The sequence below is a fragment of the Chiloscyllium plagiosum genome, unplaced genomic scaffold (assembly GCF_037043375.1).
Source record: "Chiloscyllium plagiosum isolate Xiang-an unplaced genomic scaffold, Cpla_swu_hap1 HiC_scaffold_16, whole genome shotgun sequence".
NCBI classification, from domain to species: Eukaryota; Metazoa; Chordata; class Chondrichthyes; order Orectolobiformes; family Hemiscylliidae; genus Chiloscyllium; species Chiloscyllium plagiosum.
This window is the reverse complement of record NW_028270154.1, coordinates 52,509,636-52,653,814: the sequence shown is the minus strand read 5'-3', so window position 1 is coordinate 52,653,814 and position 144,179 is coordinate 52,509,636. Positions and strand designations below refer to the sequence as shown.

Genomic DNA, 144,179 nt, shown 5'->3' with positions numbered 1-144,179 from the left:
CAGCCTTCTAAATATTTGCTTAGTAAAAAGCAGAGGAAGCATTCGCATAGGATACAACAGGTGGAGGAAAATGTTCATTTTAATGAGGGCTATCCAGCCTCACCACGAGATCGGAAGCGCCTCCCATCTATGAAGGTCCTGCTTGATTCTATCAAATAAATGGGCAAAATTGGCTTCAAATATCTGATCAAAAACAGGAGGAGTAAATATACCTATTTAGAGAAAGCCATCCTGTAACCGTCGAAAGGGGAACCGAGATCTGCCCTCAGGATCAGGCACTCTCAGGACACGACCCATGGGCATGGCCTCTGACTTCGCAAAATTGATTTTATAGCCCAAGAAGCCACCAAATAGATTGCTGCATTGTATCAGGTGTGGCACTGAGACTGTTGGGTTCGATAAGACAAGAACACCATCCGCATACAGTGCGATCTTATATGACTTCATCCCCACTTATGGAGCAATTATACTGGGATCCCAGTGTATTGCCTCCACCAGTGGTTCGATCACCAGTGTGAAAAACAATGATGACTGCCCCTACAAATATTAAAATTGCTTGACCATTTACCATTGGTGAGGACTGCAGCAAGAAGTTCATTATACAAAACCTCCACACACTTGATGATAGTCTCTCCCAAGCCAAACTGCTTCAAAGTATGAAAAAGATATGGCCACCCAACTCTGTCAAATGCCTTTTCTGTATCTAAGGAGATCACCAAACCCATGTAACAATCGCTGTTGACATACTTGGATCATGTTAAGTAATCTCCTGACATTATCCGTTGATCTGTTACCTTTTATGAACCCCGTCTGGTCCTCCTTAATGATGGAGGGCAGTACAATTTCTAGCCATAATGCCAGAGTCTTGGATGGGATTTTACAGTCAATATTCAGGAGTGAAATGTATCTATAGGAAGCACAGTCCTCCAGGGTCTTCCCTTTTTAAAGAATGAGAGAGATATTTGCTTCTCTTTGAGATGGTGGGAGGAGGCCACGAATATGTGAGTCATTAAACATACTAAGCACCAGCCCTGACAATATACTTCTAAATTCCTTATAGAACTCACTGGGAACCCCATTAGGACCCGGCGCATTTCCATCTGGAGCTACCTAACAACCTCCTGCACGCCTTGCTCTGACAATAGGGCATTGAGGAGAGACTCTTGTTCGGGGGTCACTACCGGAAGGTCCAAATTCTTAAAAAAGAGACTCCATCCTAACCCGCCCACTTTCACAGATTTCAGATTACTATAATTCAGAGTAAAATGTCTAGAATGCTGCATTAATCCTTTTAGAATCATAAGTCAAATTTCCACTGTCCTCTCTGATGGAGCTAATGGCTAGGGGAACAATCTTTTTCCTAGCAAGGTGTGCTAGGTATTTGCCCGGCTTATCCTTTTACTCAAGCAGCCTTTGACTTGCAAACGTAAGTTCCCTCTTGGCTGTCCATGTGAGCGTGGTGTTCAGTATAGACCAAAGCGTCGTGATCCTCTGCAGTTTAAGCAGCGAGGGCCTGTCAAAATATGTCTTTTCAGCTACTCTCAGACACATCGCGAGCAAGCGGTGCCGCTCACCCATCTCTCACTTCTTACTGGCTGAATAGGAAATAACTACCCCCCCCCCCCCCCCACCCCCCCCACCCCAACATAGGCTTTAGCTGTTTCCCAGAGAATGGATGGCCTGATGGCCGAGCCTGAATTAATATCTAAAAAAGCCCTGAACTCAATAGAAAAGAATGCAATAAACTTGCTATTCTTGAGAATGAAGGGGTCCAGTGCCTCGAGCCTACCACAGTATCCTTACTCTTAACCATTAAATGCACTGGGGTGTGATCGGAAATAGTGATATTGCCAATTGTACATGACGCCACCGAGCCTAGATGTTTTGCAGGGGTCAGATAAAATTCAATCCTGGTATGGCATTTATGTGGGTTTGAAAAGAATATGAAGTCTCTGCCATAGGGTGAAGGTGCCTCTAAACATCTACAACCCCCGATTCAGCACACAAATCCCTTAATTATTTAGATTGCAAAGAAGATATCAGTGGGCCTTTGGGCAATCTGTCTATCGTGGGTTCTGTGAGGCAACTGAAATCCCCTCCTAGAGAATGTACAGCACGTATACAGACCCTTTCGGACCAACTTGTCCATGCCAACTAGATATCCCAACCCAATCTAGTCCGCCCTGCCAGCAACCGGCCCACATCGCTCCAAACCCTTCCTATTCATATACACACCCAGATGCCTTTTAAATGGTGCAATTGTACTAGCACCACTTCCTCTGGCAGCTCATTCCATACCCCACTGCCTTCTGCATGAAATGGTTGCCCCTTAGGTCTCTTTTATATCTTTACCCTCTCACCCTAAACCTCTGCCATCTATTTCTGGACTCCCCCATCCCAGGGAAAAGACTGTCTATTTATCCTATCCATGCCCCTCATGATTTTATAAACCTGTATAAGGTCACCCCTCAGCCTCCGACGCTCCAGGGGAAGCAGCCTCAGCCTATTCCACCTACAATAATAATTTGAGATACAAGGTTAACCAGTCTAGAAAGTGTGTCTGTCAAGAATTTAAGAGTGTGGGCCAGGGAACAGGAAACATTTAAGATCCCGTACTCTTCCCCGTTTCAAGGTTTTAAGGATTACAAATCTCCCGTGTGCATCTTTAATGCACTCTAACAACTTAAATAGGAGATTCTTTCGAACTAAAATGGCCATCTTTCTACTCCTCGTATTGAAAGATGAAAAATAAACCCAGTCATACCCATTCTGTTGCAGCTTCAAATGTTTTATATCATCCAGTTGTGTTTTTTTGTAATAAGACAACATCCATCCTCTCCCTTTTAAGGCTAGAAAGTACCTTCTTCCTCTTGACAGGTGAATGACTCCCGTTAATATTCCAGGTGCACCACTTAAACACATCCTTAGCCATAACCTTCTATAGCACCATTTAGACTCAAGAGAGGAAGAACCCGAACTACAGATCGCTGAGCTTTAATGCAAAAGAATCCACAAAACCCAAAAACTACACAGACTAAAATAACCACAGCCAACAAATCTACAAAACCTATGTACAGCAAAAGCAGAAAAACAAAAAATTGCCAAAGGCAGTGATTGGAGGAATTTACCCCCCATTCAAAAGGGGTACCTACACATCCTACAACCCTACTAAGTACCCCAACTGCCCTTCCAACCCCTACCAACTAGGGGCACACCACATACACCGCCCATCCGGTAGAGAAGGAAAAAACCCAAGAGCAAGGTTAGTACATGAGACAAATAAACTAAAAATAAATATGTCACCCATCCCTTAACATAACTTATGAGATGAAAGATAAATACTCTATCTATCCCGCACGTCATTTCACCCAACTTATTACCAGAAAGGAAAATCCATCAAGCCCTTTTTGAAGAAAAGCAAACCTGAACAGCTCTGTCCTCTATGCTCTTTCGGCCTTTCAACTTCGGTCATCATGTCCACAAAGTCTTCACTTTCTCTGGTGAGTCAAACAAATGTTTGGATCCATTGTGATTGATCCGAAGCACCACTGGATGGATATCTTAAAGTATACTGGATCCCAAGCTCTCTCAATCTCCTCTTGACGCAGTTGTAGGACTTCCATTTCTGGACCACAGCTACCGAGAAGTCTTGAAGAAACATGAACCCTGGAGCCGCCACATACCAACGCCCTTGAATCCCTCCCCTGGACTCCATGACCCTCTGCTTATCTTTATAATGATGGAACCTTACCTGGACAGAGTGTGAGCGCTGATCCACACCTGGCTTTCGTGTTGCGATCCAGTGGGCTCTTTCAATTGTTATCCTTCCCTTCTCCACCTCCAAACCAAGGAAATCTGGCAACCCCTTCTCGAAGACCTCCACCGGCCGCTCACCTTCCGTCCCCTCCAGTACACCAACAACGCACAGGTTCTTTCTTCTGCCCCTGTTTTCGAGATCGTCTACCAGATCCAACAGATGATGGACCAATGTTTCCAGGGCTTCAATCCAGCTCTTGGAGGAGTCAGTCTCTGCCTCTACCACTGCAGCCCGACACCTGAGCTCATCAGTCCTTTTTCCCAAGTCTTGCAGCATAGCAGATACAGGAGCCAGCGTCTCTTCAATTTTTCCCTGGATCATCCAGGATCTGGTGAGTAAGCAGGCCCGCTGCTTCAGTGAGTTGGCCCCCACCCCGGCCCCAGGTGAGCTTCCTCCTTTTTTCAGCATTCTCCAGCTGAAAGGTAAGTAGAGTTTTTCAGGTTTCTGACTCGTTTACTGTGTTTTTACTCACAATATGGGATGGGTTCTGGCTCTGTTGGGTCGGTGAACCCAGCAAACACGATCCTAACAGGATGCTGCCCTCTTGGACCCCCCCCCCCCATTCAATTTGTTTAATATTTATACCCCAAAGCATCAGATCATTTCATTGGTTTTAATGTTACCAAAACTCGATTGGTATCTTGGGGCATAATTTAAACTGATTGACCAAATTTGAATTTGTTTTTTCCTCATATCAACCCAGGTACTGCTAGCTGCTGGACCAAATGTTACATTGTAAATTTTCCAGTACTCTGTGCGCCTCTCTAAGTCCTTGCTAGCTTTCAACTTTCTTAAAGGTACAGTACCCCTTATACCTTCATAACCTTGCTTCCCAAACCTGTGCCACATCAGAGATATTCACATGATACCATTTTCAAATGTAAAAGCACTAATTGAAGCCTGGGTGAATCAATGCCTAATTAGTGTCATGGAACTTAACCAGGAGGTGGGAGCTACCTGCAAGGCACAAGCAGCCCTGATGCCTTAATAATAAGGCTGTACCTCAGAAGGTTAGCCTCACTAAAAGTGACAAATATCCAATGGAAGGTAAAGTAGATGAACTGGTTTAAGATCCTCTAGTTCCTGAAATATTTTCAACATTAAACATTTCTTTTTAGCCTGCTTCAAATCCGACACTCATTTTTAATTTGAAACCTTGCTTCTTACCATTCTGTTAAGTTCTTCAAGGAACTTAATGAACTATTACTTGCAGGCAAGAAGGTTTCCTACTTCCCTCCTCTTAAAATTGCCTTACGTTCTGGAGGGAGCAGGATTCACTGCTACCCACTAGGAATGCAATTTTCAAATTGCATTGGCTACCATTCCCTCTCCCACAGGATGATTAGCTCGGTTTCTGTCTCCACTGAGAGACCTACCATGCATCCCTGGTATTTTTGGTTTTTATCTTAGATTTTCAGCATCTGTAGTATTTTCATATGTATTAAAATGCAGTACTTAAGACATACACATTCTGTTTGGGATTTGTTTTACAAGTAGCATAATCTTGGTTTCATGAAATCAATGTTTTACAAATGTCAGCACTTTTGGCCTTAAAACTGAGTGCGAAAATATAGCAAGTTCTCCCCATGATCTTTAAATTCAGCAATAGATCACACCAAAAAAAAACTGATAGTTGTCATTTCCACATTGTTGCATAATGTAATGGAGTAAATAGAAGCACAAGCACTAACTTTAATTTCTCATTCAACCACTTAAAAAGTCCACTTTCTGCAAAGGTTTTATTTTCTCAAAATGAACTCTGCATGTCTGTGAGAATGACATGAGATTCACTTTAAAATAATAAGACAGAGGTGTATTCTCATAGTTAGATTGTTTTTTGCTTATGGGTTTATTAATTTTGAAAATGGCTCAGGCAGATAAAGCCGGTTTTTCAAAATATTATACATATTTAACAAACTTTATAAATATTTTCGAATCGACCTGTTCAGTGATGTCGTTACATACCTCTGGAGCAGGTGGGACTTGAATCCGAGCCTCCTGGCTCAAAGTTAGGGACATAGAACACAGAATAGCTGTGATCCAAAGGGCAACCAGTCAGCCCATCATGCCTGCTTTGACTCTTCAAACAAGCATCATTACCAAGTGCCAGTCTCCTGATTTCCCCCCATACCCTTGCACACTATTTCTAGCTAAATAATCATGCAATGCCCTCTTGAATGACTCAATTGATACTACCACTGCACCGATAGGAGCCCCTCACAATAAGGCTTATGTTCTTAATCAAATTGGTGAGTAGGGAAATAAAGAAATATAAATCTTTTCTCTATCCAGCTTAATTACTGCTGTATTGAGCTTGTGAAATCACTTGAAATAGTACAATAGCATGGTGGTCTTCTTATACATAATGGATAATAGACTGGACTAAGGAAAATGGCAGTAAATAGGGTATATAGTTAATACAAAGAGGCAACATTGTGATAATGTTATTATAAATTCAGAGAACTGGACTAAGGGTCTGGTGACAGGGTATCTTGAGGATTTAAATTCAATTAATTAAACTTGCAATAAAAAATAAGTCTCAGTAATCATGATCATGAAACTACTGAATTGTCATAAAAATGCATCTGGTTCTGTCATCTGCACCTGATGGTAATTTCGCTGATACTTAACTGCCCTTTTAAATGGCATATCAAGCCACTCAGCTGTATAAAAAATGCAACAGAAAAGTGGAAGAAAAATTAAATTAGACAAAGAATCCAGATCAATTGAGGCACCAGAAGTGACAACAGCATACCCTCAAAGTCTACCCTTCAAGCATCCTCCTTACTAAAATCTGGAGATTTTAGCCAAAATTAAGGGAACTGTCCCACCATCAAGCACCATGACATAGTTACACTTATTCAATCATAACTTCTGACCAATGGCCCAGATTCCTCCACTAATACCCCTGGGTACATATGTGTTGTCACATGGATAGGATAGCCCCAGCAGGTGTGATGACATAATGTAGTACATGGAGGTGGCTCAGGTTGGACTGAACAGTTTGTTTCTGTGCTGTATGACTCTATGATTATATATTTGATACTGGACACCAAAAAGCCTTGCATTATCTAGTCTGACAATGGCAAGGAAATTATCTGATGATTAAGAGAAAGAGTAGACAAGATTACCCCTCAAGCCTGTTTTTCAATCAATACTATGACTACTATTCACCTGCCTCTATTTCAATTTCCAACTGCTCTCCATTGCCACTGATACTCTGAGAGATGATAAATTAGGAAAGTGAGCATACTATCACCAAAGCAAGTGCTGAAGGTGACACAAAACATCTACAGAAGAATATAGACAGGTTAAGCAAGTGAACAAAATATTGGCTAATGGAACATAATGTGAGATAATATCTCAAACAGCCTTTGACTTGCAAATGTAAGCTCCCTCTTGGCCATTCATGTGAGCATGGAGTTCAGCGTAGACTAGAGTGCCATGATCCTCTACAGTTTAACCAGCAAGGGCCTGTCAAAATATGCCTTTTCAGCTACTTTCAGACGCATCCTTTGGGAGGAAGAATAGAGGACCTGTATTATTTAAAATACAGAACGACTACAGAAAGCTGGAGCATAGCAGGATTTAAGAGTCCTTGTGCATAAATCACAAAAAGCTAGCATACAGGTTCAGCAGGTAATAGGAAAAGCAATGCTGGCCTTTAGTTTAAAGGGAATGAAGTACAAAAATATGAAGGATATGCTAAAACTACACAAGGCACGAGTCAGACCATAGCTGGAAAATTGTTAACAGTTTTGAGCCCTTATGTAAGGAAAGATATACTATCAATGGAGGCAACCCAGGGAAAGTACACAAGGCTGATCTTGGATATGGAAGATCTGTCTTATGAGTCTGTACTCATTGGAATTTAAAAGAATGAGAGGTGACCTGCTTGAAACATACAGGATTGTCAGGGATCATGACAGAGTCTTATAAGGAAAGGTTCTTATCCCAGTCACCCACAACAGAGATGAGGAGGAATTTTTTTCTCTTAAGACTATAATGTATCTGTGGAATTCTTTGCACAGAGGGCTTTCAAGGCTTGGTCATTAAGTGAATTCAATGCTGGTATAGATTTTCAATTACAGTTGTAACAAAATCTAGGATTATGGGGAAAAGGCAAGAAAGTGGAGGTGAGGATGATCGGATGATATGGTGGAGCAGGCTCAATGGGCTGAATATCCTACTTCTGCTCTATATCTTATGGTCTAAAGACTGTAGGTGAAACATGTCGAAGGTGGAGCTTGTTTTTGCCAGGCGATCGACGATTTTATATGGTGTTGTTCAAAAGGATACGCCTAAAGTAATGAAACTTCAGTATTGAGTCAAGGGGTGTATTACTTATGGTGTATATGGGATCTTGGGTTTTATGGCCAGAGCAAATTGGGTACAAGGTTTGTCTTTTTCAGACCAAGGAGGGTGAAGCTTTCTGAGGTTTAGGTAACAAGCAGCTGGATGTTCTCTGGGTGTGCATGTGTCAATTGCACAATTATCAGAAAACAAGCTGGTGTAATAGAGAACATCTGTATTTTGGATCAGAGAAAAATACATAGTGGGATCCCATAGAAGTCACTATTAAGACCATTGCTTGTTGTGATCCATAGTAAAAGGCCAAGACTTTGATGTATACAGTACAATTTCCAAAATTGCAGATGGCAAAACTTAAAGTGTAGTGAACTGTGAATAGGATAGCATTGGACATAGAGGATTGATGGAATAGGAAGATACATGGCAGACAAAATTTAATGTAGAGAAGTGTGAAGTGATTTTTCTTTAGAAAAATTCATTCTTGTTTCCGATTGGCACATTTAAATGATCCCAACAAATTTTGTATAGTCCATTTTGATCTCAATAAAATGACTTCCAATTCAGTGACTTCTATTGTTTCATTGTGAGTATACTATATTATGGTCAGTGTTGCAAATGCAATGTCAGTCTAACCCCAAAGCCCAGAGTTTAGTATTAGACATATTTTGGTAAGTAGATTCAACGTCACCAAAAAGCAGCAATATAACTCAACTTAACTAAAATCTAACTCCAGCAACTCTGCAAATATAAATTAACCCAAAAAAACTCAAACCAAATAGATTAAAGGAAACTGTTAATGTATGTATAGTTAAATAGAAAGACGACAGAGCTATGAGGTTTCTGTATCATAATTTGTGCAAGCTTTAATTATATATGACACTGACATTTTTTACAAACCCATCGATTCCCACAGCTACCTGGACGACACCTCTTCCTACCCTATCTCTTGCAAAAATGCCATCCCGTATTCCCAATTTCTCCGCCTCCGCCATATCTGCTCCCAGGAGGACCAGTTCCACCACAGAACACACCAGATGGCCTCCTTCTTTAGAGACCGCAATTTCCCTTCCCACGTGGTTAAAGATGCCCTCCAACACATCTCGTCCACATCCCACACCTCCGCCCTCAGACCCCACCCCTCCAACTGTAACAAGGACAGAACGGCTCTGGTGCTCACCTTCCACCCTACCAACCTTCGCATAAACCAAATCATCCGCCGACATTTCCGCCACCTCCAAAAAGACCCCACTACCAGGGATATATTTCCCTCCCCACCCATTTCCGCCTTCCACAAAGACCGTTCCCTCCATGACTACCTGGTCAGGTCCACGTCCCCCCTACAACCCACCCTCCCATCCAGGCACCTTCCCCTGCCACCGCAGGAATTGCAAAACCTGCACCCACACCTCCTCCCAAGGTCCTAAAGGAGCCTTCCACATCCAAAGTTTTACCTGCACATCCACCAATATCATTTATTGTATCCGTTGCTCCCAATGCGGTCTCCTCTACATTGGGGAGACTGGACGTCTCCTAGCAGAGCACTTTAGGGAACATCTCCAGGACACCTGCACCAATCAACCACACCGCCCTGTGGCCCAACATTTCAACTCCCCCTCCCACTCTGCCGAGGACATGGAGGTCCTGGGCCTCCTTCACCACCGCTCCCTCACCACCAGACAGTTGGAGGAAGAACGCCTCATCTTCCGCCTCGGAACACTTCAACCCCAGGGCATCACAATGTGGACTTCAACGGTTTCCTCATTTCCCCTTCCCCCACCTCACCCTAGTTTCAAACTTCCAGCTCAGCACTGTCCCCATGACTTATCCTACCTGCCTATCTTCTTTTCCACCTATCCACTCCACCCTCCTGCTTGACCTATCACCTTCATCCCCTCCCCCACTCACCTATTGTACTCTATGCTACTTTCTCCCCACCCCCACCTTCCTCTAGCTTATCTCTCCACCCTTCAGGCTCTCTGCCTTTATTCCTGAAGGGCTTTTGGCCGAAACGTCGATTTTACTGCTCCTCGGATGCTGTCTGGACTGCTGTGCTCTTCCAGCACCACTAATCCAGACTCTGGTTTCCAGCATCTGCAGTCATTGTTTTTACTTAATTATATATGTATCAGCCAATGTCTCAAATAAAGTCCAATACAACTTTAATTAATAAATAGTTATTTACTTGTCTAGAATACAAGTATTTTATCAAAGCTTTTGGTCTTTCAGTTATCAGGACAATTCATAAGGGATCACTTTAAGGGGAAATCAAACATTTATACTATAGGACAATTGTGTGATGATTTGGATGGCAGGTAGACTCCAATTAGTGGAAGTGTGGTCATGAAGAATGCACGAGTTAACAATGACTGACAGTTAACTGCCAGGCTTGGTATTAAATTTTAAACATTAACTCAGATTGATCAAATCATCGCCTTTAAAAGTGAACAAACAAATGGCTATTACTTATTTTGTTCAGTTGAAACAAGCACAATATGCGTACATGCTCTGTCTGCAAAAATTGAGGTCCTCTCTTTATGTAATTTCTGGTACACAGAAGTGCATCAGTTATTCCAGCCCAACAATACAGTCCCACATTGGTTTTCACCATAATTCCTTGCACATTTGGAATTACCCAAAAAATGCTGTCCAATTGCAGAATCATATTTAATATTGAGCACTTGCAAGTATTGCAGGCGTGGGTTTATTGGCTATGACCAAACCTTTCTAAAGGCAAAATACTGTGTATGCTGGAAATCTGAAACAAACAATTCTTTAAAAAAAAAGTCATACCTTCTTTGGAAACATTTTGAAACATTAACTCTGTTTCTCTCCCCACAAATGCTGCGACTGACTGGATTCCTCCAATGTTGTATGTTATGGTCAGTGCCTTGCTTACTTGAAACAGCCAAGAGGATATGCTGTTTGATATAATTCACCAGACTTTGGGATATATAGTCTTTCCTGACATAACAGTGACATGGAAATTCAAATATCACAATACTTACTTGTGTAAAGGCCGAACCCTGTTCTGGATTCACGACAGCATCCTGTTAGTAGCAAACACCACTCAAGTTCAAGTGTTGCAATGTGAAACAAACAGCTCCGCCCTTTGCTCAAATATTTCAGATAGATTAGCCTGGACAGGTAAGGTACAGCTTGACATTTTGCAGAAACAAAATTGATGATCTTTGGGTTACGAATGAATTTGCACAAAATACAATGAGAAATGATCTGATTAGGATAACTTTAATTTCAGCATCAAGCTTTTATTCAACAAATGGCATGGGCCAAAGTTGCCAAAAAGACTGGTCTTGTAATGCATGCAATGGTACAAATCCCGACATATTTATTGACTAGGTTTGTAGTATGAAATTGTTTCTCAAAGTTGCATATCTAATTTATCCAGATGTAGCATGTCTGCTAGAAAGGTCAAACTAAAAATCCAATGAAGTTCTATTAAAATCTAGATTACTTTCTTCCCCTTTACACAGATTAGTGGATTTTTTAAAATACAGTAATATTCCCTTCAGCCAGCACACTGCACTGACGCACGACTTGCAAAGGAAATTGTCATTTTGCTCTTAACTTTTGAATTTCATGTAATTCACTGCATCAGATTGAACATAGCATATAATTTTGAAACTTGTTTCGTAAGTTTTGACTTTAGTTACTGCTATGTAATGCAATAAAATTTTCAAAATTTGACAAAGCTAATAGGCTTACAAACTCTCCACTTTTATATACAGGGCATGTGCAAAGATAAGAGGTTTATTGCATGGTAATAACTGTCAGAATTTCCAGGATATCAATAATCGGAGTGACAGTATGGCACAGTTCCTTCTACACAATGCAGAAATCAGACACCATAAGCAAGCATTATAAATTTCAACACGTTCTTAACACCATAAATATTTTTGCAATATAAAATATGCACACATCAGGATGTTTGAACACAGTTGTGATTCAACTTCAATGATTGAATATGCAAAAGCCTGTTTTTCAAAGATAAGGTAAAAATCTGACATTTCTTTTATAGATGACACATCTGGGCATGGCGTCCCTACACTATCAATGTCACAGTTTCATAAAAAGTCAAATCAAGGCATTTTGTTGGCATTTGTAATGCTCAACTCTACTTAATATTTAACAGAAGTTGTGTTTGTTAAGAGATTTGAGAAAAACTTGTGATTCAAACCATTTCATTTTAAATGTGTCAAAACTTTTTGAAAAATCCTGTACAATATGGTTACTTCTGAAGATTTGTGGACATAAACTAAGATAAAATGATGATAAGGAAGCAAAAACATTTACCTTTAATGAGGAGTCATGTTTGAAACTGCATTTTTGAGGTAATCTTCCAGAAACTCTAGGGTTCTTAAGCCTATATTCTAAGACATTTTAAACAATCCAAAATGATCAGATCTGTAACTTTTACTCACTATGCTGCTGGTCTTGACATCACTAGCGATATTTTTTTTTGTTTCTCATAAAATCTTGCTCACTTCTAAAGTTAGTGCCAATTCTCAATTTAAATTTCATTTTCCTATCACCTACAACAGAAGCTTAAATATACACAGAACTAAAAAGCCAAAAATAAACTGGGAGAGACGGATTTAAATAAAAAGACTCATTAGTGAAGGGAATTTGTTTTATAAAATAAATTTGATGCAAATACCTTGATTTAAGTTAAACAACTACAGCGAGACAAGAGGCTGTAGGTACCAACTCTTTTTTAGTTAAGTACAGGACTGATATCAGAAATAGTTCCTCTCGCAGTGACCAATACCTAGAATGGTCTCCTATGTAACAAAATGTAAAACTTTGTAGCAAGTTGAGAAACAGTTCCATATACTGGTTGGAACCCATTGTTTTGAAAAGTAATGTTAGGTGGATCCTTGCCTGTACATACATTTTTGTGAAATTGTTTAAATATAAAAATGATTTGACAATTAAATATGGAATTTATAAATCAATTACATATTAAAGATACATATTACACATTTGCAAGTATCATACCAAATAAAATAAATACTGAATAACTAATCCCAAATTTCAACCCTATTTTTATTGATTGTATGCAAAACCTGTAGAGGTTACATTCATACAAAATTTGTCTAAAATATATTTTTAAGCAAAATATTTGCAATTCAAATTGAAAACCAGAATACCAGCTAATCAGTTGAAGTTCAAAATTTAGTGTACAAACGTAAAAAAATTTCTTACAAAGTTTCATCGAAAGAATGGAATCCATATTTTCTTGATCAATAACAAAAGTCATCTTTACAAGTCTCATTCAGCATGCTGTTAATGTACATTGCAGCTGAATGTACTTTCAGTCTCAAATCAGGAGTCATTAGGAAGTCCAAAGAGTTTAACTGTTCCAGCTTCCCGACTGCTGTCATACTTGCCATCTTTATCATCACAAGCAAAAGCTAAGAGTGGTCGTTTTGGATGCCATGCTACTGTGAAAGTAGGTGAGTCACACTGCACTTCCCATAATTTCTCACCTATGGAAAGAAAAATTACTTAAAGTAAGCAATAAAACAAAATGAAAGATTTTGAAATGAAACTATTTTCTATAATGTGGAATTAATGGTGGGAACAAGTCAAGTAATCCGGAGAATAATGTTTAGCCAACTATCTACTACAGGTAGACCAGTGACCATATACTAAATCATTGGACTTGCAAGAAACCAATTCGGAATCTGTATACCAAAGGACATTCAAAACCGAATAACCTGTACAGATGAGAATCCTTCAATTCAACACCATCATACCCCTACCAACGGCTAAATTCATTTCATAAAAGAAAAGCAACTGGTTGAAATTAAAAAAAGTAAAATACTCAATAATTATGGTTTTGGATATATAATACTACATTTGATTCCAATTAAGTGATCCAGCAGAAGCAAATTTCATTTATACAGCTAAGATGTATATCATCAGCCAAAATAAAGCTAAAAACAAGATGAAATTTAAAAATTAGTTGCAGAGGTATTTCTACAAAATCTTTTCCACACAGTACAATATGCTCTAAAACCTATAATTTTAATATTTCCATTTTCAGGATTGCTCCATAAAGTTACTGCTGATAAAAGTTGTCATATATAAAAAAAGTACCATGATTCATCTACTAAACTTTGTACACTAATTCGCATCCTATGCCAAAGGCCTAAAAGGTCATTACTGTCTTTCTGAAAGAAACAAAACAACAAAGCTGAAGCTTTTTAAACAATATCTAACTGAGGAGATTGAGGGCTACTAAGTTTACTGATTTGTCTTCTGATCAGCCAGACATAATTGAGACAATAGATAAAACAAGATGATAAATCGCCTCAGGGAAGTATGAATTGAGAGGAAAGAAAAGTTTCTTATGTGTAAGATGACCAGGAAGTTCTCATGACAACCTCAAAACATAGTTTCAAACATATACCTACCAAAAAGGCGATTGCTTCAGAAACAATACAAAATGAAAATACATGCCCTTCCATCTTGGCCAGAAATTAATGATGAATTCAACAATGAACCAGAGACAGAAAGATATAGGTTAGAAGGAGAAAAGAACAAGTAAAGGCTCACAAAGATTAAAGAACTTCAGAAAGTAGCAGCAAGTTAAAGAAGAGTTTGCAAGCCTTCAGTGCCAATCCAACAGATCTGCAGAAGCTGGTGTTTAAGTGTAGTAGATCCAAGACTAAGAGTTTAGTTAACAGAAATAAACTTAAGTTACCCAAGATGGAACACACAGATGAAGTTATATAAAATCACATACTTGCAAGATTAGTTTTGAGTGCTAAGACAAGAATACCAGGTTATAATCCAACAGGTTAATTTGGAACCACTAGCTTTCGGAGTGCCACTCCTTCATCAGTTGGTTGTGGAGAATAAGATCATGATCACAGAATTTATAGCCAAAGGAGTCCAGTGTCATAGAGTCATAGAGATGTACAACATGGAAACAGACCCTTCGGTCCAACCCGTCCATGCCGACCAGATATCCCAACCCAATCTAGTCCCACCTGCCAGCATCTGGCCCATATCCCTCCAAACCCTTCCTATTCATATACCCATCCAACTGCCTCTTAAATGTTGCAATTGTACCAGCCTCCACCACATTCTCTGGCAGCTCATACATCAAAAAATTTTAGATTAAATCTTTCATCATTTAGAATAGGATATGCTGGTTCCCATTCTTTGATATGTAAATCCCTGAATTTCTTTTAAAATTAAAAAGTAGTTCTTGGATTTACATATCAAAGAACAGAAACCAGCATATCCCATTCTAAAAGATGAAAGATCTGTGATCATGATCCTATGCGCCACAACCAGCTGATGAAGGAGCAGTGCTCCGAAAGCTAGTGCTTCCAAATAAACCTGTTGAACTATAACCTGGCATTGTGTGATTTTTAACTTTGTCTACCCCAGTCCAAGGAGAAAGTGAGGACTGCAGATGCTAGAGATCAGAGCCTAAAAATGTGTCGCTGGAAAAGCGCAGCAGGTCAGGCAGCATCCAAGGAGCAGGAGAATTGAAGTTTCGGGCATAAGCCCTTCTTCAGGAATGAGGAGGGTGTGCCAAGCAGGCTAAGATAAAAGGTAGGGAGGAGGGACTTGGGGGAGGGGCGTTGGGAATATGATAGTGGAAGTAGGTTAAGGTGAGGGTGATAGGCCGGAGAGGGGGTGGGGGCGGAGAGGTCGGGAAGAAGACTGCAGGTCAAGAAGGCGATGCTGAGTCTGAGGGTTGGGACTGAGAAAGGGGGGGGGGGGGCGAGGGAAAATGAGAAAGCTGGAGAAATCTGCAATCATCCATTGTGGTTGGAGGGTTCCTAGACGGAAGATGAAGCGCTCTTCCTCCAGGCGTCATGTTGCTATGGTCTGGCGATGGAGGAGGCCAAGGCGGAGTGGGAGGGGGAGTTAAAGTGTTCAGCCACGGGGCGGTTGGGTTGATTGGTGCGTGTGTCCCAGGAGGTGTTCTCTGAAACGTTCCGCAAGTAGGCGGCCTGTCTCCCCAATGTATAGGAGGCCACATCGGGTTCAGCGGATGCAGTAAATGGTGTGTGTGGAGATGCAGGTGAATTTCTGATGGATATGGAAGGATCCCTTGGGGCCTTGGAGGAAAGTGAGGGGGGAGGTGTGGGCGCAAGTTTTGCATTTCTTGCGGTTGCAGGGAAAGGTGTGGATCTGACGAGGGAATCGCGGAGGGAGTGGTCTTTCTGGAATGCCGATAGGGTTGGGGAGGGAAATATATCCTTGGTGGTGGGGTCTGTTTGGAGGTGGCAGAAATGACGAAGGATGATACGATGTATCTGGAGGTTGGTTGGGTGGTAGGTGAGGACCAGTGGGGTTTTGTCCTGGTGGCGATTGGAGGGGCGGGGTTCAAGGGCGGAGGAGTGGGAAGTGGAGGAGATGCGGTGGAGAGCATCGTCAACCACGTCTGAGGGGAAATTGCGGTCTTTGAAGAAGGAGGCCATCTGGGTTGTTCAGTATGGGAACTGGTCCTCCTGGGAGCAGATGCGGCGGAGGTGAAGGAATTGGGAATATGGGATGGCGTTTTTACAGGGGGCAGGGTGGGAGGTGGTGTAATCTAGGTAGCTGTGGGAGTCAGTCAGTCGGTTATAGTAAACATCCGTGCTGAGTTGGTCATCCGAGATAGAAATGGAGAGGTCTAGGAAGGGAAGGGAGGAGTCTGAGACGATCCAGGTAAATTTGAGGTCGGGGTGGAAGGTGTTAGTAAAGTGGATGAACTGTACTCCAGTCCAACACCGGTACCTCCAGGTTAAGACAAGAATGGAATATATTTTGCTTACACTATAATCAATAGCATTACATCAACTTATCGAGCTGAAAGCATAAAATCTTGTCTCTTTGCCATAACTTACTTATGAGGTCCTCTTTCAGAGATTAGGCAATTACACATTTACACTTACACATTTCATAGTCTGGCTTTAGACGTTCACCCAGGCAAGGAAATAAAGTATTTTCCTTGTCTTAGAAGTAAGGATTCTACATAAGACAGGTTTTTGTATCAACTTAGTTGATAGTGGACTATGACAAAATAAAATCAAATACACACTAAAATGAGCAATTTCACTCAAAAGATCACAAAACTAAGACACGACAACATGGAAAAATATGTTGGAGTGGTTATTTCTAATTTTGTTGTAGCTCTGCTGTGTCATACTTGGTTTAAGTCTTCTTCACGTTAACAATTTAAAAAGTGGGTTATTTCTAAATATCAATCATACATCAACATGAGCACACCATCCTCATCAGACCATGTGTTACGTTCTTGCACTATATGACAAAATCAGATCCTCTCGACCACAGATACATGCCTGCACACTGCCTAAATAATTAAAGCATTTCCCTTGGGGTCTGTACAAGACCTCCAATGACCGGTAATCAGGGTTTAAATTGACACTAAATTGAAAGTAAAGTATCATCTATTTGCTGTGGAATCTGCATTAAGATATGCCGTCTCACTGACAGTCATAGATTTGTAAGACATGCTTAGTGACTATGACCATTGGACACAAAACTATCCTTACATGGACAATGCTATTCACAAAAGGCAAAGGACACCTTGTATCAAAATTGAAATGTCTCAGATATAATCTTTCTTTTTCTGTGTTTAAATGAATGGGCAATGTTAAGACAAGAGCATAGGAAGTTTTGGTTTGCAAGGCCATTCAGCCCATCATACGTGCAGAAACTCTTCAAAAAGAACAATTTTATTGTCATAAACCCAAACTGAAACTAATTAGTGAGCCATGTGATTGAAAGAAACTCTGATCTTGTAAGCTCTAAGTCAGTGGATGGGAATAGAGTGAAGAGAGGTCACAAAGAGAAAAACTGACCAAAAGTTAAGTAAAACCTTCACATAAGCATTGTTTTGCACAGGAGTACATGAAGTCAGCTCAAAAGTGCAACCAAGATAAGCTGACAGCCATTCTACATAAACGTTAGTTCAACTTGAAAGTTTAACACTGCTTATCTCCCAGATGCTGCCTGTCCTGTTAAACAAAAAAAAATGTATAGCAATACATGAACCTCAATTTTCCAGCATTTGTTTATCTGAATATCAGATTATCTGGCAAGATCGCAAGGTCCTGATGCTCGGCTAAACTATGTTGTCAAGCAGTCGATTAACTGAACGAAATACTGCCCACCTGTGTCCTTTGGATAATCAAGATTTTTCTGTACAAGGTGGCTAAAATAGGAAGTATTTCATTCTCACTAAACCCAGGAATAATCATTACTCACCTACAGTCATAAAGAGGTACAGTACAGAAACAGACCCTTTGGTCCATGCCGACCAGATATCCTAAGTTAATCTCGCCCCATCTGCCAGCGTATGGCCCATATCCCTCTAAATTCTTCCTATCCATATATCGATCTAGATGCCTTTGAAATGTTGCAATTGTACCAGCCTCCACCACTTCCTCTGGCAACTTATTCCATTCACGCACCACCCTCTGCGTGAAAAAGTTGCCCCTTAGGTCCCTTTTCAATTTCTCCACCCTCACCCTAAATCTATGGTCTCTAGTTCCGGACATCCCCACACCAAGGAAAAGACCTTGTCTATTTGTCCTAGCGATGTCCTTCATAGATTTATAAACCTCTAAGGTCACCCCTCAGCCAACGACGCTACAGGTAAATTAGCCCCAGCCTATTCTGTCTCTCGTTATAGCTCAATCCTGCAACTCTGGCAACATCCTTGTAAACTCTTTATGAACTCTTTAAAGTTTCACAACAGCCTTCGGAAAGGAGGGAAACCAAAACTGCACATAATATTCCAAATGTGGCCCAACCAATGACCCGTACAGCCGCAACATGACCTCCCAACCCTTCCACTCAATGCTCTGACCAATAAAGGAAAGTACACCAAACACTTTCTTCACTATCCTATCGACCTGTGACTCCACTTCCAACAAATTATGAACCTGCACTCCAAGGTCTCTTTGTTCAGCAACACTCCCCAGGACCTTACCAATATGTGTGTAAGTCCTACCCTGATTTGACTTTCCAAAATGCAACGTCACATTTATCTAAATTAAACTCTATTTGCCACTTCTCAGCCCATTGGCCCATCTGATCAATATCCCATTATACTCTAAGGTAACCTTCTTCGCTGTCCACCAATTTTGGTATCATCGGCCAACTTAGTAACTTTTCCTCCCAATTTCACATTCAGATAATTTATATAAATGAAGAAAAGCAGTGGACCGAGTACTGGTCCTAGTGGCACACCATTGGTCACAAGGACCCTCCACCACCACCCTCTGTATTCTAACTTCAAACCAGTTCTGGATCCAAATGGCTAGTTCTCCCTGTACTCCATGTAATCTAACCTTGCTAACCAGTCTACCATGAGGAACCTTGTCAAACGCTTTAATGAAGTCCATATAGATCACGTTCACCACTCTGCTCTCATTAATCCTCTTTGAATTTTCTGAACAAGTAACAATCAAGTTAATGAGACATGATTTCCCATGCACAAAGCCATGCTGACTATCTTTAATCAGGCCTTGCTTTTCCAAATACATGTAAATCCTGTCCTTCAGGATTCCCTTTAATAACTTGCCCACTACTGATGTCAAGCTCACCAGACTACAGTTACCTGGCTTTTCTTTACCATCTTTCTTAAATAGTGGCATCACATTAGCCAACCTCCAGTCTTCCGGCACCTCACCTGTGACTATCGATGATACAAATATCTCAGCAAGGGACCCAGCAATCAATTCTCTAGCTTCCCACAGCGTTTAGGGTACAGCTGATCAGGTCCTGGAGATTTATCCATCTTTATGCGATTTTAAGACATCCACTCCTCCACTGTAATATGGACATTTTTCAAGATGTCACCATCTATTCCCCCACATTCTATAACTTCCATGTCCTTCTCCACAGTAAACACTGATGCAAAATACTCATTTAGTATTCCCCTATCTCCTTTGCTTCCATACATAGGCTGCCTTACTGACCTTTGAGGGATTCTATTTTCTCCTTAGTTTACCCTTTTGTCCTTCATGTATTTATAAAATCCCTTTGGATTCTCCTTAACCCTATTTGTCAAAGCTATCTCATGTCCTTTTCTCCCCCTCCTGGTTCCTCTCTCAAGTATACTCCTACTGCCTTTATACTCTTCTCAGGATTCACTCGATCTCTGCTGTCTATACCTGGCATATGCTTCCTTCTTTTTCTTAACCAAACATACCAGCCTTGCCTTTCATCCTAACAGGAACACAAAGTCTCTGGACTCTCGTTATCTCATTTTTCAAGGCTTCCCATTTTCTAGCCATCTCTTTACCTGCAAACATCCGTCCCAATCAATCTTTGAAAGTTGGTGCCAAATTGCCCTTGCTTCAATTTAGAATTTTAACTTTTAGATCCAGCCTATCCTTTTCCACCACTATTTTAAAACTAATAGAATTATGGTCACTGGCATATTTCCCAAGAGTAGGTCAAGGTTTGCACCTTATCTATTAGGTACATCAACATACTGAATCAGAAAATGTTCTTGTAGTCACAAACTAACACTATCGAGTCCCAGTCTATATTTGGATAGTTAAAATCCCCTACCATTACCACCTTATTTTTCTTACAGATAAATGAGATCTCCTTACAAATTTGTTTCCCAATTTCCCGCTGACTATTGGAGTGTCTATAGTACAATCCCAATAAGGTGATCATCCCTTTCTTATTTCTCAGTTCCACCCAAATAAGTTCCCTGGATGCATTCCCAGGAATATCCTAAGTGCAGCTGTAATGCTATCCCTTATCAAAACGCCACTCCCCCTCCTCTCTTGACCTCCTTTCCATCTTTCCTATAGCACTTGTATGCTGGAACATTACGCTGCCAGTCCTGTCCATCACTGAGGAATGTTTCTGTAATACCTATGATATCCCAGTCCCATGTTCCTAACCATGCCGTGTGTTCATCTGCCTTCCCTGTTCGGCCCCTTGCATTGAAATAAATGCAGTTTAATTTATCAGTCTTACCTCATTCTCTGCTTTGTTCCTTCCTGCCCTGTTTTACTTGCTCCTTTTCATAACTGTACCAGTCGCAGACTGATCTTTCCTCACCATATCCTTGGGTCCCACCCCCATCTGCTCTACCCTCCTATTCCTACCCTCACTACCTTGTGGCACCAGGAGTAATCTAGATATTATCATCCTAGAAGATCTCCTGTTTAAATTCCTGCCTAACTTCCTGTATTCTCCCTTTAAAATCTCATCCTTTTTCCTTCCAACGTCGTTTGTTCCAATGAGAACAACCACCTCCTGCTAGCCCCTCTCTCCTGTGAGGATATTTTGCACCCTCTCTGAGATATTCTTAATCCTGGCACCAAGGAGGCAACACCATTCTGATTTCTCGCTGTCCACTACAGAAACATCTATCTGTGCCTCTGAATAGAGAGTCCTCTATCATAATCCATCACTTGGAACCTGACGTAGCCCTCGTTACATTAGAGCCAGTCTCGGTACCAGAAACTTGGCTGTTCGTGCTACATTCCCCTGACAGTCCATCACTCCCTACATTTGCCAAAACAGCATACTTATTTGAGATGGGGATAGCCACAGATGACTCCTGCACTACCTGTCTTCCTCTCCTACCTTTCCAGGGGCAACCCATCTACTTGACTGTATTTGCAGTTTTTTTCTCGCTTCCTATAACACACCCCCAGCTCCTGTAAACTCATTACTGCTAACTGCTGCTCCAATCTATCCATGCAAACTGATAGGATGCGCAGTCAAACACACTTGCTGCAGACTTAATCATCAGTAACATGGAAACTCTCCCTAATCTCCCACATCCCCAGTAGAGCACATCACACTACTAAAGGCTATCTTTGCACCTTAATCTACAGACACAGAAAATAGCACAGTCTTACTGCTCTAAAAAAAAACACTGCTCCATGCTAACAATACTTATGCTTTATATTTTTAAATTTTAATCAAGACAGATCTCAATAAAACACAATCAAAATGTACCCACTCTACTCATCTTGAAAAGGAAACTAAAATCTTATGTCCACCAATATTTCACTCCAATTCAATGAGTAGTATTAGAATTTTACTGTAAAAATGCCCTTAGAACCTATATATGTGAAACAAATATCAAAAAAGGTTTCCAAAGTTCTGCATTGCATCTAAATGAAAATACTCAAGTTTATAAAAAGTAACATGTTTTGAGCAAAAGGAGTGACCGCTAATTAAGACTACATTTTCATACCAGTTTCTACTTCTGCGATGTCAATGAAGTGATCCTCTGAAGCAGATGCTAGCATTTTTCCATCATGGCTGAAGCTCAATGTTCTCACGGGCCAGTCAAGTCTGAAGAAAGCAGTGGAAAACAAAAGTGGACAAAATTTCATTACTGATAACAGCAAAAATTCTCAACAGATCAGTTTCTGAAACATGAGGAGTAAAACTATTATTTGGGACAAAGCCTCTGCTTTCACTTCACTTGAAGAACAGTTATTTCATGTTTTTGCTCATTTCATCCAATGTGCCCATTTATCATCTCATTGCAGAACTCAACAGTTCATATCACTGAAATCATTTTTATACCCAATTCTAAATTTATACAGCATAAGTTTTCAGTTTCATACTCCACTTTTTGTAACAGGAATTTGAATTTATTTTGACTTCATGAATTATAAATTAACTGAAATAAAATTAGAAATAAAAATTAGTCTTAACTTTCAGCTAGATATACCCAGAATAATGACAATAAAATAATTTTAAGCAATCATAATAATAATTCTTCACACAGTACAGATACAAATGCATTGTGGACTCATGTATATGCAAAGTCAATAGTGAACAATAATAATGAGAAGTTTCATCACAGGTAACATAGTTCAAAATGGAGTTAACATTAAATCAGAAAATACTGTATTTATTTTCCATGCCCAGTATCTGGTCAATAGTCTAAACATGCCAATGCATAATGCACATAATTCTTACTGGACACGCACCTGGAGAAGCATCTTACACAAACAAGTTCATCCACACTCCAAAGACTAACCAGAGCATCTGCACTCCCTGTGGCAAAGTATTTGCCTGTTGGATCAAACTTAATGCAGATGCAATTTGAAGGATGTGCATTGATTGATTGAATCGGTTTCAACTCTGGATAACTGCAATGTAAAAACAAATTGAAAGAAATTCACAGCAATTGATGGTTATTGCATAATGCTCACTACATGCAGTTAAGCACAACGAGATCATCCACTGGGGCAATAAACAGTAGCGTTCATCATTTTTATAGGTACAATGGACAAATATTTGAAATTACACAAAGCTATAATTGGAGTTTATAATACTGAATGTACAGTTTTGTAGAAAGACAATGCATATTCTGTATCTTGTTCTTTAACTTTAAGTGACTTTCTCTGACCAACACTGACAAAAGGAAAGCCCACATTTTTCCCTTAATCGCAACCCCTAGCCTGGGTAATTCTCACTTTTGGGATTTTTCTCATTGCCATAGAGTAGAAATTGGTATGTGAAGAACATAAATTACAGAGTTTTGAAACATCACTTAGCCTGACCACAAAGTAATTGGATATTCTTTCAAAACCACAATTTCCCATGTAGAGAACTTTGTATCAAACATGATTCCAGAAGAAATTGGAATTTTTGGTCTGTATTTATAATGGGTTAAACCTGCTTATCTTTTGGTACTTTATAAACCAGAAAAAGTAGCAATGAAAAATATTTGGAATTTCTTGCATATTTACTCAGCCTGAGAGCAGAAAGTTAGCCAGCAAGCAAGAAATAATTCAAGATTTGCAATTTTAAAAAAAAAGTCAAAAATACAACCAAAGCCAATAAAAGTACAACATTTACAATTGTTTTGATTAGATTAGATTCCCTAGTGTGGAAACAGGCCCTTCGGCCCAACATGTCCACACCGACCCTCCGAAAAGCAACCTACCTAGACCCCTTCCCCTACGTTCACCCCTGACTAATGCACCTAACACTACTGGTAATTTAATATGGCCAATTCACCTAACCTACACATCTTTGGATTGTGGGAGGAAACGCAAGTACGTGGAGGAAACCCACACAGACACAGGGAGAATTTGCAAAATTCACACAGACAGTTGCCCGAGGCTGGAACCTGGGTCCCTGGTGCTGTGAGGCAGCAGTGCTAACCACTGAGCCACCATGCCACCCTATTTTTGACTACAAAAAAAGACAATGTGTACACCATTAGGCAACACTGAAATGAAGTATTTCAACGAAAGGCAAAGTTTTTTTTAAAATTATCTGAAAATAGATTTCCCAATTTCTCAAATTTATTAAAACTAAAAAGATATACTTGCACATTATAAGAAATGCTTTACGTCTTTAAGTAACTTCTTATTGCAATAATGCTATACGAAGTTAATTATACATTTATCTTTGCTAAACTATCTTTAAGAAATTCAACAAAGTTCAAAATATATACTACCTGAGTAAGTTGATGCAGCCATTGCCATTGGTTAGAAAAAACATATCATTATCATTGTTCCAGGAGATCTCATTCACTTCAAACTTAAACTGTTCTTCAGCCTTTGATCGGTGAGATTTTGCATCAATGAAAGTGACCACATCATCTTTATTTCCCACAGCAATTGTTTGGCCATCAGGGCTCCAACAGATGTTAATGTTCTCACCTAAAAATAAATGAATAATCATTTCTGTTTCAAGATAAAAATAATGCACCCACTGCACTTTTACATTATTATAACAAAGTAAATGGATATGGTAGAATAGTGACAATGCTGTTGGATTGGCATCCAGGAACCTGTAACAATTATTCAGATTTAAGCATTCAAACCCCACCTACAGTTGGACATTTTAAATTCAATGGACTGCTGTAGTTCAAGAAGGCAGCTCACCATCACCTTTTCAAGGGCAACTAGGGGCAGACAGTAAGTGCCAGCCCAGCCTGTGAAACCCATGTTCCACAAGTGAATAAAAGAAAAGAAAAGGTTTTTGTCAGTAATAGTAACCATAAAATTACTGGACTGTCAGAACAATTAGCTCATTAGTGTACAAAAAGAAACCAGGTATTCATATCAAATCTAACATGTTTGCGACTCCTGACACACACAGCAATTTGATAGCCTTTACCGCTCTTCAAAATGGACTAACAAGACAATTAATTGCATCACTACAATTGAACTGCAGTAGTTCAATAACACAGGTCTCTAACTTTTCAGTGGCAATTGAGGTTAAGTAATAAATACTGGCATTGCCAAGGACATTGAATCACTTAAATAAGAAATTGAAGTATCCCTAATACTACCTGAAGCAAATTTGTACTCTAAATATTTGTCACCAAAAATAAAAGAGAAAAAACTTGCATCATATAATATTTTCCAAAATAATTAATTGTCCCAAAAGACTTCACAGAGCTTTTGTCAAGCAAAGTTTGATAGATCCACAGTTGATGGTTATAAAAGGCAAGCAAAAGTTTGGTCAAAGAGATAGATTTTAAAGCACGTCTGAAAAGAGGAGACATTGACATAGAGAAGCAATAGGAAAGAGTTCTAAAACACGGGACTTTGGCAACTTAAGGCATAGACCACAACAATAGAGCAGTTAAAATAATCAATGTCACGGATGTGCGAGAAGCCAGGATTGAAGGACTGCAGAAACCTTGCAAGATTGTAGGCTGAAAAGGGAAGAGGTATTTGTAAAGAATTTTAAAATTACTCATCAGTGAAACTGATCCTATCCTCCACCTGATTTACGTATGATGTTCAAGCAGCCTTATTCCATCAGAACCAAGCTGCCCAGTTGACTGACACGACTACTATAAAAATTAACTTCCCTGTACCACCAAAGCACAGTAGCAGTAACATGTACAATTTACAAGATAAATTGAAGAAATTCACCAAGGCTCCTTAGATAGTACCTGGTCTGGAAATAATATACCAAGAAATGGTAGTGTGCATGTAGAGAACAATTGATGTGCAAACTCTGGTGATAAAAATTCTGAATATAAAGCACTGGAACTACTTATATTGGAAACATCATTTTCATAGGGTAGTCAGTTTTGTCATTCGTAACCCTTCATTACGTGAACCAAATTTCCAAACATTAATATGTTACAGTATCCAGAAAATTCCCAAATGACATACCTTTCGTGTTCACAGTAGCAACACACTTTGCAGTTCGGACATCCCAGATTCGAACAGTTTTATCACCAGAGGCAGTTACAAAGAGATCTGCATTGGTAGGGTGCCAACAGAGTTGATCCACACTGTCACCATGACCACGATAGTTATTCTCCTTAACCTGAAATATGCAAAAATATAACATACAAAAATAAGTGAACAGAATGAGAATTAAAAATATTGCAGCTGTATAGTCCACGTTCTGTAAGGTATTACTGTCTCAGACAATGTCTTTAGTTCTCAAAGGTGGACTATATCTCTTGGAAATCATGAGATGTTAAGAGGTTAATTTGCTCTGCTGACCTGCACGAAATTGGATGTCCTGAGGGTAGGGTAGTATGTTTCTCTATTTGGCCGGTACAATGTAAAAGAATTTACATTAATATCTCCTATTATTCAGAGTAAAAGAACTTACATTATCATCTCCTATTCAGAATCAATAAGAACATTGCAATTAAAATTCTGACCACATCCTGTAGCTATAAAAATGACTTACAACAGATCTTGCCATTAAGGGATGATTTACATTACATTGTTTCTGGAGATGGTCAGGTCACTATAGAGAAAGAAATGGTTCATTTGTTCAGGGATCTTCTCTTGACATGCTTCACAAACATTATGAAGAGTGCTAAGTGATCCTCCAAAGCTAGTACTTGCTTAGTAAACTTTGGCTGTTCACAGAAGTTGGCGTATTGCAGTTGCATCAAGTGTGGAAGAATCTCAAGAAAAAGAACCTAACAACCAGCATCGCATTGCTTTGTCCCTTGTGATGACAGCAAGTACAGCTAAAATTTGTTGAAAACATAGAACACGTTTCCAACTCATAACATCGTAACTACATAGTAGTGGTTAGCAATGAGCATAATTTCACATCATGCCTCCATGTGAGCAAACGCCTGAACAAAACCAAACAAAATCTTGTTTCAAATAGCTGGCAGACCCACAGAAAATCCACAATTCATTAGAGATTTCACATGAGCTAAGGTCATAATTCACAAAGGGTGAAGATAAAAAATGTGAAAGTGTGAACCCAAAGTCAGCAGGAGTGCAGTCTCTGGTATTCAATTTTAATTATAAGAGATTCCCAAAGTCTTAGAATCACAGAATCCCTACAGTGCGGAAAGAGACCACTGAGCCCATTGAGTGCACCCCGACCTCTGAAGAGCATCCCACCCTATCATCACAAGCCCTCATTGACTACGCCTAACCCATGTAGCCCACATATCTTCGGACTATGGTAGGAAACCGGAACATCCAGCTGAACCCACATAAACACAGGGAGAACTGCACATTCCACACAGTCACTGAAGGCTGGAACCAAACCTGGATCCCTGATACAGAGACAGAAGTGCCATCACTAAGCCACCCCTACATCCAAAGAAGTGCAAGTTAGATGGATTGGCCATGCTAAATTGGTCCATAGTATCCATAGATATGCAGTCTTGGTAAACGCGGGGTTATGGAGATAGGGTTGGGGTCGAGGTCTGAGTGGGATGCTCTTCAGAAGTTTGGAACAAATGCAGTGGGTCGAATGACATTTTCCTGCAGTGCAGGGATGCTAAGAATTACGTTTCCTAACTAGTCATGATGGGGAGAGATACAGAATTCTGACCAGGCCGGGAGGGGGAATGGGGACGGGGGGAGAGGGTGTGTGCGTGTAGGGGCAGGGAGAGAGGGGGTGCAGGGAAAGTAGGGGTGAGTGTGGGGTGGGGAGAGGAGGGTGCATGTGGGGACAAGGAAAGAGGGGGGTGCATATCGGGAAGAGGACAGAGGGGATAAGTGTGGGGGCAGGGAGAGAGGGGTGAGTGTGTTGGGGGAGGGTGTGTATGTTGGGAGAGAGGAGTAGTATAGGAGTTGGGGAGGGAAGGAGGGGGATGTGGTTGGGGGCAGGGAGTGCATATATTTGGGGGGAGAGGATGCGTGTGTTGGGGGGAAGGGGGTGCGTGTGTTGGGGGGAAGGGGGTGCGTGTGTTGGGGGGAAGGGGGTGCGTGTGTTGGGGGGAAGGGGGTGCGTGTGTTGGGGGGAAGGGGGTGCGTGTGTTGGGGGGGGAGGGAGGCATGTGTTGAGGGGGGAGGGAGGCATGTGTTGAGGGGGGAGGGAGGCATGTGTTGAGGGGGGAGGGAGGCATGTGTTGAGGGGGGAGGGAGGCATGTGTTGAGGGGGGAGGGAGCTGTATGTGTTGCAGCAAAGAGGGCAGATGTGGGGTGAAAGGGTGAGTGTGTTGGGGTAGAGGATATGTGGATGGAAATGTGTTGCTGGAAAAGCGCAGCAGCTCAGGCAGCATCTGTAAGGAGAGAAAAGAACTGACGTTTCGGGTCTAACTTTGTTTTTATATATGAGAGACAGGGAGAGTTGGGGGAGAGAGGGATGTGTGGGGAGGGATGTGTATGGGGAGTGAGCAGGTGAGATTGATGGGGGTGGCGTGTGTGTGTGAGTGAGTGGGTGGGTGGTGGGGTGGTGTGGTGTTATACTGTGACTGTTTTGATCAGATGCTGGGTGTTCCAACCCCCGGGGCCGGACGGGCACACACAGGGGGGAAAAGAGGGAGCTGAGTGGACGTGAAGGTTGACTCTCTCTCTGTTCCATCTCGCCACTCACCAGCCGGTCTTTGTCCAGCACAAACACGCTGGCTGTCTTGTCGAAAGAGCCGGACGCGAGCCTGCGACCATCGCAGCTCCAAGCCACCGAGTGCACCTTGGCTGTATGGGCCGAGAACTCCTTCGTGCGGCCGTTATTTTTGAAATGCTCCTGAGATTCCAGAAGGTAACTGGCGGCCGCCATCTTGCCGGTTTGGACCCTACCTCACAATCCGGGCCGAGGGGGGGAATGGAGGTGAAATTGAGCGGACGGTCACAGGAATCACTTGGTAACGGGAACACCTCAGACACAACGATACCTTCACTGACAAAAAAATCAAGATTTCTGTCCAAAGGTTTTTGAAAATACAATAAATTACCATTTTTATAACCTTCACGTTCTACGTCCATCACTGGAAAGAAATGGTACAGTCATATCATTTGCTGCTGTCTTAAAGGGGTAATGTCCCTCCCACTGCACACACTAACACACTGGAGTTAGCTGCATACTTCTGACATTTTCACTTATAGAGATGTACAACCTGGAAACAGACCCTTCAGTCCAACTCGTCCATGCTGACCAGATATCCTAATCTATGATGTGGAGCTGCCAGTGTTGGACTGGGGTGGGCAAAGTTGAAAATCACACACACCAGGTTACAGTCCAACCAGTTTATTTGGAAGTACCAGTTTTCAGAGTGCATCTCCTTCATCAGGTAATTAGTGGGGCAGGATCATAAGACACAGAATTTATAGCAAAAGATCACAGTATCATGCAATTAAAACGATATACAGAGGTCATGATTTGGAGATGCTGGTGTTGGACTGGGGTGTACAAAGTTAAAAATCACACAACACCAGGTCATAGTCCAACAGGTTTAATTGAAAGCACACTAGCTTGACAGACAATCAATTTTTCAATGTACGACTTAACAGATAATCGATTTTTTAATGTACGACTTAACAGACAATCGATTTTTCAATGTATAATTTCAGTTACATCACACTGTAAATCTTTGCTATAAATTCTGTGTGTTAGGATTGAGCCCTCCACTATCACCTGATGAAGGGGCGACACTCCGAAAGCTAGTGTGCTTCCAATTAAACCTGTCGGATTATAACCTGGTGTTGTGTGATTTTTAATGATATACAGAGAAACCTCGATTATCCAAAGGACATGGGCAGGGAGTATTTCATTTGATCAATCAAATGCCAGATAATCGAATGCCAGATAACATTAGTCAAGCATCAGGACCTTGCAATCTTGCTTGGATAATTCAAAATTTGGTCAATTGAATACTGGATATTTGAGGTTCCTCTGTATTGAATAAATCTAGAATGGGTTGCTGGTTTTGGTTCATTAATATGTAAATCCCAGAACTTCTTTTAAGTCACAGTCTCAAGATAACTTAAGGTTTTATTTTAAAAAGTGACATCTCAGCTCAGACAATGCATTAAGGGTGTGAGGTTAGAGTCTGTCTGTATCCCAATCTTGAGTCAGACTGGTTCTATTTCCAAAGTAGGAATTTAAAAAATGTTATATGGATTGACTGCCTGTAGATTGTGTGCTTTTTGAGCAAAAATAGAATGTATCTGCAAATACAATTCTCCAAATGCAAATTCACCCCACACTTATGTGTGTGTGTGTGGATGCATGTGTGTGTGTGCATGCTTGGTAGAGTGTGTGTGTGAGTGTGACACAGTATAAGCCTGTGAGAGCATGTGTGCATGGGTGTGAGTGTTGAGAGGGTGTATGTGTGTGTCTGAGAGAAAGCATATGTATGAGAGATGGTCTGTGTGAGTATGTAAGTATGTAAGCGTGTGTGTATGTGTGCTTGTGAGAGAATGTATAGTGTAGTGGGGTCACCTGTAGTGTGACATGAACCCAAGATCCTGGTTGAGGCCATCCTCATGGGTACCGAACTTGGCTATCAGCCTCTGCTCGGCCACCCTGCATTGTTGCATATCCCGAAATCCGCCTTGGAGGATGGTCATCCGAACATCTGAGACCGAACATCCCTGACTGTTGAAGTGTTCCCCAACTGGGAGGGAACATCCCTGTCTGGCGATTGTTGCACGGTATCCCTTCATCTGTTGTCATAGCGCCTGCTGGTCTCGCCAATGTACAGGCTTATACTCCATCACACTCATGCACACACGCAAACATACACTCTCTCATGCACACACTCACACTCTCTCTTTTTTTCTCTCTCTCTCCCTCTCTCCTCTCTCCCTCACATGCACACTGTTACAACATGGGTAAACCCTCCTGCTTAATTTAAAACAGCAACATAGAAAAAATTTATCCTGTCTAGTAATCTGTGAAAATCTGAGGGGCCAAGAACTATTTAAAGTAAAAATTAACAGCTTTATTTCATAAAGTATAACAGAGAATAATTAACTAACAACTATTTACAACTCCTTCCTCTAACCTATCTTTTACTTTCCCTTCTATAATACTAGTCTGATAAAACCCCTGATTAAGATTTACTGAAAAATTCAAACTTTAAAATCAGCCAGCTGTCGAACTTTCTTTTTGCAGATTTGCTGTCCAGGTCGGAGTCGATGTTTTTCTCTCTGCAAACTTCTTCTCTAGACAGGTACTTCTCAGACAGTTCTGACTAGCAGGCTACATCTGTTGGTCTTGTGGAAGTTCTCTTCCACAATTCTCCTCAATCTTACACTCCGAAGTTTCGGATTGTTTGATTGGTTTTTAATATTGTCAATATACTAAATTCAGACTTGATTGGAGGTTGGTATTTTGGGGTATAATTTAAACTAATCAGCCAAATTTGAATTTGCTTTTGGCTCCAGGCAACCAGCAATACTAACTGCTGGACCAAAAGGTTATATTACATCTTGTTCAGAACACTTGGTACTGTCAGGTAGTTCTGCTAACTTCTTACTTTCTTAAAGGTACAGTACACCAACATCTTCATAGCAACACACACACACACACACATAAGTCTATGGGGTGAATTTGCATTTGCAGAATTGTATTTGCAGATACATTCTGTTTTTGCTCAAAAAGCACACAACCTGCAGGCAGTCAATCCATATAACATTTTATAAATTTCTTCTTTGGAAATAGAACCAGTCTGACTCAAGATTGGGATACAGACAGACTCTAACCTCAAACCTTTAATACATTGTCTGAGCTGAAATGTCACCTTTTTTTAATGAAATCTTAAGTTATCTTGAGAATGTGACTTAAAAGTAGTTCTGGGATTTACATATTAATGAAATAAAACCTGAAAACCATTCTAAAAGATGAAAGACTTCACAGCAATCTAGCTTTGTTCAATATATTGTTTTAATTGCATGACACTGTCATCTTTTGCTATAAATTCTGTGTCTTATCATCCTGTCCCACTAGTTACCTGATGAAGCAGCAGCACTCTGAAAGCTAGAACTTCCAAATAAACCTGTTGGACTATAACCTGGTATTGTGTAATTTTTAACTAAATTAATCTAGTCCCATTTGCCAGCATTTGGCCCATATCCCTCTAAACCCTTCCTCTACATATACCCATACGGATGCTTTTTAAATGTTGTAATTGTACTTACCTCCTCTGGTAGCTCATGCCCTACCCTCTACATGATAAAGTTGCTCCTCAAATCCCTTTTAAATCTTTCCCCTCTCACCTTCAACCTATGCCCTCTAACTTTGAACTACACTACCCTGTGAAAAACCTATCCATGCCTCTCATGATTTTATAAACCTCTATAAGAACACCCGTCAGCCTCCAATGCTCCAGGAAAGATCTAGTTGGGGGAAATAAACCAAGGTTTTCAATTTTTGATCATTCACTAGGATCTCCTGCTGAAAGTACTCAAGTGTATACTATTTATGAGGGTTATAATATGTCTCAAATAGTGCAAATTTAGATTGAGTACTGGAGAATGTCTATAATTCATGGAACTCTATTCTAAAGAAGGAAGGATCAAAGGAAGAGAAAGAAAACAGGAAAAAGTAATGCTAAGATCAAAATAATAAAGTAGAACCAATCTCGGTCACAAAGGTATGAGAAATTTAGGAACAAATGGCCTTTACTTGCAGACAAGTGCTGCTGATTGTTAATTAACTATTTACAGGTTTCTCCAATGGAAACAAAAACAGTTAGAAAGAGAGGCATAGCCTCAACCACTGTTTTGACAGGTCTGCTCCATTTAATAAATAAATACTACTGTTACAAAATGGATTTTTTGTCCACAGCAAAATTGATGGAATGAACAAAATTTATTTTGTTTTTAGAAAAAAAGTTAGAACAACAACGTTAATAACAACAAAACATGTGCGTATATGTAGCTCTTTTAATATAGTAAATGGAGCCATAGCATTTTTACAGATGACCTTCGGCCCAGCATATCCACACTGATCACCAAACGTCCATGCATTCTGTACAATCTTCCAGCACTTGGCCCTTAGCCTTGTATATAATGGTGTTTCAAGTTTTCATCAAAATAGTTCTTAAATGTCTTGAGAGTTTCTGCCTTTAACTTTTAGGCAGTGAGTTTAGATCTCCACAGCCCTCTAGGTGATTGTTTTCCCTTCAAATCCCCTCTAAACCTCCTGCTCTAAACCTGCCCATTGGTTATTGACCCCTCTACTATGCAGAAAAGTTTCTCCCTATCTACTCTGTCTATGTCCTTCAGAACTTTATGTAAGTCCTTGAGTGACTGTCTGTGTGGAGTTTGCACATTCTCCCTGGGTTTCCTCTGGGTGCTCCGGTTTCCTCCCACAATCCAAAGATGTGCAGGTTAGGTGAACTGGCCATGCCAAATTGCCCATAGTTTTAGTTGCATTAGTCAGAGGGAAATAGATCTGGGTGGGTTACTCTTTGGAGGGTTGGTGTGGACTGGTTGGGCTGAAGGGCCTGTTTCCACACAAGGGAGTCTAAACTATTTTAAAAAGTCAGTTAGGACCACTCAGCCTTTCATGTTCTAAGGAAAACAAGTCCAGCCAATCTAGTGTCTCTTCATACATGAATTGCTGTAACCCAGGCAACATCCTTGTGAATTTCTTCTGCATGCTTCCTACGACATTCGCATCCTTCTTATAATGCAGCCACCAGAACTGCACACAGACCTCCAACTGTGGCCTAACTAACATTATATACAGCTCTATCATAACCTTTTTGCACTTGTATTCAACGCCTTGACTAATAAAAGTAAGCATCACATGTACTTTCTTAATCACCTTTCCTACTTGTCCTGCAGCCTTCAAGGACCCATGGATAAACACACCAAGGTCTCTGTGATCCTCTATACTTCCTAGGGTCCTATCATTCAACCCTACCAAATGGCAGCATCTCACACTTTTCAGATTATCTCAAGGAGCATCTCAGTAATACAAAAACACAAGTTTTGACTTTGAGCTATCCATGGAGAGAAAGACAAAAACTTGGTTAAAGTGGTAGATTTTAAGAAATGTCTCAAAGTAGGAGAGCAAGGTAAAGAGTTTTATGGAGTTTTTGACAGTTCTGAATTCCAGAGCTAAGATCAATGCAATTGAGTCAATCGGAAAGACAGCAACAAAACTTTACAAGCAACTGTTATTTCCTGTGGTACTCCCTTGGAATTTTCTCTCCAATTGTTTGCTGATTTATCCATCAAGTTGACAACCAAGGTTGTTAGAGCATTACTGAACTATGCAACATCTCCAAACATAGCTAAAGCAGACTGGGAATAGCAACTCCTGGGTAAATTTACAGTAGAACAGTTGGAAGAGGGTTATGGGAGCCAGGGGTGGGGGCTGTTCAAATTGGAATTGTTAAGAGTACAGGCCCAATTTATTCTCTTTAGGGTGAAATATAGGAGCAACAAGTCCACAGGACCCTGGATGTTGAGAAATATTTAGTACTGGATAAGAAGGAATTAACAGGTACAAAGGGAGCAAATGACCAAAGACGTCATGGCCATCAGATAGGAAGTGTGGGGGGGAAATCTTAAGAAAGCAGTCAGGAAACCAAAGAAGAGGAATGAGAACACACTGGTGAGTAAGATTAGGAAGAATCCCAAGATACTCTACAAGTATATTATGGGGAAGGGGATAACCAGGGAAAGGTCAAGGTTCATTTTGGACCAAGGTGGCAATCTATATGTGGAAGCAGAACTCGAATGAGTTAAAAATGTTAAACAAGTTAAACAAGGTACTACAAATCTTTCTTCGCTTTGGAGTAGGAGAAGAGAAAGATGGGGAAGGAAAAGTTTTGTCATTTACCTACTTTTTTTTCTTCCCTTTCTCTGGATTTGGAATGTAGTAATCTAGAGATTTCCTTCACCAACAGCAGTTAACCTGCAGAAATCGGTGGAAATTTAGGAGGACGGAGGTCTGTGCAGGACATAGGTTTGGCAACTTTTGGAATACTGCATATAATTCTGGTCTCCATGCTATAGGAAAGATGTTGTCAAATTTGAAATGGTTCAGAAATGATTTACAAGGGTGTTGCCAGGGTTGGAGGGTTTGAGCTATAGGCAGAGGCTGAATAGGCTGGGGCTGTTTTTCCTGCAGCGTCAAAGGCTCAGGAATGACCATATAGAAGTTTATAAAATTATGAGGGGCATGGATAGGGTGAATAGCCAAAGGTAAAGAGTGTGGTGCTGGAAAAGCACAGCAGGTCAGGCAGCATCTGAGGAGCAGGAGAATCGACGTTTCAGGCATAAGCCCGGGCCAAGGGATTTTCCTCAGGGTAGCAGAGTCAAAAACTAGAGGGCACAGGTTTAAGATGAGGGGGAAAACACTTAAAAGGGGCCCCTGAGGGGCAACATTTTTCAGGAAGAGAATAGTACATGTATGGAATGAGTTAGAGGAAGTGGTGGAAGCTGGTGCAATTGCAACATTTAAAAGGCATCTCAATGGGTATATGAATAGGAAGGGTTTATAGCGATATGGATCAAATGCTGGCAAATGGAACTAAATTAATTTAGGATATCTGGTCAGCATGGATGAGTTGGACCAATGGGTCTGTTTCCATTCTGTATGACTCTATGACAAAGAAGATGGAGGTACTGATTTTGGGAAAATGGTCCGTGATGTTCTTGAGCAGTTTGGCATAAGGAATGATGAGGTATTGGAGGTTTTGGAAATCTATAAAATGAAGAGATCCTCACGCCTAGATGAACTGTATCCCAGGCTACTGTGGAAGACAAGGGAGAAAATTACAACAGCTCTGACCCAAATATTTATTCCTCTTTGACCACAGTGGAAGTGCCAGCGGACTAGCGTGGTTCCACATTTTATGAAGAGTTGTAGCGATAAACTAGGAAATCACAGACCAGTGATTCTCACATTAATGGTAGAGAAATTATCCAAAAAAGTTCTGAAAGAGAGAAATAATCTCCACTTCGAAAGGCAAGGATTGATCAGGGCTAATCAATATGACTTTGTCAGAGGAAGATCATGTGTTATGAAGGCGTGGGTGTACCTTTAAGAGAGTTAAAAGCAGCAGAACTATCAACACAGCACCAAGTGTTCTCAATAAGGCAACAATGTAACACTGGGTCAAACTACCCGATTAGTTCGTTGCCTGGAGATAAAAAAAAATTCGAATTCAGCCAATCAGTTTAAATTATACCCCGAAAAAATACCAATTTCCAATCAGGTTTGAATTGAGTATATTGACAATCTTAAAAGCCAAAGACACAATCCGATGCTCTGAGGTATAGACTGGGGGGAAATTGGACAGTTGAGAGGAAAATTGCCAAGTCCTGGCATGTAACAGACTGCTTGAAAAAATATATCTCCCTTAAAAGTACCTTTTTGATCAATAACCTGTGATGTAAAAATTCCTAACAAGGAGAAAAGAAGACACAGAAAGATCCGAAGACAAGAACCTACAGCTACCTGGTTTTGAGATAAGAAGTGTTGTTTTGTCAATCTTAGTTGGGAGTTTTTTCGGACTAGTATTATCGAAGGGAAGGTAAAAAATAGGTTAGAGAAAGAAATTGTAAAAAGTGGTTAGTTAATTATTCTCTGTTGTACTTTAAGAAATAAAGCTGTTAGTTTTTACTTTACATAGTTCTTGGCCACTCAAATTTTTATAGATTACTGCATGGGATAAATCTTTTCTGTGTTGCTGGTTTTAAATTAAGCAGGAGAGTTTACCCCATGTCATAGCACATGTTAAAAAGAATTGATTGAATTTTTCGGAGGAGGTGACCAGGTGGGTAAATGAGGGTAGTGCACTTGATGTAGTTTTTAGCAAAATCTTTGACAAAGTCTCAAATGAGAGATTTATAAAGAAAGTAAAAGTACATGGGATCTAGGGTAACTTAGCAAGTTGGATCCAAAATTGGTTCTGTGATAGGAGACAGAGGGCAGTGGAAGAATGTTGTTTGTGTGTTTGGAAGCAAGTGTCCAGTGCTGTATCACAGGGATCCGTGCTGGGTCCCCTATCGGTTGTGATATATATAAACAATATAGAAGAAAATGTGGAAGGGATGATAAGACCGTAAGACATAGGAGCAGATATTAGGCCGTTAAGATTATCAAGTCTGCTCTCCCATTCAATCATGGCTGATGTGTTTCTCAATCCCATTCTCTTGCTTTCTCCCCATAACCCTTTATCCCCTTGACAATCAAGAACCTATCTATCTCTGACTTAAGTATACTCAATGACCTGGCCTCTCTGGCGTTCTGTGGCAATAAATTCCATAGATTCACCACACCCTGGCTGAAGATTTTTCTCCGCATCTCTGTTCTAAAGGTTCTTCCCTTTACTCTAATGTTGTGCCCTTGGGTCCTAGTCTCTCCTAGCAATTAAACATCTTCCCAACATTCACTCTGCCCAGGCTCTGCAGTATTATGTATGTTTGAATTAGATCCCTTCTCATCCTTCTAAACTCCATCGAGATTAGGCCCAAAGTCCTCAAATATTTCTCATATGTTAAACCTTTCATTCCTGGGATCATTCTTGTGAACCTCCTCTGAACCTGCTCCAACGCCAGTATGTCCTTACTGAAGCATGGGGCCCAAAATTGCTCACAATACTCTAAATATGGTTTGACCAAAGCTTTATAAAGCCTAAGAAGTAGTCTCTGCTTTTATTCTAGTCCTCTCAAAATAAATGCTAACATCATATTTGCCTTCCTAACTACTCGTTCAACTTGCAAATTTACCTTAAGAGAATCCTGGACTAGAATTTCCAAGTCCCTTTACACTTCAGATTTATGAATTTTCTCCCCATTTAGAAAACAGTCCATGCTTCCATTGTTCCTAACAAAGTGTATGATTTCCCACTTTCACACATTGTATTTCATCTGCCACTTCTTTGCCCACTGTCCTAATCTGTCTCCTTCTGCAGACTCCCCACCTCCACAATACCACCTGTCACAATATCTACCTTTCTATCAACTGTAAATTTAGCCAGAATGACTTCAGTTTCTTGGTCTAGATTATTAATGTATAAAGTTAAAAGTTGCAGAACAACACTAGTCACCAGCTGCCATACTGAGAAGGACTCTTTTATCCTCACTCTCTGCTTTCTGCCAGAGAGGAGAAAGTGAGGTCTGCAGATGCTGGAGATCAGAGCTGGAAATGTGTTGCTGGAAAAGCGCAGCAGGTCAGGCAGCATCCAGGGAACAGGAGAATCGACGTTTCGGGCATAAGCCCTTCTTCAGGAATGAGGAAAGTTTGTCAGCAGGCTAAGATAGCCCGTCCCCCAAGTCCCTCCTCCCTACCTTTTATCTTAGCCCTCCCCCAAGTCCCTCCTCCCTACCTTTTATCTTAGCCCCTCCCCCAAGTCCCTCCTCCCTACCTTTTATCTTAGACCCTCCCCCAAGTCCCTCCTCCCTACCTTTTATCTTAGCCTGCTGGACAAACTTTCCTCATTCCTGAAGAAGGGCTTATGCCCGAAACGTCGATTCTCCTGTTCCCTGGATGCTGCCTGACCTGCTGCGCTTTTCCAGCAACACATTTCCAGCTCTGATGTCTGACCTATCACCCTCACCTTGACCTCTTCCCACCTATCACATTTCCGACGCCCCTCCCCCAAGTCCCTCCTCCCTACCTTTTATCTTAGCCTGCTGGACAAACTTTCCTCATTCCTGAAGAAGGGCTTATGCCCCAAACGTCGATTCTCCTGTTCCCTGGATGCTGCCTGACCTGCTGCGCTTTTCCAGCAACACATTTCCAGCTCCGTTTCTGCCAGAGAGCCAAGCTTTTATCCGTGCTAGTAACTTGCCTCTAATACCATAAGCTCTTATCTTACTCAGCCACCTCTATGTAATATATGGAAGTTAATTTGGCAGTTATGTAGTTAACTTAATGGTGTAATGCATGTACAGGATTATGTTACAGGATTCAGGAACAGATAATGGTAGCACACTATGATAGGCTAGGTAAGTCACTTGACAGATGACCTAATGCTGAAGAAAACAGTGGTGTAATGTGATAGGTTACGTGTAAGCAGCAGAGCAGGATGGCAGAAGATGATTAGCTTAGAAAGACAAAGCAAGCTAGTATGATTGGTTATGTTAATGCTACCAGATAAGCGTGGGAACTCAAAGTATAAACAGAAGAGGCTCCAAGAGGGTGGTGGGCAGACAGGAAAGACATTTTCTGATTGTCACAACTTTTGTTTGCAAATAAAAGATGGGTTTTCTGCATCTCCTCGTATTTTTCTCTGAGTATTAGGTGATCTTTCCACAACACCTCCTGTGTAGCACTTTGTCAAAGACCTTCTGGAATTCCAGGTCGATAATATCTATTGGCTCTCCCTGGTCTAACCTGCTCATTACCGCCTCAAAGAATTCTAACAGATTTGTCAGGCATGAACTCCTCTTGATGAAACTATGCTGACTTCACCCTCTTTTAGCATGCATTTCAAAATATTCAGAAATCTCATCCTTCACAATGGACTCCAAAATCTCATCAATAACCAAAGTCATCTTTTGCCTTGCTCCCTTTTTAAACAGTAAGTAAGTTTGCAAATAATATGAAAATTGGCCAGGTAGTTGACAGTGAGATATAGATAAATTCGTCAGATGACAAATCAGTGGAATATAACCCTGATAAGTTTGAGGTGACGTGCTTTGGAAGAAGTAACAAGACAAGGGAGTACTCAATGAATAGCAGCTCAGAGAAACAGGGATGTTGGGGTGTTTTATCCACTGATCCCTGAAGGTGGTAGGACAGGTTAATAGGGTAATTAAGGAAAATTGGACACTTGCTTTTATCAGTCGTGACATAGCATATAAGAGCAAGGAGGTTATGTTAGAGCTGTACAAAACTTTGGTTAGGCCACAGCTGGAGTACTGTGTGTAATTCTTGTCACTGCACTATAGGAAGGGTGTGATTGATTTGCAGAGGATACAGAGGAGATTCACCAGGATGTTGTCTGGGATAGAGCAATTTAGCCATGAAGAGAGACTGGACAAGCCCAGATTGCTTTCTTTAGAGCAGAGAAGGTTGAGAAGGAACCTGAAGAAGGGCTTATGCCCAAAACGTCGATTCTCCTGTTCCCTGGATGCTGCCTGACCTGCTGCGCTTTTCCAGCAACACATCTCCGGCTCTTGTATAAGATTATGGGGAGCATGGACAGGATAGTCAGAAAGCAGCTGTTCTCTGTAGCTAAAGAGTCAACAACAAGGGGACAAAATTTTAAGGGGCAAAGCAGGAGGTTTAGAGGGGATTTTATGAAAATATTTTTTCACCCAGAGAGTGATGGGAGTCTGGAATGCACTACCTGGAAGGGTAGTTGAGACGGGAAACCTTACAATCTTGAAAAAGTACTTGGTTGAGGACTTGATCTGCCAAAACATTCAAAGCTATGGGTCAAGTGCTGGAAAATGGGACTAGTATAGATTTTGTAATTTTTGTCAGTGCAGATTCAATGGGCCAAAGGGCCTCTTCTGTACTGAATTATTCTATGATCTGATGTATAACTACAGTTTTTTGAAACCTTTACATTACATTATCTGATCAATTTGTTCCATCACATTTTCAACATTTGCAAAATTTTACTTTTGTACTGAACATCAATTTTGCTCAAGAATTTGTTTCATTGTGCAGCTTTCCATATAAACCTTATCAAAAACAGTATGGGCACATTGCATATTTTGCTACTGCTTACTGCAGTCTGTTAAAGTTAGTATGCAATTGTGTTTAAATGTAATGTTCAACAAATTGCTAAACTTACTTATAGTGTGGTTTTTTAATGATGCAATATGGCCACCAAGCAGATACTCTGGGAGCAGAGGGAAAGGCCTGCACTGGGAGTGGGGTTGGGGGAGGCTTGCACTGGGAGCCAGCTTCTGTTTTGCTTGGGAATGATGAAAAGTCTTTGGGAAAATTGGGAGGCCTTAAGGAAATGAGAGCAAGAGAGATGCTGTTGCTGTGCAGATAAAATAAACTCCTTTTATTCTCTTGTGCAGGGGACTTCATTTTGCATTCAGACAGTATGATCATTAGATAGACATCTGCTTCCCATTGATTGTGAATGACATCAGTTTTCTTTTTTTTGCAACATTCATGGTAAACTCAGCCAATTATTCATCCTTGCATCAGTACATTTCACATTTACTAAGTGCAACCACAGATACAACGCAGTTATTTTGTGTTTGGGGAAATGTTTTGGCCTTGTGGGCAGAGGTGTTAGCTATATAAATGCAAGATGTTTTCTGGTTTGTCAGATAAACCTTAACAATGGCATGCACATGTTTTCAAAATTTTCAATTCAATTTCTCTGAAATGTCACACTTCACAAAATGCTTTTAGCGGAAAGTTATTGTTGACTCTCTAAAGACTGCTGTTGTAGTTTTGAGACTCATACGTTCTGTATGGTATCAAACACAGTTGCATTTCTATTACACATTAAATATAGAAAATGTTGCTTCACAGAAGATGTTTCATAAAAGGAAATGAAGAGGAAAAATTTACAGGATTGGGGTGACAGTCAAGTGAATGGACTAGTTTAATATCTCATTAAAATAGGCATGATTGATAGAATCAAGATTAGAGTGGTGCTGGAAAAGCACAGCAGGTCAGACAGCATCTGAGGAGGAGAAAAATCAATGTTTTGGGCAAAAGCCCTTCATCAAGAAAGGCATTGTGATTGATAAAATGTCCTCTTGAATGGCATCATTCTAAGAAACCAGGAATTAATCACAAGTATTAGTATAATTGTAAAGTGAGGGAATGAAATCTTGGTGTGATGCCTCACCCAGGCCCAAACTCCCTCATTCCAAATCTCCATTTCTGCCTTATCCTTTTAAGAATGGCTGCCTAGTCAGCCATAGCACACCTGTGAGAAAGTTTTAAAAGAAGTCCCATACTATTGAAGAGGAAGCACCTTCACTTGAGCATCACAGCTATCAGCTGAGATTCTGTCACTGTACATACCTTAGGGGCTGTACACATGAGTTGGCTGCAGTCAGGCCAAGATGAAAGGGTAGCTTCTCTGCCAGCTCACTAAACATCACAAAAGAGTTCTGCTGCAGGGGCCTCAAACTTCAAGAGTGAACCTACAGGAGAAATGCAAGAACAATGCACAAGATTCCTGGTGCATTGGCAGGCTTGTCAAACAAGCATGAGTGTGGAAAAAGCTGGCTCTAAGTTGACAAAGGACATTACACAGATATTAGAGTCTAACTCTACGGGAGCATCAGCAGGCCAAACCATGGGGAAGAATCTGGAGAGTCTTCCTCAACTTTCACATTAAGAAAGGCAGAAATCACCCATTATCTCAGTGCTGCACTGGAAGCTCAGGGTTAAGTGATTAGATCCAGGTTTCCTGCCATTTTTGATGCAGATTTCTGTGTTCAAAGGGGCATGTATTCACAACTGTGTTCACAACAGTTCAGCAAAAACATAATAAACCCACTTTCCTTTTCCAGGATGATAGCATTCACATTCCCATCACTACCACTCTGTCAATGTCTGTACTGTTGCAAGCCAACTAGTCAACCCCAACTTCTTTCATCCATACTGATATGCATCACTCCAAGGCTAACCCAGCAGGCTCTAAGCAGATCGAGTGGGTGCTGTAAGAGTAAGTGTAGTCTCCCTTAGTGAATCATAGCAGCATTCCATGAACCATTTTAAAACACAAGAATAGACCTAGGACATGTAAGAATGGACAGGCACTAAGACTTTACATAAGAATGAGTAGTTGATTTTTATGTATGTATATCTGAACGAAAGTTTGGGTAAAGCTCTAGTGTAGAGGTTTCTATTGGTGGCTTTCATTGTTACATGACACTAAGGGAATGCTGAGTTGGGGAGTCTCCATTTCTTGTTCAAAAAGGGAAGTTGAATAACTGAAAACTGAGCCTGATGATCTGCTATGACTCTTCATCCGGTTACAAAGCATTCTGGTCACTTCCTCCCATCCTCATCTTGTTCTTCCTCTTCCTCCCTTATTGCAAAGCTTCCCCTTTTCCCATTCTTCCTTGTTCCATTTCTTGGTCATAACCAAAAGGCCCTGCCATCACATATCTAGATCAAACATTCTTCTGTTCTTCCTAATTGTTGGCACCAGCTCTCAGAAAACAACTTCAAGGCACTACAGAGACTTCCGAGACACCTTGCAATAACAGAGCTTCTTCACATTCACTTGTGAGCCGGGTGCCTGGCCTTTCAAGGCCTTTTTGCAGCTGAGAAGTTGGTGCTTGGTGAGTAACTTGCAAATTCATCAATTGGCCCCGTGTAGTTCAAATTAGCACAATTAGCACTTTTGTTTGTTTTTTTTTAAGGTGCTTTTTGAATGAATGAATGAATTATTTATTTATTTACTTACTTATTTCTAGTGCCACGTGTATTTTATAGTGAGAAAAACAGTAAAAAAAAAGTGAAAAGCTTTTCCACTGGTGTCATTTTGCATGTTGAAAAAGAATTATGTAGGGTTTTTTCAATGATTTCTAAACCAGAATGTAAACATACTAAATATTGATTTAATAAATTTAGTTTTACATTCTTCAGCTTTTACCAGGCTTGGGGCATTGATAAAACTGCATCAACTGTTCATCGATGACTGCACAAAGTTCAGCATCGTTCATGATTCCTCGGATACTGAAGAAGTCCATATTGAAATGCAACAATATCTGGATAATATTGGCTTACAAGTGACAAGTAACATTCGCTCCACACAGATGTCAGTCAATGATCATTTCCAATAAGAGACAAATTAACCACTGACCTTTGACATTTCAAAGGCATTGCCATCACTGAAGCCCCCACTATCAAGATCCTTGAGATTACTGTTGACCAGAAACTTAACTGGATTTGCCACATGAACAGAGTGGCCACAAGAGCAGGTCAGAGGCTAGAAATATTGCGGCAAGTAACTCACCTCCTGACTCCCCAAAGCCTATCCATCATTTACAAGGCACAAGTTAAGAGTGTGATGGAATACTCCCCACTTGCCTAGATAGTTGCAGCTCCAAAAACACTCAAGAAGCTTGACACCATCCAGGACAAAGCAAGCCGACTTGATTGGCACCACATCCACAAGCCTTCATGCCTCCAACACCGACACTCAGTAGCAGCGATGTGTACTTTCAACACAATGCTATGCATAAATTCACCAAAAATCCTTAAACAGCACCTTCCAAACCCATGACCACCTCTATCTAGAAGGACAAGGGGAGAACATTCATGGGAACAACACCACCTGCGAATTCCCCTCCAAGCCACTCACCATTCTGACTTGGAAACATATCAATGTTCCTTCACTGTTGCTGGGTCAAAACCTTGGAATACCCTTCCTAACAGCATTGTGGGTCTATCTACAGCACATGGACTGCAGTGGTTCAAGAAGACAGTCACCACCATCTTTTCAAGGGGGCAACTAGAGAAGGGTAATAAAATGCTGACCAGCCAGCAATGCTCATATTCCACGAGTGAATAAAAATGTGCTTTTGTAATGCCAAGGTACACAAGGCTATGGGCCAAGTGCTAGAAACTGGGATTGGAATTGGAATAGTTATGTGAGTTGATTTTGACCAGTGCAGATGCAATGAGCTGAAAGACCTTTTTCTTTGCTGTAGATCTCTACTGTTCAAATGATCGCACTCTGCATCTCCCAGAGAGATACTCTTCTAAGTATTAAAGACCCTTTGTTCTCTATATTATAACCCACAGAAGCATCTTGAAACTAGCTTCTTATTCTGTCATTGTGCTTTGTTTCTAAGCATTTTAAGATTTGGAGCCACTCCCCTTTAAAAATAATTAATGCACCTTTAAGTTCTTCAGTACCAAATAGTCTATTTCTTTTCATTTGCATTATCTGATTACCTTAGATTTTATTTCAGTACATTGCCCTTATTTAATGGTGTAAAGCAATTTTCTTGTATGCAACATTGCAAGATATTTTTGTTTGAGTTGCCTAATAATGATCTTTCGAGGCAACCTACCTAGTGCCAATAACAATTCCTCCGCCTCTGCCATATCTGCTCCCAAGAGGACCACTTCCACCACAAAACACACCAAATAGCCTCCTTCTTTAGAGATTGCAATTACCCTTCTCACGTGGTTGAAGATGCCCTCCAACGCATCTCATCCACATCCCACACCTCCGCCCTCAAACCCCATCCCTCCAACCGTAACAAGGACAGATCCCCCTTGTCCGCACTTTCCACCCTATCAATCTTCACATTAACCATATCATCCGCCGACATTTCCGCCACCTCCAAATGGACCCCACCACCAGAGATATATTTCCTTCCCCACCCCTTTCCACTTTTCGCAAAGACAATTCCCACGTGACTACCTGGTTAGGTCCACGCCCCCCAACAAACCACCCTCCCATCCTGACACTCTCCCCTGCCACCACAGGAATTGCAAAGCCTGTGCCCACACCTCCTCCCTCACCACCATCCAAGGCCCTAAGGAGCCTTTCACATCCATCAAAGTTTCACCTGCGCATCCACCAATGTCATTTATTGTATCCTTTGCTCCCAATGCAGTCTCCTCTACATTGGGGAGACTGGACACCTCCTCGCAGAGCGCTTCAGGGAACATCTCCGGGACACCTGCACCAATCAACCACACCGCCCTGTGGCCCAAGGTTTCAACTCCCCCTCCCAATGTGCCGAGGACATGCAGGTCCTGGGCCTCCTCCACCGCCGCTCCCTCACCATCCAACGCCTGGAGGAAGAATGCCTCATCTTCTGCCACAGAACACTTCAGCCCCACGGCATCAATGTGGACTTCACCAGTTTCTTCATTTCCCCTCCCCCCATCTTATCTCAGTTCTAACCTTCCAGCTCAGCACCATCCTCATGACCTGTCCTACCTGCCAATCTCCCTTCCCACTATCTACTCCAACCTCCCCTCTGACCTATCAATAGATAATAGACAATAGGTGCAGGAGTAGGCCATTCTGCCCTTCGATCCAGCACCACCATTCATTATGATCATGGCTGATCATCCTCAATCAGTATCCTGTTCCTGCCTTATCTCCATAACCCTTGATTCCACTATCCTTGAGAGCTCTATCCAACTCTTTCTTAAACGAATCCAGAGACTGGGCCTCCACTGCCTTCTGGGGCAGAGCATTCCACACACCCACCACTCTGTGAATGAAGAAGTTTCTCCTCATCTCTGTCCTTAATGGCTTACCCCTTATTTTCAAGCTGTGTCCTCTGGTTCAGGACTCACCCATCAGCGGAAACATGTTTTCTGCTTCCAGAGTGTCCAATCCTTTAATAATCTTATACGTCTCAATCAGATCCTCTCTCAGTCTTCTAAACTCAAGGGTATACAAGCCCAGTCACTCCAATCTTTCAACATAAGATAGTACCGCCATTCCAGGAATTGATCTTGTGAACCTACACTGCACTCCCTCAATAGCCAGAATGTCTTTCCTTAAATTTGGAGACCAGAACTGCACACAATATTCCAGGTGCAGTCTCACCAGGGTCCTGTACAGCTGCAGAAGAACCTCTTTGCTTCTACACTCAATCCCTCTTGTTATGAAGGCCAGCATGCTATTAGCTTTCTTCACTACCTGCTGTACCTCCATGCTTGCCTTCATTGACTGGTGTACAAGAACTCCCAGATCTCTTTGTACTGCCCCTTTATCTAACTTTATCTATCACCTCCATCCCCACCCCATTCACTGTTGTACTCTTTGCAACCTTCCTCCACCCTCCTCTCTGACAGATCACCTCCATTCCCACTCCATTCACCTATTGTGCTCTTTGCTACCTTCTCCCCAGCCCCCACCCCATTTATCTCTCCACCCTGGAGGCTTCCTGCCCGTATTCCTGATGAAATACGAAACGTTGATTTTCCTGCTCCTCGGATGCTGCCTGACCTGCTGTGCTTTTCCAGCACCATTCTGATCTAAACTCTGGTTTCCAGCATCTGCAGTCGTCACTTTTGCCTAGCACCAGTAAATACCTAGTACCAACCAATCATTTCCCGAGAGTGCACATTACTGGTGAAGAAAGCACCACCTGCATACATCATGTGGAATTTGCATAATTAGAATCAGTACCTTGTGAAGTGAACAGCATAAACAGAAAGGTATAAATAAATATCAGAGGAACAGGAACAAACTGAACAAAATATTGTCTGCGCTTTGAACACTCCAACCAGTTTATGTATTAAAAAATGTTTATCCAAGCAGTCATATCAGTGAGGCAGAAAAAGGGGCACAGAATTTGTTTTGTGGTTCAATTCAATTTTATTCACAAAATATTCCTTATTAAAAACACCATGCCACCATTTCCCATATTCCCACAATACATACTGTCTGCCTAGCTTTTTGCGTCTGAGAAAGGATATTATCTGCAACAGTCATGGGTTTGAGCTGGGCAGTTGGAATCTCCTTCTTCTCTTACATAGGGCTGACTGTCTTCCCCGAAGTTGAGTCTTGCAGATGTTACAACATGGCGGTGAACCCCTCTGTTAATTAAACCAAATACCCAAAAAAAGCTCACCTCACCTCATAATCTATTAAAACATGAATGACAGAAAACTCCCAAATGCCACTATTTAAAGAAAATAATATCAATTTATTTTTTAACTCTAAAAGTGAACATTAAACAAAAACTATTCACAAATCTAAGCCCCAGTTCTCTTAACTCCTTATTATCTGCATCCAACTCTATAACAAAATGTTGTTCCAATAAGACACATATTAAAATTACATCAACTTAATTTCAAAACCACACAGTCTCTGTCTTCTTCTGTGTCTTCACTCTTCCAGCTACTGATCTCCCTGGGGCATCTTCTTTCTTTTTACTGCAAGTATGTTTCACATGAAAAGCTATCTTTGATGGAGAGTCTTTTCTAATTTCTTTGAGAGCAATATGTTAAGATGGGCAATTAACTATTCAGGAGTTTCTTCTCTACAGTAGTTGCTCTCTGACCAATTTTCAAAACGTGCATATTTTATATTCTCCATCATCAGATTGTCTCATTGGTTCAATGTTGGCAAGACAGTAAATTCAAACGCAATTGGGTTTTAGTATCCTGGGGCATAATTTAAACTGATTAGTTAAATTCAAATTGTTGTCAAAGCAGCAATCAAAACTCATGTATCCATTTCACAACCAAATGTTACATATTTTCAATTTTCCAGTACACTCTGGGACTGCCATCTAGTCATATACACAGGTGCTTGTGATCTCTCAGTTGAGAACAGTCTCTCTCTCTCTCTCTCTTAATGATATAGCACACACCTTCAACTTCACAACATAGGTCAGGGCAGATATCCTCTTGAATCTTCTTTGGTTGACACAAAGTCTTCTTCCACAAGTCTTCACCAAGGGTCTTCACTGAGGGGTTGCTTCCAGGTGTTTTATCATCGCTCTTTCAGAACCAGACTTTTCATAACATTCTGAGGCCTTTGAGCAATGAGGTCATGAGCAGGATTCAAATCATACAATGGGGATGTGCCAAAATCCTTCACTGTTGCCAGACAGTACGTGTGAAATGCATGTCCTCAAGCACTGGCTGGAAATCAAGGTGCCTGAAAATCTGATCGCTACTTCTCCAATATACAACTGTCAAGGTGGTTGTGACTGGATCCCCCGAATCTTTGTGACCTCTTTGACCCTGGTTTCCACTGTTCTCTGTAACCGATAGCTGCTATTCAATTTAGTTTGGCCAGTTTTCTGTCAGGTCTGTTGGTCAAATTAGAATTGCTAGGTTTGGGCCCATGGTCCCTTGACTACAATAAGTTTGAGCTGAGGCATTATCTATTGTACTGTCACAACTTCTTGAAGTTTTTCCAATGAGAGGAGCTCAGCAATAAACAGTAGAGTTTCACATAGTTTCCTGAGAACGATAAGGTTAATATTGCTTGGTTTTCTGCAGAATTACAATTCTGAAATATCTACCCCAATGATAAGTGGTTCAAAAACCTGCTATCAGCCTATAAATCCAGTGTTACATAACAACAGGTAAGTGTGTCTAACTCAAAAACACAATGTTGCTGTGATAAATGGATACCAAATGTATCCTGAATTGTATCTATTTCTCTTCCTCTCCCAGTGCAAGAACTACTAAGGAAATAGCCAAAGGAATTGCCAAGCCAAACATCTGCTCTCTTTCTGTGATATAGGAGCTGTCAGAAAGATTATCACAGAGAACATTTGAAGATTATTGGTCTTGCAGTAAAATTAGAAAACATTACCATCAGCAGTAAATTATTTATGACAAATTTAAAGCATAAAGCAAAAGAAAAAGACAAAGAAATAGTTACAACACCAAATAATCAAAACATCTTGAAGAAGGGAATTCCCAATAGCCAGATCAGCAAATCCCAGCGGTGCTTGTACTTTGTGAGCACCCGTGGGAATTGCAGTTAGTGAGCAGATGGAAAGGAATATTTGGAAGTTTTATTTGCAAAGAGTTTAATTTATATAACTGTGATAAGGCTCTTGAACGTCATGTAAAAAAAAAATTTAAAATCCTATTCAATTTGGCATTCTGTAGATGTGCACTCCAGTCTAATTTTCAAAATCATTGAAACTTGATCTAAATGATTGAGGTGAACTAAAGCTGAATCAACCATGTAGTCTACTTATTGAAATACATTTAAGTTGTGCTTAATTTGTAATGAATTTATCCTTTATCTGAAGCACAAGCATGTTTTATAGCTTGTTTTGTGTTCAGAGGGGATCTGTGATCTAATGCCTTGAAAAGTAAAACCTCTCTCATCATGGTTCACTACATCCTGAGCAAATAAACACCCAAATTTAGTTGATCATGTGACTAAGTACACATTTTCTTTCATTTATGATGCGAGCTGAAAGACGAAGTTAATGTGCTTGTTACAGGAAGTGGTAACGGTAGAAATGGTGAATTTAGACTATGCTATCTTGCATTGCTGCAGATCTGCATCACGTCTGAACTGCGAGGTTGGACTCCAAGCATTGTGGCACTTGTCACCAAGATCCAGTACTAAGGTAACATTTTAAAATTATATTCATAAGCTTTAAGAGACTTACCTGTGTTCAGTTTATTAACAAAATACTGTTTATAAACTTATGTCACAATGAGATACTTGTTGAGGCGGAATCACTGTTTATTGAAATTTATGTTTCAAGAAATGCATGTGCAGACTCAAAACAATGTCATAATTGGAAATACCAACTAAACTGAAAGCTAAAATGCCGCAAGCATTAATGCAAATATACAGATTCAGAGAACATGATATACACCTGCCCTTTCTAATATTGTTTTGCTTTGCCTAATCTACCAGGTGACAAGTTTTGTTTTAGCTTTAGTTTTCAAAAATTCTGCTATCAGATACTTTAAATTGTTGAGTTAAAATGTCTTTCTCTATGGACAGGATTGTAAACATGCACATAACAGAAATATGTAATTTAATTACAACTTTCCAACTTTACAAACTAGACAAATTATTGTCTCCTTCTTTGAACAGATTATTGTCTTATAGATTTCAGAGTTTGTTGATTTGCAAACTGTCTTTTATTTAACACTTCACTATTATCTTTATTGCCATTAAGCAACCCTCAAGCCTTCTCCACAGATTGGGGCAATGTTTACTGAAAGGGCTACACAAGAGCAAGTTATCTTCCTTTATAAATTTTATTTTGTCACTTTGGAACCAAACAATGCAGGAAAGGGAAACAAGATTTTAGTTACAGCATTAAATGTTAGGTTGAGCATCAGCTAGTTTCCTTGATTTGTACAAAGGACAAAGCTTTTTGATTTTCACTGGTAGATAACAAATCTCTAAAATGTCGAAAACATCAGGGACATTAGCTACAGTATTAGACATGGCCTCAGACCCAGTACCCTGTTATAGCGTATTAGAGTCATATACCTTTCAGTCTAACTCATCGACACCGACCAGTTTTCCCAAGCTAAACTAGTCCCATTTGCCTGTTTTTGGCCCATATCCCTCTAAACCTTTCCTATGCATGTATCTATGAAAGAAAGTGAGGGCTGCAGAAGCTGGAGATCAGAGCTGAAAATGTGTTGCTGGAAAAGCGCAGCAGGTCAGGCAGCATTCAAGGAACAGGAGAATCGACGTTTTGGGCATAAGCCCTTCTTCAGGAATGAGGAAAGTGTGTCCAGCAGGCTAAGATAAAAGGTAGGGAGGAGGGACTTGGGGGAGGGGCTTTGGAAATGCGATAGGTGGAGGGAGGTCAAGGTGAGGGTGATAGGCCGGAGTGGGGTGGGGGCGGAGAGGTCAGGAAGATGATTGCAGGTTAGGAAGGCGGTGCTGAGTTCGAGGGATTTGACTGAGACAAGGTGGGGGGAGGGGAAATGAGGAAACTGGAGAAATCCAAGTTCATCCCTTGTGGTTGGAGGGTTCCCAGGCAGAAGATGAGGCACTCTTCCTCCAACCGTCGTGTTGCCATGGTCTGGCGATGGAGGAGTCCAAGGACCTGCATGTCCTTGGTGGAGTGGGAGGGGGAGTTAAAGTGTTGGGCTACGGGGTGGTTGGGTTGGTTGGCCCCCACCCCACTCCAGCCTATCACCCTCACCTTGACCTCCCTCCACCTATCGCATTTCCAAAGCCCCTCCCCCAAGTCCCTCCTCCCTACCTTTTATCTTAGCCTGCTGGACACACTTTCCTCATTCCTGAAGAAGGGCTTATGCCCGAAATGTCAATTCTCCTGTTCCTTGGATGCTGCCTGACCTGCTGCGCTTTTCCAGCAACACATTTTCAGCTATGCATGTATCTATCCAAATTTCTTTTAAATGTTGTAATTGTGCCTGCATCTGCCACTTCCAGTGGCAGCTCATTCCATATATGCATGTGAAAAAGTCACCCCTCAGGTCCCTGAGTTCCTCAAGGTAGTGTCCTCGGCCCAACCATCTTCAGCTGCTTCATCAATGACCTTCCTTCTGTCATAAGGTTAGAAATGGGGATGTTTGCCAATGATTGCACAATGTTCAATTCCTCAGATACTGAAGCAGTTCATGTCCAAAGGCAACAAGGTCTAGACAATATCCAGGCATAGGCTGACAAGTGGCAAGTAACATTTGCCCCATGCAAATGCCAGGCTATGACCACAACCAATAAAAGACAATCTAACCACTATCCCTTTGCATTCAAAAATGTTACCATCACTGACTACCCCACTGGGGGTTATCATTGACCAGAAATTCAAATGCATCCAATACATAAACACAGTGGCTACTGCAGCAAGTAACTGATTTCCTGACTCCTCAAAGCCTGTCCATCATCTTCAAGGCACAAGTCAGGAGTGTGATGGAATGCTCTCTACTTGCTTGATAGGTGCAGCCCCAATAACACTCAAGAAGCTTGACACTATTCAGGACAAAGCAACCTAGTTGATTGGCAGTATACCCACAAGCATCCACTTTCTCCCACACAGACTCTCAGTAACAGCAGTGTGTACTATCTACAAGAAGCATTGCAGAAATTCACCAAAGATCCTCATACTTCACCTTCCAAACCCAGAACCACTTCCATCTGGAAGGACAAGGGCAGCAGATATACGGGAACACCACCAGCTGCAAGCTCTCCTCCAAGTCAGTCACCATCTTGACTTGGAAATATATCACTGTTCCTTCACATTCACTGGGACAAAATCCTGGAATTCCCTCCCTCAGGATATTGTGGGTCAACCCACAGCAGATGAACTGCAGCAGTTCACAAAGGCAGCTCACCACCACCTTCTCAAGGATGGGCAATAAATGCTGGCCAGCCAGCGATGCCCACATCCCACAAATCGAATTTAAAAATCTTTCTCCTCTCACTTTAAAATTATGCCCTTGAAGCTGGGTATACCTAAGAGGGTCTTAGGGCCACTAAAGTATATTCATAATCACAAAGGTAATGGCAGCAAAATAGTAAGTATACTAAGTATTTACATTGTTCAATATTTATTAATGACAGTAATGTGGTTGACATGACTTTAAAAGAAGAGATCAAAAATGGTAGAAAGACATTTAAGATATAATAAGATGAAGTAATTGAAAAGGAAGGGATAGTTTAAAATGTCAGGATGATAAAATTCCTGGTATAGATGAATTGAATCCAAGTTAAGAAGGAGACAGCAAGAGCAGTATTACATATACATAAGGGTTTATCAGAAAAGGGAATAATGCCAGGAATGATGCCAATGGTCCTCAAGGTGACTGCAATGCTCAGATTTTTCATCAGTCATTGTCTCAAGGCTCCACAGGCAACATACATAATTTTTCAGTCTGCCAAACATAGGTGTTTAAAATAGGTGACCAACATCCTCTTCTGTCATGTTATGAATTCATCAATTAATCCATTGATGAGGACAGCCAGATGGCAAGAGGATTAGGTTTCAGTACCATCATTCATTTCTCTAAAGTGCAATGGGTCATCAGCTACACTCATAGAGCTGCTAGGAACCAACTTGCCCCCTTTTAACACATGGCATGTCTGTACTCACAGGCAAAGAATCATACATTTCTGTGCTCATTCCCCAGGAAGCTCTCATGACACACCAGTTTTGCACAAATCATAAGGTGCAGGTTGACGGGTGGATCTTGAGTGACAAGAGCTATTCTGCACTGACCTTGCAAATGACATTCGGAGTGATTCCCCCAGCACAGTGGAATATTGGCATAATGTAGCTCAAACATCCAACTGAGCCATATTTGCATCCAGACCACTGGCTTTCTGATTAATGTGCCTCTGCTGCCTCGATCATTCTGAAGATGATCTGCATTGTGCATCACCAAGGGTATTACAAATAGTCACGGTCTTCTGTGCACCACACAACATCACCAAGCAATGCAGAGAACTACTGAAGCTGGATGAGGGGGAGGAGTACCACCCCTCCTCAGATGAGAATAAATTGGATGAGTCTAGGGAGTCCAAGAATGTGCATGAATCTTTATTGGATGCTAATTCCTTGGAGAAATCTGTAAGAGATACCAGAACGTTGCTTGGAAACGTTATCACATATCTGTAACTGCCATGTAAACTAGATTGTATGTTAATTTGAGTTCAACATTAAAATTTTGCAGCTGCTTACTTGAAATTATTTTACATGTGTTTCCTCTTCGGAAGCGTCAATCATATTTCTCAGAGCACTTGGTGAAATGTAAGTACATCTAAGATTATCAACAAAAAGAAACTTCAGTAGATTTTTCTTTATGCCACGGTAACCACAATTTATGTTTATATAGTGCTTTTAAACTAGTAAAGTATGCAAAGTTACTGAATACAAGTAGAACGTGATCATAGCCAAAAACATAAAAACCTTTAAAATGAAAGGGGATAAATATTTCGGAATGTATGAAAAACAAAGAGGTGAATTTGACTAAGGAGGCCAAAGCAAGTGAAGGTAGAGCAAGTAGGATCAGAGCAAGTGAGAACAGTGTAAAAGAGTCTGGAGTAAGTGACGCTAGAACAAGCAGCCAAATAAAGTGGGAGCTCTGAGGCCTGAGGTAACAGGTCACAGTGTGCATAGGAGTTGAGGCTGGCATATCTGGGGGGTGAAGAAAAAAAACAGAACAAAAGAGGGAAGAGGGACAGCAAAGATAGGGAGACAGGGTCAGAAAGGGGAGGAGAGTAAAGCAGGAAGAACAGCCAGTTCAGTTGAAAAGTGGAGAGATCAATTTAAACCTTTCAACAAAGTAGTGTATTGTCTGAACATACTATAATGAATACTGGCAATTGGGTCATTTAATACAGTTTTATTTCATAAAATATATATGGATATGCATTATCACATCTCAGTGCATCTCATATATTGTAAATTGTTTGAAATACAGTCACTATGACTGTGTCAAAGACAAATATGCAAATGAATCCCAAATCTGTGGAAAGCATGTTTATTCATAATGGCTTTTTCAGTTTTGACATGTGTCAGTTTAATTTTGAAAAATTTATTGCTAAATTAACTTTCCTATGTTATGCCAATTTAAATAAAGTGGTGTCTTGACATTAATCTATATTTATTTGTGCTGTCTTTGTGTTTAAGGGAGCAATGATGATTATTGAGGATATTGTTTAATTCTTCAGACTTTGCTTTTGTGTGAATCCAAATACCCCCAAATATGTCAAACAAATACTGAAAATGTTAACACTTAACTGCATCACCTAATAAAGGAGTTAGTGAGAATGAAAAACAAGCCCTTGTGAAACAGAAATAGTCCTCAAGAAAGTCTTAAGCAGTACCTAAAAGAAAACGCCTTGAACCCTATCACATGACTCGTGTACATGTCAGCACATACTGATGCTAGGTTACTCCAACTCATCTTAAACACTGAAACTTCTCACTTTCGATTTCTGGAGAAGATAGATGAAACAAGAAAGAAAGTGAATATGAACAGCAAGTGAATTCTACGATATTAGTCTAACGCACTTAATTGGGAAACCTGACAAATCCTGACAAAGTGAAAGCGCCGTTCCCTGCCAGGAGTGAAGACTTCTGCGATGAGACATGCAGCTTCCACACTTAATGGTTAGATCAAGAAAAATACAAGGCCTATTGCCATTCTACGTTTGAACATTTTAAGCATAGTCAAAGAATGTGGTGCTGGAAAAGCACAGTCGGTCAGGCAGCATCCAAGGAACAGGAGAGTCAACGTTTCAAACTTAAGCTTTCCATCAGGATTCATGATCGAAACATCAAGTCTCCTGTTCCTCGGATGCTGCCTGACTGGCTGTGCTTTTCCAGCACCACATTCTTTAACTCTGATCTCCAGCATCTGCAGTCCTCACTTTCTCCACATTTTACAGCATATGCACTCACTTATTTTATGCCTCTCTAGCATCAATTCAGATATATTCATCTCAGGGATTCAGACAGCACTGTACAGTGGTAACTTTACTTCTTCAGCTGGTGAATCTGGTTGTGGATTCAGAAACACATTTATAAAAGATACTTAAGTGCTAGACTTCACCATGATGATTGTGATAACTCCATGGATATGTACACAGTAATCATAGAACCATGCACATTTCTGGTGAAGGCCATTCAACTTGAAATATCAGTGTCTACACTTGGGGAATTCTGAAGCCACCCCACAGCCTTGCTCTCTGCTCATAGCTCTACACCTTTGTTACAATTCACCAACAACCAATGATGAAACAAGATGTAAGAAGATGTCAAATAAATAGTTGCAAGTTGTTGGTATTGAATCCAGATTAAAACTCAATCTCAATTACTTGGCAGTTACATATGATAACATTTCCATGTAATATCCTGGGTGAAAGTTGGAAAAGGAGACAAACTAAAACAATTTTGTCATTACTTTGAAACTCTAAATGAAAATGGTCCTGCTGATTAAGTTGTGTGGGATGTAGCAACTAAATAAATGCCAATATAAAGCTAGTTTAATTTGGGTTTGGATATATGGAAGCCAGAGCAGCGGATGAAGTATTAAAATCAATATGTGAGACAAGAAACCCATAATCATGTTAAAGTCTCCAAATCCCTGAGAAATTCTATTGAATCGTTTCCTCTTTGCTTGATGTAGGCTGCATGGAAACACATGCTACTTACAAAGGAATTTAGGTGCAGCTTGGTGACATCAAAGCCTTAAAATTGAAGCTGGAATTTAACGAGGAGGTAGTTAGGCCTGCATATGCTGGAGATCAGAGTGTGGTACTGGAAAAGCACAGCAGGTCAGGCTGCATCTGAGGAGCAGGAGAATCAATGTTTCAGGCATAAGCCCTTCATCAATGAAAACCTCATCCCTGAAGAGCTTATGCCTGAAACATCGATTCTCCTGCTCCTCGGATGCTGCCTAACCTGCTGTGCTTTTTCAGCACTGCACTCTCAATTCTGGAATTTAACCAGCTCAATATCATAATTTGGACTATTGTATTATAGTTTATGTTCCCCAGATAAATTTCATTCTCAGTGACCAGAACCAGATTCAAAGAAAACTTTATGCTTTCCTATGATCTGAACCACAAACTTCTTTATAAAAATTCTAGAATGTAGCATGCCTGGAGTACATCTGTAGATATTTTCTATTCAGAGACATTATTACTCACCTCAGATGGGACTTGAACACAGCTCTCCTGTCTTAGAGGTAGGGACACTACAACTATATCACAGGAGGCCCTAACCTATTTACTGGATTATAGCTTTATACTGTTGATAACTTTAATGAACATAGAATAAGCTGCCTTATATTCTGCAGCTGTTTAAGACACGGGTAAATAATGTGCTGAGGAACAATGTCATAATTTCTCTTGGCTGGAGACTATTGAGAGGCACGATGTACTGAACATACCTGGCACAAGTACCCTCTGGCAGGTGGTACCATTATGTACATGCATACTTCCTGAAGGCCTTTATTGAAATGTCATTGGTGAACATTGTGCAAATGCAGGACAGGAGCTTTTGCTACCCATGGAGAGTTAAAAACAGCAGATTGAAGAGACAGTTTTGGTAAAAGCCCCATTCCAGAATTAGAGAGACATAATCAATTTCTGCAGTCTTTTTGTATGTACTCTGAATAATTGGAAATGCTATACAATATTATCCAACCAGAAGAAAACTTCTGAAGATCTCTGCTATTCTAGATTACCTGAATGTGCCTGGCCACTGGTGTAAATATCCTCATGCTGTGCTATTATGTTGGGATGATAATAAGATCACAATCACACACTTGGCAACTCCCCTTTTGGAGGGAGCTAGTAAGAGAGTCACACCACAGCCCTGAGCAGTAAGTGAAGGAACAGAGGAAGTAAATGGAGGTATAAAGAATGACAATGCCGAGTTAGGAGGAAGTGTTTGTTTTGCTTTGTGGTTTTTTTTCAGTTCAGATGGAATGCAATACTTGTCTGAGGGAGGGACGAGGAGATTTTAATTCCGTAGTAAACAGCTGTCAGTGGTTCATTACAGCCACAGAGGATTTACTGTAACAGCTATTGAGAAGATTTGTGGTTGTTCTCTTCCTCTGCCTTCAACTAACTCAGATTGCAACAAAGAGGTGTGTCTATAAGAGTGGTTGCATCACTATTTCTTATTTCAAAAGTTAGAAATAATAGGCAGAATCTTATCGTGGACCAGACGACATGGGCTACATTGAGAATTTCATGAGAATCTAGTCAAGGCCTATCTCAACACTGGGAGCAACACACTGCATCAGAAATTTGCCAAACCCTTAGGATTATCATGGCAACCCTCTGATCCATTTGCAGGATGCTTAGGAAGCACAAATGAGGATTGCAGGGAGCATCAGTAAGTAGCATTGAAAGGTTGCTGCATGGATACTTTGTGCATGGGGGCAGGCACTCAGCTCAAAGATTGGAGCAGCTTGTATCTCAGGGCTTCTCATTTGTTCTCTTGGCACTCATCCACTTAGCACCTACTTGCATGCTCCCAATATCTATGTGTTGTCTTGCCTTGCCATGTTTGTTAATGCATTGGTGTTTCAGCCAGAGCCAAAGGTAACCAGTTCTGCTCTATTGCACAGACACACAATAAAACTTGCCTGTCATGTTTGTCAGTAGGGATCCATCTGTTGATGAGGGCATGTACGTCTGAATGACACACTGAGATATCAATTTAACATGTACAGCATGTGTCATCTGCCTGCACAACAAATACACAGCACATTTATTAAATCAAATGTCCACATCAGAAATTGGGTGCGGATTAGACCTCTCTTCAGTCAGGTGATGTCACTGTAGATTGGGGGTCCCTGTATCATTAGTCACAGGCTCAGTACACACAAAGTGAGATGTCGGGCACAATCGAGGGACAGTTTGAAATACAGCTCAGGGAGTGATCAATATTCAGTCCTCTGGGGCCAGCACAAGCAGTCATCGAAATGGTGTAGCATCAAATAACAAACAACAACAACACTGGTTAGGGTCTGATCAATCATAACTAGAAAATGCCTGTCAAAGCCAGTCTGAGGTCTCGAGCCTATATCGTCCTAGTGATCCATGTGTTGGTTGTAGAGGAGAATACAGGGGGGCCTAAAGGGACGGCAGTGGGATCAATGTATAAGTGATGGGGAGTCAAGGCTGGGTGGAGTTATGTGTAGCAGTGGAGACAAGTACTGTGATGGGTGTATCTCAAGGTTCCTGTAGGATAGCGGTACAGCAATAAAAGGGCATGATTGGCTGTGGGTAGAGGCTGTATTGGCAGAGACCACTAGCGTGGCCACCACAGGGTAATAGACAGGACCAGTGTGGGCATCATGAAGGTATAATGTCAGCAGTCAACAATTAGGAAGGACAGTTGGAAACAAAGTTCCACGTGACGGATCCCCACATGCAAGGAATGAGTAGAAATGGTCTCTTAGGGTAGTGTGATGTTCAAGGGGACTTGAAGGCCAGGGTGGGACAGATGGGGAAAATGCATGAAGCAGACATTGCAAACTCCAACCACATATCACTTGCATTCATTAGGTCACTCATTTAAAATACGTGCAGAGTGAATGTGCTTAGAATTCAAATGCTGGTCAGAGGTGATTTGCACTGCATCATTGATCCTTGAAATTTTGTACATTGGTGCTAACTTCTGCATCATTGAGATGACAATGACTTAACAGGAGGGGAAAGCTACCCAAGGACAACCTGTCATTTGTGCAACTTCCAAAGATGCTGTGGGAGGCAGAGACTGTCACTTCATCATCATCTGTCATACAGATTTTACATGATCCATACTGACTGCAATGGGAAGTTGAATGATTCATATGGGTCTGAGGTGGGAAGAGGGTCAGATGAGTGTAGGCATTCCCTTTTTGATGCAAAGGTCTGGTAATGCAGCCTTCACCAAGTTAGTGCATATGCTGACACTGGCGCTGAATGAATGACAGAGATATGGCCACTACTATGAGGTGCTCCATGTCTCACAATATGGAAGTGCTCAACCCTCAACTGAAGGCTATGCCAGCTCTGACTGTTCTGAGACTTAAGAAGCAGTTTTGCTCCCTATGTTCCCAATATAGGTCATTTCTAGCAATAGTCTTGTGCCCAGTTGCTGGTGGGATATTGGTTAATGTGGCTGCCTTCCAAAGAAGGGAAAATGGGTGCTGGAGAATGAGAGCTGATGGCAAGCCAAGGGGCAGGCCAACATGGAGGCTAAGGACAACTCAGGTCAGGAAGAGGACATAGCTGCAGGGCTCCTCAGTATATCTGAGGTCCATTGGAGGACCAGTACCTTTCAGCCTTTTCTCCATTTCCTAGGGCTGAGCAAGACAAAGTGATAACAGTGGCTCTGTATGTCCTGGGACATTGCAACAAAACTATTCCAGATACAAGAGTGTGACCAGAGGGCTGTAGCAGTGGGAGACAATCTTCTGAAGGTAATAGTTTATTCTGAACCTCTGGATGACTGGCTCCTTCCAGGGAATGATGCATAACCTGTATGGGATCTCTCAGTCATGCACTCATGAATACATCAGGTCAGTGACTGATGCCACCTGTACAAGACCACACTGGTCCATTTAATTTTCCAGTGACGAGGTCAGTGCTGCAGTCTGGAGAGTTAGATTTGGAAATACACCTAACTTCTCCCTGATGCAGGATGCCATGGACTACACACACACACACATGACACTGACAGGGCTGTATCACACTGCAGCAGAATTTATCAACAGGAAGGAGTTCCATTCGATTAAAGTGCAGATGACCTGGGATCACTGTTACCGCTTCCTGGAGGCATATGTCCACTACCATGTCAGCTGCTATGATTCCTACATCCTGGAGCACTCTTGAGTTCCCACTGTATTTGAGAGTCCAGGCACCTTAGAAGGCTAGCTACAGGTGAACAAGGGCTAACCTCTAATGTCGGAGAAATTTGCTCTATAGGTTAGAGATCACAAAACACAGCTCGAAGTGAAAATGACAAACAGTTTATTGCAAGCAATATCGCTGGAAGAGAAATTGACTAGACTGACACAGAACTGACAGAGTGTACAGGTAGATCAGACTTTTCTTCCCAGAGGTGAGGATGAGATCAATTTTATAGTAATGCTGCACAATAAGACTGAATAAGAAATGGGAAACTACAATGTATCTGGAAATGGAGTAATCTAGTTACAAGGATGCTAATTAGAAAACAATTATCGGATGAATGGCCTGTTCCTTCACAAAATGCAACATCCTGACAGTATCGATGATTCCATTCCTCTTCACAGATGGGCGTTAATGTCTCCTCTGAAGTGGTTAGGTGCTTCCATTGTCCTGTTCCTGGAGCATGTCCTTGCTGGTGCCTCTCTGTCTGACCTGCTCTTTGTGTGGCTTTGGTATTGCTGGGTTGTGAAACTGCCGTTGGGGCTTTGAGATACCTGTGGTGCTGTTTTTGTTAATGAGGTTAAAGTGTATTCTCTTGTCTGTGTGGGCTGTCTGATTTGCCTTGTGAGCCTGCTTAGGAATTCTGGGTGTTTTTGGTACAATTTAGCCAATTTTGTTTTTGTGAGCCTATCGTGGGTTAACAGATCTTTTCCCACAACTAAGCCCATGGCTCATGACAGCTGGTACAGAATGCAGATACAATGCTGTCTATGCTTCAACCAAGCCTACAGTGGCTGCTGAAGGTGTGGTTCTGCTTCTTGGACTGGGTTTTTTTTGGCGAGGGGGGGGGTATACTGCCTTCAATATAATCCAAACAAGGTGTCCCACATCATCATGGCATGCTATCATGCTATGCTCTGCACAATTAGAGGAGGCAATGGGATGATGCTAAGGAACTGGAGAATGTAAGCAGTTTTTTGAGGAGGAAAAGGAGGACATTGGAGAGGAGGAAGTTGGCCTTGTACTTGACAGAGCTTAGCTGAACATCACAAGGCAGACAAGATCTCACTGACACCCACTTCCAGTAGGTGACAGCTGAATGCAGCAGACCATCGCAGAGTAAGGAATTGTCATTGGTCTTGATAACCGCATTTGATTTGCTTTGTGGGGCAAGCTGCAGCCTTTACTCATTTTGCTTGCATGCACTTTTGTTGGTTGTAAATAAAAGCTCGTCTTTGCAGTTGTCTGATTGTTTGTATGTGATATTCCCCACTGGACAGTGACAAGATATAGGTGTACAGTAGATACTGGGGACAGGGTAGTCGTGACTTAGAGAGGGTGTTTAGATGAAACATAGCTACGGACTGTGTGGCATGGTAGTTAAACAGTGAGAGAATGTGATTATACGTGCAAGGGCGTGTCAGCCATGCTGGCTGTGTGCCAGGAGCAGCGTGGCTCTGTGGCTATTGTGCCATTATGTTGCCAGTAAGTAGCACAGACAGATTACCAACACTTGGCTGAGGGTATCAGTTTTTCATTTGGAGCAGGTGCCAGTAATACCAGTCTTTCTGCTAATAACCACTCAGTAGGAAGTTGTTCTGAGAACAGGATGTGGGGCCAGGAAAAGATGGCGGAGGGGGAGGTGGGAGTGGGAGGTCACCACAGGGATAGAGTGCATAGTTAGTGAAAAGAGTTTGTTAAAATACATTGAGAAAGCTAGTGCTTCCAATTAAACCTGTTGGACTATAACCTGGTGTTGTGTGATTTTTAACTTTGTACACCCCAGTCCAACACCGGCATCTCCAAATCTTGAGAAATCTCACTAGACTTAGTGGAAAGATATCCACCAAAGTAACTCAGTACAACTGTCACTTAGTCAAAAAAATGTAAGACTAAGCCTTCTTTAAGGAAAGGTTTTAAAGCCCTGGAGAGAGTGCAATGGAGATTTACTGGAATGAGACCAGGAATGAGGGATTTTAGACACAATTAAAGATTAGAGAAAACTGGGTTTATTCTCGGAGCAGAGATTAAGAGGTGAGCTTATTGAGGTATTCAAAATTATGAACAATTTTGGCAGGGTAAAGAAGGATACTCTGTTTCAACCAGTTGGTATGTCAGTAATTAGGGGTCACAACTCCAAGATTGTCAGCAAGAGTACTAGGAGTAAGATGAGGAGAAACTTGTTTACTCAGAGATTTTTAGATTTGGAATGCACGGCTTGGGAGAATGGTGAAGGCAGGTTCTGTAGGAGGTTTCAAAAGAGAGTTGGATATACATTTCAAAGTGATGAATTTACAAGGCTACAGAGATCAGACTGGAGAATGGGCCTAGCTGGGTAGCTATTTTGGGAGTTGGTACAGACACAATATGTCGAATGGCCTCTTTATGTACCATAAAATTCAATGATTCTACAATGCACTGCAGTAAAATACTCTTCCAACAGCACCTTCTAAATTCACAATGTATACCATCTAGAAGGATAAGGGCAACTTGGTCAATGGAAATACCACGATTTGCAAGTTCTCCTCCAAATCATATATCATCTTGACTTGAAACGATTTCACTGTTTCTCCACTGGCTATGGGTCAAAGTCCTTGAACCTCCTTCCTAACAGCATTGTGGGTGTCCCTACTTCCCCAGTTAAAGGAGGAGCTCGCCATTACCTTCTCTGAGGCAAGCAAAGATGTTCAATACATTCTGGCTTATTTGACAACATCTACATCTCATGAAATAATTTTTTAAAATGTCAAATAAATGTCTGAGCATGAACTAAATGCAAATAATGACTTGAGTTTGATGATTCTTAGAAAGATCAGTTCCTGTCCCACTGTGACCAACCTGGTTGAATATTTCTCCACCCTCTTTCTACAACTCATTTAGTGATGTTTGACCAACAAAAGGACACAGCAATTTTAATGGACTCACAGGTCTATTAAAGATAGGAAATTGTTGTTCTGTTTTACATGCCACTTGTCTTTCAGGGCATCACAAAAAAATATGTTTGTGGTAAGTGTTTGAAAGCTTTGTTATCGTAGTGCAATTTTTGATAAATATTCAATTTAGCATCTAAAATATAGCTTTGAAATTAATAGTAACTAAAAATCATGGATGAATACTCAAAATATTATTTCCTTTTCCATCCAGAAACATTGGTATTTGTGATGTAGTTACTTCTGCAATTAGGTTGAGAACTGTTTTTAAATTGGTCAAAACAATCATTAATTATGTTGCAAAAATTTTGGAACAAACTGTTCTATAGCCGTTGGAATTTGTGATCAGTTCAGGTGTAAAGACTCTTTGAGTAGTGAAAGATACACTGAAGTGGGCGGAAACATGAAACAAAATGCATTGACACCCAAGAATGGAAAAATAGTTTGTTTACAACAAACATTGGCAAAATTATCGGTTTAGTGATATTTAGTTTTTCTGGTGAGTCAAACTTCTTATGTTCACTTCTTTGGTTGAAAAAAACTGAAAAATTTAAACTAATTTTGGCAAATGATTAATAAAAATCAACAGTTCAACATGTTTCTTGGATACAAGTTACTGTGTAGGAAGTTTCAGTAAATATTCTGATCTGACTGTGTAGAGGCAATGTCAGGACGTGCTGGCTGCCATTCTAAACTGTCAGGACTTGCTTTACACTAATGAAACACATTAAAGAATAAATGAAAGAGAACATCAATGACTAGAAATTATTAGATCTTTTGGAATGGATTTTGGACAGTATCTAGTTTTGAGCCCAAGTTTGCCAGTGTGTGAGTTATATATACCTGCAACGAGACACCTAGGGACGGAGAAAAATTTGTCTTCAGAGCTCGTCACTATTCTCACTGCAAGCGCTGTGGAGGTTTGTAATGTATTTATTACTGTATTTAGAAAACAGAAGTGCTTACAATTTACAATAGACAGATAATTGTCTTTAGGAAGTATGCTAAATATAAACAAATCTTGTGCATTGATATTTAAATGACCCATTAGCTGATATATACCACTTCCTTTTCAATTCAGAACTCTGAAGAAATGTGAACTCCAAAATTGCAGCCTTAAAACATTCCAATGGTGAGTGTATTTAATAATGTCTGAATCTTTTTTAAATGAAGCAATTTTCTGTTAAATTCTTCAAAGACAATGGCTATGTTCTAGTTGTTCATTGAAATAAGTTTACAACACAGTATCAATTGTTAACTTTCAAGTTTACGCAATGTAAAATTACCCACATAGGCCTGCAGTTAGGAGTAACAAAAAACCCAATGGCTGTGGAAAGGGGTCCATTATTTTAGTTCATAGACTTTTCTTTACTTTGCCATACAAATTGACAGTGTGCCAAGTGCTACATCATGAAATTTGAACACCTAACATATTTGACTGAATAAAAATGTAGGAATGTCAAACAAGTTACAAAAGATAGTTTTGTTAAGATTGAAAAATAGCCACAGCAGAGTACTTCAGAACCTCCATCTTCTTCTTCACATTCTAAATTAATCAGTAATAAAGTCAGACTTTGCAGCACTTCTGTTGTCTCCACACAAGTGCCTTGACTCCTGAAAATACATTTCCAATATACTTTCAGCCATTTGTAGTACAGCCTGACCAACCACCATGCTTGAACAGGCACTAACACAGAGATGCTGCATGGTAAGAAAAACAGGCAAAGAGAGCAGATTATGTCACAGCATTTAATGTTGATTTGTTACTCAACCTGCCAGATTCTCAAATGCCCTCTTAAATATTCTAAATAGAAAATGTGTTCAGCTGTCCAAAAGAACCCCATCTTCCCATTTAACAATACTTAAGGGCATCAATGTGGGATTTTCAGCTAAGTTCTTATGACTTTAATTTCGCTGCCTCAGCAAATTGAAAGTACTGTGTTTAGAAAGACTGTCAAATATTGTTTGAGTCAGAATGGAATGTTGCTGTACTTTTCCAAGGAGTTCTCTTGAATATAAAGCACTGTCAGTAGAAATCATATGTCACCCATGGGACTACCTCTTGGGCTGCACCACACCAGGAAGTTACTGCCCAGGCAACCAAGATGGGAAAGAAAGGGAGGAGGGCCCTCAAAATAACCCTCTGTCATTACAGAACCCAGATGTATATGGATCTGTGCCTTAGCCAGATCACCCTGGCTAAATATCCTGCTTTTCAACACATTCTGTTTTGAACATGGTGGGAAAGGGATGTGATAGGATCCAATCAAGTGGGAAATCCAAACCCAACAAGGTAATTTTAATAGTTTTGGCTTTATACAGACCCCACTTTGTTAGATAAAGGTCTGTTTTCCAGTGTGTGTCTTAAGATATGCCTGACGATTATCATTATTATATTATAACTGCTTGACTGCTAGGAAATAGTTGTCTTTGAAGTGAAGTTATGTTGAGGTCATTAGTGGGTCCTCTTCTGGTATATTGTGTCCAGTTTTAGTCGGAAATGTGTTGCTGGAAAAGTGCAGCAGGTCAGGCAGCATCCAGGGAACAGGAGAATCGACGTTTCGGGCATAAGCCCTTCTTCAGGAATCCTGAAGAAGGGCTTATGCCCGAAACGTCGATTCTCCTGTTCCCTGGATGCTGCCTGACCTGCTGCGCTTTTCCAGCAACACATTTCCAGCTCTGATCTCCAGCATCTGCAGACCTCACTTTCTCCTCCAGTTCTAGTCGCCCAATTAGAGGAAGGATATTATTAAGCTGGAGAGGGTTCAGAAGAGATTTATGGGATGTTGCTGGGCATGAATTATAAAGAAAGGCTGGATAGGCTGGAACTTTTTTCACTGGAGCATAGGAGGTTGAGAGGCAACGTTATAGAAATTTATAAAGTAATGAGAGGTATAGATAGAGTTAATGGTATGTGTCTTTTCCCTAGAAAGGGGGAATTCACGACCAGGGGACACATTTTAAAGGTGAGGAGAGAGATTTTTTAAAAAGACATGAGGAACAAATGTTTTACAGAGGGTAGTTCATGTATGGAATGAACTTCCTCAGGAGGTGAAGGATGTGAGCACAATTACAACATTTAAAAGACTTTTGGATAAGTACGTGAATAGGAAAAGTTTTGAGGGATCTAGGCCAGGAGCAGGCAAGTGAGATCATTTAGTTTGGAGTTATGTTCTGCGCGGACCAGTTGGACTGAAGAGTCTGTTTCCGTGCTGTATGACTCTATGACTGTATGGAGTTATGATTGTTTGTTTTTATAAGAGATTAAACGTTTGAAGAAATTCAAGAATATTAAATGGACTTTTATCACTTAGTACTTTTGTAATATTTGTGATAGATATATAGAACTTTATTTTATTTCATTTCAGGATGGCTCCTGAGCTCTACTCTTGATAGATACCAGATGAAACTTTAAGTGGTAAAGATGGAAATTTGGCAGGGGTAGTTATAGTTGGCATATGTTTTCATTAGTTTCATACAGTGGCAGTAAATGGTCATGGGGATGAATGAGAGGTGTCATGTGTTGCCTTGAGTTGCCATTAAGTTGGCATGGGGAGATGGACGGGCAGGATTGGTATGAGAGATCATGCAGGTGGAGGCAATGGGTCGAGCTGTGAGTTGGCATGGCTGGACATGGAAAGTATGTAGAGGAGAATGAGGAACAGTGAGGTTCTAACTTACTTTCTTTACACCCACAACTTAGACAAACCCTTAGAAGCTAAAATGAGCCTTTTCAACTGCCCAAATCAGCATTCAACGTCCATGTTGCTGACTCCAAACTGTTACCAGCAGTTACTCTAGCACACACTTGCTCTTAAAATCATAGATACCCTTTAGCAGACCATTCAGCTCATCAAGACCACACCAACCCTCTGAAGAACATCTAACTCATACCCCCTTGCATCTACCATAGTTAATACACCTAGCCTAAACATCCCTGGACACCATGGGCAATTTAACATGGCCAATCCACTTAACCTGAACATTTTTGGACTGTGAAAGGAAACCAGAGCATCTGGAGGGTGGAACCAAACCCAGGTCCCTGACGCTGTGAGGCAGCAGTGCTAACCACTGAGCCAGCCTGCCACCACTCTTACAGACTGAAAATCTTTCCTCTGAGGCTGCTGTATTGGGCTGGAAAAATTCCTGACTCTGCACACTCATCTTGAAAGTAAAATTCCAGACCAATGTCTTCAGGTGGACCTGAAGATACAAAGTAGAGCAAGAACAATGATGCTACTGGCCATGATGATCACTATGGCTGCAAGCTGCACTGTTCTTTATCTTTATTACTATGCTACAAGATCCTTCTAATCTAAGGGCCGTGAACATTTTCACAAGCTGCTCTGTATCAGTGAGGTGACAGAGCCTGTGTTTACAAAAGTGGGAAACTTCATGATCTCCTCTCTAATAGTAAAGCAGGATGATTGAGCATGACTCTCTGCCAAGATGGTAGGATTCCTAACAGCTCAGGGATCTATTTACTGCATTCATGTCATTCTGCAGACACTTCATCTCAATGGGCATTGTGCCTTACCACAAATGGTGCCATCCTGTTTATATGTAGTTAATGTGCAACAGACTATCATTCTCTTCCAGGAGAATGACATTTCTCCTGGAAGAAGTTTTTATTCTGTCAGCCAATCCTGCCAGATATGAACCGCACTAACAAACTGGAAATGGGGAGGTTTGGTATCAAGGGCTATCCATAACAAACAAGAGATATCTCTGTTACCTGCCCATATATAGGCAATTTGTTTCCACCAAGAACAAATTGCAGCAGTGCAGCCAGGCCTTTGGTACCACACTGACTGAATTGATATCCATAGGTACCTGCTTTGATTCCGTTTGCTGTGTGCTCGGCATAGATAAATGACTTCTCAACTTCTTTTCACTTTCTGGACAAATCTTGCCATAAACCATGTTACTCAGATCTCTGTAAGATTTTGCCCTTGTGTAAAATGATATAGAGCGACAAACAGTGAAAAGAAAACTTTGATCTTCCAAATCAAACCTAGGGTTAGTTATCTTGGGGAAGGCTAATGTTTCAGCATATAGCACCACAGAGGAGATAGAATTCAGTACCACATTACAATTTTTTTTCTGTCCCAAAGAATGGCTCAAGCAACCTTTTTCTAGTATCGCTGTCAGAAAAAGCAGAGCTATGTCCACGATGGCAAAAAAGTGGGATGCATGTTCCAGCAGGCAGCCTTAACAGCAGCGCCATTTCAACAGAGAGTGGATGCTGACTAGATATCCTAACTTAATCTACAGCTGTACATTTGCAATATCTTTTACCACTCGAGAGCAGAATGCAAAGTGCATGCGAATTTGCTGTAGTTGACCAAGTTAGATTTTGAGGAGGATTTTAAAAGGGATTGAGAATGGTCACAAAGTGAAGAGATTTAGAAAGAGAATTCCAAAATAGTAATAGGAATATAAGCATAATAATGAGCTAAGGATGAGTGAGTCTTATGATGAACTAAATTCAGGAAACCAGAGGATATGACATGAAGCAAAGGAAGGACTGGGACAACGTGAGAAAAAAAAACTACTCATTCCAAAATGGGAAACGAATACCAAATGGACCAGATTTATTGAGGAGCAAGTTGAGGTTTTAAATACAAGACAGCCAATGTTTGTAAGTAACAACGGTCAGGAGATTATAGATCCCTGATTTTCATGCATTTCAATTAGAGTCATAGAGATGTACAGCATGGAAACAGACCCTTTGGTCCAACTCGTCCATGCTGACTAGATATCCTAACTTAATTTAGTTCCATTTGCCAGCAATTGGCCCATATCTCTCTAAATCTTTCCTATTCATATACTCGTCCAGATGCTTTTTTAAATGCTGTAATTGTCCCAGCCACCATGCCTCTGGCAGCTCATTCCATACATGCAAAAACTGGCAGAGACCTAGCAAACTAGAACTCGTGTCCAAATTCTAACCTGTCCAACCTTCTTTCTGCTGTCATCGTGCCTTGGAGTTTCTGATTCAGCATGTTATTTTTTTAAACCTGGTTTTCTTTTATTTGTTTGAAAATTATGATCTGTTTGCCAAAATATTCTTTATTGTTTTTCAAATTTAGATGTGATCATGTGGTTCACATCTAAACCTCTTGGCTAAACTACATCACAGCTCTAGTAATTAGATGAATCACCTTCACAGACCTGTTGCCAATCATACACAATTGTTTTGTTTTGATCTTAATGTTAATTATTTCAACTATCAGCATTGTTCAAAAGTACTATCCTTATGTTTTAATAGGTTTGCTTGCGTTCTGCCTCAATCCTTTTTGCTTGCTTTAAAGAGTTTGAAATCTTTATCCTGAAAAGTGTAATAAAAATGCAAGTTATCTTTATTCCTCCCTTTGCTTAATTTTTTCTGAAGGCAGTTGTGGGGTATTGTTGAAGTCCACAGGTACAGCCAACTTTCTCTACCCATTTCAGATTGCTATTTTGCAAGTGCGGTTGAAAGCATTTAATTTAGGACCCAATCCCATCATTGTCGCATGCACGCATGTATTACATTGGATAAGAATCCTTGCTAATTTTTCTGCTTTCTACCTTGGGTATAGTGAAGCCTAATGTATGGTAGGTGAGAGTGAGATTAAAGAATTCCACATAGATCAAAGATGGATCAATTGCTTCCCTGGTCAAATGATTCAGAATTACAATATGTGGTGTAATAACATTGTTTAAGGAAAGTGTAACTCAAAAGCTTATTCAGTGTCTCATAAAACTGCTTCTGGCCCGATTTGTATTGTACTATTAGTTCTTCTATAATGCAGTGGATGCATTCTTGTGCAACCCTATGGTATAGAAAAATCACACTTTAGAAACAGTATCCCCAATTGGTCAATCATTTTACAGCAAGTTAGCATTGACAAAATGTGTGTTATAACAGAACGACTGTATACTTTTAAGATAACGATACTGAAATACTATCAGCAAGTTTCAGCATTACTACCCTATAGTGAAGGCCTCTTTTGTAATCGCAGTGATAGTAATTTAGAATCTAATCAAAGCTCTGTTGCCTACAGTTATGAAGCTTGGTGCTTTATTTTCTATAAAGACTTTCTTTTCACTAATTGCCTGACATGAACATTTATTAAACCAATTAATTAGTATTAGTAGGATTATTTGATATTTATTAAAACAAACCTTTAATTTCACTTACGTTGATAACAGCAAAGAAAATACTGTCACCCGAACTGTAATTCCCAAGCCCAGTGGTGATGACATTAAATTTTGGAGGCCGTATTTGGCTTATAAATCCCTGCAATTTAACTATGAATCTGTACTGGGGTTCTGCTTGTATCTATAATTGTTACTTACTTGCCTGTTTAAAGTTTGCAAGTTCGAGGTTTTGAAAGTACTGTTACCTGAATGATAGATAAATTCTAAATCATAACTAGTGGTAGAATTAGAATCATTCAATGCTACTCAGATTGGGAGGGGGCATAAGTATAACTACAAAATAGAGTTTCATTAACATTTGCAAAATACTTATCAAAAGATAAATTACATTAATATCATTCAGAATTATATTTCCTGGGGAACTGACAATTTATATATCATTCATTGGATTTCAATGAATGATAAACCTGTCTATAGAGATGCTATCCATTACCCCACAATCTTTAATATAATCACTTTCCACATTGGTAGCTATAACTAGACTAGTCAACTTAAATTTCACTCCCTTGACTTCAAGAGAGCTAATAGATATAAATAATTCACTTACGCACGTGTTGTTGACATGGCTGTATAATCATTTTTTTAGATTAGATCACTTACAGTATGGAAACAGGCCCTTCGGCACAACAAGTCCACACTGACCCGCCGAAGCGCAACCCACCCATACCCCTACATTTACCCCTTACCTAACACTACGGGGAATTTAGCATGGCCAATTCACCTGACCTGCACATCTTTGGACTGTGGGAGGAAACCGGAGCACCCGGAGGAAACCCACGCAGACACGGGAAGAATGTGCAAACTCCACACAGTCAGTCGCCTGAGGCGGGAATTGAACCCGGGTCTCTGGCGCTGAGGCAGCAGTGCTAACCACTGCGCCACCGTGCCACCCATCTTCTACAATACTTTCTCTAGGTTGAGGATGTACTTTCAAAATTTATAGAGGAATAAGGGGAGAAATAGTAATGATCGATTGAGTTAGTAGATTAAATACTACGGAGGTAAACATTAAAGGAACAATTCAAAATACTCAAACCGTGAAAAATAAGTATTCTGCAAGGAAGATCCATATGTGGTTTACTGGCTACTAATGATCAGATTAACAGACAAAGTTTATAATACAGTAAAGAATGGTAGTAAGTCTGAGGACTGGAGATGTTTTAGAAACCAGCAAAGTGCCAACAAAAGTTGATTAAAAAGGTTACAAGAATAGGTTACAAGAATAAACTAGCCAAAAATGTAAAAACAGATTGCAGGAGTTTTCACAAGTACATGAAAAGGAGAAGTAACCATTGGTCCCCTAGAGTAAAAAAAAGGGGATTGAGGAAATGGCTGAGATGTAAAACAAACATTTTACAATATAATCTGATTCAAAGTTGAAGTCTCAAATTACAAACAGGACAAGGGCAGTACCCTAGGAGAAAATAAGAATGAGGGAAATGATTGAATTAATATCAGAAAAAAATACTGAAGTAAACTTAAGGGATTAGACAGTCTGCATCCTAAGGTTTTAATAGTGATAGCTGCAGAGATAATAGATGTACTAAATAATATTTTTTAAATTCCCTGGTTTCTGGAACAGTCCGAGCAAACTGGATAAGGTAACATTAATAGTAAAGAAAGGAGAGGCAGAGAAAAGAGGAACGTAGAAACCTGTTATTCTGCCAAGTCTTTAGGAAGTTAATATTAACACCACACTTATTAATCAGATTTTGATCAGACAATAAAGTCATGGTTCTATGAAAAGAAAATTATGTTTGACTGATTCATAATGCTTTGAGAACCTATTAGAGTATATAAAGCAGAGCCAGTAAATTTAGTATATTCCATTTCTAAAAATCATTTGATTTGATCCTGCAAAAAAACGTACATATTAAGGGGTTATGAGGCTAACTTATAATTAAGGATGTACTCCCTGCATACCAACATGGATGTCAGGGGTAAGCTCATCTCCACATAATTTTCTCACCATAACCAACATCACCAACCCCCACCCCCCTCAATTACCCACCATATTTATTTCTGGCAATGAACTTTTCATTAGTATGATCATGATTCCATCCATCTCCAGGAGCAAGTCCCACCTCATGCAGCTGCTAGTCATTTTGAGGCCAGCAGCTCTGCACAGGCAATGCCAACAAAAGCAATAGTTACTGTTGATGGCGTAGCTTGGCCAAGAACTTGGCATTTAGTGATGGACGAGGAGATTCAGTTTCATGTGAGATCTTACTATGGTCAGACTTATAGGCCTTGGTTATGTTGCAGGTGTGAGGTGGGGAGGATTGCACGTTAGATAAGGCCTTAAGAAAGGGTAGATATGAGGAGATGAAACTGCGGGGAGGAGCCTCCAGCTGACTCTCCCCCCACCCCTCATAGCTGGTCAACAACCTACACATGCCAACTTGCTGGGCTGCATATAGAGCATCAACATCTCCCACTGCCCGTTAAATCAGAATAGTGGTTGGATGATTGGGCATTAAGTACCCACTTAAGTGCCTCGATTTGGTCACAAGTGAATGAATCATCTGATGCCTCCAGCACCGCTCAGAATTGCCATGAGGTGAGGGTGAGTTTACTGCAGATGGCACAGCGTTCTAATTTACAGATCCATCCACCTACTTTCTTTCCACAGGTACCTAGTAAAATTCAACCCAGAAAACTGCAGTAATATATAATCATGAATAGAATTGGGCTGTTGTGGTTCCTACCTGAGCTAGGAGGCCTGGGTTCCAGAGGTGTGTAACAACATCTTTGTAAAGGTTGATTAGAAAATATCTCTAAGCATGAATAGAGAACTGTTAAACAGAGAGGGAATAAACAGCATTGAAAAATGGACACTTTAAATTGAACAGACTGTATCTAATAGAGTGCCACAAGGATAGATGCTAGGCCTCAGCTGTTTACAATTTATATTGATAGGTAAAGTAAAGAGGCCGAGCGTAATGTTTCTAAGTTTTCTGACACTGCAATGTTAGATGGGAATGATAGCTGTAAGGAGGACACAGAGGCATTGCAAAGAGACAGACAGATTAAGTGAGTGGGCAACAAGTTGGCAGTTGGAGCATGATGTGGGCAACTGAGAGATTACTCACTCTGATAGTAAGAATAGAAAAACATAATATTTATTAAAAACATATGTAACGTATATATGTTGATGCTTAAAGGGACTTGGGTCCACTCATACTAGGAATGAAATGAGCACGTAGGTACAGTGAGCAATTAGAAACAGTCCTGCCTGAAACGTCGACTCCTGTTCCTCGGATGCTGCCTGACCTGCTGTGCTTTTCCAACACCATGCTTTATTGACTCTGATTCTCCAGCATCTGCAGTCCTCACCATCTCCTAATTAGAAACATATAACATATTAGCTCTATTATGAAGGTGTACAAGTGTACTGTACCTTTAAGAGAGTGAAGAACTTGGCAAGCACACCGAGTGCTGGAGAATTTACAAAGTAATACAGGTACGTATCCCTTTATCCGAAATGCTCAGGACCAGCTGTTTTGCGGAAATCGGAATTTTGCGGTTTTCAGAACCAATGTAGTGTCCCCTCTAGGGTGCAGGGCAGCAACACATAATCAAACATAAATATTGTATTGTGGCAAAAATGTATGAATACTGACACTAAGCGGGATAAATGAAGACTAGAAGTACTATCACACTTTATTTATATAGTGTACTGATAAATGAAATACATTGACCATAAATATTCAACAACATTTTATTTCCATAAAAAACATTACAAGAAAAACATTCTGGAAAACTTAAATGTACAAAGCTTATTTATAGAGTAATATATACAAATTCATGAAATACATTGATTATAAATATTCAACAACATTTTATTTCCATAAAAATTACAATAAAAACATTCAGTAAAACTTAAACATACAGTGTCAGCACGATGGTAGGCAGCATTTTTAAAGGTTTCTTCAAGTGTCATCTATCTAATTAACATAGGTTTCTGTCCAAGCAATCTGTCTTTAATTGAGTAAATTGCCGTAATCTCTTGCTCACTAATAAATGAACATTGTTCAAGGCCAGCAATTAACTGATCACACATTTTCACCAAATCGTCAAAGGGGACGTTTTCACTGTGTTCACTAACTCATCATCATCATCATCATCATCACTACTATCCTCACACTTATCCATACAGGAACCCGTATTTAAAACCATTTCAGCAATGTTCCCATAGCTCAAGGAATGCACGACAAGCACATCATTGTCAATGTTCAGCATTTCTTTGATGTCAGTTTCATGTAATTTATTTACACTTTTGTCCGATAAATTTTGTGCGTAAGTAACAAGGCTTGCTATCATCTTTTTCTCTTCAGTGACATGAAATCCTTCAAACTCTTCATATGCAGGTTCATTTACAAGAAACAGTGTTGTAGGCCAGAGTCTGTGCCAAGCATTTGTTAATGTTGCTTTATCAACATCATTCCAAGCGTTAGCAACTGCGCAAATGGCATCCTTAAGACTAAACTCTTTCAGGAAGTCTTGAATTCCTACCTCTCTGTTGACTGCAGCAAGCATACTGTTTAAAAACTGGTCTTTATACTTGCTCTTCATGAAGCGTAAAATTCCTTGGTCACAAGGCTATAATACTGATGTCACATTCGGGGGCAAGTAAATACCAAAACATTACTTTTCACGAGCTGTTCGGCAGGGGGATGTGTGGAGCAGTTGTCCAGGAACAATAAAATTTTACACTTTTGTTCCAGTCCAGTTTGTCTGTAATGAGCTCGTGCCACTGGTACAAAGTGTTTACTGAACAAGTTGGAAAAAAATTCTCGGGTTACCCATGCTTTTTTGTTTGCATGATAATGCACAGGCAAATTGCGTACACCTTTAAGACATCTCAGATGTTGCTTTTTCCAAATCATTGCCAATTTCATCTTGTGTGTGTGTGTGCCTGCAGCATTGAGACACCCAAGAATAGTTAATTTGTCCTTAGTTTCCTTAAAACCTGTTGGTGCTCTCTCATTAGCCATTGCTAATGTTTTTCTCGGGACAATGCGTCCAGAGAGAGCTGTTTCATCAGCATTGTAAATTTGTTCAGGACTAGAGCTTTCATCAGATATCATCTCGGCAAATTCACCAACATAATTTTCAGCTGCTTCATGGTCAGCAGAAGTCTTTTCACCACAGATTTTCAGGTACTTCACACCATTACACTTCTTGAATTTCTGCAGCCAACCTTCTGAATATTGACATTCGACTTAATGTTCAGTTCATTATGATATTTTCCAGCTTGTTTCATGACCATCAAACCAGTCAGTGGCATACGTTCACTTCTTCGTTGTCGAATCCACTCCATCAACACAAGGTTAAGATCTTCATTTTTTGCCCTAAGCAATGTTTTCCTATTTTTCATTAGTTGATGGTCATCACTGTCACCACAAAACTTCAGTAACTTGTCTTTCTGTTTCTTCAAATCATAGACAGTAGTAGTTCCGACACCATATTTTTCAGTAAGATGCCGCACAGCCATGCCACGATCAAGCTTCTGCAATAACTCTACTTTCTGCATTATTGATAATGACAGATGCTCCCTTTTCTTTATATTATTGTTAGCCATAGATGTACCCGCACCTCTTTTTGACATTTTCACTCTAAAATTAAACAATTTAGCACAGTAAATACAATACACAACTGATGCCTCCAAGTGCTGGGCCATGCCGCCGCCTGGGTCAAGTGGGTGCGGCCCTCACCCGCCAAAAAAACCCCATGATGTTACGCAGACATGACTGACGCTACACACTCCATGACAACCTTTGGTTTTCGGAGCTTTTCGGTTTTTGAATGCTCGGATAAAGGGATACGTACCTGCATTTGGTTCAGAACAGATAGCACTGGTTGAGTTGCTATGAGACAAAATCAAATTCAGCCAATCAGTTTAAATTATACTCCAAAAGTACCAAATCCCAATCAAGTTTGAATTTAGTATGTTGACAATCCTAAAAGCCAAAGACACAATCTGATGCGTTGGGGTTATAAGACTAGGGAAAATTGAACAGTTGGGAGGAGGACTGTCAAGCTACCAGCGTGTAAAGACTGCCTGAAAAATAGCTCTCTTAAAGATACCTTTATCGACCAGTAACCAATGAAGCAGAATCCCCAAGAAGAAGAAAAGAAAACAGGAGTGCAGAGAAGAACCAAAAGTTGCCTGACTTTAAGATAAGAAGTTTTGTTTTGTAAATCTTAATTGGGATTTTAACGGACTGGTATTATAGAAGGAAAGATAAAAGATAAGTTAGAGGAAGGAGTTGTTAGTTACTTATTCTCTGTTATATAAAGCTTTTAATTTTTACTTTAAATAGTTCTTGACCTCTTAAATTTTCATAGATTACTGCATGGGATAAATATTTTTGTGTTTTAAATTAGCAGAGGGGTTTACCCAGTGTTGTGACAGCCCTTACTGCAATTGGATTGGAGTACTAAAATACGAGGTTTTGCTGTAATTTTACATTGCTTCAGTGAGACCTTTGGAGGACCTAAGAAGTAAGGACCTAGTCTCAGGCTAGAGATCTTTGATTGATTGATCTCAGGTAAGATCAATTTCTTCATTCGAAGGGCTGTGTACTTTTGAGATTCATTGGGTATGAATGTTCCAATATTAAATATCTTTAAGGTTGAAATAGTGAGATTCTAGGATAGTTGTGGACAAGGATAAGGATGTGCCGGTAATAATAGTTTTATACCAGGGAAAGGTTACATTTAACTCTGATAAGATATCATTTAGTCCAAGAAGACTGGGAGCAACTACTTTGAGATGAAATTGTCAGAGCAGCAAGAGGCATTCAGGGAGGAAATAGAGAGAGTATAGGGCAAATATGTTCTCATAAAGACAAAGGGTGGACCCAAGACCGCTCAACCTTGTATACCAAGGGCATAAAGATTAAGATTAAGAAAAAAGTTTGAGATAGTTTGAGAGCTCAGTACAAGTGTCTCAAGTAATCCTGTACTCCTTAACCCCCAATTCCCACAATCCCCATCACTCTAACCTAAAACCCCACTGTAAAACACCATATTTGCCTTTGTTTGGTAGTGGGGTGGGGAGGCAGTGATGCTTAAACAATACTATTGAAAGTTTTGTTTTAGTCTTTTTTCTTAAGTGAAGTGCTAAGTTTCATTGTCAATTTAAATGATTAGACGGGCATTTGCTGCTTATGACAAGCTATTGTTGTGGGTTAATCACCACAAGTTATCTTTAATTTGGTTACTTGTTATAAAATCTCACAATCACATACTGAAACAATAATTCAAACTTCATTACATGTAACAACCAAATATCTGATGCCTTAAGCAAGCAAATCTGACCAGGACTCAACTGACAGTGATCTGTTTCTGGAAGTTTCCAGGGTTCACTCCCTCTGCAGTACTGTTATAGAGTCATAGAGTCATAGAGATGTACAGCATGGAAACAGACCCTTCGGCCCAACTCATTCATACCAACCAGATATCCCAACCCAATCTAGTCCCACCTGCCAGTAGCTGGCTCATATCCTTCCAAACCCTTCCTATTCATATGCCCATCCGGATGCCTTTTAAATGTTACAATTGTACCAGCCTCCACCACTTTCTCTGGCAGCTCATTCCATACATGTACCACCCTCTGTGTGAAAAAGTTGCCCCACAGATCTCTTTTATATCTTTCCCCTCTCACCCTAAACCTATGCCCTCTGGTTCTGGACTCCCCCACCCCAGGGAAAATTTGTCTATTTATCCTATCCAGGCCCCTCATGATTTTATAAACCTCTATAAGGTCACCTCTCAGCCTCCGACACTCCAGAGAAAACAGCCCCAGCCTATTCAGCCTCTCCCTATGGCTCAAATCCTCCAATTCTGGCAACATCTTTGTAAATCTTTTCTGAACCCTTTCAAGTTTCACAACATCTTTCCAATAGGAAGGAGACCAGAATTGCATCCAATACTCCAACAGTGGTCTAACCAATGTCCTGTACAGCCGCAACATGACTTCTCAACTCCTGTACTCAATACTCTGACCAATAAAGGAAAGCATACCAAACGTCTTCTTCACTATCCTATCTACCTGTGACTCCACTTCCAAGAAGCTATGGACCTGCACTCCAAGGTCTCTTTGTTCAGCAACACTTCCGAGGACCTTACCATTAAGCATATATGTCCTGCTAAGATTTGCTTTCCCAAAATGCAGCACCTCACATTTATCTAAATTAAATTATTTTGTACAAATGAGCAACATATTTCCTACTGCTCAAATGCATACTATAGTAAACCTGCTTCATAAGATGCAGTCTATAGTAAACCTGCTTCAGAAGCTGCAGACATCTGAATTTGTCCCCAGCACAGACAGAATCCCAGGGACTGCCTTACGTGTGAGAAGGAATAGGTTTGAAGTTCTGTTAAGTTATTCTGGTGTTGGATTTTTATACAGGTTTTCCTCCTTTGGTCTCTGACGTGATACATTGATGATTTCTTTAAAAGTCTTTCATCAGAGGTATTGTTAGGACTGCAGCTGGCTTTCTTATCAAAAGTAATTTATTCCTTTGTTGTTACATTTGACATTGACTGTCTGTTGGAGACACAGCTTTCCTGTGGTTAACTCCTTAATTTCTTCTGTCGGGAAATCCTTGTTCTTTGTGGCAATAAAGTATCTAGTTTATCAAACAGGTGTCAAAGCAGTTTTGTTAACGTAATCTTGTCAAGACGTGGCAAGAGTCTGTGGAACAGCTTGTCTTCCTTCTTTAACAGTTTATTGTTGACAGTGTGTAATAATTTATCTTTTGTGGATTCATTCAGTCCATGAACAGTTATTAAAGTTCTGAAGTCGATAATATCACACTGTTTGTGTCCAATCACCAGGTAAAAGCTGCTGTCTTTAGGGAAGGAAGTGTGCTTTGTAACTTATTCTGCTGATATAACTTCCAGAATATATACAGAAATCATTGCAATACTCTCTGAAAAGTGAGTGTGCTGTGCAATCACTAGAACATTTTGTGTAATCTAGAATATATGTAAGATGTGATGTTAAATCAGCATACTGGCTTTTTGCTTCATTTATCTCTGAAAAGAAGGGGAATTGGAAAATTGCTTAAGAAATATTGCTCTAACCTGGAGTATTTTCAGTTGCTGGAACTATGGAGAGAAGGGACAGATTCACTGGCTCCTATACATTGCTTCAGGAATTCAGAGGAGTCCTTAGAGAGGGTACATATATGTAATAAGTACATTGGCAGTACAACCCTGAAAATAAGTTGGAGGTGTCATTTTTAATATGATGGATGGCTACTTTTCTCAAAGATCCCTGAAAAGGAGTTGGACTTAAGCAGTATGCTTGATGGTCTCTCAGAACAGAATCTAAAGTATTCAGCCAAGACAGCAAGTCATATTGGAGTCCTGCAAAACTAAGCTTCCTGTGCTTTCCTAATCATTGGGCTTGGTTGACAGTCTCCAGCCATTCCTATCTTCTAATCCCTATCCCCATTCGCTACTGGGAATAGGACTGCACTAGAGTTGTGACATACAAATCTTTCAAATTCTCCCTGAACATATATAGTGCTTATTATATTGCATCCCTAATACTGGGGTAGAGTTTCCACTAATGGACAATCTTGCAACTGAATACAAATTGTACTTGGAATTCCACTGATTAGATTACATTTCAAGTTGATGCTGAATTGGCACAACGTAAAATATTCCACAACCTTGAATAATCATTCAACATGATAGTTTTTTTTCGCATTGGCAATTTTCCTTGATACGTTTAAATAATAACCAAGACAAATTTTAGTAATACAGCTGAATATTGAATTACCACAAAAAATAAATAATTTTAATAGGACTAGTGAGTAATATTGCAGCTAGCTAAATTTAGAGAACAACTTTAATTTCTTTGATAATGATTGTTCATAATCTACACTACAGTCTAGTTCTGCAATTCTGGGTGAGATATTAAAAGATTCCAATCCTTTCCCCTGGTTTGGATGGATGCAAAACTCTTATACTGAAAGAACAGTAAGTTCTTTGGTGACCTCAACATTCTTTTCTCAACCCCCAAACATAGATCACGTGAAGCACTTTGCCTTGCAGATCTATTGAGGTTGTTTGCATCCTCAGGATGTGTCATTGCAAATTGACATGTAGCTACATTTTACCAGCCCTTTGAGAGGAGGATGTAATGGCGTTTCTAGATGTCAGGAGGGAAACCCATTGCCACAAAAATAATTATCAGGTTAGAGAAGCACATGGCAAGGGCCCCACTTTTCACCCCCTCTAAACATTTTATTAGTGTCAAGAGGAGACTGTTAGGTAAACCCAGGCAGATTTCCTGGTTCTGTTACAGATGGTTCCATCACTGATGGAGGGGGCACTAGTAGCAATAGTGGTCGCTGGGGCTTCAGTCGCACCATTGAAAGACGCATCTCACTGGATCGCCTGCCTGATTCAGACATGATAAATAAATAAAAATACCTTGCCCTGGGGTGTCTCAGCATGTTGGAGCCGCAGCAGTACCTTGTCAAGGGTAATTAAGGATGGGCAACAAATGTAGATTTATCTACTGATGCCCATATCCTCCCATGAAAGAATACTTCAAAGAATATAGGCTCAAGCTGCTTAACCCTTCCTCAAAAGTCAAGTCCTTCATCTAAAGAAGCAGCAATCTAGTGAAGCTTCTGTTAAGTGGCTCCAATGGAAGTATATCCTTCAAGGAAACCAAAACTGTACTCTAGCTATTGTTTACCAACACCCTGCACAGTTGTAGCAAGAATCTTTTGTGCACTTCTTCCAATACACTTGTATCCTTCCTAAAGATGGAATACTGCAATTGAGGTCGAACTATTGTTTTATTCAGGTTTAACATAAGTTTCTGTACTCTAAGGCTCTGTTATAGAATCTAGGATATGGTAAGTTTTTTTAAACCACTCCTTCAACCTGTCCTGTAACCTTCAATGGTTTTGGGGTTGGGGGGGGAGGAGTTCTAAGTCACTCTGCTCCCATCTCTCCTTTAAAATTGTGCCCTTCACTTAATATTGCCATTCCCATTTTTTCTTTCTATCAAAAAGAATCACTACCTGGCCTTTTCACTGACTCTTCAGTAAATTTAACACTATCATCCTCACAATTCATAATGCTTCCAAGTTCCTGGTCATCCAGAGATTTTCAAATGGTGTCCTGAACACTAAAGTCTAGGTCAATATATATCAAGTAGACCAATTGTCCTAACACCACTTTCCTGCAGCCTCAGTGCTGAGTGAACAAACAGCTCGTAGGTGGGCCACAGTCTATTCATTTGCCACTATGAATAAAATATTACTGGTAATGGACCAGACCAGACGCCTTCAAATATATTAAGGTAGCCTAGACCCTAGCTTTTCCTTATTTTAACAGGTAAATATCAGATGCTGTATTCCAGGTGCAATTCGATTGGTCAGACTACTCGATGTTAAGCAAAACAATTTATTCAAACCCGCAATAACTTAACTGTGTTGGAAAACTTAATAATAGATACAGTAACTTACCAATTAACTGTTCTACTAAAGTAACATCCCATAAACACACCCTTGGAAAAAAGGCAAATTTAAAAAACAGATCGTCTCACATGCAGTTCTCCAATCCGAGAAGAAAGAACATCAAAGACAATTCTGAAAGAAAATTCAGTGTAACAGTGGGAGAGATGCAGTACCTTCTAACCCTGCTGAGACCCCAGCAAAGACTGCTGAAAGCTAACTAAAAATCCGAGAACTAAGAGAGCTTGACCACACCCATTCAGGCTGCATCTATTTCTCCAAGTATTAAAAATCCAAAGCCTCACATGTTTATCTTCTCAGACTGCTCGGGACCTGTTGCACCTGCCACACAGTGTTTGAACTCTTCAAGCAAAAGTACTGAGTCAATTCTTTGTAGTAAAAGAATAATATTCATTTATTTGACACAATTAATATTAGAACAACAAATACACTATGAGCTAACGATTAACACTACAAATTTATCTTATGATTTAACTTAACTTTAGATGATCATAGAACTTGACCGGGCTCCATGTTATCATCTGGTCTTTCTTCGGTGGTTTCAGTGGAGTCTTCTCTTTTGGTGGTTATTCTCAATTTACCATTCTGTGTGGGTTTGTAGTGATTTTTATACTCCAAAGTCTGTGTATCCTTTTAGGAGAGTCTTGAGTATCTTCCAATGGATTGATCAGGCTCAATCATCCTGATCAATCTGACCCAACCAGGTATTGGCACGCTGATAGCAAGGTGGTCCTTAGGTGCCCATTACTGGAGCTCCTGGGTGCATGTAGCTTCCTCCAAACACTGTTTCTGATTGTCCTGAGGGTGATATTCCATTAACTCATTCAAACCCACATTCAGGTGTGTATTGTAGGCTCTGCAGAACAAGGTTTGTTTGCAAACTTTCTGTATTCTGCAGTATGTTGATTAGTACAGTCACTTTGGTCAAGGCTGGGTTCCATTTCCCAGCATGCATTATTATTGTCCATGTTTTGTACCTCCATGATAAGTTCATTATTTTGAGTGGCCAGTCTGGCCACAGTCCCTCCTCTTCATCCTGCACACGAAGCGTGATGGATCAAAGAATAAACAACCAATATCTCTGTGCAGTAAGTACACAATCTTCTAAGCTCAAGCAAAGTATATATACTTAAACCACTACCCTGTCACAGATAACATATGAGAATCAAGCATAGTAAACTAAATAAGGAGAAATGAGCAAATACAAACACAAATTCATAATGAAACCTGTAAAAATGAAATGTTATACAACTATAAAAGAACAAAAACACCAACAAGTCCAAAAAAGGTCATACTGAAACAAATGTTATTAAACCACAAGAAAAAAATTTCAAAACAAAAACTTGAAAATTGAACAAACATTATAAAAACAGAGAATATTTTATATGTTGGAGAAATGGCCAAATAACAAAAAAAAAATAAAATGGAAAGGCCAATGTTATAAAATCACAAAGAGGAAAACATCCATAAAAACAAACATTACAGAACATTTTACACACAATGGCAGCAAAGAGTCACCAGTTCTAGTCAAATATTTACAAAGTTTTACCAAGTTAGAGGAGATCGTCAGTTGAGTGAGGTCTCCAGATCCAGTTTGTTTGACAGTTCATGTGTGTTGAACCTAGTGACGATCGCCGTGAGGTTTGTCTTGATTGTGTTCCGCACGGTCACGGTTATCCTGGGGAGAGATCAAGGTTATTTCTGTTGTTGTCCTTGTCCATTATCTCAATAATTTTGCATTAATGCAATGTATATGCCCTAACCTTCCTCCACTTATTCCAAAAAAAAAGGAATGGAAACCCTATGTGGAATGTTGAGTCAGGTTTAGAGACCTGGTAGTCTCCAATCTTGGCTTCTCGGGGTAGGGAGCCTGACCATGATGTGATGAGGAAAGACTGAAACAAGGTAGTCATGCCAATCAATGATTTAAAGACAAGTGAAGATGAAGATGCCCTGCTCGGAGACAGTCAGCACAACCAACAATTTAAACATAAGTAAAAGATGAAAGACAACCTCAAGAGACCAATAACTATTTAAACATAAAATATGAAAGTAAAGGAAAGCTGAAGAATTAAGCAGATTACAATTCTAGCAGTGTGCACAGGACTAAGAGTTGGAAGATGTGTGTGATATATGAGAGTTTGAACCATCAGAAACAGTTGCATCTCGCCTTGGGTGGTTGTCAGGAGCTGTTTCAATACTTGGATTAGTGTCAAATAGGCACTCAGAGATTCAATGTGTTCTGAATCCTTTGTCGCTGGAAGAGTGGCGCGATATTGAATCCTCCTGGTTCCAATGTTTGTAGCTAGTCATGCCCTGTAGTGGTGACACTGGGAATTACCATTTGACAGTCTGAGTTAGTCTGTTCTTCCATTGTCTAAACTAGGGGATGTTTGATCTGTCTGCCTGTCAGGGGGTTATCAGGAAGATATGTCATGTCACACATTCCCAACAGACACGACATATCCGTGTTATTAGTCAGCAGTGAGTCAGAGCAATAGAGATGTACAGCATAGAACCAGATTCTTCGGTCCAACTTGTCCATGACAACCAGATATCCAATATTAATCTAGTCGCATTTGCCAGTACTTGGCCTTTATTCCTCCAAACTCTTCCTATTCATATACCCATCCAGATGCCTTCTGATTATTATAATTGTACCAGCCTCCACTACATCCTATCCTAAGGCCTGCTTGTTTTCATCCCAAATAATGTCCCCAGTTGTCTGTTGGTAGCTGCAGCCTGTATGGATTCTGCAGTATGTTGATTAGCACAGTCACTTAGGTTATGTCTGAGTTCCATTTCCCAGGATGCATTAATCATTGTCCATCTTTTACAACTCCATGGCAAGTTCATTATTTGCCATCATAAGGTCATTATTTTGAGTGATGCACCTTTGCTCCAATCTCTGAAAGAAACCAGGACAAAACACACCTCTTAAAGCCAGAGCATCATCACAACTCAAGGATCCCACCACCTGTCTGCACAGGGTCTGGTCCTGTTTCTGGCCACAGTGTAGGGCAAATACTTAATCTTTGGAAGAGTTTGAGTTATGGTCACTATTGTAATGCAGCAGCCAATTAAAACTTCACAGAGTTCCACAGACAGCAGCAATAAATGAACAAATAATCTGAGTGACAAATGGCATTCAAGATATCAGTGGCAGACCTGGGTGGGGCTCTGGAGCAGTCACAGTGGGGTTTAAAGGAGTAGTAATGAGAGCAGTGAAGTCCCAGATGCAGGCAGACTGGCTGTGAGCTGCTTCAGCAAAATCAAAGGGTAACCTCACAGGGAACAGAATTGATCGAGTATTACTTTAAGGCCATATGTGTACCTTCAAAGCTGTACACATTGTAATATTTTAGAACTTCATAACTAAATTTCTCCACTTCATAGAGTTAAGGAGGTTCTGGTTATAGGGTCATACAGCATGGAAACAGACCCTTCGGTCCAATACATCCATGCCAACCAAATTTCCCAAACTACAGTTGTCCCACTTGCCTGCATTTGGTCCATATCCCTCTAACCCTTTCCTATGCAAGTACCTGTCTAAATGTATTTTAAAATGTTGTGAGTGTACCTGCATCTACCACTTCCTCTGGCAGTTCATTCAACATGAGCCACCCTGTGTGAAAATGTGCCCCTCAGGTTACTTTTAAATCATTTTCCTCTCACCTTAAATCTAAGCCCTCTAATTATGAACTCCCCACCCTATGAAAAAGACCTTTGCTATTCACCTTATCTAAGATTTTGTAAACGTCTAAGGTCACCCCTCAACCTCCTTCACTCAAACATGAATCAGTGTTCTAATCTATACTGTGGGAGGAAGGGCACAATAGAAGTAAGGGTATTCAGTTCAGTTTGGCTATGTCTGGGCAGCTCTGGGCATATAATTTGCACTATGAGGGAAACCCTGATTGCTCCTGTCAGTGGAGATGACCATGGGGTATGCCATTGACAGGAGCAACTCAAGCCCCAGGTTTTGAAGCAGAATGGATAGCTGGGAACACTCCTGTGCTTTCATGAAGTGTACCCAAGTGCAGAGAGGGATTGAGTGACTAACGGACAGAAGAGGACCACGCAAGAAGTGAGGGGATCCCTGGAGTGCATCTTATTTGCAAGTTGTTTTACAACCTTAGAAACCAGCCAGAGTGGAGTTTGCTTTGCAGAGTCCAGCCAAAGCCACAGCAGAACACATGGTTGGTCCAGCTGCTTAGCTTGGAGGGATGGAGATAGGGTGAGAAGTGTGGTAGGGTTAGAGATTTTGGAAAAGATTTGGTAGGGTAACTATTGTAGGGGATTCATTTGTGGAGGAGCAGAAAGGTGCCTTTGTTGTTGTCGATAAAACTCCAAGATGAGTGTTGCCTCCCAAGTACCAGATCTTACTGAATGCCTTCAGGAATTCTGCAGGGGGAAATTGAACAGCCAGAGGTTGGGGTCCATGTTGAGTCTAACTAGATTGGGAGGAGAATGGAATCCTCATTCTGAGAAGAGAGAAATTGAGATGAAATTAGAAGCTAAAATGCTAGTAAGTAAGTCTAGAAGGCAGAGGAAACATATGCTAGATCAGAAAGGAATGAGATCAGCAAGGCTAAATTAAATATTTAATTGCAAGGAGCCTATGGAATAAGGCAGATGAGATGAGACCACAGAAAGGCACCTGGGGGAAGTGATATCATTCATCTTAGTAAGACTCACCTGAATGATGATCAGGATTGGCAGCTCAACATTCCTGTTATAGGTTATTCAGACAAGATAGAGAGAAATAACTGGAGGAGGAGGTCAGTTGTAATATTGTTCAAGGAATCAATTATAGCAGTGAGGAGGTGTGATATCTTAGAATGATCATGAGGCTATATGAATACAAGTTAAAAATACAAAAGGGGCAAGCAAACACACTTGGGTACTAAAGGCCCACAAACAGATAACGGATCAAATATGTATTAAATTTTCAGAGAGGCAGAATAAAATGATCCTATCAGGGTCATTTAACTACTCAAATATTAAGTGGGATAGTTCTCCAGTGTGAAAGGTAGGGAGTTGTGTTGTGTGTGTGTGTGGGAGGGGGATATCAGTAGGGGCGTAATTTGGAGTTATGACAATAATTCAGTTAGATTTAGGATAGTTCTAGAATAGGCTGTGAATAAAAGTTCTAAACTTGCAAAAGACTAACTTTATTATGATAAAGGTATGATTTCAATTGGCGTACGCTACTTTCAGATAAAAATGACTCAGAGCAGTGGGAGTCACTAAAATCCAGAAGTTGTTAGTGACTCCTCACTCCTCCTGAGGGAAACTGAATATCTCTCAGACTACAATCAATGGAAGGTGAACTGAATTGACAAGAATTTCCACTCAAATGCCATTTGTTAATCTCTAAATACATGGTTGAATGAGATGTAGATAAATTTTTAATAGTGTACCAGATCCATAATTGCAACTAAGCACCCTCACCAGTCTAGAGAAGCTTAACTTAAAACTTCCTATAAGCCAACTTTCTCCACAATGAAACACTGTTTACATTTAGTTAAGGTCTAACTTAATCCATTCACAATTGATTTCACTACCCAAAAGGTTATAAATTGGATCCCCTTGACTTGGTGCTAGATTTCAATCAGAAAAGGGGAAACTCCAATCACTGATGCTACATCTAGCTTTCATGGAAGTCAACACCAAGTATCCAACTTTGATGCAAAACTGGGCCAATATTTCTAAGTACTGCCAGTTCTGTGTTAGCCAAGACAAAAACCCAAAGAAGGTTGTCAAGAAGGCACTTGGTCTGCTTGCCTTTATTGGTCAGTGCACTGTGTATAGGCGTTGGGAGGTCATGTTGTGGCTGTACAGGACGTTGGTTAGGCCACTTTTGGAATACTGTATTCAATTCTAGTCTTCCTGGTAGAGGAAAGACATTGTGAAACTTGAAAGGGTTCAGATTGTATTGACAATGATGTTGCCAAGGTTGGACGGTTTGAATTATAGGGAGAGGCTGAATAGGCTGGGGCTATTTCCCCTCGAGTGTCAGAGCCTGAGGGGTGGCCTTACAGAAGTTTATAAAATCATAAGGGACATGGATAGGGGACTCAAAGCTAGAGATCATAGCCTTAATGTGAAGGGGAAAAAGATTTAAAAGGGACATTTTTTTCCAGAGAATGGTGCATGAATGAACTGCCACAGGAAGTGGTGGAGACTGTTATAATTTAAAATGCACCTGAATGGGTATATGAATAGGTAAAAACAATGACTGCAGATGCTGGAAACCAGAGTCTAGATTAGAGCGGTGCTGGAAAAGCACAGCAGTTCAGGCAGCATCCGAAAAGCAGTAAAATCGACGTTTTGGACAAAAGCCCTTCATCCTGATAAAGGGTTTTTGCCCGAAACGTCGATTTTACTGCTCCTCGGATGCTGCCTGAACTGCTGTGCTATTCCAGCACCACTCTAATCTAGACCCTGGGTATATGAATAGGAAGGGTTTGAGAGAGAAATGAGCTTAATGCTGGCAAATGTGACTAGTTTAATTTAGGATACCTGGTCAGCATGGATGAGTTGGACCAAAGAGTTTGTTTCTGTGCATTTTATCGCTATGATGAATTGTGGATGCTGGAAATCAGAAAAAAACAGAAATTGCTGGAAAAACTCCACAGGTTTGGCAACATTTGTGAAGAGAAAGCAGAGTTAATGTTTCATCCATTTTGAAGAAGTGCCACTGGACCTGTAACATTATCTCTGCTTTCTCTCCATAGATGCTGCCAGTTTCTGGTTGTGTACTGAATTTTCTAGGGTGGTGCTGAAACACATGAACTCTGAAGGGAGTTCTACCACTGGGTCAAGATGCACAATAAAGTCAAACATAGCTAACTCTTTCACTGAGTGTGCTCTGGTGTTGACAGTGAGCAGGACTCTCTCTGGGCGGTCCAATACCTGTTGATCTTCCAGCTGAAGGAGTTGACCCCGACTAAGTGTTGCAGACTGGCACATTCCAAAGTCCAGGACTACATGTTGAGGGATGCGCTGAAGCTTGGGGCAGCTGCCGCCAAGGCGCGGTGGGGAAAGACCACCGTATAACATCTGCCTGCCTCAGAAGAACAGGGAGCCCACGCAGTCATTTGGACCCACTGACGCCTCAGCTAAATATATGGATATATGATTGATAATATATACAAAAAGGGCGGCACGGTGGCACAGTGGTTAGCACTGCTGCCTCACAGCTGGGTTCAATTCCCGCCTCAGGCGACTGACTGTGTGGAGTTTGCATGTTCTCCCCGTGTCAGCGTGGGTTTCCTCCGGGTGCTCCGGTTTCCTCCCACAGTCCAAAGATGTGCAGGTTAGGTGAATTGGCCATGCTAAATTGCCCGTAGTGTTAGGTAAGGGGTAAATGTAGGGGTATGGGTGGGTTGCGCTTCGGCGGGGCGGTGTGGACTTGCTGGGCTGAAGGGCCTGTTTCCACACTGTAAGTAATCTAATCTAATCAAATGTATATACAAATTATAAATTCTGATCTCTGTATGCAAATGTTTACATATGTATGGCATGACCAACTGTACAGGCCATCAAATTATTTTATGAATAAAGTATATTGAAAGTTTAAAAAGTGAGCAGGACGGACTGGGAGCCCTCTTCACCAAGCTGCACCGTAAAGCTTGTTGCAGCAGGGGGCAGCAGAGGGCAGCCGTCACCCCGCGCTTGTGCCCGTGTGAAAGATGGCGGCCGCTCTCTGGGTGGTTGGCGAACGCGCTACCGATTTCCTTCCCTTCGGACCGTATCGGATGAACCGGGCAACCGGAGCCCTAACCGAGCCCCGCCAGCGACCCCTCTAAAAGTCAGGGAAGCGGAACCATGGCTGACGTGATTGAGATCACCTCGGAAGATGAGTCAGACTCGGACATTGAGATTATCGGAGAGACGACAGCGCCGCTGGGCACCCGCTGCCAGAACTCCTACTCGGCCTGGGCTCGCTATCAGCGGATCAAACAGATCCTGTTCTCTCAGCGGGTGAGTGCGGGCAGCATTTATAACACACAGTGTTTTGACTATAAACAGGAAGTAACTGAGCGCGCACAGCCGTGACGACAAGGTGGGGTGTCGCCACCATCTTTGATCCTGGCCATTGTCCCCTGTATGACGTCATAAAGATGCGCCCCCTGGTTTTAAATAATAACATTGGGAAACCTCTTTCATGCAGCCACCATGGTTCCTGGTCAGAAGACAGCTTAGGCTAATGTGTTGCATGTATTACTGGCTTATCACTTTGCAGACATATATAATACTCCCTTCTTTCTTTAAATCAATGCATAAATTGTCACAATTGTTCCAGTCATTAGCTTAGAAAATAATTAAACATTTCTTCTATTGAAATGAACAGAACTGTTTTTCTGAGTATTTTATAGCATTTAATTGAAATGACTCCACAGAGGCTGGTATTGGATCACTCTTTACTTACGCATGGAGCTAGAGCATGGAGCTGAGAATTATTCGAGAGGCTGAGAGGGTGATAGATGGAAGCTACAGGGACATAGTTACACCAGAAAACAGAGGTAGCTGGGTAACAGTTAGAAGTGGGAAGAGGAGGAAGCAGGCAGTGCAGGGATCCCCTGTGGTTGTTCTCCTCAACAATAAGTATACCGCTTTGGATACTGTTGGGGGGAACGGCCTAGCAGGGGTAAGCTGCAGTGACCGGGTCTCTGGCACGAGGTCCGGCTCTGAGGCTCAGAAGGGAGAGGAGGAGAGCGCTAGTTATAGGAAACTCTCTAGTTAGAGGGACAGACAGGCGGTTCTGTGGACATGGGCGAGACTCTCAGTTGGTTTGTTGCCTCCCGGGTGCCAGGGTCCGAGACGTCTCGGACTGTGTCTTCAAAATCCTTAAGGGGGAGGGTGTGCAGCCAGAAGTCGTAGTGCACATTGGCACCAATGACATAGGTAGGAAGAGGGGTGGGGAGGTCATTCAGGATCTCAGGGAGTTAGGCTGGAAGCTAAAAGCTAGGACGGACAGCGTCGCCATCTCTGGGTTGTTGCCAGTGCCACGTGACAGTGAGGCAAGGAATAGGGAGAGAGTGCAGTTGAACACGTGGCTGCAAGGATGGTGTAGGAGGGAGGGCTTCAGGTATTTGGACAATTGGACTACATTCTGGGGAAGGTGGGACCTGTACAAGCAGGACGGGTTGCACCTGAACCAGAAGGGCACCAATATCCTGGGGGGTAGATTTGCTAGCACTCTTCGGGGGGGTTTAAACTAATTTGGCAGGGGGATGGGATCCGGACTTGTAGTCCAGCAAGTAGGTTAGCTGTTTTTCAGGATGTCCAAGAATGAAGGGAGGCTGTGGAGAAGGTAGCACTGACAGGGAATACTTGCGGACACAGAGATGGGTTCAAGTGTGTATACTTCAACGCAAGGAGTATCAGAAATAAGGTGGGTGAACTTAATGCGTGGATTGGTACTTGGGACTACGATGTTGTGGCCATCACGGAAACGTGGATAGAAGAGGGACAGGAATGGTTGTTGGAGGTTCCTGGTTACAGATGTTTCAGTAAGATTAGGGAGGGTGGTAAAAAAGGAGGGGGGTATGGCGTTGCTAATTAGAAATGGTATAATGACTGCAGAAAGGCAGTTCGAGGGGGATCTACCTTTGGAGGTAGTATGGGCTGAAGTCAGAAATAGGAAAGGAGCAGTCACCTTGTTGGGTGTTTACTATAGGCCCTCCAATAGCAGCAGAGATGTGGAGAAACAGATTGGGAAACAGATTTTGGAAAGGTGCAGAAGCCACAGGGTAGTAGTCATGGGCGATTTCAACTTCCCAAATATTGATTGGAAGCTCTTTAGATCAAGTAGATTGGACGGGGCGGTGTTTGTGCAGTGTGCCCAGGAAGCTTTTCTAACTCAGTATGTAGATTGTCCGACCAGAGGGGAGGCCATATTGGAGTTGGTACTCGGTAGCGAACCAGGACAAGTGATGGGCTTGTTAGTGGGTGAGCATTTTGGTGATGGTGACCACAATTCTGTGACTTTCACCTTGGTTATGGAGAGAGATAGATGCATGCAACAGGGTAAGTTTTCCAATTGGGGGAAGGGTAAATATGATGCCTCAAGACAGGATCTGAGGAGCATAAATTGGGAGCATAGGATGTCAGGGAAGGATGTCATTGAAATGTGGAACTTTTTCAAGGAACAGATACGACGTGTTCTTGATATGTCTGTACCTGTCAGGCAGGAAAGAGATGGTCGTGCGAGGGAACCTTGGTTGACGAGGGAGGTTGAATATCTAGTAAAGAGGAAGAAGGAGGCTTACATAAGGCTGAGGAAACAAGGTTCAGACAGAGCAGTGGAGGGATACAGGATAGCCAGGAGGGAGCTGAAGAAAGGGATTAGGAGAGCTAAGAGAGGGCATGAAAAATCTTTGGCGGGTAGGATCAAGGATAACCCCAAGGCCTTTTATGCGTATGTGAGAAACATGAGAATAACGAGAATGAGGGTAGGTCCGATCAAGGACAGTAGTGGGAGACTGTGTATTGAGTTGGAAGAGATAGGAGAGGTCTTGAATGAGTACTTTTCTTCAGTATTTACAAATGAGAGGGACCGTATTGTTGAAGAGGAGAGTATGAAATGGACGGGTAAGCTAGAGGAGATACTTGTTAGGAAGGAAGATGTGTTGGGCATTTTGAAAAACTTGAGGATAGACAAGTCCCCCGGGCCTGACGGGATATATCCTAGGATTATGTGGGAAGCAAGAGAGGAAATTTCAGAGCCGTTGGCAATGATCTTTTCGTCTTCACTGTCAACGGGGGTGCTACCAGGGGACTGGAGAGTGGCAAATGTTGTGCCCCTGTTCAAAAAAGGGAATAGGGATAACCCCGGGAATTACAGGCCAGTTAGTCTTACTTCAGTGGTAGGCAAAGTAATAGAAAGGGTACTGACGGATAGGATTTATGAGTATCTGGAAAGACACTGCTTGATTAGGGACAGCCAGCACGGATTTGTGAGGGGTAGGTCTTGCCTTACAAGTCTTATTGAATTCTTTGAGGAGGTGACCAAGCATGTGGATGAGGGTAGAGCAGTGGATGTAGTATACATGGATATTAGTAAGGCATTTGATAATGTTCCCCATGGTAGACTTATGCGGAAAGTCAAGAGGCATGGGATAGTGGGAAATTTGGCCAGTTGGATAGAGAACTGGCTAACCGGTCGAAGTCAGAGAGTGGTGATAGATGGTAAATATTCAGCCTGGAGCCCAGTTACAAGTGGAGTTCCTCAGGGATCAGTTCTGGGTCCTCTGCTGTTCGTAATTTTTATTAATGACTTGGAAGAGGGAATCGAAGGGTGGGTCAGTAAATTTGCAGATGATACGAAGATTGGTGGAGTTGTGGATAGTGAAGAGGGCTGTTGTTGGCTGCAAAGGGACTTAGATATGATGCAAAGCTGGGCTGAGGAGTGGCAGATGGAGTTCAACCCTGTCAAGTGTGAGGTTGTCCATTTTGGAAAGACAAATAAGAATGCAGAATGCAGGGTTAATGGTACGGTTCTTAGTAAGGTGGAGGAGCAGAGGGATCTTGGGGTCTATGTTCATAGCTCTTTGAAAGTTGCCACTCATGTGGATAGAGCTTGTAAGAAGGCCTATGGTGTATTAGCGTTCATTAGCAGAGGGATTGAATTCAAGAGTCGTGAGGTGATGTTGCAGCTGTACAGGACCTTGGTAAGGCCACATTTGGAGTACTGTGTGCAGTTCTGGTTGCCTCACTTTAGGAAAGATGTGGAAACTTTAGAGAGGGTGCAGAGGAGATTTACCAGGATGTTGCCTGGAATGGAGAATAGGTCGTACGAGGATAGGTTGAGAGTGCTAGGCCTTTTCTCATTGGAAAGGCGAAGGATGAGGGGTGACTTGATAGAGGTTTATAAGATGATCAGGGGAATAGATAGAGTAGACAGTCAGAGATTTTTTCCCCGGGTACAACAGAGTGTTACAAGGTGACATAAATTTAAGGTGAAGGGTGGAAGGTATAGGGGAGATGTAGGTTCTTTACCCAGAGGGTGGTGGGGGCATGGAATGCGCTGCCTGTGGGAGTGGCAGAGTCAGGATCATTGGTGACCTTTAAGCGGCAATTGGATAGGTACATGGATGGGTGCTTAAGCTCGGACAAATGTTCGGCACAACATCGTGGGCCGAAGGGCCTGTTCTGTGCTGTATTGTTCTATGAGTCCCTGAAACTGATCCAGTTCTCAGAGTGTGCAGAGCCTCTGCCACACTTGTTTTTATCTGTCAGACAGGGCTTCCTGTTTGTACCTGATTAACAGCCCGAGTCAGAGAACTCATTCTATAAAGTCCACTTGGATGACCTCATTAAAATCGCCACGTCTCTCCCCCTTTGTGTCTGAGGACATAAACCAGGTATTTTTTTCTTTGTCGCCTCTCCTGGGGCTTTTTAGTACCCAATCAGGTTCCTGCAACTCTGCTTCTAGTATGGGCAGCATGTAAACACAGTGGCTCACACCTTGTGCCCCGATCCTCTCAAATGAAAAGCATCAAAAGAGCGACATCCAGCAAGTCCATTTCAGATTCTGAGGTATCTTCCCTGCTTGATGGAGAGGAAGAGCCCACAGGTTCTAGAATAGTCAGAAAAGCTGTCAAGGAGCCGGGCATGTTTTACTCCTGCACCATTTGCAAGTTTGCAGCTTTCATTTGTTTATACATCACTAGACCTGATCTCTCATCGACCATGCCTTTTACCCATGCAGGGCCATTCCCATTGTTCCTACATCAGACTTTGTTCTTTGAAGTAAACTGTCCCTCTCGCTTAGCCGAGTCTTGTGTCTGGCATTGGCCTTCCTGAAACTGCGATACACACAGCCATTCACGTGTATATGCACTCTCACACCCCAGGTCAAGGAGGAGTGGATTCAACCCGGTGCAGAATCTTCTCCCCATTAACAACTCTGCTGGAGCTATCCATGTTGTTGCATGAGGGGTAGTCTGATAATCAAATAGGAACTGGGACAGTTTGGTATCTAGTGAAACTGTAAGCTGTTTCTTTAAGGAGAAAGTAAGGACTGCAGATGCTGGAGAGTGTGTTGCTGGAAAAGAATAGCAGGTCAGGCAACATCAGAGGAGCAGGAGAATCGATGTTTCAGGCAACAGCCCTTCATCACGAAGGGCTGATTCTTTAAGCCTGCTTTCAAAGTTTGGACTACTCCTTCTGCCAGACCATTGGATGATGGATGGTATGGAGCTGTCATTATATATCAAATAACATTTCACTTCAGCAAATACTCAAATTCCCAACTGGTAAATAATGGCCCGTTATCTGTGACCAGCACTTCCAGGAATCCATGTGTTGCAAAGAATTATGTGGTTTTTCTATTGTCATTCCTGTGCTTGACAAATGAACTCTATGCATGTCCAGCCACTTTGAACGGGCATCCACAATGACTAAGAATGTTGAGCCTGTGAAAGAACCTGCATAATCAATGTCTAACCATTGACTATGAGGATCTATCCAGCCATTCTCACGAATGTAGGGGAGTTGCTGGTGGTAATGTTTGTCCTTGATTGCAATCTGGGCACTGACATCAGCATAGCTATATCAGCAAGGAGAAAGTGAGGACTGCAGATGCTGGAGATCAGAGCTGAAGAAGGGCTTATGCCCGAAACGTTGATTCTCCTGTTCCTTGGATGCTGCCTGACCTGCTGCGCTTTTCCAGCAACACATTTTCAGCTTAGCTATATCAGCATCCAATCCTGGCCACCAGACAAAGCCCTGGGAGACTGGTTGGCAAGGTTAGATCTCATGGAATACAGGGAGAACTAGCCATTTGGATACAGAACTGGCTCAAAGATAGAAGATAGAGGGTAGTGGTGGAGGTTGTTTTTCAGACTGGAGGCCTGTGACCAGTGGAGTGCCACAAGGATCGGTGCTGGGTCCTCTACCTTTTGTCATTTATATAAATGATTTGGATGTGAGCATAAGAGGTACAATTAGCAAGTTTGCAGATGACACCAAAATTGGAGTTAAAGATCACACAACACCAGGTTATAGTCCAACAAGTTTTATTGGAAGCACACTCACTTTCGGAGCGACGCTCACAATCACCTGATGAAGGAGCGTCGCTCCGAAAGCTAGTGTGCTTCCAATTAAACCTGTTGGACTATAACCTGGTGTTGTGTGATTTTTAACTTTGTACACCCCAGTCCAACACCGGCATCTCCAAACCAAATTTGGAGGTATAGTGGACAGCGAAGAAGGTTACCTCAGATTACAACAGGATCTGGACCAGATGGGCCAATGGGCTGAGAAGTGGCAGATGGAGTTTAATTCAGATAAATGCGAGGTGCTGCATTTTGGGAAAGCAAATCTTAGCAGGACTTACACATTTAATGGGGAGTGTTGCTGAACAAAGAGACCTTGGAGTGCAGGTTCATAGCTCCTTGAAAGTGGAGTCGCAGGTAGATAGGATAGTGAAGAAGGTGTTTAGTATGCTTTCTTTTAATGGTCAGAGTATTGAGTACAGGAGTTGGGAGGTCATGTTGCGGCCGTACAGGACATTGGTTAGGCCACTGTCTTCTTCCTGTCGGAAAGATGTTGTGAAACGTGAAAGGGTTCAGAAAAAATTTACAAGGATGTTGCTAAGGTTGGAGGATTTGAGCTATAGGGAGAGGCTGACCAGGCTGGAGCTGTTTTCCCTGGAGCGTAGGAGGCTGAGGGGTGACCTTATAGAGGTTTGCAAAGTTATGAGAGGCATGGATAGGATAAATAGGCAAACTCTTTTCCTTAGGGTCGGGGAGTCCAGAACAAGAGGGCATAGGTTTAGGGTAAGAGGGGAAAGATATGGAAGAGACCTAAGGGGCAACGTTTTCATACAGAGGGAGAGGAAGTGGTGGAGGCTGTTACAATTGCAACATTTAAGACATTTGGATGGGTATATGAATAGGAAGGGTTTGGAGGGATATGGGCCGGGTGCTGGCAGGTGGGACTAGAGTGGGTTGGGTTATCTGGTCGGCATGGACGGGTTGGACCGAAGGATCTGTTTCCATGCTGTACATCTCTATGACTCTCACCAGTGAGTTGCTTTTATTCCTGATGAAGGGCTTTTGCCCGAAACGTCGATTTTACTGATCCTCGGATGCTGCCTGAACTGCTGTGCTCTTCCAGTACCACTAATCCAGAATCTGGTTTCCAGCATCTGCAGTCATTGTTTTTACCTTTGGAAACACCTGGATGACTCTGGTGGAGTTCGCCAGTATCTGGCAGCAACCTTTACTCGGAATAATCACCCTTGCTCCCTGTAATATTATGCCATCCTTTAATGTGAACGTGCCTTTCAGGGTGCAAAAGGGTTTCAGTTCTGGTTGTGACGGCCCTTTGGTTTCCACCATCACCACCAATTGTTCCAGTTTTGCCAGGACTGGATCTTTCTGTGTCCAAAGACTGATATTATTAGCTGTGTCTTGAAGTGTGGTCAGAAAATTTAAATCCATCATGGACTCTTCTGGTGACAGTACCATCAGTGATGTATCTGCCTGCAGAAGGCAGCTCAGTTTACTACCTGGCCTCTCGAATGATGTTCCAACTTGTAATGGTCCGCATTTAGTAATACAACCCACCACTGGTTTCAACCCGAAGCTATGGGCGGCACTGCCTTGTCCTCTTTAAGTGACCTACCAGGGATTTGTACTCCATTATTATTACAAATTTACATCTGTAAAGGTATTACTGGAATGTCCTGACTCCAAATATGACCTCCCAAACCTTCCTTCTCTATCTGGGTGTACTTATCCTTGGCATTAGCCAAAGTGCTGGATGCATACGCTTTTGGGTGCTCCTCTCCATTGGGCCACCTACGTGTTAGTTACGATCCTGATGCCATACAGAGAGGCATCGCATGTCAGTAGCACATCTCACTTGGAGTCATAGTGTGCCAACACCTTAAAGTCATACTGCATGGAAACAGACCCATTGTATCAGCAGTCCACGCTGACTATATTCCCAAATTAAACAACCTGCATGCGTTTGTCTCATATCCCTCCAAACCTTTCCTATTCATGTACTTATCCAAATGTCTTTTAAACATTGTAACTGTACTTGCATCCACTACTTCCTCTGACAGGTCTTTCCACACATTAATCACTGTGTGTGAAAAAAAAGTTTGCCCTTCATGTCCTTTTTAAACAACATCCTGTCTACCTGTGATGCAAACTTCAAAGAATTATGTTTCTGAACCTCTATGTCTCTGTTCTACGATACTGCCCAGGGCCTGACTATCAATTGCATAAGTTCTGCTCTTGTTTATTTTACCAAAATGCAAAACCTCGCATTTATCCAAATTAAACTTCATCTGCTACTCCTTAGCCCATTGATCAAATTGATCAAGATCACCTTGTAATCTTAGATGAACTGCTTCACTGTCCACTACACAACCAATTTTGGTGTCATCTGCAAACTTACGAACTATGACACCTATATTCTCATCAACTCATGAATAGAAATGACAAACAAAAGTGGACCCAGTACTTGGCTGTGTGACCATTTCAAAGACTGACACTTTTTAAGAGTTGATGCAAAGGTGCCAGGCTGGAGGCCAGGTTATGTACAAACTCTGCATAATAATTCATCAGCCCAAGGAAAGACCTAAGCTCCGGTACAGATGTGGGTACCTTTAATCGCCCTCACTTTATCTTCCAAAGAGTGTAACCTGGTCTTGTCAACTCTAGCTCAAGTAGGTCGCTTGAGGTGCCTGCAACACAGATTCTTTCCTTCTAAGGTGTATGCCCACCTGGGAGAAATTCTAAGGACTGTGTCCAAGTTCTCTAAGTGCTCCTTATTGGTCTTCCCTGTTATTAGCACATCATCTAGATAAATGGCAATTGTAAAATGTTCTCCATCATTCACTGAAAAATTGCATAGGCAGACCATACCTCAGATGGCAATCTCGTATATTAGTACAAACCCTTATGGATATTAATTGTAGAATACTTCTGGGAATCCTCATCCAACCGCAGTTGCAAGAACATTTGGCTCATGTTGAGCTTCGTGAAGGACAACCACCCCCAGCCACTTTGTGTATACAGAGGAACCCTGATTATCCGAAGGACACGGGCGGGGAGTATGTCATTCAGTTAATCGAATGCCAGATAACATAGTTAGCCTCGCATCATGACCTTGCAATCTTGTTCGGATCATCCGAAATTCGGTTATTCAAATTCCAGATATTCGAGGTTCCTCTGTAAATCCTTTATTTGAGAGATTGGGTATATATTCAGCTGCAAAAACAAGTTTACTGTTTGTTTAAAATTCCCACAAAGAAAAACTAACCCATTGGGCTTCACAATCGATATGATCCGTGCTGCCCATTCCACAAACTGGACTGGTTTCCTGATTCCTTTGCTTTCCAGCCTCCTGATTTCTGCCTCTACTTTTGCCCGGAAAGCAAATGATCCCTGGCAGGCTTTGCAGAATCAAGGAGTGGATTCCTGGTCAACATGTATAATGGCCTTGGCTTCTTTGATAGTCCCGAGACTTTTCTGAAAACCTCCAGGCATTTATTTAGGTCTTCACTCAGGTAATCAAGTTTTGCCCCATCAAGCTTGGGCCCGAGCCGTTTATTACGATCGATGGAAACTGAACCAGCTGTTTGTCATAAGAGTCCGGGGCCCCTGGTATAGGTTCTCAGTGCAAACTTAAGGGCTGGAGTCCAGATCAAAATTTTTTAAATTTTGTGTTCTGGGCTTACTGAAATAGTCTTGCCAGAATCAACCTCCATTGGAACAGGGTGACCATTTAACCAGATGTTTATTTTAATTGGTTCTGATTTGATGTTGCTAAGCAATTTAACTATTCCAAACCAGATGTAGGTGGACTTTCCAGGATGTACACTTTCCTGGATATTGGCCAATGAGTTCCAGTCAATTTAGGTCAAGTAGGCTCTGTTGCCGTCTCGAGTCTCCATACCAGCAGCAATTACAATGGCTTGCTGGCCGGATCCTGAAGAAAATTTTAACTGTTTGGCCAAGGCTTGGCTTTCTTTTAGGTTTTTGCTGTGGGCTAATGTAGAGTTTATCTGATCAGGATGTGTCCTGAGTGACGCTTTGCAATTGCCTTCAGTAAAGGGGTGTTTCCCAATCTCAGTCAGTCTGGTGGGGATGTCCACTTCCATCGAATACCCTGTAACTCATATGCTCCACTTACCACATTTTCCAGTGATAAAGCCAGTTGTAGTGTCTATTTGAAGTCCAGTTGGGCTTCAGCTAGGAAATGCTTTTGCCTGGTTACATCATTAATCCCACAGACCAAACAGTCTCTCAGCATTTTATTAAAAGTTAAATCTAAGTCACATGAGCAAGACAGTCATCGTAATCTAGTCAAAAATCCAGATATGGGTTCCAAGTAAAACCGATAGTGTCTCAGAGGAAGCTTGGAGCCATAATATTCCTTAAGGAAATCAGTCAACTTTTGAAAGATTTTAGTACCTGGTGCCTCAGGGAAAGTGAGGGTTCTTATAACTGAAAAATCGGGTCCACAAGCTGTCAGGAGAATTACTTGTTGATTTTCATCTGCCCCAACATCGTTTGTTAGGAAAAAAAATCACATATTCTTTCCACATACTCTACCCAGTTGACAATGGCAGGATCAAAGGAGTCAAGCTCCCCAAATAATGACATGATGCCAGAAATGTTTAGCCCAGTTCAAAGATGACTGTTGCAAGTAAATTTCTTCAGGAGGGCACTTTTCTCTCAACTCCACAGAGGCCTGTATCCTGTCACCAACTTACCATTTATTCACACATGGAGAGTCTTTGACATTGATCCAGCTCCCTCCGAGCCAGCTCACAGAGTCAACAGAACCTCGGACACTTCTATTTTTATCTGTTAGCCAGGGCACCCTCATTGCACTATAATAACAGACCCAGTCAGGGAATTCATATTCTTCCTAGTTACAGTCAGCACATCCATCCTATCTGAAAGTATTATTCAGTGTATAATTTTAAGTAGCAACTTGTTGTTCTTCCATCTTGTAGATTGGGTGGTTGTTGTTAGTGGTGAGTTGGCACGCTGCTTCTGGTATTGGAGGAGTCGTGCTTTCGATTGTTAATATTGTTTTGCCACATAATGATGTTTCTGATGTTATTCCATAATCTGTTCTACTTTTCCAGCTCATCTGTAGGTTGAATATGGACTCTAAAAACTTGTCATTTGCTAACTAGCTAGATCTCAGCTTCAGCAACAACATTTGCTGGGTTATCCATGATTGGAACCTGTACATTTACAGTTTATCTTTCAATAATTTAGGTAGCATTTTGTTTTATTCATTTGGGGGATGTGGGTATCTCAGGTTGGGCCAACTTTTATTGCCCATCTCGAGTTGCTGTTGAGAAGGTGATGGTGAGCTATCTTCCTGAAGCAGTGAAGTCCCCAGTAAGGTAGACACACAAAGCCATTAAGGAGGGAGTTCTTATTCAAATGCTGACCTCTTTAGGGACTCGTACTGACAAAGGAGATGGACTATCTAACAGCATAATTTATCTGAGTTGAGTCTAATTGAGTTCTGAAGAAGGGTCACTGGATTCGAAATGTTAATTTTGTTTTTTTCTCTACCGATGCTGCCAGATCTGCTGGGTTTCTCCAGCAATTTCCATTTTTGTATGTTTCAGATCTCCGGCATCTGCAGTTCTTTGTTTTATTTTGCAAAATTTCTCTTCCTGGCTTGCATTTTGAGATGAAATTGTAACTCTGAGGATTCAAGAATAATTCAGTAATCTTGCTGGTGCTTTACACAAGTTCTTCCTGTACATCTGCTCGAGTGGGCAATGATCACTGCCCACAGTGAATTTTGTCACATCGGTATATGTATGGAACTTGTTACCACCATACTTGACTGCCAAAACCTCTCTTTCTATATTGGCATATCTTTTCTCAGCAAATAGTCACAGTCTGATGCAAATGCTGTTGATTTATAGAGGCTCCATAGCCAAATTTGCAGATGACACAAAAATGGGCAGGACGGTGAGTTGCAATGAGGAAATAAGAACCTTACAAATGGATATAAATAGGTTAAGAGAGTGGGCCAAAATGTGGTGGATAGAGTTTAACACAGATAAGTGTGAGGTCATGCATTTTGGTCAAACAACAGGAAAGGTGACCTATTATCTAAATGGGGAGAGACTTCGGAGTGCTCCAGTGCAGACATCTGGGAGTCCCCGTTCATGAGTCACAGGAAGCTAGCATGCAGGTACAGCAGATAATAAAAAAATCAAGTGGAACGTTGGCTTTTATAGCTAAACAAAATATTGTTGCAATTGTACAAAGCTTTGGTGAGACTGTACCAAGAGTATTGTGCACAGTTGTGGTCCCCTTATTTGAGGTAAGATGGAGTGCCATTGGAGGCAGTTCAGAGGAGGTTCACTAGATTGTTCCCAGAGATGAGCGGTTTGTCGTATGAAGACAAATTGAACGGTTTAGGCCGATACTCTCTGGAATTCAGAAGAATGAGGGGAAATAAAATTGAGGCAATCAAGATGATTCTGTTAGGGGACTCTCTAGTCTGAGATACAGACAGACGTTTCTGTAGCCAACAGCAAAACATGAGAATGGTGTGTTGCTTCCCTGGTGCCAAGATCAAGAATATCTCAGAGAGGGTGCAGAATGTTCTCACGGGGGAGAGGGGCCAGCAAGAGGTCATTGTACACATTGGAAACAATGAGATAGGAAGGGAAAAGGTTGAGAGTAATATACTGGCGGGGAAATTTGCTAGAACTGTTCGGGAGGTTTTAAACTAGTAGGGTGGCGGGGGGGGAGATAATGAGGAAAGAGATCAATTTGAGACTGGTACAGTTGAAAACAGAAGCGAATCAAACAGGGAAAAGCAGAGAACAAGATAGGATTGATAAATTAAACTACATTTATTTCAATGCAAGGAGCCTAATAAGGAAGGCAGATGAACTCAGGGCATGGTTAGGAACATGGGACTGGGATATCATAACAATTACAGAAACATGGGTCAGGGATGAACAGGACTGGCAGCTTAATGTTCCAGGATACAAATGCTACAGGAAGGACAGAAAGGGAGGCAAGAGAGGAGGGGGAGTGGCATTTTTCATCAGGGATAGCATTACAGCTGTACTGAGGTAGGATATTCCTGGAAATACATCCAGGGAAGTTATTTGGGTGGAAATAAGAAATAAGAAAGGGATGATCACCTTATTGGGATTGTATTATAGACCCCTAATAGTCAGAGGGAAATTGAGAAATAGATTTTTAAGGAGATCTCGGTCATCTGTAAGAATAATAGGGTGGTTATGGTAGGGGATTTTAACTTTCCAAACATAGACTGGGACTGCCATAGTGATAAGGGTTTAGATGGAGAGGGATTTGTTAAGTGTGTACAAGAAAATTTTCTGATGTACCTACTAGAGAACGTGCAAACCTTAACCTAGTCTTGGGAAATAAGGCAGGGCAGGTGACTGAGGTGTCACTGGGGGAGCAATTTGGGGCCAGCGACCATAATTCTATTATTTTTAAAATAGTGATGGAAAAGTATAGACCAGATCGAAAAGTTGAAGTTCTAAATTGGAGGAAGACTAATTTGACAGTATTAGGCAAGAACTTTCAAAAGCTGATTGGGGGCAAATGTTCGCAGGTAAAGGGATGGCTGGAAAATGGGAAGCCTTCAGAAATGAGATAACAAGAATCCAGAGAAAATATATTCCTGCTAGGGTGAAAGGAAAGGCTGATAGGTGTGGGGAATGCTGAATGACGAGAGAAATTGAAGTTTTGGTGAAGAAAACGAAGGAAGCATATGTCAGGTATAGACAGGATAAATCGAGTGAATCCTTAGAAAAGTATAAAGGCAGTAGGAGTATACTTAAGAAGGAAATCAGGAGGGGACATGAGATAGCTTTGGCATTTTTACAAATACGTTAAAGACAAAAGGGTAAACTAGGGAGAGAATAGGGCCCATCAAAGATCAGTAAAGTGGCCTTTGTGTGGAGCCGCAGGAGATGGGGGAGATACTAAATGAGTATTTTGCATCAGTACGTACTATGGAAAAGGACATGGAAGATATAAAATGTAAGGAAATAGATGGTGACATCTTGAAAAATGTCCATATTACAGAGGAGGAAGTGCTGGATGTCTTGAGAAACACAAAACTGGATAATTCCCCAGGACCTGATCAGGTGTACCCGAGAACTCTGTGGGAAGCCAGAGAAGTGATTGTTGGGCCTCTTGCTGAGATATTTGTATCATCGATAATCACAGGTGAGGTGCCGGAAGACTGGAGGTTGGCTAACATGGTGCCACTGTGTAAGAAAGATGGTAAGGACAAGCCAGGGAACTATAGACCAGTGAGCCTGACCTCGGTGGTGGGCAATATGTTGGAGGGAATTCTGAAGGACAGGATGTACATGTATTTGGAAAGACAAGGACTGATTAGCGATAGTCAACATGGCTTTGTGCATGGGAAATCATGTCTCTCAAACTTGATTGAGTCTTTTGAAGAAGTAACAAAGAGGATTGACGAGGGCAGAGCGGTGGTCGTGATCTATGTGAACTTCAGTAAGGCGTTCGACAAGGTTCCCCCGAGACACTGGTTAGCAAGGTTAGATCTCACGGAATTCAGGGAGAACTAGCCATTTGGATACCGAACTGGCTCAAAGGTAGAAGACAGAGGGTGGTAGTGGAGGGTTGTTTTTCCAGACTGGAAGCCTGTGACCAGTGGAGTGCCACAAGGATCTGTGCTGGGTCCAGTACTTTTCATTATTTATATGAATGATTTGGATGTGAGCATAAGAGGGAAAGTTAGTACGCTTGCCGATGACACCAAAACTGGAGGAGTAGCAGACAGCGAAGAAGGTTACTTCAGATTACAACAGGATCTTGATCAGATGGGGCAATGGGCTGAGAGGTGGCAGATGGAGTTTAAATTAGATAAATCGAAGTTCTGCATTTTGGGAAAGCAAATCTTAGCAGGACTTATACACTTAATGGTAAGGTCCTAGGGAGTATTGCTGAACAAAGAGACCTTGGAGTGCAGGTTCATAGCTCCTCGAAAGTGGAATCCCAGGTAGATAGGATAGTGAAGAAGTTATTTGGTATGCTTTCCTTTATTGGTCAGAGTATTGAGTACAGGAGTTGGGAGGTCATGTTGCAGCTGTACAGGATTTTGGTTAGGCCACTGTTTGAATATTGCGTGCAATTCTTGTCTCCTTCCTATTGGAAAGATGTTGTGAGACTTGAAAAGGTGCAGAAAAGATTTACAAGGATGTTGCCAGGGTTGGAGGATTTGAGCTATGGGGAGAGGTTGAATAGGCTAGGCCTGGTTTCCCTAGAGCGTCAGAGGCTGAGGGGTGACCTTATAGAGGTTTACAAAATTATGAGGGGCATGGATAGGATAAATAGATAAAGTCTTTTACCTAGGGTAGGGGAGTCGAGAACTAGAGGGCATAGGTTTAGGGTGAGAGGGGAAAGATATAAAAGAGACCTAAGGAGCAACGTTTTCACGCAGCGGGATGGAATGAGTTGTTAAAGGAAGTGGTGGAGGCTAGTACAATTGCAACATTTAAAAGGCATCTGGATGGGTATATGAATAGGAAGGGTTTGGAGGGATATGGGCCAGGTTCTGGCAGGTGGGACTAGATTGGGTTGGGATATCTGTTTGTCATGGACAATTTGGACTGAAGGGTCTGTTTCCATGCTGTACATCTCTATGACTCTATGATAAAAGGTTTGGATAAAATAGAAGTGGAGCAGATCCTTCATTTTATGGAACATTCTGGGATGAGAGGTCTTAGTCTTACAATAACGGGTAGCAAATTTAAACTAGAGTCAAGATTAGAGTGGTGCTGGAAAAGCACAGCAGGTCGGTCAGCATCCAAGGAGCAGGAAGGTTGACGTTTCGGGCAAAAGCCCTTCATCAAGAATGAGGCCTGATGAAGGGCTTTTTCCCAAAACATCAATTTTCCTGCTCCTCGGTTGCTGCCTGACCTGCTGTGCTTTTCCAGCACCACTCTAATCTTGACTCTAATCTCCAGCATCTGCAAAACCCACTCCCGCCAAATTTAAAACAGAGTTGAGGAGAAACAACTTCTCACAAAGGATTGCGAGTCTGTGGAATTCACTACTCCAAAGTGTGGTGGATGCTGGGACAGTGAGGAAATTAAAGGAGGAGTCAGACAAATTTTTAATTGGTAAGGGATTGAAGGGTTATGAGGAGAAGGCCAGAAAATTGGGGTGAGGAGCATATCAGCCAAGATCAAATGGAAGAGCAGACTCAGTGGGCTGAATGGCCTAATTCTGCTCCTGTATCTTATGAATTTATCTTATGAACTTATGAGTTTCTTTGTTGCAGCCTTTTGTAGAAGCAGCTATTTGCAGTGTGACAAGTTTCTTTCCATTGTAGTATGACAGATTTCTGTCCTTGCATATTATTATTTTGAGTTTATTGGAACTCCTGTCAGGTAATTCTAACCGCTGGATACCGATGGCTTCTTGCATTAGCACCCTGCTCTGTGTTCTGCCATGTGTGGTATGAAGAAGCTCATTTATCAGATCAAGTCCAGGAAATATCTCAATCTTCTGTTATCTCTTACTGTATTTGTGGCTTCCATCCCATGATTCTGCTCGGATTTGGTTTGTTTCCATCCAGGGTCTACCATTCTGAAGAGTTTCTCTTTCACCATGATGAAGTTTACTCAATCTGTAAGGTCTATGATGTGGCAATAACTTTTTCTTCTGTCTCTCGAAGTTCTATTGCAATTTTCTTTTTAGTTCTTTTGGTGTTTTTAAGTGGAGGATGAATCACTGCTTTCATTGCTGGATCAATGATGATGTGATACTCAAAATCTTCAAAGCACCCAAACATTTCCTTGAAACACGATGTACTGTTGCACCAGACCTTGACATCTGATAGGAGAGCACTTCTCATTAGGCATATTGTCTTCAAGCCTCAGGGCAGCTTTGTTTTTAATTTTTGGTTTGCTGAAATAATCTGCAGCTCCTCATGTATGCTGAATCTCAGTTTAGCAGGATGTTAAAGTGATATAGAACATACAGTCATTATCTTTGCTGTGCCCTTCTGATTTGGGTGGTTCCTTGCTGTCGAATCTCGTTTTCCCTCATGACATGGTTTGGTTTCAAAACCCTAGATAACTGTTTTATTCCAGATTTTCAAAAACTATTTTCTGGTATAATCTGAGCTGGGTGATGTTTACTTTGTGCTTTGTTATCAATCGCCATCTTCAGGTTTATCATTGCGGATTTGTGAGATGGATCTTTGACCTTTTAATTAAGAGTCCATTTGCCCCTTCCAGCCTGATGGACTAAGTTGAAATTGAATTTACTATTTCCCCAGTGGGCATGGTGATATAGTGTATCACCTATCAGTTACCCAAAACATTATAGGAAATCTTGTCATCTCCTCTCTTCGCTTCTTTCTAATCTTCTTCATGTATAATATCTCTCTGTTAAATTGTAATACATGCTTCTAAATCATGGAATTAGTTCCCAGATTCTGTAACCTGCATTTGGAACAGCTGCAGGGAAAAAGGGTTTCTGTCCTTACACTCCAGGAAACCTGGCAGTGGAGTAAACAGTTGTGTTTTCATCTGATTGGTATTGAATCATAACACCACCTGACTGATGCAAGGAATTCTTGTACGTTTTCTTATGAAGTAAAGATCATCCAGTCTGCATGCAGGTATAGATTGAATGTAACTCTGAAAAAGATGTAACACAAAAGCTAGATACTGCAGCTGTTCGAAGAGAAAATAGTTTTGGGCTGTGGGAAAATTTTGGGAAGGAGGGAGGCACAGAGTTTGTGCAGATACAATTGGGCCTACTTTGTGTTGTAATCAATCTCTGCTGGAAATTGGAAATAAAATCAGAAAATACTCATCAGATTCTGCAGAAAGAGGAAAAAAAAACAGAGTTAACCTTTCAGGTTATTGATGACCTGGAAGTGATGAAAGTTAACTCCATTTCTCTTTCACAGAAGCAGACTGGTCTTCTGAGTATTCCAGCTTTTTATTTTATTCCTGCAAAAAGGTTTCTTAAATCTAAAGTAAAATTCTTCAACGTTTCACTTTATTTTTCAGGACAATATTGATTTGACAAATGACGACAATGAAGTGAACAATCAAGTGAATAATGCTGGAGAAGGCACGGGAAGTATGCAGGTCTGTCCAACTGACTGTTACCAGGCAAAAACAAGCCCATCTTCTCATGTTTCAAACAACCTGAGTCATGACGAACTTGATTCAGATGAAGATCTGCCGAAGTTTAATGAGGGATGCCGGTTTCCTGGCCTACATTCTGGTTGGACAGCTAGCAAAGATGAACCTGATCTTGAAGCTCCACCTGTTTTGACAGTTGAAGTCACAACTGAGGCTGGTTCGCTTGTAAATGTTTCCACCAAATGTATCAATGAAGACCCATTGCCTGAACTAGACTTCATCGGTTTTGATGAAAGTCAAGATTCTCCTGTCATGGCAGAAAAAGTGGACTTGCTCAGTACATCAAGTCAAAAAGCTCACGATTCTGTCAGCAATGGAGAGTCTTCTAGTAACACCAGTATAAATAGTGACTTGGAATCTCTGGAAACATTTTCACCAGAAGCACTCATTCCATTTTCCTCACCAGATAGTGTTGTGGATCCTTTGGGAGACCATCATCAAAGCACCTTTGAGGAAACAATTAATGATATAATTAAAGCTGATTTAAGTCCAGATATTGAAGATATACCATCATTGATACCTCAGAAGACTAAGGAACTGGAATATGGTTGTGATCAATCTCCCCCCAGCATAAACATGCCATTGCTAGAACCTTGGGGGCAGCTGCAGAGTCACAATAAAAGAGGTGAAAGTGAATTAAATTGTTCTCCAATTAAAAACAATGTGCAGAATCCTAAACCAGCGTTAGATCAATCTGAAGTTCAGGATCTGCCTTCAGAGGAAACTGAGGACCATGTGCTTACATCAAATAAAGCAAAGGAAGCAAGTTCTAATTGTTCAGTGGATAAAGAGACATTAAAAAGTTTTCAATGCCTCATTGGAGCACCAGTTCAACATCTGTTTGTTAAGCAACCTAGAAATGAAAAATGGCACAAGGTAAGATCTGTTGAAATATAAAATTCCGAAGAGATGGGAATTCAAAAATGCAAGAGAATACAAAACTGATGCTTCAAACAGCGATTTAACTTAGCCTCTTCTGCTCCTTTTGTACTGAATCTGCAGTTCCATCACACAAACTTCTCAGATGTAAATGCTACTGATTGATTCCACCCCTTACTGACACTTTGGAGTAAATGCTCTTGTCCCATAAAGATTAAATCTTGTGACAACAATAGCTCTGCAGCTAATGGTATCACAAAGTACAGTAACAGGTTCTTCACCTTATTCAACTTGTGTTGGCCCACCCTCATGTATTTTTCTGCATTGAACTGAAAACATTTTGCCTTCACGTTTTCTCCAATGTCCTTTTTAAAGTTGCTGTTGAATCTGCTTGCTCGAGCTCTTCAGGCGGTACGTTCCCAATCACAACTTGCTGTTTCAAATACAAACTGGTTCTTTTGTGTCGTTCTGCTGGCAAGTGAAATGGTTGAGGACAGGTAGTTTAACACTAATATACAAAAAAGGTCTGAACTGTGTTCTCTGATATGTAAGTTTTCTTTGTCTATTGAAATATTTTGGAAGCTTTAATTCATTGATTCTGACTGATTCAAATCGTGCAGGAAGACTTGTGAGTGGCCATCCACCTGGACTCTAAATGAGGTGTCCTAGCAGGCAGCTAATGCATATGTAGGACCCTCATCCCCATTCAACCAGGGGAGGGCAAGGCTGTTATTGTATGGGAAGTTTGAGAACAGAGCCTCCGTCTGGTTTGATTGTGGAGTTCCATGGGGTAGGTTGAGATGATCTCCCCCCCGAACAAGGAAGACCCAACAGAGGCCACGTAAGTGCCTGATATGTTAGGGTTTCCCCAACACACGTGACACCAGCTCTTACTGGCTGTCCAGCCAATAGGTGAGACCATGGTCACCCTGCCCCCCATTTCCTGAACAAGTAAGGATCTAATAAAGTGCTTTGCTCGAAACATGCAATTAGCTCTGAACCACATCTTGTCCCATACCACTTCCAGCTCCCAGTCTTCCCTGAGATTAGGATAAGAATAAGGTGGTCCATTTCCCCTCCCATCCAGAACCTCTCCACAATGATGCCACCATCAGATATATCTCCCTCCCCGCTTGCCTCCTCTTTCAGTATTCCAAAAGGACTGCTCCCACCACTACTCCATTCAACCACCCCGAAGACTTCCTCCTTCCCTGTGGTATATTTCCATTCAGATATATGTCTCTGCAAGAGTAGGAAATGCAACATCTACATGTTCACCTCCTTCGTTCTCATCGACCAAGGTCCAAAATATTCCTCCTAATTGAAACAGCAGTTCCCAAGTACGACCCTACATTCCTGTCACTTGTAATTTTGACTTTCTACCTTATTTCAAGCTAATCATTCTATCCATTGACTGCTGTAGTGAAGCCCGATACAAGCTGAAGGCCTTTTGACTCAGTACTCCCCAAACTCCCGCCTCAACGTTATATTCAATAAATTTAGATCATAATATCTGTCAATCTTGTTTTTTTTCTCACTGGTTTGTTTCTCTCTGACCTTTTGTGTTATATTCAGTTGACTGCTATATAGTTGTTCACATCTCATCTGGACACCACCTTTGTCCCTTTACCATTCCGGTGACCACTCACATTGGTTTTTGCATTGTGAAATCTTGGGTCAGTCGGTTTCTCAATCCTATCACAGGCTTTCCCTTTTGTCGTCCCCTTTTCTACTTCCTTGAATATGCTTACAGTTCAATCTTTGCTCAGTTCTAATTAAAGCTCACGGACCTGAAATCGTGCCTTTGTTTCTCTCCACAGATGCTGATTTGTCCAACACTTTTTGTCTTTTTCATTTTGTATTATTATTTATCTTTTCCTTTTCAGCAGGTGAACCAAAACTCTCATTCATCAACAACGCACCAACACAAGTCCAAGGAACCAGAGCTGATCTCCCAAAGACAGTGCAGTATGATAAACAGTACTATTGATGAAAACTTTCCCCAAGGGACTCTTCAGTTTCTGATGGATTTTGTATCTCCTCAACACTATCCACCTCATAAAATTGTGGAGTATATAATCAAGAAGATACTGTTGGGCAATGAGTCCTCCAGCACCATTATGTCTGCTTACATGACCCTGATGAAGATCCAACAGTATGTATACATTAATACGGCAGACACAAAACATAACATTGTGTAACAGATCTGTTTAATATTGACTGCTGTTTTCAGAAATTTCCATTCTTTAGGGAAGTCAGTAGCTTAGTTAAAGTTGTATTTTTCATTCTGATTCAGTTTTCAGAATGGGTACCACTTTTATAGCAACTTTGCTACATATAAGAACAGCCACACTAATCCATTGAAAAGATCACCAAGTTGTGTTCATATAGTAGTTGTTCATACGATGAAATACTTTGACAAGTGTTTTCTGGCAGCCTGTTGTTGGCTGAGTTCCTTTTAATTGCTCAGATTGAGCAACGGTTACAAATTGAGAATGTTGGTCCACGCAATTAAGAAATGAATCAGAGTTTGCATATTTTACCCAGCATATTATTTAAAGTGATCTCATATTCAGAAAACTTTTGTAGTTAAGGCTGTTATTGCACTTTACAAGAGACTGTTATTATGAAGGAACAACTGCATTGTAACGTGGATATCTGTCAGCCAGATCCCCACACGCCTTGAACTTTAAAACACAAATCACCTTGCTGCTCAATTCATCTTTGCTCACAGAACTGAAATATGCTAAAGGAATTAACACAGTCCCTTTTATTACAGGGTTCTGAGTCCAGTGGTCAAAAAGGTTTTCAAAAGTTAATTGTACTTCTGAGTTTTAAGGCTGCTCTATGTCACATTAAAACCAAAGGAACTGCAGATACTGTAAATCAGAAACAAAAACAGATATTGCTGGAAAAGCTTAGCAGGTCTAGCCACATCTGTAAAGAGAAATCAGAGTTAACATTTTTGCTCCTTGATTCTGCTTTCTCTTCACAGCAATTTCTGTTTTTTGTCTATGTCAAATTAGTGTGGGAAGCAGTAAGCATTATCATATTTGGGATTTTGTACTACTTTCCAATGAAAACATGTAAATTTTATATGAATTACTCTCACATACCCTGTAGTCTTAACATTTCATTCACCCTCCCACTCTCATCAGCAGCCAGACACTTACTTCCCTCCTACTCCTCAGCTAGTTCTTCCCTGAAAGCTTCCCAGTCCCTATCCCTCAGACCCACACCCACGGCTCTAGGCCTTGGACTATATGAAATCACTCACGTTGCTCTGCTTTTCTAGTCAGGGGCAGTTTCTGTCCTGTGTTTGCTGCTGATAAGCTCAGTCATGAAGTGGACTGTAATTTGAAGGTGCAACCCCTTGCAAAAATTTGCACTTTGCCGTGTTTAGAATAATAGCTTAGCAAGTCAAATAGGACCTTCTGCAGGTCACTTTATGGGCCATAGACGGTCTGTTGTACAAGCCTTCTCTATATAGGTTGCACATTTCCTTATATTGATGGTCTTCTCCAAAAACAATACTCTAGACTGAACTCCATTTGCCAGTTCCATGCACATAGAGTCATAGAGATGTACAGCATGGAAACAGACCCTTCGGTCCAATCTGTCCATGCAGACCAGATATCCCAACCCAATCTAGTCCCACCTGCCAGCACCCGGCCCATATCCCTCCAAACCCTTCCTATTTATATACTCATCCAGTTGCCTCTTAAATGTTGCAAATGTACCAGCCTCCACCACATCTTCTGGCAGCTCATTCCAAACACGTACCAACTTCTGCGTGAAAAAGTTGCCCCTTAGGTCTCTTTTATATCTTTCCCCTCTCACCCTAAACCTATGCCCTCTAGTTCTGGACTCCCCTACCCCAGGGAAAAGACTTTGTCTATTTATCCTATTCATGCCCCTCATAATTTTGTAAACCTCTATAAGGTCACCCCTCAGCCTCCGACGCTCCAGGGAAAACAGCCCCAGCCTGTTCAGCCTCTCCCTGTAGCTCAAATCCTCCAACCCTGACAAATCCTTGCAAATCTTTTCTGAACCCTTTCAAGTTTCACAACGTCTTTTCATTAGGAAGGAGACCAGAATTGCACACAATATTCCAACAGTGGCCTAACCAATGTCCTGTACAGCTGCAACATGACCTCCCAACTCCTGTACTCAATACTCTGACCAATAAAGGAAAGCATACCAAACGCCTTCTTCACTATGCTATCTACCTGCGACTCCACTTTCAAGGAGCTATGAACCTGCACTTCAAGGTCTCTTTGTTCAGCAACACTCCCCAGGACCTTACCATTAAGTGTATAAGTCCTGCTAAGATTTGCTTTCCCAAAATGCAGCACCTCATATTTATCTGAATTAAACTCCATCTGCCACTTCTCAGCCCATTGGCCCATCTGGTCCAGATCCTGTTGTAATCTGAGGTAACCCTCTTTGCTGTCCACTACACCTCCAATTTTGGTGTCATCTGCAAACTTACTAACTGTACCTCTTATGCTCGCATCCAAATCATTTATGTACATGACAAAAATTAGAGGACCCAGCACCAATCCTTGTGGCACTACACTGGTCACAGGCTTCCAGTCTGAAAAACAACTGTCCACCATCACCCTCTGTCTTTGAGCCAGTTCTGTATCCAAATGGCTAGTTCTCCCTGTATTGCATGAGATCTAACCTTGCTAATCAGTCTCCCATGGGGAACCTTGTTGAATGCCTTACTGAAGTCCATATCGATCACACCTACCGCTCTTCTCTCATCAATCTTCTTTGTTACTTCTTCAAAAAACTCAATCAAGTTTGTGAGACATGATTTCCCATGCACAAAGCCATGTTGACTATCCCTAATCAGTCCTTGCCTTTCCAAATACATGTACATCCTGCCCCTCAGGATTCCCTCCAACAACTTGCCCACCACTGAGGTCAGGCTCACCGGTCTATAGTTCCCTGGCTTGTCTTTACCGCCCTTCATAAACAGTGGCATCACGTTTTCCAACCTCCAGTCTTCCAACACCTCACCTGTGACGATTGATGATACAAATATCTCAGCAAGAGGCCCAGTAATCACTTCTCTGGCTTCCCACAGAGTTCTCGGGTACACCTGATCAGGAACTGGGGACGTATCCTCCTTTAACCGTTTCAAGACATCCAGCACTTCCTCCTCTGTAATATGGACATTTTGCAAGATGTCACTATCTATTTCCTGACAGTCTATATCTTCCATATCCTTTTCCACAGTAACTACTGATGCAAAATATTCATTTAATATCTCCCCCATTTTCTGTGGCTCCACACAAAGGCCACCTTGCTGATCTTTGAGGGGCCCTATTCTTTCCTAGTTACCTTTTTGTCCTTAATATATTTGTAAAAACCCTTTGGATTCTCCTTAATTCTATTTGCCAAAGCTATCTCATATCCCCTTTTTGCCCTCCTGATTTCCCTCAAGTATACTCCTACTTCCTTTATACTCTTCTAAGGATTCACTCGATCTATACCTGACATATGCTTCCTTCTTTTTCTTAACCAATGAATTGATAGCTTTCTAATATTAATTTATTATAGACAGATCAAGTTTTCTGTCTTCTAGTTTTTTCCCCTCTTATCATCAAGGCACTAGCTGATGTTTTGCTTCCTAAGTTACTGAGAACGTTTTGGTTCATCATCCAAATATCTGTTTCCTGTTAGTTCTTCTGATTTTCTGCCTGGTATATCACAGTTGATCCTAATTCTGTTTCCCTCCCTCCCAAGTCCACAAATGCACATTTCTTAGCTTGTTATCATTTGATAATCAGCAAGAGCAGTCCAGTGAATAATGCACCTCAACTTCTGCATCCATGTCTGCATCAACTAACTCAACACTGATCAGAGATTAAAACTAAGATTGATCTGTTCTATGTGGTTCAACAATAGATTAGATTAGATTCCCTACAGTATGGAAACAGGCCCTTCGACCCAACAAGTCCACACTGACGTTCCGAAAAGTAACCCACCCAGATCCATTCCCCTACCTTATATTTACCCCTATCTAATGCACCTAACACTATGGGTAATTTAGCATGGCTAATTCACCTGACCTGCACATCTTTGGATTGTAGGGGGAAACTGGAGCACCCGGTGGAAACCCACGCGGACACGGGAGAATGTGCAAACACCACACAGACAGTCACCCGAGTCAGGAATCGAACCCGGGTCCCTGGCGCTGTGCTCCTCATAGCTTTTTGCACTAGTTCTGTGTTGAGTCATAACATACTTGAAATATTAACTCTCTTTCTCTCTACATAAATGATGCCATATTTGCTAAGATTCTCCAACACCACAACTTTTTATTATTTAAGGAGTTTTAAGGAACGAGGTCATCTGTCTGTCAAACCACAGGAAATGGGAAAGAAACTAACCAAATAGTTTGTTAGTGTTTACTGTGGAAAAAGACGTGGAAGCTAGGGAACTTGGGGAAATAAATAGTGTTGTCCTGAAAACTGTCAAATTTCAAGAAGGAGGTGCTGGATGTCTTAAAATGCATAAGCGTGGATAAATCCCCAGGATCTGGGGGAAGTTAGGGAAGAGATTGCTGGGCTCCTTGCTGAGATACTTGTATTATCGACAGCCACTGTTGAGGTGCCGAATGACTAGAGGGTGGCTAATATGGTGCCATTATTTAAGAAAGGTGGCAAGGTAAAGCCCGGAAACAGTATGCTGGTGAGCCTTACATCAGTGGTGGGTAAGTTGTTGGAGGGAATCCTGAGGGACAAGATTTACATGTATTTGGAAAGGCAAGGACTGATTAGGGATAGTCAACATGACTTTGTGCGTGAGAAATCATGTCTCACTGATTTGATTTGAGTTTTTTTGAAGAGGTGGCAGGGAAGAGTGATGAAGGCAGGCCAGTAGACATTTTCTGTATGGACCTCAGCAAGGTGTCCAACAAGGTTCCGCATGGTAGACTGGTTAGCAAAGTTAGATCACATAGAATCTGGGGGAAGCAAGCCAATTAGAATCAAAATGATCCTGAAGATAGGAGACAGAAGGTGATGGTAGAGGGTTGTTTATTAGACTGAGGCCCTGTAACCAGCAGTGTGCCTCAAGGATCAGTGCTGGTTCCCCTGCTGCTTCTTTTGATATAAATGATTTGAATGTGAATATAGGAGGTATAATTAGTAAGTTTGAAGATGACATCAAAATTAGTAGTGCAGTGTTCAGCCTGGGTACAACAGGATCTTGATCAGATGGACCAATGGGCCGAGGAGTGGCAGGTGGAGTTTAATTTAGATAAATATGAGGTGTTGTATTTTGGTAAGGGAAATCGGAGCAGGACTTACACGGTTAATGGCAAGGCTCTGGGGAGGTTTGCTGAACAAAGAAACCTGTAGTGCAGGTGCATAGTTCCTTGAAAGTGGAGTTGCACGTAGACAGGGTTTGGCATGCTTGCCTGAATTGGTCAGTGCACTGAGTAAAGGAGTTGGGACGTTGGTGAGGCCCTTTTCAAATACTGCATTCGTTTCTGGCCTTCCTACTAAAGGAAGGTTATTGTTAAACATGAAAGAGTTCAGAAAAGATTTACAAGAATGTTGCCGGGATTGGAGGGTTTGAGCTATGGTAGAGACTGAATAGACTGCGGCTGTTTTTCCCTGGAGCTTCAGAGGCCAAGGGATGACCTTATAGAGGTCTATAAAATCATGAGGGGCATGGATAGAGTAAATAACAAGGTCTTTTTCCCCAGATAGAGGAGTCCAAAACTAGAGGACGTAGGTTTAATGTGAGAGAGGAAAGATTTAAAAGGGACCTGAAGGGCAACGTTTTCACACAGAGGGTGGTGTTTGTATGGAACAAACTGCCAGAGGAGGTGGTGGAAGTGGGTACAATTACAACATTTAAAAGACATCTGGATGGGTAAATAAATGGGAACGGTTTAGAGGGATGTTGGTCAAATGCTGGCAAATAGGCCTAGATCAGTTTAGGATGTCTGGTTGGCATGGATGAGTTGAATCAAAGGGTTTGTTTCCTTCCTGTATGACCCTATGATAGGTGACCAAAACCTTGGTAAACAATCGAGGCTTTAACAACAGCCTTGCATTTATAAAGCACTTTTAACTTAACAAGTAGTCCCAGAGCACATAACAAGAACTTCATGAATTTAAATTTGTTACCAAACCATATAAGACAATGTTAGGTTAGATAACCAAAGGTTTGATGAAAACAGTAGTTTTGAAGGAACATTGAAACGAGGGGAGAAGAATAGAAGGGCACGCAGGTTCCGGAAGACACTTCAAGAGTTTAGGCTCCAGGCAGGTGAAATGTGGCTGTAAAAGCTGGAGCCATTAAAATCAGGGAAGTCTCCGGAAGCAGAATTAGAAAAGTGTGATTATCTGCCACGGTTATAGAGCTGGAGGCGATTACAGAGATAATGAAGCTCTTAAAAAAGCAGGATGTAGAAAAGCATGAGGGCTTAAGTTCAGCATACACCAGCCATGTATTCATCCATTAAATCATTAGAGAAAAGCCTTTCTTTCAACAGTTTTCACCATTTGGTCCATTCTTCAATATTTGTGTAAAGGTATGTGTTAAATTCCATTTTTGAATTCTGTGAGCTATGCTGAGCTAACTGCTGTGCTATGTTATTTGTGAATCATTGTTTTTATCTGTTGGCATGTGGACTGACTTGTAAAGTAAACTAACAAGTATTTAACTATATTTAAATAGGCTGCATCCTGCAAATGTTTCCACCGTGCAGTGGGACTGGAACCTCTTAGCTTATCATGTGGAGGACAAGGTAACAGAGATCTGTCTTTTGTAAAGGCAATCATTGATATAAAAATGGAAAGCTCAGCAATTCCTTTAGGATTGTCATCCATAATCATTTACTTTTTGTTACATACTTCCATGGTTGAAAATGGTCTGTCATTTGTGTTTCTTTACACGTCTTTCAGTTATTTTGCACTTATTACTTCTGTCCTAATGCGTTAAAGTATCATTTGTCACAGTATTCCTGCTAAAGGTTGAATGTATAACATAGTTAAATGACTCTGTTTGCTGCTGCTACACAGGAATAGAGAACTTGGGGGCGTGAGCAGTGAGCGGGAGATGATAAACCTCAAGAGTTGAGCAAAGGTGCAGTGGGCATACAACAGTGCCATGTTGTGGTTATAACTGCAGGAGTTCTTGATCGGTAGAGGAATTGAGGTTTGCAGGGAAGGGGCAGGAAAGTGGATGTGAATAATGTTGGATCAGCCATGATCCTATTAAATGGTGGAGCAGGGCTTGAGCGGCCAAATAACCTTTCCCTGGTCCTGTTTATTATGACCATGTGCTCCAGTCCAGGAAATAGCACTGACTGGGCCTGTGTAACAATTCCTTTGTGGTAGCAGGAGTTACAGTGTACTTAATAACACCCTGAGGCGATGTAGAGCCATCACGTACAAGTTCAAACCTAACATTCACAAACTGCCCAAATATTGGCATGTGTAGTAGAAACATTGAAGCCCCAAATGAGATGACCCAGTATGGAAATTTCCATTATTAATCATAAATGACCTGTTAACTTGGTTTGGTGGTGATTTAAGATGGACAGTTATTAATCTTTTGGAAACAAACCTTGGAAGTATCTAGTAGGCATAGTTCAGTATATTATAATTCATAATATACACACTAATCCAACAAAGGAGTCCTTTTTCACTCTCCCTGATGGGAGTGAGTGACCACAAGTAAACATGTGGTAAGTGTAATTTTGAAGTAGAAAGATAAAATTCACATTGGATTAGTTAATCCTGAGGAGTTCCTCACAAATTAGCCACTGTTTCTCCTTTTGGCCATCCTGGTAAAAGCTGTACAAATCTGACTCCAGGCTATTAAAAGTATAAGAACTTACATCAGTTGCTTTAATTCAAGCAACTGATGTAAGAAATGGAAATTCTGCACAGAATATTTTCAGCATATTTGACCTGGAAATCTGGAAATTGTGGCCAAAAACATTGTGTTTCTGGAGAATTATTCCGTGTTTTTCTCCAAATCCAGTTACTTAGATTGTCTAGTAGTTAATATATATATGAACAAAATGGCACTCAATTTGGTCATTAGTCATCTTCACTCCCAGAAGTCAAGAGCATTAATACTATTGAATATATCTGTACTAAATATCTACCATGAACCCTAAAGCAGCATTTGCAATTTGAGCAGTGGGCCAAAAGCATTTTGTACAAATTTATTCATTGGAATCTTGAGTTGTTCATTAGGACGTTTCTGAAAATATATCGGTAATATATTTTTTATGCTGATTGTTAAGCTGGCACCCTGAGAATTAAAGAGATTGCTGCCAGTATGAAGAGTTATTGATTGGTTTCTGTTTTTTTTTGTTTTATGGAATATGGGTGTAACTGACAAGGCCAGCATTCATTGCCCATCCTTAATGAGCCTTGAACTCACTGGATTGCTTGGCTGTTTCAGAAGGCAGTCAAAAATCAGTCATGTTGATGAGGGTCTGGAGTCAGACCTGGTAAAGATGTGGACTTTCTTCTCTAATGTGAACCAAAAGTTTTTAACAACTTGATAGTTCTCATGGTTACCATTTGTGAGATTAGCCTTACATTCCCTTATATTCATTGAGCTGAAGTTCCCATTTGAACTTATGTCCCCAGAGCATTAGATTACTATTTCAGTAATATTGCTGTATGCCACCATCTCTCTCCTAATATATCTGATTACTGGAAAGGAGCTGACCAAACCTGGATTATTAGACATGATAATATCCTAATAATTAATAAACAGCAGTGGGCAGTTTTGAACTGTGCCAATTTACAGTCAGTGAACTGTGCTATTTTCCTGTGCTAGTCTAATCTTATGTGACCTCTATGTTTGTGCACCTCAAGGATCCTCACAGGAAGCATTCTGTGACCAAGAACGATCGACTGTTGTTCCTGCAATATGTTGTTCAAACACTTGAAGATGATTTTCAGTTGAAACATGATATGCCACATAAAACCATAGCCAAAGTATTTCTATCTTGTGACGACAAGTTTTCCAATGTAAGGTATGGAGATGTAAACCTAAACAAATCTGCAGTGTTCTGTTTCAGAAAATAGGAGAGTGTTTTCTAATTTGTTGATGAATGAGTGATTTTAAATACTTTAAATGAGTGACAGTATCTATAGACACTAATAAAATTTAAGTGGCTCATTAAAAAATGAGTTCATTTAGAATTTCGGTACCAATATGCCACTTGGCTCAGTGATAGTCACCTTATCTTTAAGCGAATGTTTCAAAATCAAATGTAATCATTGGTGTATCTTGTGATAAATTGTTTGGAGGTGCTGTCTTTGGATGGGATGAGAGAGTTCTCCTGACCTCTTTCAAGAAGGCACAGGTCAGTCATGGGTTTTTGTTAGCACTTGTTGAACATTTGTTGCTGCATTGTCTTGATGTCAAGGGTGACTATTGCTTAATTGATATTCTTGAGAGTACCTAGGACATTGCGATGATAAGAAACACACCCTCCACAGATAGGTATCTATGGTTGTGCCTGCAGTGCTACTTGCTGCCCTGCTCAGTTCACTGCCCCACTTGGCTTACTGCCTCACTATGTACCCAACCCAATATGGCACTCAGCCTGCTAATCCACCACCCTGATTGCCTTTGTAAATACTATAGAGACAGCTGAAAAATGTAACGTTCTATTGATCCTAGCTTTGAATAACTGAATGTTATTAAAGGCCTTAATCTTGAATGTAGGAGGCTACCTGTGGCATCTCTGGCTGTGATGTCACAGGAAGGGGTAATCCAAGATGGAGGACGGGAAAAATTTCTGGCTGTAACAGGCTGCTCCTTTTTTTGAGGTATTTTAAGTGTTGGAGGTGATTTCCTTAAATTCCAGGAGCAGCAATTACTGTTTATATGCTGTTGCATTGTTTTGGAACTTTGGAGAAAAAAAGTCAAAACAATGGCATTTTTAAAAGGGAGAGGAACAGACAAAGGCAGCACATGGTGAGGTCAGTGCAGGAGAGAGAGAGAAAGAAACCCACACTGCTCCCTGACACAGCAGTGAACCTGTGCAGTTACTGCCTTTGCCGTTTGAATTCATGTATTGCTAGACATGAGAGTGGGTTTGGGAAAATTAACAAACAGTGAAATTCACAACTGATCTTGGAAGCACCTCTTTGGGAAAGGTCACAGCACAGAAACAGATAAGTGAATATTTTTAAGTGTGCCTACAGAAAGTTTGCAGTAGTGAGTAGAGTCGGTTCTTTCTTGATTTATATGTTTTATTGAGATATGTCTCTTGTTTAAACTTAAAAATACAAGCCATAAGTATTAAGCTAGCCTGGAGCAGTGTTTTGCAGAGGAGGAAGACCCTGTTTTCTGGGTGTAGGTTGGAAGAAGCAAAAATGGCTTTAGTAGAGTGATATGCTCTTCTTGTCGGATGTGGGCATCTAGGGAGAGTTCACAGGTTACTGAGGATGATATCTTCAATAAATGCCATTGCTTATGAATTCTATCAGATTGAATGGATCGGTTGGAGAGACAATTAGAAGCAATGAGGAACTTACAAGGGCAAGAGCATGTGATGGATGGCAGTTATAGGAAGGGAATAAAGTTGCGGATACAGTTACATAGATGGGTTAACTCCAGGAAAGGTAAGATGGGTAGGCAGTGAGTGTAGGAGTCTTCTGTGGCTATCCCCATTTCAACAGGTATGCTGTTTTGGAAAATGTAGAGGGTGATGTATTCTCAGGGGAATGTAGCACGAACAGCCAAGTTTCTGGTATTGAGACATCGGCTGCCAAGAGATCAGTTGTGTTCGGGGACTGTCTAGCCTGAGGCCAGCAGTGAAAAATCAGAATGGGTGTGTTGCCTACCTGGTGCCAGGATCAAGGATGTCTCAGAGAGGGTGTAGAATGTTCTCAAGGGGGAGAGGGGCCAGCTGGAGATCATTGTACATTGGACCAATGATACAAGAAACCAAATGGATGAGATTCTGAAGGGAGAATATAGAGGGTTAGGCAGGAATTTAAAAAGGATATCCTCGAGAGTAGTAATATCTGGATTACTCCCGGTGCTACGAGCTAGTGAGGGTAGGCATGGGAGGATAGGGCAGATGAATGCGTGGCTGAGGAACTGGTATATGGGAGAAGGATTCACATTTTTGGATCATTGGACTCTCTTCTGGGGTAGAAGTGACCCGTACAAAAAGGACATATTGTACCAGAATTGAAAGGGGACTAATATACTGGCAGGGAGATTTTCTAGAGCTGCTCAGGGGGATTTAAACTAGTAAGGTGGGCGTGTGGGACCCAGGGAGATAGTGAGGAAAGAGATCAATCTGAAACTGGTATAGTTGAAAACAGAAGCAAATCAAACAGTCAGGGCATGCAGGGACAAAGCAGAGAACAAGGTAGGACTAATAAATTAAATTGCATTTATTTCAATGCAATGGGCCGAATAGGGAAGGCAGATGAACTCAGGGCATGGTTAGGAATATGGGACTGGATATCATAGCAATTACAGAAACGTGTCTCAGGGATGGACAGGACTGGCAGCTTAATGTTCCAGGATACAAATGCTACAGCAAGGACAGAAAGGGAGGCAAGAGAAGAGGGGGAGTGGCGTTTTTGATAAGGGATAGCATTACAGCTGTACTCAGGTAGGATATTCCTGGAAATACATCCAGAGAGGTTATTTGGGTGGAACAGAGAAATAAAAAAGGGATGATCACCCTATTGGGGTTGTATTATAGACCCCCTAATAGTCAGAGGGAAATTGAGAAACCGATTTGTAAGGAGTTCTTGGTCATCTGTAAGAATAATAGGGTGGTTATGGTAGGGGATTTTAACTTTCCAAACATAGACTGGGACTGCCATAGTGTTAAGGGTTTAGATGGAGAGGAATTTGTTAAGCGTATGCAAGAAAAGTTTCTGATCTAGTGTGTGGATGTACCTACTACAGAAGGTGCAAACCTTGACCTATTCCTGGGAGATAAGGCAAGGCAGGTGACTGAGGTGTCAGTGGGGGAGCAGTTTGGGGCCAGCGACCATAATTCTATTAGTTTTAAAATACTGATGGAAAAGTATAGACCAGATCTAAAAGTTAAAGTTCTAAATTGGAGGAAGGCTAATTTTGACGGTATTAGGCAAGAACTTTCACAAGCTGATTGGGGGCAGATGTTCGCAGGTAAAGGGACGGCTGGAAAATGGGAAGCCATCAGGAATGAGATAACGAGAGTACAGAGAAAGTATATTCTTGTTAGGATGAAAGGAAAAGAAAGGAAAGGCTAGGTATAGGGAATGCTCGATTACTAAATAAATTGATGGTTTAGTTAAGAAAAAGAAGGAAGCATATGTCAGGTTTAGACAAGAAAGATCAAATGAATCCTTAGAAGAGTATAAATACAGTAGGAGTATACTTAAGAGGGAAATCAAGAGGGCAAAAAGAGGACATGAGATAGCTTTGGCAAATAGAGTTAAAGAGAATCCAAAGGGTTTTTACAAATACATTAAGGACAAAAGAATAACTAGGGAGAGAATAGATCCCCTCAAAGATCAGCAAGGCAGCTTTTGTGTGGAACCGCAAGAGACGGGGGAGATAGTAGATGAGAATTTTGCATCAGTGTTTTTGTGGAAAAGACATTGTATAGAATGTAGGGAAATAGATGGTAACATCTTGAAAAATGTCCATATTACAGAGGAGGAAGTGCTGGATGTCTTGAAATGCATAAAAGTGGATAAATCCCCAGGACCTGATCAGGTGTACCCTAGAACTCTGTGGGAAGCTAGGGAAGTGATTGCTGGGCCCCTAGCTGAAATATTTATATCATCGATAGTCACAGCTGAGGTGCAGGAAGACTGGAGGTTGGCTAACATAGTGCCACTGTTTAAGAAAGCTGGTAAGGACAAGCCAGGGAACTATAGACAAGTGAGCCTGATGTCAGTGGTGGGCAAGTTGTTGGAGGGAATTCTGAAGGACAGGATTTACATGTATTTGGAAAGACAAGGACTGATTAGGGATAGTTAACATGGCTTTGTGTGTGGGAAATCATGTCTCACAACTTGATTGAGTTTTTTGAAGAAGTAACAAAGAGGATTGATGAGGGCAGAGCGGTGGATGTGATCTATATGAACTTCAGTAAGGCATTCAACAAGGTTCCTCAAAGGAGACCAGTGCGCAAGGTTAGATCTTATGAAATACAGGGAAAACTAGCCATTTGGTTACAGAACTGGATCAAAGGTAGAAGTATGAGAATGATAGTGGAGAGTTGTTTTTCACACTGGAGGCCTGTGACCAGTGGAGTGCCACAAGGATCTGTGCTGGGTCCACTACTTTTCATCACTTATATAAATGATTTGGATGTGAGCATAAGAGTTATAGTTAGTAAGTTTGTAGATGACACCAAAATTGGAGGTGTGGTGGATAGCGAAGAAGGTTACCTCAGATTACAACAGGATCTTGATCAGGTGGGCCAATGGGCTGAGAAGTGGCAGATGGAATTTAATTTAGATAAATATGAGGTGCTGCATTTTGGGAAAGCAAATCTTAGCAGGCCTTGCACATTTAATGGTAAGGTCCGAGGGAGTGTTCCTGAACGATGGGACTTTGGATTACAGGTTCATAGTTACTTGAAAGTGGAGTCGCAGGTAGATAGGATAGTGAAGAAGGCATTTGGTATGCTTTCCTTTATTGGTCATAGTATTGAGTACAGGAGTTGGGAGGTCATGTTACGGCTGTACAAGACATTGATTAGGCCACTGTTGGAATATTGCATGCAAATCTGGTCTCCTTCCTATTGGAAGAAAGTTGTGAAACTTGAAAGGGTTCAGAAAAGATTTACAAGAAGGTTTGGAGAATTTGAGCTATAGGGAGAGGTTGAATAGGCTGGGGCTGTTTTCCCTGGAACGTCAGTGGTTGTGGGGTGACCTTATAGAGGTTTATAAAATCATGAGGGGCTTGGATAGGATAAATAGACAAAGTCTTTTCCCTTAGGTTGGGGAGTCCAGAACTAGAGGGGATAGTTTTAGGGTGAGAGGGGAAAGATATAAAAGAGATCTAAGGGGCAACATTTTCAGTCAGAGGGTGGAATGTGTATGGAATGAGTTGCCAGAGGAAGTGGTGGAGGCTGGTATAATTGCAACATTTAAAAGGCATCTGGGTGAGTATATGAATAGGAAGAGTTTGGAGGGATATGGGCCGGGTGCTGGCAGAAGGGACTAGATTGGGTTGGGATATCTAGTTGGTATGGACAGGTTGGACCGAGGGGTCTATTTCCGTGCTGTACATCTCTATGATTCTATAACTGTAATGACCTACATGCTGAGTGTGCCCTTGCACCTGCAGTGGCAGCTCGCACAACCTTTTACTTACATCAGTGCTGTTAACAGTTGTCAGTCTGCTGCTTGCACGATCCTTTTAATCAATCAGCAACAACAAACTTGTGTAATACTTTTAACATGATGAAACACCAAAAACACTTACAGGGGCATTAAACTATGACTGCCAGCTACATCAAGGGATAATAGACCAGATGAGCAAAGCAGTATATTTTGAGGTGTCTCTTAAAGGAGAAAAGCAAAGTAGAGAAGTGGAAATTTGTAGGACATAAATTCCACAATTTAGGACCCAGGCAACTAAAGGCAGAGCCATCAATGGTGGATTAAAATCAGGAGTGCGCACGAAACCAGACTGAGAAGAGCACAACCATCTTGGAGGATTGTAGGGCTGGAGGACATTAGAGATAGGGAAGACCAAGGCCAAGGGAATGCAAATTTTAAAATCAAGTCTTTGCTTGACAGGGAGCTAGATTAGATCAACAGGGGCACGCTGACAGATGAATGAGATTTCATGTGAGTTGAGATAAAAGCAGCCGGACTTTAGATGACTGCATGTTTACAGAGAGTAGAATGTGGTCGACCATTAAGGCATGTGTTTTGATAGTCCAGTCCAGAGGTAACAAAGGCATGCAGGTGCAGCAGGTAATTAAGAAAGCAAATGGAATATTGTCCTTCATTGCTAGAGGGATGGAGTTTAAAAATAGGGAGGTTATGCTGCAGGTGTACAGGGTGCTGGTGAGTCCACATCTGGAGTACTGTGTACAGTTTTGGTTTCTTTATTTGAGAAAGGATGTATTGGCACTGGAGGGGGTGCAAAGGAGGTTCATTAGGTTGATTCCGGAGTTGAGAGGGTTGGCTTTTGAAGAGAGACTGAATAGACTGAGGCTATACTCATTGCAGTTTAGAAGAATGAGGGGGTCTTATACAACATATAAAATTATGAAGGGAATAGATAAGACAGAAGCAGGGAGGTTGTTTCCACTAGCAGGTGAAACGTGAACTAGGGAACATAGCCTAAAAATGAGGGGGAGCAGATTTAGGACTGAATCCACCCAAAGGGTTGTGAATCTGTAGAACTTCCTACCCAGTGAAGCAGCTGAGACTGTCTTGCTGAATGTCTTTAAGGCAAGGATAGATAGATTTTTGAACCATAAAGAAATTAAGGGATAGGGTGAGCGGGCAGGTCAATGGATCTGAGTCCATGAAAAGATGAGCCATGATCTTCTTGAATGGTGGCGAAGGCTTGACGAGCCAGATGGCCTACTCCTGCTCCTATTTCTTATGTTCTTACAAATGAAGGTTTCAGCAGCAGATGAGCCAAGACAGGTTGAATGATGTTAGAGAGTTGATGTACAAAAGATGTAGTAATTCTGGGAACTGGAAGAGTTTTTAAAGAATGGCCAAGAAACTGACAAAAGAGAGTAAGTAAAATACATAAGGAAACCAACCAAACATATGCAACTGATTGTAAGAGCTTCTATAAAATCATAAAAGTGGCGAAGTTAGCAAAGTGAATACGGGTCACTTACAAACAGGAGACATTATTAAATGGAATAAACATTGGTGATTAACAAATATTTTATATTTGCCTTAACAGCAGAGGATGAATTTGACAGTACAGAGAACAAAGGGTTTAATGAAAGTGAAGAATCTATAATGTTCAATATCAGTGAATAATAAGTACTAGAGAAATTAGTGTGACTAAAAGTTGACAAATCCCCTGATTTCATAACCAAAATTCCCTAGATTCTAGAGCACTCCCATGAACTACAAGGTAGCAATTTCACTAGTTCTTTAAGAAAGGAGAGAGTAAATTGTCAGCCACAGGCCAGTCAACCTGCATGAATAATGGGAATATACGAGGACTTATTATGAAAAGTATAGTTACAGTAAAATCACAGTACAATTAGGCACAGTCAATACAATTGTTATCAAAAGGATTGTATTTAACAGATCTATTAGAATATTTTCAGCATGTAACTAATGGAATAGATATAGGGGAACTATTAGATAGAATACGTTTGTATTTTCAGAAGACTTTCAATGTGGTGCCACACATGATTAGGACTCGTAGGATTGGATGTGATAGCATGGATTGAGGGTTGATATAAAGGACAGAAATCAAAGGGGCACAATTTTCCCCTTCCAGAAGTGACAAAGGAGTTAGAAAGGACAAATAATTGGATGCGTTTAGTGAGAGATTCTCAGAAACATAAAATTATGACAATACAGAAGGAGACCATTCAGCCCATCATGTCTGCTCTGTTCTCTAAATGAGCGTTATGACTTAGTGTCAGTTTCCTGCCTTTTCCTGTACTTTTGCTCATTGTTTCTATTTATATAATGTTTCTATTTGAATGTCCTCTTGAATATCGCAATTTCAACTGCTTACTACACACTTCCAGGTAATGCATTCAAGATTCAAACCACTTGCTATTTAAAGTTTCTGCTAACATTGCATTCGCTTGTTTTGTAAAACGCTTTAAAGCAGTCTTCTCGTTCTTAATACTTTAATAAGTGGGAACAGCTTCAACCTGCCTACTCTGCACAGCTCCTTCATGGTTTTGGGAAAATCAAGTCTTCTTAGACTTCCCTTTTCCAATGAGAAAAGTCCCAACCTCTGCAATCTATCTTCATAACTGAAGTTTCTCATCTCTGTAAGCATTCTTGTAAACCTCATCTTCACTTTCTCCAATGCATTAACATCCTTCTCAAAGTGTGGCACCTAATACTCTACATAATACTGCAGCTGAGGTGTAACTCATGACTTACACAATTGCAGCATAACATCCTTGCTTTTGTACTCTATGCCCCTCATAATAAAGCCCAGGACATTGTATACTTTATGAACTGCTCTTTCCGTCTGCTCCTGCACATCTTTAGAATTGTGTCCTTTATATTATGTTGTCTCTCTGTCCTTCCTACCAAAGTTAATTCCTTTTCATTGAACTTCATCTCCCATTTATGTCCCCACTCTACTGGCACATCCATGTCCCTTTTAAGTTCTACATTGTATTTCTCACGGCTTAGTGTTTCCAAGTTTCGTATCATCCTCAAACTTCTTAATTGTCCCTGCACACTAAGACCTAGATCATGAATATACCATCAAGAAAAGCAAGAATCCTATTTTTGACAAACTCAACTAAAACCTTCCTGCCTGAAAAGTATCCATTAATGATTATTTTGTATTTTCTACTACTCAGCCAATTTTTGATTAGTTGGACCAAGTTGTTACTGTCCCTCGTCTTTCATGAACTAAAACATTGCCCTCATGTCTGTTTTGTGGCACTGTATCAAATGCCTTTGGAAGTCCATATAACTGACATTACCCTCATCAAACTTCTCTTGTCTTTAAAAACCTCCAAATTACTTACACATGGTTTTCAGATAAGAAATTCATGTTAGCCCTTCTTCATCAACTCAAATTTTTCCATGTGACTGTTAATTCTAACAATAATTGTTTCTAGAAGCTTACCCACCACCAAAGATAAGTTGACTGGTATGTAATTTCAGGACCTATCCTTACAACCTTTTAAACAAGGGAAGGATGTTGACAACTTTTCAGTCCTCTGTCACCACTCCTACGTCGAGGGAAGACTAAAGGATTATGGTCAGTGTCTCCCTAATTTCCATTCTCACTTTCTTCAATATCCCTCGTTCAGACATTTTTACTTCTTCCATTAGTCTATTTGACCTATTAACTTGGTATCCTCCAAAATGGTGCAGTCTGTCCTCCAGTATTTTGTGCAACCTGCTTTCCTCCCTAATATCCTCTCCTGGTTCCTCCCCCACTACCAAGTTAATTTAAAGCCATTCCCACCTTACTGCATGAGCAAAATTTCCTGCAAGGAGCTCAGTCCCGGCTTTGTTCATGTGAAAGCCATCTGCTTGGGCAGGTGCCATCTTCCCCAGAGCAGGCCCAAAAATCCCAGGAATTTAAAATCCTCTCTCCTGCACCATCTTTCCAACTACATCGTCAACTGCCTTATCCTCCTATTTCTGTGCTCGTTTGCATATGATACAGGGAGTAATCCAGGGTTAACTACTTTTGAAGCTCTTCCTAATTTTCAACCTAGTTCCCTAAACGTTGACTGCAGGACTACATCTTCCTTCTGGCTTAAGTGTTGATATACCATGGACCACAGCATCTGGCTGTTCACCCTCTCCCAGAAGAATGTTCTTCAGCCATCTTGTGACATCCTTGACCCAAAAACAAGGAGGGAACAGACTATCCTGGAGTCTTGTCTGCAATCACAGAAACACCTGGCTGTTTCCCTCACTAACAAATCTCCTCTACTATTACTTGTTCTTTCTAATTCCTCCCCTCCTGTATGACTAAGCTGCTTATGGTGCCATAAACCTGGTTCTGACTGCACTCTTTTGAGGAACGAATGCCCTGACCAGTATCCAAAAAATAAAAAGTCAAATAGCGCGCCATACCCCATGTTACTCTGACACGACCTACCTGGTTTCTTTTGGTCTGTCTGTCAATCACCCATTCCTGTTCTCCCTATGTATCCCAAACAGCTGTGTGTCCATCTCTCTGACCATGCTATCCAACTGATATGCAACGTTATGGATATGCCACAGTCACTACAGACTCCACTCAATCCAGAGCTCTGGTTTGTTGTTGGGGCCAAGGATTCTCATTGTTATCTCCTTGGCTCCTTTACCTGGCCTAAGGGAATTAACACCCCCTGAAGAGAAGTGACCAGGTAACTTTCCCCATCGATGATTCACAGTGTCCAAATCTCAGAGTCCATCTCATTCAAGCCTAATGTCCTCGGGAATACATGCTTCAACTGAAACATATAACTTCCCCTACCAGGGATGTTATTACATGCCTCTGGTGCAGATAAGACCTGAACTTGGGCCTCCTGGCTCAGAGGTGGAGACACTACAATCACACCACAAGAGACTACTAACCCTACTGTCTTCATTGTGTTCAATTTAACTAAGTAGGTTTCAAGTTGAGAAACCATACTCAGTTCTTACCTGTAGTAATATTAAGTAGCTTACCTAGTTGGACTAGAAGTTTAATGCCATACCCATGTCTCCCAATTATTGATTTAAGGTGCTACTCCTGTTTGGAGAGAGAAAATCTTAAAACCCACCAACTAATCACTGATCTACGTAACTCTTTAGTGTGTTTCAAACCTACAACTTTCTGGAGCTGGAAAAGAATTCCGACCTGCAGTAATTTCCCAGGTTAACACTCATATTTCAAAGCAGTCTGCCTTGGGGGTAAACCCCTCTGCTAATTTAAAGCCAGCACACAGAGAAGCTTACCTTGTGCCGTAATCTGTTAAATTTTGACAGGCAAAGAACTATCCCAGATGTCACTATTTAAAGTAAAAATGAACAATTTTATCCTTTAAGTCCAACAGAGAACATTAAAGTGACAACTACTTATAACTCCTTTCTCTTAAACCTATCTTTTACCTCCCACTCTACAATACTGATCCAATTTTTAAAAAGCAGTTAAGATTTACAAAAAATAATCACATTTCGAAAAAAACAGCCAGCTGTCCTTTATAGATTTTCCTCTGTAGCTCTTCCTGTGTATTTTTCGGGGTCGTCTCTTCTTCGGTCTTCTGCCGTCTGATTTTATACTCCTAAACATTAGATCACTTCACTGGTTTGATGTCATCCCAAACAGTAAAATTCCAATTCGATTAGATTTTGGCATCTGGGGTATAATTTAAACTAATTGGCTAAATTTGAATTTGTTTTTGTTCCACGGCAACACAACTCCAGCTATTTGTTTCAACTAAATGTTACATTTTCAAATTGTTCAGCACACTTTGTGTTTCAGTCGAGAGTGTGGTGCTGGAAAAACACAGCAGGTCAAGCAGCATTCTAGGAACAGGTAAAGTTTCAAGCAAAAGCCCTTCATGCTTTCAGTCAGTCCTTGCCAGCTTCCTCTTTCTTTTAAAGGCACAGTGCACACCTACACTTCATAACACTGTCCTCAACTTACTCTGTGCGCAATGAGAGGAAATATCATTGAAATGTATGATACGTTTAGAGAGTTTGAGTTGATAGAACTCGAGAGGATATGTTTCCCCTGGCTGTTTGAAGAGTTTTGAATGTGGATGTACAGTCATAGGATTTGGCTTGCATGAATGAATGAACAAATGATTTATTGTCACACATTTCCCTGGAGTGTCAGAGGCTGAGGGGTGACCTTATAAAGGTTTACATAATCATGAGGGGCATGGATAGGTCTTTTCCCTGGAGCATAAGTTTAGGGTGAGAGGGGAAAAAATTAAAAGGGATGTAAGGGGCAACTTCTTCATGTAAAGGGTGGTGCTTGTATGGAATGAGCTACCAGAGGAACTAGTAGAGGCTGGTACAGTTACAATGTTTAAAAAGGCATCTGGATGTGTATATGAGTAAAAAGAGTTCAGAGATTTATAGGCCAAATGCTGGCCCATGGGATGAGATTAAATTAGGATATCTGGTCGGCATGGACGAGTTGGACCGGAGGGTCTGTTTCCATGTTGTACATCTCTATAACTCTATGTCTTGAAGACACTGTAAAAAGTGTTTTGTTGCCCCAATCCGGTGCCATTTTGAGTTACAGTAAGGAAAAAACGAAATGATTTGAATTAAGAGTTCACCTTCTGTTCAAATTGGGGTCTCATGCAGGGCTTCAGGGCTTTTGCAAGGTCTCTGCAAGGTGGGCCTCAAGGAGACCCACTCCAGGAACAGCAATGACAATGCTCATGTCCCTGGAGACCCCAGCTCTGTGCTGTTGCCATGGCCACTGCCTTGCCGCCATCGGCAAGAGTCTAAGCTGCTGGCCCACCTCAACCAGGAGTCCTCGCCCTGGGCATTGCTGCCATCAGGGGTCCAGGCTCTAGGCCTACTGCTGCCAGGGTTCCAGGCTCCAGGAGTCCTGATCCATCCTGTCAACACTGCAGTCACCAACACACCAACATTGCTCCAGCCTCTGTCACATATGACTGAAATTATGAAAGAATTGGAATTTTGAGAATTTTATTTCTTTGGAATTTCCTACCTTCGAAATGATTGAATGCTCACTCACTGATTATTTCCAAGGTCATTATTGATAAGTGTTTAGGCACTAAGGGAAGCAAAGGGTATAGAGATGGGAAAGTAGAGATGATGTAGAAGTTCTACCATCATCCTACAGAATGATGCAGCAGGCTAGAGGATTCTGTGCAGCCTAATCTTTCACCTGTTTTCTATTTTTTATTTCTATTTTCTGTTTATCTTATTAATTTCTATTGCAGAAGTGTCATCAAATGGCTTATTGACATCATCTCCAAGGAATCTGAAGACGTACAGCAGAAAAATGGGCCCACATCATCATATGATAATCCTCAGGTAGTGGACTCTAGGATTTCAAGGTAAACTCTCCAAAAGACTGACACATTTGCTTTTGTGGCAACAGATGTAGAGCATATATTTGTGACATTCATGCTGCTGAGCACGTCACTCCATATGTATATGTATGTGTGTGTCATGTACTGGTTTATTCACGAGCTCTGTCTGGTCAGTATAAAGTCTAGGAGAAAGTGAGGACTGCAGATGCTGGAGATCAGAGCTTAAAAATGTGTTGCTGGAAAAGCTGCGTTTTTCCAGTATAAAGTATAGCAATTCATTTTTGAGTTTATCTGTATTAAGAAACTGTAAGTTGAGAAATAAACTAATGCTCTGTGATGACAATTTGGCAGTGATTATAACTTGGAACAATTGTTCAATTCATTTTTATTTGCCAACCATTCATGATATTCTAGCCCGCTTTAATACATATTTTGGATAACATGCATTGAAAAATCAAATTGGTCTGTAATACCTGACTAATGTACTTTCACGTGTGATTCCCATGATTTAAATGAACAAGACTTTATCACCTGAATATGGAGTATGCATTTTTTAAAATCCAATGATGTCCTAACTGAAAAGTAGGCATGTTGTTTGAGTCATTTTCTGATCCCCATTCATTTGATGTTGACCTTACATTTAAGCGTGTGGATCCATCTGCTACAGGAACATGGTTTGAGTTTAAAATAAATATTAATCATTAATCAAATATGCGTTCAGAACCTCTTTAAGGCACACCGTCTTCTGTAGTGGTGCACTGAGGAGTGTTCCTTCAACATTTGGAATATTTGTGATGTCATCATTAAGAGATGCTGAAGGAAGCATTTCAGTTTTGTCACAGTCCCTGTGTAGAGTATAAATCTAATGGATACTTTCTAACTTGTTCTGCTTTGCTCTGTAGAGTTATTTGTCTCCTTCAGAAGATGCTGACCTTGGCTGTAGAAGTGGACCGGTCCCCAGTGTGCAGTTCAAATAAAATTGCAGAAGCAATGTTTCAACACTTTCTATATATTTCAAAAAGATCACAGAGGTGAGATGAGAAACTCGATGATTAAGTCATGCTTTGAAATTATGCACAATGTTGTTTCCTGTAGCCTGAACATATTGGTTAATGAAATGTATTTCAATTTTTCCCCACAAATTTAAAGATTAAAAGTATTAAGAAGTATGGAGAGTCAACTCCTGCGCTGCAAGTTACTCGAATTTTTTTTTCACCATTGCACTGAGAAACAAAACACAATGCCCATGTCATTGGGAAAAGTGCTACATTTCCTTAAACATGCTAAATTTCCTGTAGATAATTATGTAAGTATGCTTTTCTCCTCCACCTATAAAGTGTCTTAATTTACTTTGGGTTCAACATGTTAGAATTTTATTCTGTATTTAATGCATTATAAACAGTAAATGATGTAACTAATGCAAATGTTTAAATTGGAAATGTGTACGCTTTTAGTCTTTAAAACTGTAGATATGTTTTTAAAATTGTGTTAAATAGGAAGGGACAGAGCAGGATTTTATGTTTGCTATTGGGGAGGAGCTCCTATAATTCCCACCGCCCTCTCTCCCACTCCTGACCTGCCTGCAATTGTAAAGAATATGGGTAGAGGCTTGGGTTGAAGAGGATGAATGTATTGATCACTAGTCCCCTTCCAAATCAGTCATCTTATCCCTCATGAGATTCTGTCCCCATCACCACCGCCGCCTCCAGCCACCTCAGTGCTCCTTCCCCTCCGGGCCTTTCTCTCAGGATCCCGAATATCTCTGTACATCTTCCCAACATCCCCAAATTTCCCAATACTAAAACCCTCGTACCTACCTGTTCCTGTGAGTACAGGCACTAAAGATTCTGGGGACTGCTCATAACCTAACCAATGGCAATGTCTTGCAGTGACATTGGCTGGAGCTAGAAAGTTGCTAGAAAGATTGGTCAGCAGGTCTCTTCAGCACGACTTCTTCCCATATCAGAGGCAGAAATTGCCTTTCAGCCATGAAAAGGCCGTGGGGCATCTGACATTGGCAGTGATGCATTCTGTGCCAACTCTTCGAAGCATGGGATGAGGAATCTACCTCCTGTAAAATTGTGCCCGTGATGTTTTGCTCCCTATTTTAGTAGATCACAGTATAAACACAGCTTGTAAAGAATGAAAAGTTGTTGCTAAAACCTAATTTTACCAAATGAGAAAGAATAGTAAGTAATGCACTTGGGAGCTGAGAATTGCAAAATGATATAGACAGAATAGGCAGAAGTTAATGTGTTCTCCAAGAGGGAGAGTTTGATGATTGGAGGCAGTGTTTCGCTCCATTCCAAACTCTTCCTCAGTTAGGTTTGTGACAGAAGGCTCATGGATGGATTTCCCACCCTATTGTCAATTGAGACTCTTAAGTTTGCAATTAATGCCCACTTAAAGACCTCATCCTTCCAGCATGAATATTCACCCGGTGGTAGCCAGGGAATCTGCCATGTCATGTAAGAGGCTTAAAGTTTAAATTCAGAAAAGAGGTGAATTGCCAACTGTACGTAGCTCAGTATCAGAAACAAATCAGTAAAGCTCTTTAAGTGAACAAATAAAACTTAAGTTTTATTGACAAAAAACTTACGCAAGCAAAAATGCTTATTAATACAAGGTTTAAAATGTCCAGTACGTGCCACTACCTTTCTTGAAAAGTGAGACATATGCACACAACCCCCTCCACGCTTGGGAAAATTGTAAACCTCCACAGAGTATTCTCTTTAAAAACTTTGGCAAAGTGACAGTTAAATTCAGGAAAAAAAAATAATTATTCACAGATTTTCAAAATGCTGGATTGCAGCCCAAGTTGTTTTCCACAGAAGCTATTAGCACTGGGTTTTCTACCTGGATCACTTATAGCAGAATTCTCTCTTTCTGGACACAGTGTTCAAAGCCAATATATTTTACACTTACACACTAGCTCATGCGGCCCCTTAATGTAAGTGTTACAGTCTTGGTGAATCCATTTAACCAGCTTGTGTTCTTTGCAGAGCAACATTTCTTGTTGCTGAAGCCAATGTCCTCTGCTCTGAAGTGTTACAGAGACAGGGAACATGACATTAGGTTATTAGCCATTGTCTTCTCTGTCTTTCTTTGAAATTCCTCTCATCTATGACCTCATTACCACAACTGACATTATCTGCAATTTTGATTTAGATCAAAAGCATTATCAAGGAATCACTTTTTTCAAGCAAAGGTTAATAAAAATCTGGAATGTGCCTGTCTATAATTACGTAGGTACTGGGACTATTGGGATTTTCAAGACTGGAATTGATAGATTTTTGTTGGTATCAAGGAATTCTGGAACAGTCAGGTAAAAGGAGTTGAGACGCAGGTCAATCGTGATCTGATTGAATGGCAGTTATGACCTAAGGGGCTGAATGGACTATTCTTATTCCTAATGTTCCTGTGGTTTAGAAAGAGGTGTTGAAGATGTGCAAGTGACAGGTAACTGTCCAATGTGGATTTTATATAATCAGTGTTATTTATTTTCTCAGGAGCATAGTTCAAGCAAATGGCAGTATTGGGAGGAGCTTGTCAAACTTCTCTGTTTACTGCTTCTGAGCTACCAAGAGGTGACTAAATGTAAGTCGAGAAAATACCTTCGAGAGCTTCTTTTTTCTGTCTTCTAGTATTGTTACTAATAACTCTCTCGAGGCACCAGAGGTCACATCCATTGTTGAATAATACATAGTTCAAGAGAACCAAATATCTGAGGCAGATACAGATACTGTTCTCCAGTATACGTCACATCAAGGTGATGTGTCCATTTTCAAATGAAATAAACCTAAAGAACTAAGTTTCCATTCATTTCATATTCTAATTCCAGACTTTGGTGCAACTGGCCAACTCAGTGTAAAGTAAGAGAAAAGGTGATCTGATAAAAGTCTTTAGCATCAAGAAAGGTAGGGATGCTGCCTGAACTGCTGTGCTCTTCCAGCACCACTAATCCAGAAATAGATGTAGAGAAGATGTTTCCACTGTGGAGGAGACTGAAACTCATTCACATCTTAATTTTCTACATAACTTTGTATGATTAACCAACCTGAAAATAATAAACACAATCCCCTCATCCAAGTCATTGATCTAGGTTATGAATTACTGTGGTCCAAACATTGGTCCTTATGCTACTGCGCTAGTTAGAGCTAGTGATCCAGAGTTATAATGCATTTGTTTCTACGCAATTTTCTGCTCATTGACCATTCCTGAATCCCTTGAGCCCTAATCTTGTGATATCATTATAAGCCTCCTCTTTTAATGCACTATGTTAATATTATGTGTACCTTCTCCAAGTAGCAATTTTTGTACCACTTTCTCAATGAAACTTTTATTCCTGCAGAGAATATACACGGATGTTGCAAATTATGAATTATTGATTTAAATCAGAATTCTGGGGTTGTAGAAACAAGGCAGTAAGTGGCTCCAATGGAGCTCTGACTGTATGCGAACAATAGTGAAGCCCCTTTTAAATCTTTACATATTTTTAAACCGTGCACATTGCCTAATTGATTAATCTTTGAGGCTGGATTCCTGTTTTGAAAAAACCAACAAAACGGATGTTTTTTAAAAACTTAAAGCACTGGAGTCTAAAGAATCCACAGCTCTCCATTTTCTAGGGTTATGGAAGCTTTCAAAAGAGTTTGGGAAACATTGCTTTAACTGTTTGCCATTCCTTCATCTAACTTTCCATTCTACTCCACAACTCACCTTTCATATTTTGTTAATTAACTTTGTTTAAATTTGAGACTCGTTTCAGGTATAACCACATCTATTTCAGTATTATTGATTTCCTGCATGGTACGATCACTTTTTTACAGAGGATTTTTTACTATTACTAGTTATCACCCAGTAATTGATGTGATAGCCTATTCTCTAGTTGGGTCTGCAAAATATTATTCTAGATATGTTTCTCATGCAGGACCTGAACTCATTCTCCAATTAACTTTTGCCAGTTTGTTGTGCTCGATTTATGTTAAGAAAGACATTCTCCAACCTTATTGAATTTCCCATGTTTAGAGATCCTCTAATTTTCTGATTTATGTTTTGGTCAAGCAGTGTGATTACTATTAGCAGGCCTATGTTCACATTCTGCTTTTTGTTATTTCTCAGCTCCACACAAAATAATTCTATGTCCTGATTTCTGGACTAAGATCCTTTCTCATGACTTCCTTTATTTTTTGAATACATTCTTTAGGTTACTTGAGGTTCTCAATCACAGACCGGCTAAAGTATGTTCTAGCTGACACTCCTCCTGTGCTCACCACTCACGATGAGATCACTGTTGAAGAAGTTCAGTCGGATGTGGAGACATTCTACAATCGAGCACTTAATGATTTGGGAACACCATTGAATCCACAACTAGAAGAACAGATCAATTTACTGAAAGCTCTGCTCCTTTGTGCAGCAACCAGAACATAGCTGTTTTAATTTATTGTAAATAGATTATTTTATATGTAATGACTTAAGACATACATCCAATGAGGACCTTTGCACAAAGCACATGATCTGAAACTTGAAGAGCATTTCAAGCACTATTCTTCGACAAATGTGCAAAGTGTGGCATTAGGAGTTCTGCCATTATTAGACAGCCATGCAAATCTAATGGTATACAGCAAAAACTTTTACTGTGACTTTATTATTTGATATTGAATTATATTTCTCACCCCATACAGAAGAGCATTTCCAGTGAATGTATTTTGTTTAGCTTTGGAGCTTTTCTGCTGAATACAGAAATTAAGACTTCAAATGAATTGTCAGCCATCTTTGGGCTTCAGCAAAGTAATTGAAATAAGACTCTGGCCATATGGGTTGGGAGCCCAGCCGTTATGGGCTAAAGTTACAATCCTTGGAATAGAATTGGATGGTGCCTTGTCTTCACATGGTCTATTCAGTCGGTGTACATAAATTAAGTTTATCTAAGATCAAAACAGTGGCAGTCCACACCACCTGCACCTTCTGTCGCTTTGGAATCTAGGGTTTCTGACTGTAATATTAATCACTTTCTGTATATTGGGGCAGTTTATAAATATTTTATTTAAAATTTGATGTAACCAAATCTCTCAATAATGGGAGTGATTGACCCAGAATTTTATGCTTCCAGAATGTTCCTTCTATCTTATGAATTTAAAGATGATTTTATTGTTTTTTTTAAGTGATGCTTTATGAAATTGACTTTCATGATGTATCAGCTGTACACGTTTACTGCATACACATGTACAGTAGTGGAATTTTCTATGCCACTTATTATCCAATGGCACTTTCTATAGACAAGACCTTGAATGGGATATCATCTCACTGTATCTCCTCTTTTGCTGTTTCATCTTTTCATACTGAATGAAGCTTCATGGTATTGCTTTTAATATTTGTATTGGGATACTGCAGTAAGCCTGCAGTATAGGGATGGCTAATTGGCTCCAACCTTCCATTGTCCAGCAAGCAGAAGGTGACAAACAATGATGGTTTTCCTGCAAGATAAAAATGCACTGTTAATTTTTCAAATTAAGTGAATCTTGAATAGTATATTTTTCATACTTGTTTGTGTAATTTCAAGCTGATATTTCCTAATGCATGTAACGCTTAGGCTATATATTTTCATTAACATGCAGTAATGGTGGACACTTTCACAAGATATTGACATTTTGGTGTTCATAATCCGCTGATTTGATACAAAGTAAGCCTGACACCATAGTAACTCATATAATGGAATGTCTGCATTGCAATTGTACGAAGAGGAGCATCAGTAAATTACATAGCTGGATGGTATTGGAGGAGGGGGATGGAGAGTGCACTTATATGCAAATTTGGCCACATCTGTTGCATGGGTATTTGCTGCTCATTTCTGCCTACTGATGCTTACCCGAGGTTTAATAAAGCACAAACCTTAAATACATCAGTAAGGAAAATATTTGACAACTGTACAGAAACATGGGGTAAGAGTCCTGTCACAAATTAGAGCCATTGAAATGTCCTACTGCTTAATGAGTTGAGACTAACAAATCTCATCTTGCAATATAATGGGGAAAGGGAATGAAAATGAATCTATTTGGATAGTTCTTTCAAAGAGGCAACAGACTAAATGGCTTCCTGCACTGTATGGATTCTATGATTAATTTGTGTGGGACATTGCACATAATAGAGAAAAAAGATTTTCATCCCTTCTATCTGGGATAGATTTAGACGAATGACTCCAAGATGTGCTGCAAGACTTAACTGACACTAGCCTTTTAACAAAGCAGTTAATTAATTAATTAATTCAAAGTTTATGTATTTCCTGTTTGTCAGAAATGACAAAACTAATTCACTTGCACCTAGAGATTAATAAAGAGTTTGTCATTCTTTTAAGTTTCCTAGAAACACATACCCAATATTGGCACTGTTTATGTGGATGGCACAAAGTTGACACCTAACTAAAATTCCATAGGACTGAGAATATCTAGGTCTCTGTAGCCAACAGCATGCATGTGAGAGAAAATTGGGATTATATTATCTGAGACCTTGAGTGGTTTAAAGCTTTCTGGACTTTTAACATGATTAGTTTGAGGCTGCTAAAAGAGTTGAAAATTTCCAATTCCGTTAGTCGAGAGTGTGGTGCTGGAAAAGCACAGCAAGGTCAGGCAGCATCCGAGGTGCAGGAGAATTGACATTTCAGGCATAAGCCCTTCATCAGGAATGAGGCTTGTGGGCCAGGGGGCTGAGAGATAAATGGGTGGGGGGGGGGGTGGTGGTGAAGGGGGTGTGGGTGTTGCTGGGGGGGGGAGGTTGGCTGAGAATGCAATAGGTAGATGAAGGTGGTAGGTCGGAGAGAAGGGTGGAGGGGAAAAATGGGTAAGACTGGACAGGTCAAGAGGTGGTGCTGAGTTGGTGGCTTAGGACTGGGCTAAGGTGGGGGGTAGGGAGATGAGGAAACTGGTGAAATTCACATTAATCCCGTGTGGTTGCAGAGTCCTGAGGCGGAAGATGAGGTGTTCTTCCTCCAGGCGTCAGGTGGTTAGGGTTTGGCGATGGAGGAGGCCAAAGACCTGCATGTCTTTGCTGGAGTTGGAGGGGGAGTTGAAGTGTTCAGCCACGGTGCGGGTGGGGTTGGTTAGTGTGGATATACCAGAGATTTTCTCTAAAATGGATCTGCAAGTTGGCGTCCTTTCTCCCCGAAGCAGAGGAGACCACATCGGGTGCAACGGATACAGTAGATGACATTGGTGCAAGTACAGGTAAATTTAAGTCAGATGTGGAAGGATCATTTAGGAGCTTGGACGGAGGTGTGTGCGCAAGTTTTGCACTTCCTGCGATGGCAAGGGGAAGGTGCCGGGAGTGGGCTGGTGGGGAGCATGGATCTGACATAGGGTGGGGAGGATGATGTGATGTATATGGAGGTTGGTGAGATGGAAGGTGAGGACCGTGGGGGTTTTGTCCTTGTTGCATTAGGAAGGATGGGGTTCAAGGGCAGAGGTACCAGAAATGGAGGAAATGGGCTGGGGGGCATCGTCGACCATATGGGAGGGGAGATTTTGGTCTGAAGAAGGACGCCACCTGGGCGTCCTTTAGTTTGGAGGAAGTGGGAAGATTGGAAGGAGAAGTTGTTTAGGGTGTTAAGCCAGGCAGATGAGGGTATCAGTGAAAGGATACTAGCTAGAACACTCTGCACACCATGTGACTTCACTTTCTCCATTAGTTTACCACGGGGAGCCTTATCAAATACCTTACTAAAATCCATGTAATATGACATCTACAGCCCATCTAGACCTCCGACTCTAAGTGTATCCCAGTCAATGTTGGGAAAATTAAAATCTCCCATCATCACCACCCCATTGCCTCTACATCTTTTCATGATCTGTTTATCTATTTGTTCTTCTACCTCATGCTCATTGTTGGGAGGCTTGTAGTACAGCCCAACAATGTAACTGTACCCTTCTTATTTCTCAGCTCTACCCATAATGTCTCACTGCTCAAGCCCTCTAAAGTGTCCTCCTTTAGCACAGCCGTGATATCCCTGACCAGCAATGCAACTCCCTCCCCCCCCCCCCCTTTACTTCACACCCTGTCCTGTCTGAAGCATCTATATCCTGGAACATTTAGTTGCCAATCATGCCCTTCCTTCAACCAAGTCATCTCAATATTGTCATACTCCCAGGAACCAATCCAAGCCCTAAGTTTGTCTGCTTTACCCACTATACTCCTTGCATTAGAGCAAATGCACTTCAGACCACCAGTTCCTTTGCGTTCATCTGCTCTCTGTCTACTCTTCCCCTTGGTAATGCTAACTTTCATGATCCTGTTCCTCACAGTCTCTAGTTTCCATCTCACTGTCTAGTAGTCTTCTGGTTCCCAGCCCCCTGCCACGTTAGTTTAACCCTCCTCAACAGCAGTATCAAAAACTCTTCAAGGGCATTATTTCCAGTCTGGTTCAGGTGTAGACCATCCAATTTGTAATAGTCCCACCTTCCCCAGAACTGGTCTAAATGTCCCACAAATCTGAACTCCTCCCTCCTACACTATCCCTCAAGGCACATGTTCATCTGTCTATTCTTTTGTTTCTACACTGGCTAGCACTTTAGGTGATTGGGTTCAAATAGACATCTCAGCACCTCTGTCTTAAAATCTCTCTTCAAAAAAAAGGACAAAATACACCTCTTTAAGCCATAGTATCATCATAATCTATATCATTAGATAACTTGTCTCATCATTTAGCAAATATTGCATTTCTTGGAAATGCGATTTGGTCTGCTGCTGTAAGAATGAGTTCCTGACCATTAAATACTAACTCACCACCACAAAACTAAAAGCCAAAATCCATTCACCATTACTTTAAAATCCCAAATAATAATATATTGTAAACGTCTAACACACCTTAAAGGAAAACAAGCTGTAACAGCGATGAAGATTTGCAAGAGGTGGTCCAAGTCTTGGGTGGGGGGTGTTGGGGGGGAATACAGCTTGCTTGTTTATTGGAAGAGCTTGCACCTTTAAAAGAATGTCAGAACTGAATCACAGAATTGCTGCAGAGCAAAGGGGAGATTCAGATAAAGTGGTTAAGCCTAAGACATTACTGTGAGGAATTTCTGCAGGTTGAAAAATTAGACCACAGCTGTGGCTCCCCAAATCTTCTTACCTTTTGGATTGCCTTCTCTGTCGACCCCATCAGTTTGAATATTCCCCACATTCCCAACAACTTGTTTATTTAGGTTTTCATTTCCCCACTTTACCCCTGAAACTCAAGCATACTGTGCCATCATGCTAAACATAGTAGTGCACTTTCACACCCCCACCCCTACCCCCAACTGAAGTCAAGACGATGCTCACTGTCACTGATGCTCCCTCCCACGTTACCTCTTTATCTTCCATACACTTATCATCTCCTCTCTTACTTGTCAAGTTGCCCTGTTCACAATTGTTATCGTGTTTGTCTTCAATCTCCACAATAGAGTTCCTCAGCTTCTTTACCAGAGTAGTGGCCCTGATAACCATCCTCTTATATTGACCTTTGATGAACAGGCCCACTGTAAATAATGGTTCAGTTTCACCAACCTGGAAGCATAGCACCAACTGATGATTGACTGAAGCACTGACTGATCTGTGAAGTATTTCCTAACTTACCGTGACTCCCCAGACTGGTTGCATGGAACCGGCAGGATGTCCGAGACAGTAGTGATAGGGACCCCTGACCTTGATGATCCTAAGTGGCCAATTGACTATGTCCAAGCCCCTGTTCCGATAGCAGATGGTACACTTGTCTTACTCTGCTGAGACCCTCTGCCTGTGAAACATGATAGCAAAACAATGTGCAAAGTAGGCACAAAGTAGTGATGTTCAGAA

At 41.1% G+C, this 144,179-nt stretch overlaps 2 protein-coding genes across 5 annotated transcripts; one reads left to right on the top strand and one right to left on the bottom strand.

Annotated features, from left to right (window-relative positions):
- Positions 1 to 13,173: 13,173 nt before the first annotated feature.
- On the bottom strand, positions 13,174 to 29,211 carry thoc3 (THO complex 3). Its single transcript, XM_043703758.2, has 6 exons — positions 28,898 to 29,211; positions 26,263 to 26,419; positions 24,585 to 24,789; positions 23,104 to 23,265; positions 22,356 to 22,456; positions 13,174 to 13,635 (listed from the first exon to the last, which is right to left on the bottom strand). The coding sequence occupies exons 1-6, from the start codon at positions 29,078 to 29,080 to the stop codon at positions 13,472 to 13,474; spliced, it is 972 nt and encodes a 323-aa protein (XP_043559693.1). The 5' UTR covers positions 29,081 to 29,211; the 3' UTR covers positions 13,174 to 13,471.
- Positions 29,212 to 43,350: 14,139 nt separating this feature from the next.
- Positions 43,351 to 139,983, top strand: simc1 (SUMO interacting motifs containing 1). 4 transcript variants are annotated; one of them, XM_087995384.1, is made up of 12 exons: positions 43,351 to 43,488; positions 50,163 to 50,235; positions 64,974 to 65,024; positions 108,677 to 109,690; positions 111,580 to 111,848; positions 118,400 to 118,469; positions 120,562 to 120,722; positions 133,266 to 133,382; positions 134,261 to 134,389; positions 134,508 to 134,664; positions 136,868 to 136,955; positions 138,565 to 139,983. In XM_087995384.1, exons 3-12 carry the CDS (start codon positions 65,022 to 65,024, stop codon positions 138,786 to 138,788), a joined length of 2,232 nt encoding a protein of 743 aa, XP_087851510.1. In that variant the 5' UTR covers positions 43,351 to 43,488; positions 50,163 to 50,235; positions 64,974 to 65,021; the 3' UTR covers positions 138,789 to 139,983. The 4 variants fall into 4 exon arrangements, with proteins under 4 accessions (XP_087851510.1, XP_043559692.1, XP_043559691.1 ...); XM_043703757.2 differs by lacking the exon at positions 43,351 to 43,488 and having other exon boundaries at positions 50,129 to 50,235; XM_043703756.2 differs by lacking the exons at positions 43,351 to 43,488; positions 50,163 to 50,235; positions 64,974 to 65,024 and adding an exon at positions 90,251 to 90,600 and having other exon boundaries at positions 111,583 to 111,848.
- Positions 139,984 to 144,179: the final 4,196 nt, after the last annotated feature.

Coding starts and splice junctions, on each gene's coding strand:
- thoc3 (XM_043703758.2), bottom strand. CDS start 29,080: ATGGCGGCCGCCAGTTACCTTCTGGAATCTCAGGAGCATTTCAAAAAT. Junction 24,790..26,262: donor TGCTACTGTGAACACGAAAG/GTATGTCATTTG, acceptor ATTTATTTTTAG/GTGAGAACATTAACATCTGT. Junction 13,636..22,355: donor CATCGCAGAAGTAGAAACTG/GTATGAAAATGT, acceptor TTCTTTCCATAG/GTGAGAAATTATGGGAAGTG.
- simc1 (XM_043703755.2), top strand. CDS start 90,445: ATGGCTGACGTGATTGAGATCACCTCGGAAGATGAGTCAGACTCGGAC. Junction 109,691..111,579: donor GAAATGAAAAATGGCACAAG/GTAAGATCTGTT, acceptor TTTCCTTTTCAG/CAGGTGAACCAAAACTCTCA. Junction 134,665..136,867: donor AATTTCCTGTAGATAATTAT/GTAAGTATGCTT, acceptor TTATTTTCTCAG/GAGCATAGTTCAAGCAAATG.